At 39.6% G+C, this 112,933-nt stretch overlaps 1 protein-coding gene, 1 long non-coding RNA gene and 1 pseudogene across 2 annotated transcripts; 1 reads left to right on the top strand and 2 right to left on the bottom strand.

The window, feature by feature from the left end:
- Window positions 1-266: 266 nt before the first annotated feature.
- Window positions 267-75,747, bottom strand: chn1 (chimerin 1). Its single transcript, XM_056241883.1, has 13 exons — window positions 75,363-75,747; window positions 69,172-69,210; window positions 68,689-68,744; window positions 50,685-50,716; window positions 48,692-48,805; window positions 45,520-45,802; window positions 21,712-21,789; window positions 19,156-19,240; window positions 9,055-9,228; window positions 6,700-6,777; window positions 5,183-5,320; window positions 3,344-3,449; window positions 267-446 (listed from the first exon to the last, which is right to left on the bottom strand). The coding sequence occupies exons 1-13, from the start codon at window positions 75,379-75,381 to the stop codon at window positions 275-277; spliced, it is 1,374 nt and encodes a 457-aa protein (XP_056097858.1). The 5' UTR covers window positions 75,382-75,747; the 3' UTR covers window positions 267-274.
- Window positions 10,301-10,871, top strand: LOC130076694 (uncharacterized). Its single transcript, XR_008805680.1, has 2 exons — window positions 10,301-10,594; window positions 10,705-10,871. It is a non-coding gene; the product is annotated as an uncharacterized LOC130076694 (long non-coding RNA).
- A 13,387-nt stretch (window positions 75,748-89,134) lies between the features above and the next one.
- LOC130076700 (cyclic AMP-dependent transcription factor ATF-2-like) overlaps window positions 89,135-112,933 on the bottom strand; it is a 30,537-nt pseudogene continuing 6,738 nt past the window's right edge.

The following is a 112,933-nucleotide window of genomic DNA, read 5'->3' as shown; positions in this document are numbered from 1 at the left end:
TGTCGGACTCGAGCGGCAGACGAGACGACCATCCCATAATAATGCTGAAGTAGGCCACGCCCACTGCGCTGAGCTCCGCCCCTCCAGCTTCAGCGACCCCCGACAAAAATGGGGAGGAAGACATGCAAGATACAGGAGCATCACCCGTCGCCGGACAGGGAGGAGGAGGGTAAGAACTGCTCCAAAAAAATACTGTAATACAACAGTCCTTCATATTCAAGTCCAGACAAAAGAAACAACAGTATCGTGGTTGGTTCACGCAGCGCCAGTGATGCTAGAAGAGGATGTCTTCATTCTTGATGAGGACCTCCACCACCTGCCTCTGGTAGCGGATGTCGTTCAGAGCCGTCATGGCGTCCAGATCGGGCGCCCGCATCAAAGTCGGCCCGAACACGATCCCGAGGTTCTCAGCGTTCATCAGGTTATCCTTCTCGTTCTGAGTTACCCTGCACACACACACACAAACACACACACAATATGTGACAGTGCAACCCATCTTAAAACGCACATACTCTACCAGTCACGCATTTAGACCCTGTTTACAGCTGGTATTAAGATGTGTTTCGGGCGATCGGATCACAAGTGGACGACACTAAATACAGGAGTAAACGGGTCTAAAACGCTTGAGCTTGTCCACTTTCAACCACTTCCAGAGGGAGTTGAAAACACATTCGCCCGGATTGCTTTCGTAGTGTAAACACTCATGTGATCGACTGTGTTCAAACAGCCACAAAACACCGTCTTCTCTCCATCTACTGACCTAATGATGAACTAATGAGTGACATTATGGGAAGAGCTCTAGCCAGACGGGGTTTCAACTGTTGAAGACCAGAGTTTGGTTTGAAGATGAAAAACATACCAAGCACAATGTTCTCTCACCATTCCTGATTTCTAACACACACTCGCAGCGTTTTCCTGGTCTTGAGCAGAAACTAAAGCTGATGATCTCCGTATGTTTTTCCGTCGTCTTCGGTCGCGTTCGTATGTTAATTGCGTGAGCTTATTTTGTTCATTAGATGGATGATCTGAAAAAGCCCATACATTTACCCTCCCCTCGAAGAAATCAGGACAAAAGTGGTTGAAAGTGGACAAAAGAGACGGATTAAAACACCAGGGCCCGTATTCATAAAGAATCTTAATGCAAAGAGTCGCTCCTAGTGACAAAATTCTAAGAAATGTGGGCGTTTACTCTTAAAATTAAAGAAAAATCCTAGTAAAGAAAAAAGTAATTCAGAAAGCATCTTAACCCTTAAAAGAGGTCTTACGGTCAAAGTTGTTAGGAGTATGGATGAGGACTTTTAAGAGGCTTAAGAGTTTCTTTAGCAGAGGAGAAAATGACAGAACGATGAAGAGGGAGAAGAAATGTGATGCAGACGATGGATGACAGTGAGTTAATAAGACGCTATAGATCGACACCCGGCCCGAATGTTCCTTTAAGGGTGGCCTTGTGTTCGTCCACTAACTGGGCTAACAGTAAACACTGTTCCTCTGTCCAGTCGGGCTTTCTCCAACATTCAAACCAACACTTAAATAGACACGCCATCAATCAGTGTAATTGGAAAGAGTGGAACAATTTTTTATCATTCTAAGCCAATCAAATACCTTATAGAAAATTAACAGCATGGTAAATTAAAAAAAAGGATTTATATACACATATATAATGTGTGTGTGAGAACGGTCAAATAGGAAAAATTACGCATGTAATTTCAAAGTGAAGGCTTAGAATAGACCCTATACTTAAAATCACTCTTTTTTTCCTTCTTGGACAACCAACCAATCACAGTCTTCAAAAGATTGTGTCACACATAGCAACGGAGTTAACCCCGCCTCCTCACTAAGATGAAAGTTTTAGTCTTTTCCTTAGAGTTGCTCTCAGATCGGTCCCGAATCGCTCTTAAGCTAAGACTCCTACGTAAAAGTTAAGCTAAATTAAGAGTTTTCTGAGAGGATTCTTACAATCTTTATGAATACGGGCCCTGGTGTGAACGGGAATGTGTCTCTCGTCTACTTGTGATCCGATCAGAGTATGTGAGCGAAGTGGAGTGTGAGCTCCACTACCGCTCCTCTACGAGTTCACAATTCATGCCAACGGCTCATTATAGAACTGCATTTTTAGTAAGGATTCACACGTTAAACACATTTAGCTAGCATGATACAGATGGATCACTCAAATCAGGAAAAAAATGTGAAGGTTATGACGCCGCTGATGGACACGAGTGACTGCGGGAGGTTATAGTTCTCAAGCCTGCTGAATATGATCGGGCAACACGATCTCATGAAAACTGCGTATCTATAGCACCAATTTTATTTCTCGTGCAATTTATACGGCAAAAATAGTTTTTGCTCGCATATGATACGCAGTTTTCACGTGCATATGATACACACTAAACCCCTCGGGTAGCATTAGGGGTGTGAAGTGCGTATCATATGCACGCAAAAACTATTTTTTGGCGTATAAATGGCAGGAGAAATAAAATTGGTGCTATAGATGCGCACTTTCATGAGATCGGGTGAAAGCACATTTTAAACGGGTAACATTTATTCACACACGCAATCACTCTCTCTCTCTCTCTCGAATTCATTGCATCCAAACACATGTAATCTTACAGTGCTGTCTGTAAAAGTAAATGTGCTTTCACACGATCTCATGAAACTGCGTATCTATAGCACCAATTTTATTTCTCGTGCAATTTATACGGCAAAAATAGTTTTTGCTCGCATATGATACGCAGTTTTCACGTGCATATGATACGCACTAAACCCCTCGGGTAGCATTAGGGGTGTGAAGTGCGTATCATATGCACGTGAAAACTAATTTTTGGGGTATAAATGGCAGGAGAAATAAAATTGGTGCTATAGATACGCACTTTCATGAGATCGGGCTGGATCGTGTGAAAGCACATTTTAAACGGGTAACATTTATTCACACACGCAATCACTCTCTCTCTTTCGAATTCATTGCATCCAAACACATGTAATCTTACAGTGCTGTCTGTATTTGATTTCGAATGAGCAGAAATATGTAAGATATGTAGCGATGAATAACTGATGAAAACGTAGTTATTTTCTTCTTTCCAAACAAAATGTACTGAAAAAATCAGCAGTGATTTTTAACTTTTAATGCTGATATAACCATGTAATAATCTTAGCATGTCATAGGAATATCCAATAAACCACTCTGAAACTATTCTCCTAGCATTATTTTTTCATTTAATATGCCTATATATTATGAGCAGAACTTTTGTGAGATTTCAAAACATACTTTTCCTCGGGGAGCGAAGTTTCTGATGTTTCTGATATCGTACAGATGAATGATTTTCATTTGACTCCTACAGCTCCTCACCTCTTGAGATGTGCCATTAGGTAGCGCAGTGTTTCGCAGTGAGCGGGAGGCAGCAGCTTCAGCGCTTCATGAAGAGCTTCCAGGCGCTCGTCCGGGTCCGTCAGCTCTGACACACACAAGCAGACGCGTCACAAACCGACAGAACTATCCGGAGGCATGACGACTCAACTCAACACACGATATCAAACGTGATATTATTGTATTTGTGGTCTGCAATTGTGTAGTAAAATTTGGGGCCATTTTAAAGTTTAAAACCCTGATGTCTGCGATTACTTTCAAGGAATAGACATCAAATACACATGAAACGAACATAAATAAATACAAAAATTGGTAACACTTTACAATAAGGTTCATTAGTTAATGTATTAACTAACATGAACTAACGATAAGCAACACATTCATAATCTTTGTTAATAAAAATACAGCTGTTCATTGTTTGTTCATTAACTAATGTTAACAAATACAACCTTTCATTTGAATAATGTATTAGTAAATGTTGAAATTAATATTTACTAAGATTAGTAAATGCTGTATAAGTATTGTTCATTCTTAGTTCTTGCCCTTAACTGTCACCGTCCAGTATACGGGACGCCTAACTTTACTTCGCTATATTACTATTAAATCCTAATCTAATTATGACAAACTATATATGGTTGGAAAGGTCTAAGACTCCTAAATAGATATTTTACTGCTGTTTTTTTGCTACAAATTATGTAGGAAGAGTAACCGATGAATTTTTGACAAGAGTGCGCCTCAAAAAAATCTGCGTCATAACAGGAGTTCTGACCTTTGTCACAAAAAGTTAACGCACACACCTTTAATAATTGAAACTTTGGTTTTCATGCTAAAAGTTCATAATAAAACATATAATCTAGTATTTTTCAATAAAAAATTATAATATAATATTATCCTCTAAAAAGTATAATATATATATATATATATTGTCCTCTAAAATATAATATTATCTTTTTTTATCGCCTTTTTTATTGCATCACGTATTTTAGTAAGTAGTTATCATAAATTAGGTATCATTTGAAAGCTTACAAACTCAGAATTCATCCTGTGAAAACCGTTTGAAATTGAACGTTGCGTTACCATAGAAACGCTACTCTAAATTATTTTATCAGGCTCCTCCCCTTTTGGGCATCATTATATTTCATAATTTATGATCAAAACCTTTTCTAATCCTGACAAAACACATATTGTCAGAAAGGTCTAAGTCTCAAGGTTCCAAATTTTGTGACAGAATTGATATTTGGACAGAAATGTATTAATTTGTTAAGGCAGAATGTAAACAACTAAATTCAATGGAATGTATGTCACCCGGTGGCTATTTTGGGTATTACGCCTAAACAAAATCTCATGGGAACTTCAATTTTTGTGATATCAACTTCAAATTTGGAACACAACTTGGTTAGATATATGGCTTTGATTTTATAGTAATTTTAGAGTAAAAAATATTTTGTAAAATATATATTTTTTATAAATAAAAAATATATAGTACAGTATATTTGATTTACTGTAAATTTTAACTTCCATAACTTTTTCATACTTTCATTTTTTGAAGTGTTTTCACTTCAGCAATAATCTGCTGAGTGTTTCCTTTAAAACAAGACCAAACTTGGGTCTATTCTCCAAATCATTTAAGTTTGAATAGTGCATTTTAACCCCCATTCTCAAAAAGGGGGGTGACAGCGAAGGGGAACTAATGTTAACTAATGAACCTTATTGTAAAGTGTAACCCCAAAATTGCATAAAGTCAGAATGGTATCAGGGTTGCAGATATTGATATGTATGAAAGACACATTCACTGATGGAGAGATCTCGCGTGCGACTCACTGGCGGCCTCGATGAAGCGTGGATACGCGTCGTACGTGATGACGGGGATCGGGAGGTCCCTGAAGTACAGTTTAAGAGCCCCTGTGATGATGTTGATGTCTTCATAGATGTTGACGGAGATGTCCGCTTTCTCTCCATCTGAACACATCGGAAGACAGACACATTTCACCCATTGAACACCGAGACATTTAGCTAAACGCTAAGATGCCACTAAAATAACAGATAACGTTCTCTATGTGAATATATGTTAAAATGTAATGTATTCCTGTGATCAAAGTTGAATGTTCAGCATCATTACTCCAGTCTTCAGTGTCACATGATCCCTCAGAAATCACTCTAATATGATGATTTGATGCTCAAGAAACATTTCTTATTATTATCAATATTGAAAACAGCTTAATATTTGTGTGTGAAAAAAACATCCTACTCTAATTCAGCTTTTTCATCAGAGGAATTAATGATATTTTAAATAGAAAATTGTAATAGTATTCCACAATATCACAGTTTTACTGTATTTTTGATCAAGTGAATGCAGCTTTGGTGAGCAGAAGAGACTTTTTTTTGGATTTTTTTTTTTAAATTTTAGATTAAGTTTTAGTGATTTTGTCATTTTTTATGAATTTTTGCAAATATATCTATATTGTTTTATTTTATTTTTCAGTTTTTAATTCTTTTAGTACTTCAACTTATTTTAAAGTCACCATGAAATCAAAATGGATAATTCTTCTACGTTTTTTTTTATGGAGTATCGCAGTATTTATTACAAATGATTTATCCGTACACATCATTTTTTTAATTCATGATGTGTCCTCATAATCTTTAATCAAAACAACTTCAAATAGCAAACCACAATCATCCAATCAGCTCCCAACGGACAAAATCAAGCCCCGCCCACATTTGATCTTGTTCGAGAAGCCGTTTCACTCGGCACAATAGAGAACACTAATACGTTTACGTTATAGTACATTTTATTTCAGCTTTATTTCAATTAACAAAAAGGTTATATTTTTAGTTTTAGTTCAAAGTAACAACCCTGATGGGTTCTAAACAAACAAACAACAGGAATCACTGTACATGTAATCACTAGAAGAATCCGGAAAGATCCTATACTGGATAAACTGAAATTCCTACAGGATCTTTTTTCTTCCTACAGGACATTGTGTACCCTTCATCCGAATTTGTACAGAAATAAAGCTGTAGAGATCATATTGTCTTTTCCTCTCTAGCTTGATCATATTCTCTCTCACTGTCCTTGTATCATCTAAGAGTCATTATGAAACAGTAATGCTTATGAATATGAACAGATGGGCGGAAATCCTCCCACAAATGTGCCACTTTTAACATTTAAGCAGCTCAGACTATTTCACATTACATAAACCCACAGCTCTAAATGCAAGACAAAGGCTGACCTACAAAAAGCAGCGGTGAGCATGTGTATGCCATTGATCGGGATTATACACACAGATGAGTGTGTAGGCATGTGGGGGTCGTGACGGATCAGTACTGTACACACTCACCTCTGTCGAACGATAACTTCACATCTTCGATTAGGTCACTGAATCCAGAGATTCGATAGAGACCCTCAGACTTCAAACCTGAGAGACAAGATGGTTGTATTACAACTAACACGTGTATTACAGTACACATAATGCAAGATAAAAATGCAATAATGGCTGAGGTAATAATGAGAAGCGCTTTTAATAGTTAGTTTTAGGCCTTGTCCAAACACTAATACGTTTTCGTTTATCAAACGATTATTATTGTGCCTGTTCTGTGCTATTCACCTTCACAAAGTTGCTAAAATATGTTACTTTGCACACTCTTCATATCACAGACCTGCAAAGATGAGGAAATTCACTCGCTTTTGCTGTCCTGCGGCAATACATGAGAGTTGCGTTTTAGATCAAACGTATAATGGTGAGTGAGAGCGACACATCAGTGAATGCTGAGATACTTCACTGAATAAAATAATCTTGCCAGAGGATTTTGAAACGAAAACGCCGTTTTTAAATGTATCCGGATTAATGTAGCCTTAGAGAAGCACAATCCTTAAAGGGATACTCCACTTTTTTTTGGAAATAGGCTCATTTTACAACTCCCCCAGAGTTAAACTGTTGAGTTTTACCGTTTTTGAATCCATTCAGCCGATCTCCGGTTCTGGCGGTACCACTTTTAGCATAGCTTAGCATACATCATTGAAGTGGACAAGACCATTAGCATTTCAAAAAAAAAAAAAAAATGACCAAAGTGTTTCGATATTTTTCCTATTTAAAACTTGACTCTTCTGTAGTTACATCGTGCACTAAGACCGACGGAAAATGTAAAGTTGCGATTTTCTAGGCTGATATGGCTAGGAACTATACTCTCATTCCTGCGTAATAATCAAGAAACTTCACTGCCGTATCATGAGAGCAGCAGGCGTAATGATATGACGCAGCTAGGGACTATTTTCAGGCGCTGCGTCATATCATTACGCCTGCTAAACATGACCCAAAAAATAAAATAAAAAAATAATAGAAATAAACAAAGAAAATACACATTAAAAAGTAAAAACAAAAGCCAAAGCAAACCAAACAAAACATGTATATCGTTATATAAGCCACAATGGGGTTCATCAACTGTTTGGTTACCCATATTCTTTACAATATCATATTTTGTGTTCAGCAGAAGAAAGAAATTCATACAGGTTTGAAACAACTTGAGGTTGAGTAAATGATGACAATTGTAATCTTTAAGTGAGCTATTCCTTTAATTTCTGTAATTACATCTATAATGACACTGTTGTCCTTCTCTTCCCTGTTAACCCTTAAACCAACACACACACACACACACACACACACACCAAACCTGTGCTAACCTCAATATCAGCTCAAGTGCTTTACAATACAACATTAACACAAGAAATACACTGAACCTAACAATTATTATTTTAATGCAAGTACATACTAGTTAAAGACACCTAGTATAAAGTGTCTATATTTGAAGAGTTTAATCCATTTAGATTAATTTGAGCAAAAATGTGTTTTCTTTACCAAGAAAATGGAAAGATGAAAACCACTATTTTCTGTTTCAAACTTTCACATAGCATTTGTAGGTCATAATAAAAAAAAAAATAATAAAAAAAAAAAAAATCCAGGTTTTGATTTTCAAAGATTTATTATAAAAACGGATAATTTTTCCCCCAAAATGCAATGAATCCATTTTTTTTAAAATTCAAAACGCAATTAATCCATTGAATCAATATAAAAGTTTTTTTTCATATTGAAACTGTTGAAAATACACAACAACGTAAGTTTATTAGTATAATATTTTTATTAAGAACTGTAAAGAAGATTGAAAACATTTGTCCTCCTCCCGAGTGCCTCATCTTCTTAATCTCCTCACGTAAATGATTCGATTTCGATGCCTTGCGTTTCTTACCCACCGCAGAAACAACCACAGGTTCATCAATGCCGGCAAAATTATTCTTTTTTTTGTTTGTTTGTTGATCGAAAAGTACAAAATAGATCAGAAGAACTAGGAAGCCGGGTGTGTTTAAGGCGCTGCCGTTACTGTTTACATTGCGTGGAATGGTGCGTTGTGATTGGTTGAGAGCGGATATATCGCATTCTGCAGAGAAGGGAGACTGGCGTTTGTCGCGGTTTGGAAAGAAAGGAAGAAAACATGACAGAATAACACGGCGGATATCGCATTTTACTTAAAATTAAACATTGACTTTTCAATACCAACCAGATACAATACTGATTTTTGCAGTAACTATTTTTAAAAAAAAAAAAGGCGTTTATCAGGTTTTGGAACCAAACTCTTCATATATAGAAGTGAAGATCCCTTGATCTGTGTTCAGTGTAGATGTAAGTGTGTGATGTGATCACCTCGGGCCTCGATCTCTCGTATGCACATGTCCACCACCATGGGCCGTTTGGCGTTGTGGGCCTTGACCAGTGTGGTGAGGTCACAGCTGTACACCTTCTTCACGTGCTTCAGGTCCGGCTTGCAGTCGTTCGGCACCATCTTAGAGCACTGCTTATGGACATTCAGCCCGCAGTCTGAGGAACACACACACATTTGATGCATTACTCCTGCCTAAACAACACAAGGTCAATAAATCAGCAAATGAAGCGATCAATGCAGCGTGCTGAAATGACTGAATAAGTGTCCGGAGTGTGCAGTTTCACACTGATGTTATTGATCCTGAAGTTGATTTGCTGTAGTTAAATTAGACCCCGTTCGTTTTGCACCCAGAATGCTGAGCTTTCATTCTGCTTAATCAGTGACCGCTCCTGACCCCTGATCAGTGATGTCAGCCGCTCTGATTGGCTGACGGGGATTTCAACGGTGTCACCTTGGCTGATGACAGAACATGCCAGGACTACAAATGGTGCCTTATAAAATATGCATGAGCAATTTCAGGCACCTAACAGCTTCATAAGCCCCAAAAATAAATCTCCGAGACCCTGGAGGAGTGAAGTGTGTGTTATTCACATCAGATCCTGAAATAAAGACGAGCTAATTGAAGAGATAGTCAAGCCAAAAAAAATGTTTTTGCGAACCTGTATGACTATCATTCTTTTGTGGAAGATATCTGACGAATGCTGGTAACCAGACAATTTTGGTGAATATTGATTTCCACAAATTGATTTTCTTTATGTTCCACAAAAGAAAGAAAGTAACGCAGGTTTGAAACAATATGAGGGTGAATAAATGATGACCGAATTAAAAATTTTCGTTAAAGTACAATATAGAACAACCAAATATTAAACCAAGGGTTACACTTTATTTTAAGGTGTCATTGTTACAGTGTAATTATATATTTAAGTACTGAGTAATAATAATAATAATCTACATGTACTTATTATAGGGTTATGGTCAGGATTAGGAGTTGGATGAGGGTTAGTTGCATGTAATTATGTTTATTTACTATTATTACTATGGTAAGTACATGTAACAAGGACACTGTAAAATGAGCTTCACTTCACGAATGAGCCCGAATTACAAAAAAAAACATTTTTGTCTTCCATTGGTGGGACAAACAGATAGTCCCGCCCCCCAACTCTTGAGCCAATGTTATGTCAGGCCTCTCAAACAAACTTCCTGGAAATGAACTTGAGAAATTTTAAAGGGGTCATGAACTAGCTTTTTAAATTTTTTTATATTGTTGTCTGAGGTCAGCTTATGACGTTCGCTTGGTTTTTACATTCAAAAACATCAAAATGAATAAGTAATAGGCTATTTTCTACCCTAGTTTTGAGCCTAGCTCAAAAACGCTCGGTTGTTATGGGCGTCTCGCATTGAAGACTTGGAAGTAAACGCCCACTGCTGTGAGTGGATAACAGTTTTGCATATTATAATGAGTTTCTACTCAGCTCGATCTGGTTTGTCATCACGAGGTAGGCCCATGTTATTTAGCTATGCGTGTAATGCGCGAATCGGTGGGCGGGGCTAAACCGGCCGTGTTGATCTTCTTCTGCGGGGGTGGTGTTTTATCCTCTTTGTCGTCACAGTTCCCCACTTTGAAAAACGAGTCGTTTGCTGAGCCTGGTGTCAATAAAAGCTTTTATTGGACTAACAAGGACGTTTTCAGTTCTGAAACTTACAGGATATTCTTATAATATGATGACCTCTTAGATGTCAAAAGCTCAAGGAAAATTTGATTTCTCAGTTCATCACCCCTTTAACAATAAAACAAAAATATATATATTAAATATCACATATCAGCGTTGACTTGGTTCTTTTAAACAGCAAACACTAACCAACCCCCTCAACTGCACCCATGCAACCAGTGCAGACAGACTCCAGGGCGCACACGCCATATGCAAATGTAGGGAAATTAGCTGATTAATATATAATGTGGCCTCCTAAATGGGCCAGCTGCTTCAAAGCAAGAACCAGAGAGACATGGATGAAGACTGAAAAAAGAGGAAGACTGAGAACGCAAGAAAAATAGAGACAAGAAGCAGCTGAAAGAGCTCAGGGCAGATGAGTTCAGTGTGAGAGACACTCAAAACAACGTGACCTGGAGGAGAGAGAGAGAGAGAGAGAGAGAGAGAGAGAGAGAGAGAGAGAGAGAGAGAGAGAGAGAGAGAGAGAGAGAGATAGTCCTGTGGGCAACACCAGACCTCGTTTCTGCAGTAAATGGGCCAAACGCTCTGCTCTCTGACTGGCTTTGAGATTTAAACCCACCAGACTGTCATCCTGAAGTCTTTTATCATCCTTTTAAGGAATAGGGATGCACTATATATCGGCCACCATATCGGTATCGGCCAATATTTGTTCATTTTTAATGTTATTGTTATCGGCCCGATAAGAAAATTTGGTCGATATATTTAAGTCGATAAATAATGGATTATTTCCTTCAGCTGAGACGCTTCAGATGCGCAACTGTTCGCCATGATGCTTTTAAATAGTTTGAAATATAATAGAAATCACTTCAAAAAGGAAAATACAGTTCAGCGCAACATGTGCAGCGCAAGTCTGTCATATAGACTACATACTATTATAATACGAACATTATAATTGTGTGCTTGGGACATGGCTTTTATAGTGAGACTTTTGTTTTCGTAATCAGGCTTTCAAAAGTGTAAAAAAAATTGGATTTAGATTTATCGGCTAATATATCGGTTATCGGCTTTCAAAATATAAAATATCGGTTATCGGCTTTCAAAATATAGAATATCGGCTTTCAAAATATAGAATATCGGTTATCGACTTTCAAAATATAGAATATCGGTTATCGGCTTTCAAAATATAGAATATCGGTTAGCGTATCGGCCATAATTTTCATATCGGTGCATCCCTATTAAGGATGATGAAAAGCTAAAAACCTATATTAAAATGCACGTGTTCTTATATTCTTAGAAATATATATTTATATAAATTATATTTCTTATATTCTTAGAAATATAATCTTTGTATTCACGTTAATTTCATATATTCCTTAAAAACAAAATGGTTTAATGACTGATGTGTACTGCACCTTTTTTTTTCCAAATAAAGGTAAAAGCTTCTCTTTTCTTTTACAAACCATGACATTTTCGATCATGAGTATAAAGTTATGATGTCATAAAAGTCAAATTATGTGATGTTTTCTAGAAAATTTGAAAATTCTCTCTAAGCTACGACATTGTTTCCCGTTTTATGTTCTCCTGTCACATGACAACAAACGGTTCACTGCAAACCACACTGGCGATTGGTGGACAATTTTATTTTAAGAAACCATAACCATAATATTATGTAGTCTTTTCAGCCGTCTTTCATTACGAGTACGGTTACACCAAACAACTGAACACATGGAAGTCGTTGTCTGAAAGAACATGTTATGGTCTTTTTTAAACAAATCAACAAGTCAGGATGTAAAAACTGAACAACATATGATACTGTATAATCCCCAAAATATAATCTATAGCTGGCGTCTGGATTCATTTTTTTTTTAAACCTCAAAACAATGTGCCAATAGATTTGTTCTTCTTCTTTTGACTCCTGGAATTATAATGAAGTCTAATCTAAATCACTCCATGCAAATACACACTTAAAAACCTTTCAGTGAACAGATCTTAAAATAAGCATTATTTGCGACGGCAATATTTTAAAGAGTGTGTAGTGAATTACCCGCTGACACTTATTGTAAAGATTCTGCGGCGTGTGATTAAAAACGGCCCCTTGAGCGACTCTGGCGTCGGGAGACTTCAGCCATGCAGAACTGTAATTATTTTTGAAAAAGAAGAGCGAGGTTTATGATAAGCGGAGGAGACAGGCGCTAATAGAGGGCACATCTCTAATGCGTTCAGTGTGTGAGCTGAGGTCTGCTGAGGCCGTGTTCATCACAGACCCCCGGCCCGTACACAACTAACACACCTCTGCCTTTAAGCTGTCGGGACTGATCAAATATAATAGATTTTCATTGTAAGCGTTATTAGATTGAAAAAAAGGGGGTTTATTGGAAGCCAGTATATACAATGCATTATACTAATTGTTTAGCATCAGTATTATAGTTTTAGTTCATATTTTGAATAAGAATTTTTTTTTTGTTTAGATACAAGTTTTAGTAATGTAGTTGTTTGCTTGTAATTTTTAATTTTTCCAAGTTTTTTTTTTTTAATATGTCTTTATCATTTTTAGTTTTTAGTATAGTTCAGTATAGTTCTATATATATATACGTTTTAGTTAAAAATGATCATTTGCATATTGATAGAACTGCATATACTAAATGAGGCAAGGGTGTAGTTACATTCAAGCTATTTTAAGACATGAAGACTTTTTTTAAGGAAAAAAAAAACGTTTAAATATGTAATTTTGGTGATCAGAGATGAGCTTTAAGGGATAAAATGGCTGACTACAGGGGGACTTTAAGTTTTAGTTAATGATAACCTTGCAAAATGCATTATAATGCATTCACAATGTCTGAGAAAACACATAATAATCTACTGTAAATGATTTCGTTCCATCAAATTATTAGAAAATGAATGCACGCCCAAGGAGAAATTGCATCATCTGCACATTCATTTTCAATAATTCAATGGACCAGAGTCAATTACTTTGCTTAAGCCACAGTTACAATATAGACATGCATTTTAATGCATTTATCTCATGGCATTTTCAGGTTTTATCATGTGAAAATGCAACTGGGGTTACAATCATTTATGAAAATATATGCATATTATAAATATGCATAATGAACATAATGCATTAAGAACATGCATGACTTAAATTAAGTTGTAACCCAGAGGTGTTATAAAGCAAATATCTTGGGCTTTATTCAGGTGTTTTCTCTTTCTGTGAGAGTGTTCCAGTCTCCTGAAATTCACACACTGTGTGACCCAGTGCTGCTACGAGCCCTGAATTTCAATGTGTGCGTGTGTGTGTAAAGAGCTCTCAGCCCCTCTTCTCATTATAAAGACATGCCAGCTTTGTTTTCAGCCTCTGCCATGATGGCCTGGGCCGAGGTGTGTGTGTGTGTGTGTGTGTGTGTGTGTGTGTGTGTGTGTGCGCGCTTTATCCTCTCATGAGGCAATGTGGCACAACATGCCCGGGCACTGGGGCTGGCAGACACCCAGCACACAGCTCCCAGTCTCACTCTCTCAGACAAAAAGCAAAAGAAAGAAGAAAGCATGTCAGATCGCAACACTGAATGCAAATCTCTACATCAAATGAGATTTCAATGCCCTAGTTTCTGGTGGCATCAGAATATATGAGAGAGAGAGAGGGAGAGAGAGAGAGCGAGATAGAGAGAGATAGAGAGAGAGAGAGATAGATAGATAGAGAGAGAGAGAGAGAGAGAGAGAGAGAGAGAGGGGTGAGAAAAGGAGGTGGATACAAGTAGCGTAAAAAGGGTCTCAGAATAAGGGATTTTCAACACAAGCTGCTTTCAAAATAGTTTAATGCATTATTCATGAAGTCAGTTCATGAAAACACATGTGTCACTCACATTATCGTATAAATAAATCATTAAAACACACAACCGACCAACCACAATATCATTCATTTAAAGAACAAGACTGAATTCAACAGAGATAAAGTGCATGTCTCCTAATGTGTATTTAAAAACATCCTTTTTTACACTGGATTCATGGACATTTTCTTTTAAAATCATGTCTGTTGTAATAAAGAATAAAAAATATAAATAAGTTTTCATCTGTCTGCTTTCATCATGATGCCAGTGTTCAGAACAGTCTGTTTCTCGCAGATGTAGGCCAGGCTATGTTCACTCCACACGCTAATCAGCATTCACATATTCCTCATCCAGACTGAACACACTGACCTATATGAGCTCCACACACACACACTAGTGGTCGACCGATATATCGCCAAGGCTGACATATCAGCCGATATTTGGCATTTTTAAAATATCGTCATCTGCCGATGAGTGTTTCTGATTGGCCGATGTGTTGGAAGCGGGACTTTTATTTTGACGGGCGGCGCTGAGAACGGCAGCGCTCACTCACATTCTCCGTCTTCAGTAGTTTACGATCTCTCTCAGTCATATCTAATACTTCGTTAGACAGAACTGGTAAGAAGTTGTATTTGATTTGTGTCAGGCGCGACGTGCAAAAGGGACAAAATATGCTGTATTTGTGTAATCCCGCTAGGTAGCACTGATGCCAGAGAAACGACATGCTTCTCTTTAAACGGTACGGCGCATCGTCTGAGGACACCATGCCATGGCAGGAGTCAATTTGAATGTATGCCAGAAGTGTTTTTTTTATTGAGTTAAAAATAAGCATATAATAATCAATATTAGAAGGCTATTTGAAGTAAAATGTAATTAGAATAAATGTAAGTAGCTATAATAAAAATATAAGTATTCTTTAAAGATATGTTAAAATAATGCAAACTGATGACTTTAACAAACACAGACTACGATTAACAGCCTCAGATAGTTACAGTAGGTCTACTTACAGTAGTTATCTTTAACAGTTTATAAGTTTTCGTTAACAATAAATATCCTTATGGAGAAAACGAACTACTATGAAAATAATTTCAGGTTTCACTTTTTTTCCACTTAATTTAGTCTATTTAGTTTTGTATCAAATACAATGTGATTTTCGTGATCGTGATCGAGATCTGGCAGCAGCAGCACATTTTTCCTCTTGGCCGAGCGATTCGCGGCCAGCTTTCCCTGCGCATTAAATACCCCATATGCCAGCAAAGTGATGACGATCCATAACAACAGAGCGTAAACCAATGAGAACGCAGGACAGCGATGACGATCCACAACAACAGAGCGTAAACCAATGAGAACGCAGGACAGCGATGACGATCCATAACAACAGAGCATAAACCAATGAAAACGCAGGACAGTGATGACAATCCACAACAGCAGAGCGTAAACCAATGAGAATGCAGGACAGCGATGACGACCCACAACAACAGAGCGTAAACCAATGAGAACGCAGGACAGCGATGACGACCCACAACAACAGAGCGTAAACCAATGAGAATGCAGGACAGTGATGACGATCCACAACAACAGAGCGTAAACCAATGAGAACGCAGGACAGCGATGACGATCCATAACAACAGAGCGTAAACCAATGAGAACGCAGGACAGCGATGACGACCCATAACAACAGAGCGTAAACCAATGAGAAAGCAGGACAGCGATGACGATCCACAACAACAGAGCGTAAACCAATGAGAACGCAGGACAGCGATGACGACCCATAACAACAGAGCGTAAACCAATGAGAACGCAGGACAGCGATGACGATCCACAACAACAGAGCGTAAACCAATGAGAACGCAGGACAGCAATGACGATCCATAACAACAGAGCGTAAACCAATGAGAACGCAGGACAGCGATGACGACCCATAACAACAGAGCGTAAACCAATGAGAAAGCAGGACAGCGATGACGATCCACAACAACAGAGCGTAAACCAATGAGAACGCAGGACAGCGATGACGACCCATAACAACAGAGCGTAAACCAATGAGAACGCAGGACAGCGATGACGATCCACAACAACAGAGCGTAAACCAATGAGAACGCAGGACAGCAATGACGATCCATAACAACAGAGCGTAAACCAATGAGAACGCAGGACAGCGATGACGATCCACAACAACAGAGCGTAAACCAATGAGAACGCAGGACAGCGATGACGACCCATAACAACAGAGCGTAAACCAATGAGAACGCAGGACAGCGATGACGATTCATAACAACAGAGCGTAAACCAATGGGAACGCAGGACAGCGATGACGATCCATAACAACAGAGCATAAACCAATGAAAACGCAGGACAGCGATGACGATCCACAACAACAGAGCGTAAATCAATGAGAACGCAGGACAGCGATGACGACCCATAACAACAGAGCGTAAACCAATGAGAACGCAGGACAGCGATGACGATCCACAACAACAGAGCATAAACCAATGAGAACGCAGGACAGCGATGACGATCCACAACAACAGAGCGTAAACCAATGAGAACGCAGGACAGCGATGACGACCCATAACAACAGAGCGTAAACCAATGAGAACGCAGGACAGCGATGACGATCCATAACAACAGAGCGTAAACCAATGAGAACGCAGGACAGCGATGACGATCCACAACAACAGAGCGTAAACCAATGAGAACGCAGGACAGTGATGACGACGCATAACAACAGAGCGTAAACCAATGAGAACGCAGGACAGTGATGACGACGCATAACAACAGAGCGTAAACCAATGAGAACGCAGGACAGTGATGACGATCCATAACAACAGAGCGTAAACCAATGAAAACGCAGGACAGCGATGACGATCCATAACAACAGAGCGTAAACCAATGAGAACGCAGGACAGCGATGACAACCCATAACAACAGAGCGTAAACCAATGAGAACGCAGGACAGCGATGACGATCCATAACAACAGAGCATAAACCAATGAAAACGCAGGACAGTGATGACAATCCACAACAGCAGAGCGTAAACCAATGAGAACGCAGGACAGCGATGACGACCCACAACAACAGAGCGTAAACCAATGAGAACGCAGGACAGCGATGACGACCCATAACAACAGAGCATAAACCAATGAGAACGCAGGACAGCGATGACGATCCATAACAACAGAGCGTAAACCAATGAGAACGCAGGACAGTGATGACGATCCACAACAACAGAGCGTAAACCAATGAGAACGCAGGACAGCGATGACGATCCACAACAACAGAGCGTAAACCAATGAGAACGCAGGACAGCGATGACGATCCATAACAACAGAGCATAAACCAATGAAAACGCAGGACAGTGATGACAATCCACAACAGCAGAGCGTAAACCAATGAGAACGCAGGACAGCGATGACGACCCACAACAACAGAGCGTAAACCAATGAGAACGCAGGACAGCGATGACGATCCATAACAACAGAGCGTAAACCAATGAGAACGCAGGACAGCGATGACGATCCATAACAACAGAGCGTAAACCAATGAGAACGCAGGACAGCGATGACGACCCACAACAACAGAGCGTAAACCAATGAGAACGCAGGACAGCGATGACGATCCATAACAACAGAGCGTAAACCAATGAGAACGCAGGACAGCGATGACGATCCATAACAACAGAGCGTAAACCAATGAGAACGCAGGACAGCGATGACGACCCATAACAACAGAGCGTAAACCAATGAGAACGCAGAACAGTGATGACGACCCATAACAACAGAGCGTAAACCAATGAGAACGCAGGACAGCGATGACGATCCATAACAACAGAGCGTACGCTTTATGGTACACCTCAAACAAGGGAATTTATAGTTTCTTATAGTGTTAATGTTAATTAGCAAGTCCACGAATGGCTTGGGTATGCAGAGCATTCGCAGCTGATATATGGACCTCACGAAAGTAACTTTTGCTTCAGTGTTCTGTTCTTATATAACAATGTTTCTACTTACTTTACTTCCTGAACTTTGTTGGACACATCTACATTGTCAGTAAATAAAAAAACCACCAGTTTTCACTGAAAAGCGCCTATAATAATAATAATAAGAATGTTGTAATAAATGGCCTTAACTTGCTTAGGGATTGGGACAAAATTTCATCAGGAAATCTCGAACATCCAGGTATAACTTTCTAAAGGGAAAAATCCAAACTTCAGGAGGTTCTGTTTGAGTTCACAGTAAAAATAGAAAAAATAAAATAAAATAAAAAACACCAAAATTTTAAATCTGGAACATTCATCCATTCTCAGACAAAATAAATGCCTTTAAATGAGATAGTTTGAAACTTTAAGTTCTCCTGTGTAAAATGATATATGGGCACTATATATTTATATATATATATATATATATATATATGAATTTAAATGTATGTAAATATTCAATACATATTATAAAATATAATAAAATGAAACTATAGTAATAACTACGTCATAACATAACATAATATGTAAAAACTATGGTAATAGGTGGAAAGCATGATTCCAGGGTCATGTTTGCATGGTGTGTGTGTGTGTGTGTGTGTGTTGATTTACCTGCACATTTGACTCCCTGAGCGATGAGTCCCCACATGAAGTTGGCGCAGTACTCGCACCAGTGTGGCCCTCTGAAAGTGTGCACCTGCGGGACACACACATGCGTGAGCAGAGTCACAGCTCATTCTGGTTAATCCAATCTCAATTAATCAGAGAGAGAGAGAGAGAACGAGAGCGAGAGGAAAGCCCTGCTCTCTCGCTCGCTCTCTCCAGGTTACAGCTCGTCCAATCAGACGCGTGCAAGCGCTCGTACGGGACACACCAGCAACACCACAGCCGTCTTACAGTAGATGATGAAATCCGTGTACATCAAACTGACATCATGAGAAGTGCCCTATTTACATATAAAAGAGGCCTGAGGAATTTAAATGATTTCATATTTACAGAGCTGTGGGGATTTCAGCAGTTTATGGAAAAGAGGACAAAGAAAAGCATGTGATTTACATGATTATCAAAAGAAAGCCTCGTTTCTTATTCATAACTGTAGAACCGAATGTCGTCGCTGGTATCAGTTTACCTAAACATGTTCATGTTCCTTTTATTACTCTGTACTCTATCTTTCTAATATTTCTTATACAGTCAAACCAAAAATTATTCAGACACCAAATATCATTTTTGATATTGGTTTACTAGTGTGTGCAGGACACTATAGTTCATTTATGTAAGTGAGGATAGCAAAATAAAGTAAACTGTGACATATTATACCCAAAAATTATTCACACAGTGACTACCAGTAACATTTGGGACCAAAAATTATTCAGACACTTTGAGCTGATCATGTTTTGCTGGAGTGTTTTTTTCTTTAATTGCCAATGCGAGCTTTTTACACACAGAATGAACAACATGAAGCATTGCTTGGTGATTGTTTGAGCTAAACTGGTATTATATAAGTGTGTAGTTAAATATAACAGCTGACAGATATTCAACAAAAGGACGGACAAAACCAGTGAAATATCAACTGATTTGATAACGGAGTTCTTGTCATATTTTATTACCATTTTCGAAACAATAGCGAATAAACTGTGATAGTGTGAGAAATGTTGAAGGTGTCTGAATACATAGTGGTTTGACTGTACTGTAGCTGGGTTTATTTACTGTAATGCAATGCTTAGTGTGTAATGATCTCCATGTTTCTAACAAAAAGAACTTCTTATTAACTGTCCTGCTGATGAAACCAGCCAGCATCCAGTCTCTGAGCGTCTGGAACGGGGGATAACCATGCGGCGAACAGGAGAAAAGCAGGCGTGAGAGAAAGAAAGGAGCAGAAAGAGGTGTTTGTGGAGTCAGCAGTCTGTGAGGGTTACAGACACACTAACTGAGAACATGAGGGGGGTTCTGGGACGGGACGGGACGGCAGGACCTGCTCATGATACAAGCCAAACGAGGAAACACTGCTATGTTTACCATCCCTCTATCAGTTCCTAATCTCTCCATCTGTCACCCTACACAACCTCCCTCGCGCTCCCTTCCTCTCAATACAAACAGAAGAAGCATTTATTCCATTTGTTTTTCCCCAACCTCTGGCCTTAAACAGATTCACGGTTAACTCCTCCAACGTCTCCTGAAACCTGCACCGCTGCCACGGCAACAACACACCCCTCGGGACGGGTTTAAATCACATTTGGGGAGAATTTGCATAACATCCTATGACACATTTGCTTAAAAAATGACATAAGATTGCCAAGACATTTAATAAAGTTGAGACAGAATTGAGACCATTTTGACAGGATGCAAAAAAAAATGTTGATACACCACAAATAATAACATTATTTACCAAAAATATTATTTTCTTAACCATTAGCAAATAGCTTTTGTTCTTGTTTTAAGCACCAATTTAATTTAATTAAGCTAGCTTTATGCATGAAACAAGAAAAAAAAATGTAAATCAAGTTACAAAAATAAACAATAAATCATTTTGTGGTATTCCTTTTTAAAGACTTTTATAATGTCACAAAGACTTAAAATGTACAAAACATTTCGATTAATCAGAAAGATTTAGACAGAATGCAAAACAATGTTGATGCACCACAAATGATAATATTACCAATATTATTTACCAAACATATTACTAAGTTTATTTTCTTATCCCATTTAATTCAAGTGAGCTTTATGCATAAAACAAGAAACAAAAATAAATCTGAAAATTTGGACAAAAATTTGTAGTCTTCCTTTTTTTTTTTTTTTTTATAAATGTCACAACAACATAACATTTACAAAACACTTCAATGAATCACAGAAAAGAACGGAATACAAAACAATGTTGATACACGACACATAATAATATTACCAAATATTATCGGTAATATACCAAAAAACATTTCCACTTAAAAAATGTTCTCATCCCAATATCAAATAGTTGTTGTTCTTGTTTTAAGCACAAATCAAACTCAAAGAAGTTTAAGCTTTATGCATGAAAAAAAATCCAATCAAGTAAAAAAAATAAACTTTAAATTCGTTTTACTTTAAAAAACCCTTTCTAATAACGTCTTCATGCCAACATCATTGCTAGTGAAACGACCCAGTGAAAGCAGGCCATGAGCCGTAGCAGGACCTTACCTTGAAGTTGTGGACTTTCTCGTACTTGGGCGCGCGCTCGCTCTCCTTCAGCGTGGCTCGCCGGACCAGCGACGTGAGCTGCGAATAAGCAAACAGTTTGAGAGGTTGCCAGAGAGTGGCGGGAGGTTTCTGAGGACTCATCTTCATCCCCAGAGCCGCTGCCACCACCATGCCCTGCTCCTTTCCCTTTCCCTCGGCCTTGGCCTTGTGCACCAGCGACTTCTCCTGCTTACGGACCACGTACGACTCGCGGGACGGCATCTCACACTCCACCCCACGCCAAACACCCCGACCGGATAAACTCTGCACAACTCCGAGGTCTTCTAACAGACTCTGCTACATCTTCTGCCGGAGATTTGATGGCGAAAAAATCTATTCAATCACCGATATGAACATCCAATTAGTCCAAATAGAGTTTCTTCAACGGATGTATGAAGCCCTGAGTGTGTGTGTGTGTGTGTGTGTGTGTGTGAGAGAGAGAGCTTCTCCCTGGGCATCTATATGCAGATGAGATGAGTTGTTGAGTTAATCCTGTCCTGCCTGCGAGCTGAAGATATCCTCACTGGAGCGCTGCCTCAAAGAGAGAGAGAGAGGGGGCGAGAGAGGGAGGACCCAAACACAGTCACACTGAATCACACAGCTCAAATCAGCCAATCCCAGCAGAGCTTTATCCGTGAGCTCACCCCACCTTACAGCAACCAACCCCCCAATCCACTGCATGAGTGGGCTGAGGGAGGGAGAGAGAGAGAGAGAGAGAGAGAGAGAGAGAGAGAGAGAGAGAGAGAGAGAGAGAGAGAGAGAGAGAGAGAGAGAGAGAGAGAGAGAGAGATAAGGAGTGGGACTGTAATGAGAGGTGAATGAGTCATGGATGAGCTCTGAGCTCATTCTCCTCTAATAAAAGCACACGAATGTACCATAAACACAACCCACAGTATGTGCTAGGGATGCACGATTTGGGCAAAAACAAAAATCCAAGTGCGATTAAAAAAAAAAAATCTTTCAAAAAAATCCAGGTTTGCTGTGCTTGTTTGTACAGCTGGAAAATGTTGTGGTTATACATCAATGTAAAAGAATAATAATTATTATTATTATACTAAATAAAGATACTATTAAAATATTTCTCTGTGAAACCAAACAAAATTATATTTCAGAAAACTGTTATAACTGTAAAATTGCATTACTAATCTTTATAGACGTCTATTATTCATTTTCAAATGATCAACCATTAACCATAATAATATTATGGTATATATTTTATTATTTACTATATATATATATATATATATATATATATATATATATATATATATATATATATATTAGGGGTGGAACGGTACACAGAAGTCACGGTTCGGTTCATACCTCGGTTCAGACATCACGGTTCGGTACGATTTCGGTACAATGGAGGGAAAAGCAAAGCAAAAATGCAGAAGGCATTTTTATAAATGTCTTAAACCTTGTATTTTTTTAAATAAGTTTTATTAATAAAGGCATAGAACCAGTTTATTTGTAGTGCACTGACAGTAGTTTTATATAATTAGTTTATTAATTAAATTATTAAAAAGACGAAAAGACCTTGAGATGTGTTTGGTAATTGTACCTGAATGAATTTAAAATTAATTTGCTATTTCAGATCAAGATATTTGTTTTCCTTCATTTTAATTAACTAACTTTATTCTCATCTGAATTATAAATAATTGATTTCCGTATAAAATAATACTACCATAAAAACTTTTGTTAACAGTTGTAGGTTACAGTTTGACAAGAGTTTAGAGTGTGACAAAAGCACAATGTTGTGTTTTATTGCCAGTGTACACAAATATAAGTAAACAATTTGCAGTTTTAATGATGTCCTGTATGAAAAAAGTGACGGAGTATGTTTTTACGTTTCCACTGTTCGATCGCCCGTGCCTCTCTCTCACACACACACACACACACACACACACACACACACTGTTCATCGCGCGATTCGCGCCCGCGCCTCTCTCTCTCTCTCGCACGCGCGCGCACACACACACACACACACTGTTCATCGCGCGATTCGCGCCCGCGCCTCTCTCTCTCGCGCGCGCGCACACACACACACACACACACACTGTTCATCGCGCGATTCGCGCCCGCGCCTCTCTCTCTCTCGCACGCGCGCGCACACACACACACACTGTTCGATCGCGCCTCTCTCTCTCTCTCGCACACACACACACACTGTTCATCGCGCCTCTCTCTCTCTCTCGCGCGCACACAGACACACACACTCCTGCATTGCAATCTTGATCGCAGCCTGTTCATTGCTGCGTTAACAGTCACACCAAAAGCGAATAGAGCGAAATTTATCGCTATTTAAGAGGTTTTTTTTTTTATTTGTACCGTGTATTCTGCGTGCAAATTCGTGCACCGAACCGTGACGCCCGTACCGTTTCGGTTCAATACGAATACATGTACCGTTCCACCCCTAATATATATATATATATATAAGAAATATGACTTAATACAGTCAAGATTTTAAGAAAAAGATTTATTTCCATTCTTAATTTTGAAACGTTAAACAATCAAACTTTTATTTTGATGGAAAAATGCAGGTAAAAATTTGGACGGAAGATGTTAAAAACACTTTCTAGTGTGACGCTGCATTTACTGTGACGCTGCAAACACGGGCCGACATCCATCACATCACAGCCTATACCATTCGATGACTACCATTGGCCCTCTGGAATACTCGACTGTGATTGGCCAATCGCATCATTCTGTGGTCAAATGTGTTTTTGTCTATAGTGAAGCTGAACTGACCAACCTATTTCATGACTACATCTTAGATGTGCTAGTTTCACATCTCCTGTATCATGCCAGTGATTTCAAATCAATATTTCATGTCACATTTACTGTTCAATGAAATGGATTTCCCATAAAACATTAATAAAACACCAGATAACATCTTTCAGACCTGCAAACTCGTCAGAGTAAAAAAGGTGACAGTGTTGCGGGGGGGGGAGGGGAGGGTGCTTGCAGTGGCAAAACTCGCCGCTCGGTTGCAAGGATAGTTGCTACAATGTTGTAAATGATTGCATATGAGCCAACAACAATGTCTTAACGATGTTGTGGAGCTACAATATGGCTTCTATATGTTGCAATATGGTTGCTAGGTAGCTTTAAACGGTTGCTAGGGTGTGGTTACACAGTTACATGTTGTGTCTCTTATGCTCACCATAACTGCATCTATTTGATTCAAAATACAGTAATATTGTGTTTTATTATAGTTTTATTATATGGGCAAGCACCACTCCCGTTTGAATAAAATGTAGAAATCTATTTTTGTATTAATTAACCATGTGTGAAGCTCTTCAAATCTCAACACTTTAATGTGTACTTTGAACAGAATTTTAATTATATCGAATACACTCTTCCTCAATCTTCCTCTCTTATCTCAGCTGGATTCTCTTCTCAGAGCAGGATGTTGGATCCTGACATGCCAACACACACACACACACACACACACACACACACGCTTCTCTTTGATCAATAGAGGACTCGATTCTCTCCGGCACAGAGAGTAAAGTGCCCAACTGTAGAGAGACCTCCCGCCTCTGGCTTCCAGATCAATAAGCCAACCGGAGACAGAGAACATGAGACCGCCGGAGCTCAGATGAAACGCTCAGTGTCCCATCTCTGCGCAGACCTGAAGGACCCGTCACACACACACACACACACACACACGACTGTACCTGTGCCAGGTGTGTTCACATGCCATCCCGGGTCATTTCGCACACACACACGCCGCTTCGAGGAGCGCAGTCCCAGAACGTGTGTTGGCAGGAACTGGGCTTTCTGTCTGATCTCTAATTGACTAGATTGATTTTTCAAAACGGTGGTCATAAATGGGCGGAGGCGAAGAATGGCTGATTCAAGGCCATTTCCTTTCTTCCCCCAAAACCACACCGGTGAAAATCCATCTGTCTGTGTGATCCCTCATTCAGTCTGATGATGATAATGATGATAGAGAGAGAGAGAGAGAGAGAGAGAGAGAGAGAGAGAGAGAGAGAGAGAGAGAGAGAGAGAGAGAGAGAGAGAGAGAGAGAGAGAGAGAGAGAGAGAGAGAGAGAGATCTGCCCTTACTGTGACCAGGGAGAAGTGGAGACAGAGCAACACTTCTTCACCAGCTGTCCCAACTATGAGGACATCAGAGGGACATTTTATACAAAATGTGAAATACTTTCCCCAAACTTTAATTTCAACATCTATTAGGTGAAAAAAAAAGATTGTATCATACTAGTGGCAAGATACATTGATGCTTGTCACAAAAAGAGTCAACGACTAATCACACACACACACACACACACACACACACACACACACACACACACACACACACACACACACACACACACACACACACACACACACACACACACACGCAAACACTTACACATTGAATTCTAAATTGTCCACAGAATTCTGAAATGTTCATATTGTTCTACTTAATTTTTATGTATGTATATTATGTACATGTATGATGTTTTACTGTAATTTTTTTTTAGAAATGCTTTGGCAACACATTGATACAATTCTCATGCCAATAAAGCTCAATTTCAGAGAGAGAGAGAGAGAGAGAGAGAGACATTCACAGACTAACACAATTTGGACACATCATATGCTGATCAGATGTTGCAGCATTATCACAGTTAAAGGAGATGTAATAATTTTTTTAATTAAAGGGGTCCTATTATGCTTTTTTAGATGTTCAGCTTTCTTTAGTGTGTAATGCTGCTGTTAGAGCATGAAAAAGCTCCGCAAAGTTACAAAGGGAGTTATTCTTCATATCAGTGTCAGTGTTTCTGAACTCCCTGAAACGCCTCCATGTAGTCTTGAGTTTTCTTAACAAACGTCACGATATTCCTCATTTAAATAACGGGGCCTGGTTGAGTTAGTTAGTAGTGTGTAAATAAAATCACAATTACAGTATCACACTCGGGGCACGACATTACAGATGATTTAAAAGCAGTGATTTCAAGCACACCCGTTTGCTAAAGCACTTACATGAATTATTCAGTGAAATGATTGATTACCCTAGTCGTAAAACAATCTAAATCATTAGTGCTTTTGTTTCAGGACCCAAATTTTACATTGATATCAACTGATGACGCAACACAATACTAAATTACTTTATTGTAACAAAAATGTTTATTGAATGAAACTTTAAAATATGTAGTACGGTAATATTACCATGAATTGAATAGGCCTATACCTGTCCATGTTGCCATGTGATTCATTTAGACGCTACTACCAAATTACAAATGCATTTAAAACAACAACAACAAAAAAAAACTGAATTTGATTGGATGTACAAGCTCTGACGATCTTTTTAAAAGTGTTAATAAATTGAAAAGTCTATATAGTAAATTAATTTTACTGTCCTACCCACACACCTATTCATAGTGAAGATCACAGCTGAAATCGACGCTTAAACTGTTAATAATATATGACTAAATTGATCAGAGATATTGTTAAAACCTTCTTCAAAAGTGTGGTGCTACACACGAGCAGACAACACCACATTTTACTCTCTTACTCCTCAATAAATGCTCTTATAGGATTGGACTGGACGTTTTAAGTTCTGAAATTTAGAGCGATTTATAATACAATGAACTCTTTAATCTCAAAAAAGCTCGAAAAATTTGCATCGCCATGAAATGTCTCTTTTCATATCACCCACTTCTTATAAACACAAGCCTCATTTTAGCTAAACCACGCAAGCAAAAAAAAAAAAACTGGACTGAAAATGTTCTGGTTATGTAAAATGTTAAATGCGCTGTCGAGTTTGCATAATAACTGTCAGCTCATAACCTCATTTCCCGTTCATCCCTCTATCTTCTTCACTCTCACACACACTCACACACAGATGCCTAACATTAACATCATGATTTCACTCGATCACTGAAACGGCTTCATTTCATCAGTGCCCTGAAACACACAGTTAAGTTTGAGAAAGTCTCTTCTCTCGGCGCTGCAGTGATGTGGGCGGTTATGTTATGTAACGTTACATAAGGACGGAGGGATGCATAATCACAGCGCAGGCGATAAAACACTCGAAGCACCATATATGATGAATGATTACACACACCGGAACTGGGAGGCAAGGTTTACCACGCACATCAATGCTCTTACATGCAAAAAAACAATGAGATCCAACAACTCACTGTCAGAGACAGTTCATATTACATCATACTATTACTCATAATTGAGGTATTAGAAGAATATTTTGGTTTTTCAACACAGGTTAAGCTCAGTCATCAGCCTTTTGTGGCATAATGTTGATAACTACAAAAAAATAATCCACTCATCACTTTCTTTTAAAAACAAACTCGGTACAGTGTGGCCTTCTAAAGGAAGTGGATAAGGCAAACTTCTGGAGGATTTAAAAGCAGAAATGTGAACGGTATCATTTTTCATAAAGTGCGTACATAAAAAGGACACGTGAAACCAAGATGCAATCGAACACTTATTACAAAAACACATGACGAAATGCAAAATAAAACCGTCATAGTGGGTAAAAAGTAAGGTAAAAAACACTAAATAGCTGAACTATATAGAGTTATTCCGTGAACGTACTTTAATACTTCTATTAAAACTGGGCTATTAAAACTATTAAATATGTGGTAACACTTTAAAATAAGGTTCATTAGTTAACATGAACTAAGAATGAACAATACTTCTACAGCATTTATTAATCTTAGTCAATATTAATTTCAACATTTACTAATACGTTATTAAAATCAAAGGTTGTATTTAGTTAATGCACTGTGAACTAACATGAACAAACAATGAACAGCTGGATTTTTATTACCTAACATTATCAAAGATTATTAAATGCTGTAACATATGTATCGCTCATAGTTCATGTTAGTTAATACATTAACTAATGTTAACTAATAAACCTTATTGTAAAGTGTTACAAACATGTATTATTTGAGATATAAAGCGGTTTAAATAATTGTTGGTTAATGGTTTGTTTTCATGGCAACAAAATTTGATGTAACTTTACACAGAAAATGTTAATAAGCATTTTTTCCACACTTAAAGTCATGTTAATATGCATATTGGTTATGTTTTGTAGCTATGCTATTGAGAAAGTAAGTGTTTTAATATTTACAAATTGGCCATTTATTTCCATAGTAATTTTTTTTTTTGCTTTTTCAAAACCATTCCAACGATATTTCTCAGTTCCAGTGTTGTCATCGTTTCTGTGTTTAGCCTTTGCTTTACTGCTGGTGCTGTTCAAGAAGAGAGACACACGTCCTGCTTCTTTATCTCCATCTCTCTCTATCTAAAATAACTTTCTCATTCACTTCCTCTGGCTGTCACACAGTGTTCTGCTGATCGATTGTGTTACGCAACTCGACTACATTCCTGTCTCCCCCGCATGACAGGAGAGCAAGGACAGACACACACACACACACTTACACTAGAGACTATAGTCAAGTGTTTTAACCCATTCCTCAATACATCACAACAGTTGTTTCTGGTATATCTAGAACATATCCTAATCCTATCCATTTGGTGTAGTTGTGAGTTTTCAGTCTGTCACTGGGATTAAAGGCACACTATGCAAGAATTGTACCTTAATATAACAGCTTCAAAGTCATTTCGGTGGTAAACAAACTCATAGTAGGGCGAATCATCCTGGTAGTAAAGCTGGGGAGGAGGGACGCCGCTGGAAAAACCAGCAATGCAAGTTTGAGAGGAGCGCCCCCGACAAATCTCGCGAGAATCACGACATGCTTTACGGCAACGACGTCACACACATCAACAACAACATTTGAAGCACGAAGACACTTGCGCGCATTTCAGACGTGATACTCGGCAATGGAAAAAGCAAAGAAAACGCGGTCGGAAGAGACCAGGAAAAGGAAAAGAGAATCTGACCGCGTGAGGAACCGGACAAGAGTCCTACTCGGTCGGGCTTTCACTTGTTGGCGCGAGCTAAAAAGCAGCACTGGATGCAACCAGTGTTGGGCAGTAACACAGTTACTTTTGACAGTAACTCATACTGTAACGCATTACTTTTTAAATAAATTAACTCCATTACCATATGGTGCGTTTGTCCGTTACTTTTTTAAATTAATTAATTTTGGCTGAAGTGTAGCCTACAGCCTGTTTACAGCAGCGACGCATTGTAGGATTGGTGGTAGGTTTGCCACCCGTCCCTTAAAATACGGAATTGTCCCGTATTTACAAGTAAAATCACGCGCCCGTATCAAATCAATAAGGGACGCGATTTGTCCCGTATTCTACATTAGGCCCACACATAGCCTAGTTGGATAAAAACATGGGCTTTACTAGCCTAGAAATCTAGACGCACCCTAGCGGCAGCGAAAATTATTTCGCAGCCAGTGTGGTCTAGCAACTCTCCATAGGCTTTTGAGCTGTGAAAACCAAAAACTGGTCAGGCCAATCACATCGTGTATAGAGTCGGCGGGCGGGCTTAACACAATGACGGCACAATTCATGACGTTCCGCGTGATTTCCATAGGTGATTTTCCTGCTACTTGAAAACAATGAAGATGCAGCGGTCTTTCGAATCGGCTTTGGCCGCGACTCTGGAGGACTTGGAGTTAAGAGAACGTCACTTAAGTCGTTCTTAAAAAAGGAAGATGTGTTCGGAGTTTTACCGACCTGATACGGCAAAAGTTTAATATATCAATTAGCTCCGCTGGTGGAAAAACGCATGGGACTCACTCATCCACAACCGTTCGTTGCTCTGGTTGGTTGTAGCGTTATCCTATTGCGTGCAGAGGGATTTTGAAAGGTAACCGTTTATCCCGCCCCTCGGATTGAGGTATGTCAATGGAGAGTTCCCAGACCTAACATCTTGATGTAGGTCTGGCATGCCAGGCTAGGGCTTTACTATACTAATAGCAAATAGCCTATAAATAAAATCAATTTCACAATAATGTTACATTATGATTAGAATCAAATGAATTTTGTCCATTTTCTAAGCTTAGAAAATGCACATTTATACGGGCTGAATTGTATAGGCCTAAAATAAATATTGTTGAGTAATTATGTGAATTACACTGCGCAAACTACTACCCACCGAATGAAGAAGGGTTGGCTCTCAGTCTCCACAGAACAAAATATTCATTTTATTTTATTTTTAGTGTTCGCATTTATGAGGAAAAAACAATGTTACGGACGTGACAGTTCTCCAGTTCGGACGCGACGCGCTCTGAAAGCGGCACTAAAAGATGCTTTAATACTTGCAGAGACATCAAACAGAAAGCACAAAACCTTTCTTTAAAGTGAATTTCGTTTTGTATTAATTGTATCTTAATTTTAATCAATGTTTCATCAACCAATTGCCTGGATTTAATAAATAAGAAGTAAATATAGCAGACGATAGATAATCACGAAATGGAGGCGCCGGCGCGTGAACTGGAGCTCGTCTCATAAATGAACCGAAACTCTGCGTATAAGGTAGCCTACTTGCCTCACAGACATGTCTACTTATAAACAGAACAATTCAAAAACGAAAGAAAACAGACTACAGACTGCTCTCTGCTTATGTAATCCGTATGACTCAAATCAAATAGTGTTTAAAAATTACTTTCTGTTTAAGTCAGTTTTGTGTTTGTATAGACCATAACGCATAAAAGGGCATTAATGGGAACATTAAAGAATGTTTTTTTTTGAAGTAACTAAAAAGTTACTTTTAACAGTAACGCATTACTTTTTGGTGTAAGTAATCAACGAAGTAATTGAGTTACTTTTTGAATTAAGTAACTAGTAACTGTAACTAGTTACTATTTCTTAACACTGGATGCAACAGTGATGCTGACCTGGCGATCTTGTTGATGGACTAGTAAGTAAATCTTTCTAAGTTTGTGTGCATTTTATTTTGTGATTTCATCGGAATGAATAGAGAGTCTCTGCAACGGCGATAGATTGAAGAGCGCGTCCGAGTGTAGACTGCGCGCGCGGCGCCACAAGAGACACTATGTATGTATCCATGACACTGATAGCAGCGGACACGAGCGCTCAGGTTGAGATCAAAAACACATTTTAGCGCTGGATCTCTTATTTAAAGGCACACTATGCAAAATGTATAGCTTAATATAACAGCTTCAAAGGGGTATCAGGCTGTGAGTGCAGAGACCAGTCTATGGCAGACGCTCTGCGTGAGTGGCATTTACGACAGTGACGTTAAATACAAGTACTCCACAGCGACTCTAGGGGTCGCTGTTTGACAAAAACGGAATTCCTGCATAGTGTGCCTTTAAGTTCAGTCAGATTATCTTTAAAACCTCAAAAACTTGAAATAGTCATGAGGGTCTAACGTTGTTGTTCCCAACCAACTCATTTAGAAATGGTTGAGATGTGTGCTGAGATTAAAGCCTATCAGTGTACAAACACAAAGCTAATCTAGCCAGTGTGTAGATGTCCTGATGAGTTTAGGGATGTGCTCAATAGGTGTGAAGCTTTAGTTTCAACAATCAGATCAGATATTAATGTAGCTGCTAATGTAGGTTAATGACAATTACTTTACCAATTCTTCTTTCTTTCTTGAAACCTGTAAATGTCATTTAAGAAATACTGCTTTTCTTGCTTCAGGAGGTTTTAGTTAATAAAATTGTTTAATAATTGGGGGGAAATGGTTTTATGCAACTAAAGCCCAGTTTACAGCTGGTATGAAGATGTGTTTTGGTCGATCGGATCACAAGTGGACGCCACTAAATACAGGTGTAAACGGGTCTAAAACGTTTGAGCTTGTCCACTTTTGACCACTTCCAGAGGGAGTTGAAAACACATTAGAGCGGATTGCTTTCGTAGTGTAAACACTCATGTGACCGAATGTGTTCAAACAGCCACAAAACACCGTCTTCTCTCCGTCTACTGACCTAATGACGAACTAATGAGTGACATTATGGGAAGAGCTCTAGCCAGACGGGGTTTCAACTGTTGAAGACCCAAGTTTGGTTTGAAGATGAAACATACCAAGCACAATGTTCTCTCACCATTCCTGATTTCTAACACACACTCGCAGCGTTCGGCTGGTCTTGCGTCTATCAGAGCGAAAACTAAAGCTGATGATCTCCGTGTGCTTTTACGTCGTCTCCAGTCATGTTCATGTGTAAATTGCTTAAGCTTATTATGTCCATTAGATCAAAAAAGCCCATACATTTACCCTCCCATAGACCCTTACCTTGAAGAAATCAGGACAGAAGTGGTTGAAAGTGGACAAAAGAGACGGATTAAAACACCAGGTGTGAACGGGAATGTGTCTCTCGTCTACTTGTGATCCGATCGACCAAAACGCATCTTAATACCAGGTGTAAACAGGGCATTGGCATCTTAAGACAAGGCATTACTCATCTGAAGAAAATGAGCACTCATCTTACTCAAGAAAAAATATCCCACGGTGAAAACAGGCTCCAGAACAATCAACATTTCCTGTTTTCCAAAACTTCTCAATGGATTTTGAATCAGTATTTAGTGAATTGTGATTTAAAAATCTCACACTTTTAAGTTAACATCACACAGTTAAAAAGTTAAAATATTCAAATAGAAATGTGCTATAAATTCAGAGAGAAAAAAAAGGCAGAATTGTGAGATGTCACCTCAAAACTGCGAAATATAAACGGCGAGAAAGACACAGTCTTCTATACAAAGTTCACTTGTAGGTCAACAGTAGATTTTGGGAAGATTTCGACACAGTTTCTGGCAGATATTAGTCTCAAACAGGCAAAAAAAAAAAAAAAAAAAAAACACAACAGATGATTCACTCTGGCTGAATCACTATCGCATGCTATTTTTACATCCGAGGTTCCAGCTATAGGGAACACGTCGAGTGTGTCGTGAGCATGTTTGCTGCCCGGATGAGCAGTGCTTTTCCAGACATCTGAACATCCACACAGATTTCTGGAAACTAAAACACCTTCACAGCCTGAATCAGTCAACCTGTTCGCCTTCGGAAATGATTCATCTGAAGAACTGAAGACACACACAAGCCCTACACCAGAGTCCTCCTCAACGACGCGCACCGCTCATCTGTGTTCCAGAGGACATCTAAACAAACACTCTTATATTTAGAGCCTCATTCATGAGTCATAAACGCACAATGGAAAATTCATGTACAATTTCCACAGTAATATTTACTGGTGTGCGCAATGAGGCTGAAGAGGAGTAAAGAATAATAAATCAAACAGAATAATTACAAGTGCATGATAAATGTTATGAAGGGCTGGTGTTATTCATACGGCTAGAGGGAATTTCGTAGAAAGTGTAAGATGTGACATCAACACAATATTAACATTTCACCAATGACTAACGTGCATGGCTGTGACGATTCTCTATCACAGTGGGGATTTTCCATTGACACACACACACACGCGCACTGGAGTTAGATCTGTCCTGTCCAGTGTGTTCCACAAATGTCAGACTGGTTTTGTTTGATCTAATGAGCCCTGTGGCTCTCGCTGCAGCAGTTACACCAGACAATTAACATCATGGAGGAATACTGACACACACCAAATCTCAGACCACCAAGTAATTTTACACAATATTACACGTCATACAGCTAGTTAGTAGATCCCTGGAGGAAAATAAAATAAATCTAGAACTGTCTCTTCATGCACAAAAACACCAGATGATTAAAAGACATTAAAGGTACAATATGTAAGATTTTTAATATCCAAAAACCACTAGAACAATGTTATATATTTTGTTGACTTGTGTACTTATATTAGGGCTGTGCAACGATTAATCGCATCCAAAATAAAATGTTGTGTTTACATAATAGATGTGTGTTCTGTGTAGTGTTGCACGGTGCACCAATACTTCAAAAGTATCGCGATACTCGGAAATTAAAAACTTCAAGATACCTAAATTTATTAGTATCAATACTTCTAAGAATGACCGCGTTCCAGATTTGTAAGAGAGTATTATGTTGGTGTGTGCAACGCACGCTTCCAGTGCCTCCCTATGGACGTCTGTGTTTTTCTCCTCATGCGCGTGTGACAGGGCGCGTGAACTGAACGAGCAGAGAGAGAGAGAGAGAGTGAGCGAGCCCCGGTCGCGCGCGCGCACTCTCTCTCTCTCTGCGGAGCCAGGCGAAAGTATAAACAAGGCTTCACCGTCTCAAAACTAAGCGCTGTCTTGCTCTCTCTCTCTCCCTCGCACATATTAATCAAAATAATTCGACACGATGGTAAGGTCGGGAGACTAAAGTTTCATGTGGAGCATTCGTTTTTTTTTTGTTTTTTTTTTTTGAATTACCGCTGGGTGTAAATTGTGGTAAAATACGTTGCCTTATCTTCTCTGAATCGTTCCGCCCATTCAGCTGACATAAACCACACTTTAAATAAACGAAAAAAACTATCCAGTCATGAAATGTTTTCTGTGATGACAGTGGGATGTCCTAACCGCCGGGATAATCACACAACGCGCACACGTCCGATAATGACACGTCCAATTCGCGAACTAATGACTCATTTGAACCGATTCGTTTTAATGAATGGTTAAAACAACTGATCTGTCTGAATCGGTGTATAACTAATCGTTAACACTTTGTAATAAGGTTTCATTTATTACATAAATTACATAAAACAAATAAAAACACTTGTTTTTTCCCCCCGAAAAAGCATATGACTACTTTTTTCCACACAATGCTATCATGAATCCATAAGAGAATCGTTAAAGAATCGGATCGATAAGCAGAATCGTCAGTGGCATTGATATTGATAAAATCTTATGTTTCTTATGATAACTGAGATAATGCTGCTAAATTTATTTATTTTTTTACCTTGAATGTCATTGCTCTAATTTATTTTTTATATTTTTCATATTTCATATTTTGTTCAAATGGTTATTATAGCCTATCTGCTGTTCAAATGTTCATTTATTAGTGTGTTATGATTGGAATGTTGTCCCAGTTTTAAAATAAAGCACAGCAATGATATTTGAGAGTGTTTCTCCCTTTTCAGGAAAAGTATCGAAAAAGTATCGAAATCGCAATTCTTGACTTGGTATCGGTATCGAAACAATAATTTTGGTATCGTGACAACACTAGTTCTGTGTATACATTTTTTGTTAATTAATACATGCATGTATACTGTATATATATTTATTAGGGCTGTCAAAAGATTAATCGCAATTAATCGCATCCAAAATAAAAGTTTGTTTACATAATATATGTGTGTGTACTGTGTATAATTATGTTGTATATAAATGCACACACGTATATATTTCAGAAAAATATGTTATTTATATATAAAATGTTTATATTTATTAGGGCTGGGACGGTTACCGCATTACCGCAATACCGCGGTCACGTGACTCCAACCGCGGGTCTGAGCTCGTCACCGTCATCACCGAAAAAAACAAACAAACAAAAAAACATTGGCCTGCACATGTGTGCACGTTGTGTCTAATGATATGGATTCATTGATTCTAATGACATGGATTATTTCTAATGATAGTGTGTCTTACATGGATTCAAGGTTTTCTAAACAAAACGTATCAAAAGATGGAGCAAATCCCTTTCGCGAGTTGGGGAGCGCAATGTTCCATGACACATAGGCATTACATTCGTATTAGAGATGCGCGGATGGGCTATTATTATTTCATCCGCTACGGAACCGCAGCACAAAACGCATCATCTGTCCGCCATCCATCCGCACCAACGTTTTTTGATCAATTTTCGTTTTTTGAATTTTTTTTATCAGTTTTAAGGTCTATGAGCGATGCAAGGCGCTGCTGCCGCGAGGCTAGAAAGCTCTTGGCTGTTCTAGAAAGGAGACTGCGCATGCAGCAAAGATATCTAAAGGCTAAAGTCCCTAGTATAGCCTATTGGCTATGTTGTATCCTCAGAATATCAGCAGTGAACTCCGTCTCCGATGGGCGCACAAGTTTCGGTTCATTTATGAGACGAGCTCCAGTTCACGCGCAAGAGATCGCACCGTCGCTTCCACATCGTCCTGATTATATGTCTGCTATATTTGTATAATTCCAGGCAATTAGTTAATGAAACAGTGATTAAAATTAAGATACAATTTATACAAAACGAAATTTAATTTAAAGAAAGACTTTCTACAAAACAAAACTTAATAAAGTGGTCAAAATCATGTCTGACCCATCTTATGATCCTATCTTCATGGTGTTCACTTTTCATATAATCGACATAGATTAAATAAAAAATAACATTATTATGTTAACATAAATATGGAATATCATTTTTGTAATTAAGACATGTTGGAAAAGCTGTTCATCTTTCATTTCGTTCAACATCATAATGTATTCTCCTGAAAATGATGAATTCAATGCGAATGTATCTGAGAATATTCTTAAATTAGGAAATCTATTCAGTGATTGGTTCATGCCAAATTACAGCTTAATGAAAATCGGACTCTTTCAAATTGTGCTCGTTTTTTTTCGGATGTAGGTGAAAATATTTAACAAAGTCTGTCTAGAAAAAACGCCTTCTGGTGAGTGCGCGGAAGTCTGTCGGGGGGGCGGGGGGGGTTGGGTGTTTAAAGCGGTTTACCGCTATACCGCGGGAATATCTTGCTTTTCAACCGCGGTTAGAAAAAATCCATACCGCCCCAGCCCTAATATTTATATAAAATATACATTATATATAGGCTACATTCAGTCTATGTACAGTATATAAATAACATATTTTTCTGAAATATATACGTGTGTGCATTTATATACAAAATAATTATACACAGTACACACACATATATTATGTAAACACAAACTTTTATTTTGGATGCGATTAATCGTGATTAATTGTTTGACAGCCCTAATATTTATTTATAATTTATATTATTTATAAATATGAATATTATATATATATATATATATATATATATAAAAAACACATTTTCCTTAAATATATTCATGCACGTGTGTGTATTTATATATACAAAATAATTATACACAGTACACAGGCATATATTATTTAAACACAACATTTTATTTTGGATGTGATTAATCGTTGCACAGCACTAATATCCTAAATATGTTTCCGACAAGGTTTTAAATCCAGAGAGATCTGCAATTTTAAGCAATGACACAGACATCACGTCATTAAGCTACTGTACGTCTTTGTTATTGTTTTGAATAAGCGATCTCTAGCGGTGAAACTTACATGCTGTGCCTTTCAGAAAAAAAATTATATATAGTATATATATATATACATATATATAAAATAAATCTCAACAGCACTTCAACACAGATGCCAGTTTGTGCATCTAAAGCAACATTATTAAATTTAACTTAAGTGTCCATATACAGAAGTGGCCATACATGATCCATACATCTTCACCCTTTATTCAAATATTATTGATAAATGTGTTAAAGATCTTGCCTTGGAGTCGATTGTTTTATCTGTGATAACGCAATGAAACATGGCACATTTTTGGTCAGGCTCTCACACAAAGAAATTACGAACACATGCACACACAAAAAAAGAGAGAACCAATGAAATATTAATAACTGATCATGTTGTTGTCAGCGTATGCTTTTCCTGTGAGCTTTTTGTTTTACTGTGCATTTTTTTTGCATAGTAAAATAAAACCTGCAGTAGTTTGCCAAATCATTTTCTCAGATAAATACCTGAACCAAGGTTAGTGTTTTTTCCCCGTTCATATTTAAAATATTTAAATATTTGATGGTTTAATCAAGTTTGTAGGGCCATAAAAACCAAATCCCCCCCTCTGGACATGACTTTTAGGCACTACTGTACCTTTTGAAGCCAAAGTTGATGAACTGGGTCACAGAGGTGTGTTGTTTCTTTTTTTAACTGTGTGATAATCTTTTAACAGGGCTAATAGGGGTGAGTAGAGATACACAACCGCAAGTAACCGTCAAATAAACCGATCAGCTCTCAGAGCAGAGCCTCCTCCTCACCAGAGCTCTGCCTCGTCTCATTATCCGAATCTCATTATCCGTTAAACAGAGGCAGTCTCTCTCTCTTCACTGTGACCTTCCACTGCCAAACAAAAACAAAGCAGCTGATTGGTTAATCCAAATATTCTCAGCCAATCTGTGACCGTTCCACTGCCAAACAAAAACAAAGCAGCTGATTGGTTAATCCAAATATTCTCAGCCAATCTGTGACCGCTCCACTGCCAAACAAAAACAAAGCAGCTGATTGGTTAATCCAAATATTCTCAGCCAATCTGTGACCGTTCCACTGCCAAACAAAAACAAAGCAGCTGATTGGTTAATCCAAATATTCTCAGCCAATCTGTGACCGCTCCACTGCCAAACAAAAACAAAGCAGCTGATTGGTTAATCCAAATATTCTTAGCCAATCTGTGACCGTTCCACTGCAAAAAAAAAAAAAAAAAACAAAGCAGCTGATTGGTTAATCCAAATATTCTCAGCCAATCTGTGACCGTTCCACTGCCAAACAAAAACAAAGCAGCTGATTGGTTAATCCAAATATTCTCAGCCAATCTGTGACCGTTCCACTGCCAAACAATAACAAAGCAGCGAATTGGTTAATCCAAATATTCTCAGCCAATCTGTATACGTTCCACTGCCAAACAAAAACAAAGCAGCTGATTGGTTAATCCAAATATTCTCAGCCAATCTGTATACGTTCCACTGCCAAACAAAAACAAAGCAGCTGATTGGTTAATCCAAATATTCTCAGCCAATCTGTGACCGCTCCACTGCCAAACAAAAACAAAGCAGCTGATTGGTTAATCCAAATATTCTCAGCCAATCTGTGACCGTTCCACTGCCAAAAAAACAAAGCAGGTGATTGGTTAATCCAAATATTCTCAGCCAATCTGTGACCGTTCCACTGCCAAACAAAAACAAAGCAGCTGATTGGTTAATCCAAATATTCTTAGCCAATCTGTGACCGTTCCACTGCCAAACAAAAACAAAGCCGCTGATTGGTTAATCCAAATATTCTCAGCCAATCTGTGACCGTTCCACTGCCAAACAAAAAAAAACAAAGCAGCTGATTGGTTAATCCAAATATTCTTAGCCAATCTGTGACCGTTCCACTGCCAAACAAAAAAAAACAAAGCAGCTGATTGGCTAATCCAAATATTCTCAGCCAATCAGAATGGACTGCAATGGCTTTGTCTGCCCTGGCTGAGTAAATATCAAGCTCAGAGCATCAAGGTTTATTAAAGTAGACATTTCCCATTTTCATCTTTTGTATTTAATGAAGCTAAACTGCACAGCAAATTGGACTTCACAATGTCAAAAGAACAAGGGGCTTTTCACACCTGGCTCATTTAGAGCATTTCTTTCAGAATCTAGCACTTTCCCCATTAGTTCGGTTTTTAGGCATAACAGGGCAATCACTCTCGGATCCGCATAAAAAAAAAAAAAAAAAAAAAGGTCTGGGATCACCTGACCGAGGAGGACTCAGCCCGCTTGAAAACTAATTCTGGAGTGGTTTGCTTGTCCTGGGAAAGCAATCCAACCCAACCAACCCAATCGACCCAGGCTGTGTCATAATGTTATATAAAAACAGCAGTGTGTGTTTCTGTGAGTGAGCACATCATCACAGCTGAAAATGTCTGACTGCTCTTCACCGAAACAGGGGCAATACACGAATGCCTTGATTCCCATTCTAACTGATAAATATTATATTTGTAGCTGAATGTAGCCACCATATAAGTGTGTGTAATGGCAGCTACAGATAAAGCCACAATGAGGAACAGAAACACGTGTCCTCTGACCAATGAGAGGACAGATTCACTCACAGACTTTTACTATGTGACAGTGTGCGTTAACACTAGAAGGTTTCATCCTTGTTAGGCGTCTAAACTATTACTCTCTAGAAATTGAGCGAGTAAAATATCCTTGTACTTATGGCTGTCGCAGTGAAGGAATTTCCCTTGTGGTGCTTTTGAGTTGCTCAAATATAGCAATATGAGATATCACCATTGATTTTTTTTTTTTTTTTTTTTGCTATATAAAGTGTTATGATGTGGTCAGCAGGAACGAAGAAGGAGTTTCAAAACAGGCATTATTAATAATCCAAAAACTCCGAATGAACATGCAGGGGAATAACGCAAACCACACAATGCATAAATGAGAAATGACCAAGAACAACTGAAACATCTATATCTATATATATATATATATATATATAGGCTACACACACACAGGGGAAGAACAAAGGAAAGTAAACTAGACAAGGGCATAATCGGTAACCAATGAGACTGAAATAGGTGGCGAGTCATTAAACCGTTCAATCTAACTTATATGTTCAAAAATGCTGATTTATTCATGATTTAAACAGGGTGTTGATATAATTTTAACTTTAAAATGACGGGCTCAACCGTCTAGCAATGCATCGCCAGTGTAACGCTGAAGCTAACGCTTCACTTTATAGAGACCAATGGCATGAAACATACATGAAATTAAAAAAAATTAATAAATATTAATTTAACAACATTAGATGTAACATCAAATTCTAATGTACATACTGATTTAGAAAAACTAAGAAAAACTATGAAGAAACCGTTATTTCAACAAAAATACATCAAATGTGAAGCGACACGCAGAGAATTCTGGCAATTTTAGTTTTTTCACTGTAAATTAGAGAATGACTTATTATTTTTCACTTCCAAAAACTGTACATTTAACGGTATTTTACGGTCTTAGATCTTAGATCTATCACAGTCATTCACCGTATATAAACTGAACAAAATTATAAACACAGCACTTTTGTTTTTGCCCCCATTTTTCATGAGCTGAACTCAAAGATCTAAGACTTTTTCTATGTATACAAAAGGCCTATTTGTCTCAAATATTGTTCACACATCTGTCTAAATCTGTGTTAGTGAGCACTTCTCCTTTGCCGAGATAATCCATCCACCTCACCGGTGTGGCATATCATGATGCTGATTAGACAGCATGATTATTGCACAGGTGTGCCTTAGGCTGGCCACAATTAAAAGGCCACTCGAAGGCCCTGTCCACACGGACACGGGTATTTTTATATTTTTATTTTTTATTTTTTACGCGGTTCGGCCGTTCGTCCACACGGAAACGCACTGAAACCGAATATTTTTGAAAACCCCTGCCAGGGGTGAGGATTTTCAGAAACGCCGGTTACAGTGTTGTCGTGTAGACAGTGAAACCGGGGTTTTTGCCTTGCGACGTCAAAGTGTGCGCCGTTATCCGCTGTGTTTGACGTCAGAATTGCGCTTCTGATTGGCCAATGTGGCTTTACGGTTAAGGTTTATATCGCCGCCTGCTGGCGTGGCATGCTCTTGATCGCGCAGCGCTTGATAGCGTGTTTTTGTGTTTTCATGTAGACGGAGACCGAGCATGTGTGGACGGGATTTTTTTTTCCGTGTGGACAAGGCCTAAAATGTGCGGTTTTACTGTATTGGGGAGTCCGGGGTGGATGGATTATCTCGGCAAAGGAGAAGTGCTCACTAACACTGATTTAGACGGATTTGTGAACAATATTTGAGAGAAATAGGCCTTTTGTGTACATAGAAAAAGTCTTAAATCTTTGAGTTCAGCTCATGAAAAATGGGGACAAAAACAAAAGTGTTGCGTTTATAATTTTGTTCAGTGTAGTTCGGAAACTTTCTTTTAACCAAGTAACAATCTTTTACCGTTAAAATCACAATAATTTTTTTACAGTGTACTTCTACTCGTTTAAACTGCAGTTGCATGCACTGTACATTGGCGTAAAAACTTCGGCTTACTTTGTGATTAAGAGTCAGATGGAAAAGAGGGATAAAAACATGTGTGCAATGACTGCTTCAAACACAGTGGTTACAATTCAGCCTAAAACTGATAACAGATGAGACTTGCAAATGCAATGGATAAAAAAATTGCTTAGTATGTAAGTGCATCCAACAGAATAACCCAGACTTACATAAGTGTCCATGAAACACACTCTTAATGTCCTAAAGCAACCCAGACACAGCGTCTCTCTTGCCTGAACCGCCACAGGCCCCCATGAGGAACCAGGACATCAGCTGATATGGAGATACTCTGATAACGGTTTCAGCTTATGATTATTCGGTTATGAACGACAACACTTGTGGGTAAAAATAGGACTCAGTAAAGATCCAAACAGATGAACTGAGCTGACGTATTATTACCAAAGACAGTGTGTTGCTGCTGATCTACTGCTTTGAGCACAACAGGATCTCAGTGTGTGTCACTGCAACACACCCCTGATATTAGATCTGCTGCAGATGTGTGTGTCTCCTTCCGGCTCTGGATATGCTTACACTGAGCAGACAGAGCCACACTGCGCAGGGAAATTCAGAAAACAATCATATTTCATCATAATATTTATACCCTTGAAAATGCCTTTTCCAGCCATTGTTTGTGAACAGATTGAGCCTCGGCGAGGAGTAATTACTGCACGTTTAAATCAGCACTGATTATCTGATTACATGCATGAATTAATGTGGAGATACATTGACTGTGTGCATCTGTCAGCTGCTCATTAACTCAACATCAATCACATCTGTACAGCAGGACAATCCACACACACACACACACACACACACACACACACACACACACACACACCTGCTGAAAGTCTGACATTTCGGAAAGATTCATGATTGTTCTCAAACTGGTAGCGCAAATTCTCCTTTAAGTACAGATTTATTTTTAATACTTAACTTTGCTTTTGGCCATTCTGTCTTTTATATGGACACTGTCGCCATGACAACAGTTCTTGCATCACTCGCATCCGAGTAAAACAAACACACAAGATGTTAATGATATCAACTACACCAAATATTAAAAGTAACACAAGGTAAATATCCTCTACATATGAACAGCATCGCATACAGAATCACAGGCTTGTTTCCTTTTATTTCCCTAAAAATGAAATATTTCAGGATCACAGATCACAAGCAACAAAAAAGTGATGCAATTAACCTCATCTTTATTTATTTATTTTATGGCAAAACTAATGCAGATGGCTAATTTTTCATCAGAACTTGTCCAAAAAAAAAAAAAAAATTCACCAATGAACCCAGAAGTGTAATACAGTGCAACAGATGTTTAATTTAGTTTATTTAGTCAGCAACGTTTCACTTTTAACTCTTTCCCCGCCATTGACAGATCGTTCTCACTGTGACAGAATCTCCTGATCAAAACAGGAGAAGCAGAAACAAGCGATGAAAGCATTGCTTATGCACTTTGTAGTCTTTGTCAAAAACACAATTTTTTCTCAGCTTTTTGTTCAAAGTGATGCTTTTTTTAGGAAACTTACCCACATTCCAGTGTTGATAAAAAAATGAATGCATGACAGTAGAATAAGACGTTTTTGTTATTTTTATTTTAAAGGAGATGTTTATTTTGATATATTGGGGGCCATGACATTGAAAATTATCAAAAATGCTGGCAACTTTTTTCAAACCGCTGGCGGGGAAAGAGTTAATAAATAATCACAGTTGATAAATATCGGTATATCATAATATAAAAGTCTCTTCTGCTCACAAAGGCTGCATTTATTTGATGAAAAATTCAGTAAAAACAGTGATATTATGAAATATTAAAATGTAATTTATTACTGTGATGGCAAAAACGATGATTGTGCTGCTTAATATTGTTGTGGAAACCGTGATCCTTTTTTCGGGATTCTTTAAAGAATAAGCATTTTTTTTAAATAAAAATCTTTTTTAACATTATAAATGTGCTTACTGTCAATTTCGAATGATCCATTTAATGCATCCTTGCTAAATAAAAATGTATTTCTTTTTTTTTAAAATCGTCCTGCCCTCAAACTTTTCAACAGTAAAAGTTTAAATAGGCCTTAAGCATAACATCTAAAATATAATATTGCCCACATAGATGGCCTAAATGTGGTTAACTACTATTGATTAATCATATGTAATGTAGATGACTGTTATATAAAACAGGGAGATTATTTTGACTATAGTTGGACTAATAGTAAAATATTAATGCTGTCCTTCAGCATAATAAAATATAGCTCAAGTTTAGTTAAAAAAAACCCAAATCAAGTCAAAAAGAGCAGAGCACAACCACAAACCACAACATTTTCCTACAGGATATGCTTTTTTCACTGATCTGGACTTTTATATGGAATATATAATGTGAAATATGGCTAGGGCTGTGCAACGATTAATCGCATCCAAAATAAAAGTTTGTGTTTACATAATGTATATGTGTGTGTACTGTGTATGATTATTTTGTATATATAAATACACACACATGCATGTATATTTTTGAAATACATTTGCATTTTTATGCTGTATCATTTATATTAAATATAAATATAAATATTTTATATATAAATAACACATTTTTATTAAATATATACATGCATGTTTGTGTATTTAAATATACAAACTAATTATACACAATACACACACATATACATTATGTAAATACAAACTTTTATTTTGGATTCGATTAATCGTTGCACAGACCTAGTATGTACTTTTTTTGTGTAAATTGTAATGTCTTATTTTAATTTGTTTGTATGTACGTTTACATAACCTCATCCTGGCCAGGGACTGCAGATGCAAACGACCTTTACAGCCAAAAAAACTAAACAAACCTAAACATTCGGAAAACAACAAATACAAGCAAACTAAGAGTTACGTTCGGAGGCAGTGAGGTGCACAAGACCAAGGTGGCACTGAGGGATCATAATTCCCCCCAGAATTCATATTCATAAATGCTATAACTGAACTCTTCACCCTAGCAGTACATATGGTTGAGACTTGAGGTCACCTGAAGGCAAAACTCATGAAAACTCATCACAGTTGACTGTAGCCTATAGAAGAGCACACAAACACACAGAGGCATGCTGGGTAATTGCAATCTCACCCTCTCCTCCAGCTCGTCTCCGGGTGTGTCTTTCCCGTCGGGAATGTCTCTGCAGACGGGCAGCGCTTTCTTCAGCGCCGGCTCGCGGTTCAGGGTGGTGTAGCCCACGTGCTCGTAGATGGGGTTGATGGTCATCTTAGATATGTATTCGGCTGCTTTGGTCTCGATGTACAGCGTGATCAGACCGTCCGTCACCAGGTCGTGGATCGACTCGAAGCGTTTCTCCCCCACAAAATGCTTCCCATCGTAAAAGAGACGGAAGTTTCGGGTCTGATTCCCAAAGCTGAAAGAGAGAATGAGGAAATGAGTGTGTGCTGTAACACACAGCTGTGAGAAGATCCAGAGAGGAATGATGAATGAACATGGACACACACACACACACACACACTGAACATCTATGGTTGTATCAGCTTCCTGTACTTGTAGTTATGAGTGCGAAGAGCTCATGTGTTGATCAATACAAAGACCGGATACTCTTCTTCCACACACACACACACACACACACACACACACACACACACACACACACACACACACACACACACACACACACACACACACACACACACACACACACACACACACACACACACACACACACACACACACACTTAAATGTCTATTCCACATGTTTATCATTATATTTTAACCCAAAACGTATCTATAGACTTTGCAACAAACAACAAACCTGGTTTTTCAGGCAATTCGAAAAAACGAATATTTCGTAAAACAGGTGATCGCATTTACAGGTGATTTACACGCATTTTAGTCGCATAACATCGGGTAATGGAAACAACGTCATTTCGCAATAGTTTTTTATCGACATTTAGAAAATATCGCAAACGTTTTGCGCAAATATGTAATGGAAACGCGGCTAGCCGGCTACTGTGCTCATTCACACACATTCAGCTCATGATAAGTGTTTTTTAGCATCTTAGCTACGTTCACATAAAATAACAATCAAGGAATTAACTGACGACTTTAACCGAAACACATGCATCACTTTCAATGTCAACAGCATAAGAATAAGCCACTTCAAAACCAAAACAGCCCAGTACAAGAGACTGGAATAAACACACATCTCAGACACATTCATGCATTGATACATACTGTATGATTATCACACAACAAAATCAACATTAACATTGTCTTAGAAAATTTCCTATTAGTTTAAATATTTGAATCAAACAGTATTTGAAAACTGAGGGTTGCCAATGTATTGATTGTAACATGATCAGAGATGGTAATGCTGTTATGAGCCACTGGAAATGACAGGACAGCTGAGGTTTTATAATGCATGAGCTTCCTGTTTGAGTTCCCACAGAGAGACACACACACACACACACACACACGCCCAAAATCAGATGCACACAGGCGGAGCTGGAAACACTTACAGATACTCACAACAAGGTTCATATCAGAAACACACAGTTAGAGGTTTGTATGGCTTCTTGACTCACGCATGGAAACAGACGCACCACACACACACACACAGATACACACACAAACATATGCACAAAGGCTCATGTCATTAAAGCCTGATGGCAACAGAGCTCTTTGATGTTAAAGCTTTTGCGCACAGGACACAACAGATGCTTTCTCTGAGGAATCACATGCCTGAGGAAGAGCGCATGAGAGAGCGAGAGTGTGTGTGTGTGTTTGGACTGGAAAGCAGCCGCATGCAGCGTGTAGCAGTGTGTGTCCGTCTGCTCAAGTGAGCAGATTAAAGGGATTATCTCTAGACTTTTTGTGTCTAGCGCGGCACGCATGCATGCGCACACACACACACACTTTTTTCACTATATTTGAGGAGGACATTGCAAAGACTTCCATTGATTCAATATCAGGTTAGTGGCTTAACCCCTAGACCTATCCATTACAGAAACATGTGCAAAACACTAGATTACATTTTTTTTTTTTTTTTACGATTTATATGTTTTTTATAACTAATAAGGACTAGTAATAGCATGTCCTCACTAGTCAGGGTTGTCATGATATTTCAGTATATAAGTGAGGACATTTGGCCCTCACAAGTATCGCCAAACCTGTACACAAACACACACACATTTACACACTCACAACAACAACAAAAGTCCTCTAACATTTTAGAGTAAAATTCTCACATTTACATAACCTATACTAGGGCTGCAACTAACGATTATTTTGATAATTAATCTGTTGATTTTTTTTGATTAATCGGATCAAAAATCTAAACATTACTTAAAAAAATTGACGTTAGAAATGGGTTATTCACTACTGTAAAGCGACGTGACTGGCTGATGGTTTCCAAGCACAGCGCCCAAACGTGACTCATCGATCATCGAATTCGTTGTCAATTATTTTCATTATCGATAATAATCGATTTTATCGATTAGTTGTTGAAACCCTAACCTATACCAATCAAAAATGTTTTTGAAAAAAGTCTCTTCTGCTCACCAAGGCTGCATTTATTTGATCACATATTGTGAAATATGATTATAATATAAAATAAGTCTTTTCTATGTGAATATATAGTAAAATACAATTCATTCCTGTGATCAAAGCTGAATTTTCAGCATCATTACTCCAGTCTTCAGTGTCACATGATCCTTCAGAAATCACTCTAATATGATTATGAATCTTATCAATGTTGAAAACTGCTTCATATTTCTGTGGAAACTGTGATACTTTTTTCAGGTTTCTTTAATGAATAGAAAGTTCAGCAGGTAAATTATGTATTTTTTGTGTAAACAAAGCACTCGTGTCGCTTTATAAAACTGAGGTTAAACCACTGGAGTCTCATGGATTACTTTAATGATGTCTTTACTATCTTTCTGGGGCTTGAAAGTGGAAGTTGCATTGGATCTCTATGGAAGGACAGAAAGCTCTCGGATATCATCAAAAAGATCTTCATTGGTGTTCCGAAGATGAACGAAGATCTTACGGGTTTGGAACGACACGAGGGCGAGTAAATGATGACAGAATAAAACTTTTAGGGTGAACTAGGTGAATTTGTTCTGTGAATAGCTAATACACATTAAGACTGATGATTTAACTACACTGATCTCACATCAGCCAGAGCTAAAATAAGACAAACACACATGGGCCAAGACACGGGAGCTAGACTGGAGAAAGAGAGAAGATCTAGGTTCGAGACGGATGGGTCAAGGGTCAAAGTTGAAGGTTGGCGTACCGCAGAGCTAAAGTGTATGTGCCCGGCTGTCTCTGGCTCTCTCGGATCAGATAACTTCCTTCGGCCACACTGAGCAGTTGGTCAGCTTCCTCTCTGGAGATCATCCCATGATACCTTCACAGCAAACCAGACAGAGAATATTAATACAATAGCACATTCGAGCTCAAACCAAATTTGCTTTTAAATAGGAAAAATACACTACTGTTCAAAAGTTTTATGAATTCATATTTTATTTAGCAAGGATGTATTACATTGATAATAAGTGACAGTAAATGTTACAAAAATTTATTTTCAAATCAATGCATTTCTATTGAACTCAGCCATCTCTCTTTAAACAATCTTTCTTCAAATCTCCCTCTTGCTCTCTATCTCCTCCCCCTTTATGAGTGGACACGCACATTATTGCTGATTGGCTCACTCTCTCCTCCCCGATCATGAGTGGACACACCCATTACTGCTGATTGGCTCACTCTCTCCTCCCCGATCATGAGTGGACACACCCATTACTGCTGATTGGCTGACTCCTCCCCCATCATGAGTGGACACACCCATTACTCCTGATTGGCTCACTCTCTCTTCCCCCATCATGAGTGGACACGCCCCTACTGCTAATAGGCTCAATCTCTCCTCCCCCATCATGAGTGGACACGCCCATTACTGCTAATAGGCTCAATCTCTCCTCCCCCATCATGAGTGGACACGCCCATTACTGCTGATTGGCTCACTCTCTCCTCCCCCATCATGAGTGGACACGCCCATTACTGCTGATTGGCTCACTCTCTCCTCCCCCTTCATGAGTGGACACGCCCATTACTGCTGATTGGCTCACTCTCTCCTCCCCCATCATGAGTGGACACGCCCATTACTGCTGATTGGCTGACTCCTCCCCCATCATGAGTGGACACACCCATTACTCCTGATTGGCTCACTCTCTCCTCCCCCATCATGAGTGGACACGCCCCTACTGCTAATAAGCTCAATCTCTCCTCCCCCATCATGAGTGGACACGCCCCCTACTGCTGATTGGCTCACTTTCTCTCCTCCCCCATCACGAGTAGACACGCCCCCTACTGCTAATTGGCTCAATCTCTCCTCCCCCTTCATGAGTGGACACGCCCCTACTGCTAATTGGCTCAATCTCTCCTCCCCCATCATGAGTGGACACGCCCCTACTGCTAATTGGCTCAATCTCTCCTCTACCATCATGAGTGGACACACCCCCTACTGCTGATTGGCTCACTCTCTCTCCTCCCCCATCATGAGTGGACACGCCCCTACTGCTGATTGGCTCACTCTCTCCTCCCCCATCATGAGTGGACACACCCCTACTGCTGATTGGCTCACTCTCTCCTCCCCCATCATGAGTGGACACACCCCCTACTGCTGATTGGCTCACTCTCTCTCCTCCCCCATCATGAGTGGACACGCCCCCCAGTGCTGATTGGCTGACTCCCCCATCATGAGTGGACACACCCATTACTCCTGATTGGCTCACTCTCTCCTCCCCCATCACGAGCAGACACGCCCCCCAGTGCTGATTGGCACTCTCTCCTCCCCCATAACGAGCAGACACGCCCCCCAGTGCTGATTGGCACTCTCTCCTCCCCCATCACGAGCAGACACGCCCCCCAGTGCTGATTGGCACTCTCTCCTCCCCCATTACGAGCAGACACGCCCCCCAGTGCTGATTGGCACTCTCTCCTCCCCCATAACGAGCAGACACGCCCCCCAGTGCTGATTGGCACTCTCTCCTCCCCCATCACGAGCAGACACACCCCCCAGTGCTGATTGGCACTCTCTCCTCCCCCATTACGAGCAGACACGCCCCCCAGTGCTGATAGGCTACAAGAGTGTTGTGCTGCTCGTTCTGATCCACTGTAAACAGCGTTTCTCAGAAATTGCTTACTGTGCCTTTAAATAGGATATCGATCAACTGTGGATTCATGTACAGTAGAATCTGAACTGGTTCAGTAATGCGTGTAATGAAACTCACTCTCTTCCGTAGTATTTGGGCCGATTCTCCACCTGCAAAGTCATAAGAGAGATATCATTACTAAAAGTTATCAATTTTATCAAAATACTTCACTATTACTCAGGAACACACACAGACTTGGAGAACAGTGTAGTCTTAAGTATTATAAGAGAGTTTATTAAGAGATTTCCATCATTTGAAATATCGTGGTATATAGGGAAGAAGTGGGCATAAACAGGGGCATCTCGCTCCACTACTGGGGTAAGTTGACCCCCGTCCAGGGGCAAAAGCCCTCTAGGGTAAACTTATCCCAGCCGCTTTCGCAGAATATGTAAAATACAGCAGATATCATTTTTAATAATTTATGTCTATGCAAAAGGTGCCATGAATCTAAAATACGAAATCCAATATTCTATGTAAATTTATGCATTGTGAGTCGTGACTATTTAATTGAATAATTCACAGGAAAATCAAATAAAGAAACTGCAGTCAAAACTTCATCTTATTCTATGAATTATATATAGGCCTTTATTTGTATTTAATGGGATGTCATAATAATAGCAAAAGAGTGTGAATTCTGCTCAGATGGCCCGTGGGTTAATTATGAGATCTTTGAAATGTGTGTATAATTCAAGGAACAATTTATAAAACTTATGAAAACACCAGCAACATCATACCAGTGCAGACCTTCTGTCCCAATACTGAGGCTGACAGGGTCATTTTACTGACTTTCTCTGAATTACTGTCAACCAGCAATCCCTCATTACCAAACATACATCATTTTAATATCGCACACAAAGATATTTGACAGAATACCACACCTGGACAGTATTTCAGACAGCCATATACTGTAAAAAATGCTGCTAATCTGGATTTTATTCAGATTGATTTAGTAATGAAGAAAATGCATATTTAAGATTTATTCATTTTTAATCACTATATGTTCTTTCAAACATGCATTTTTTATGCTCATTACTTTGAAATCTATCAGGACACACGGCTTTACTCATGACCGTCGTAATATTAATGGAAAAAGACTGTAAAAAACGCTACAGTAAAAAACAGTTAATTGGTTAAAAGTAAATGGGACATTTCATGCAATTTTGCAGTAAAACTTTTTTTTTTTTTAAAGAAAGAACAAGTCATCTTATTTATAGTGCAAAATTGTAAATTGACATTCCCAGAATGCTTTTTCATTGATTTCTTCCTTTTTTCTAATCATACATCAGGGTTTTATGTTACATCTTATGTTGTTAAACGAATGTTTACTGTAGTATTTTAGTGCCGTGTGTGTTTTCTACAAATGTTCGTTGGTGACATTTAACCCTTGATCCAACAACGGCATCTATAATCAGCCAAAACACAAATAAATGAGCACAACACCCTCCATACAGATGAGCCTCGCGCTTCCAGAGACAGAGAGAATCCAATCCTCCCCCTTCCCCCAGTCTCTCTCTCTCTCTCTCTCTCTCTCCGTTTCTCTCACACACGTCTTAAACGCAGGGCAGAAGAACAGTGTTCTGTGTGAGAAGCTTCACAAGGTCCGAGGAAAATATATATATATGAACTTTTAGAAAAATAAAAGGTGCTACACAATGCGAAAGGCAGATTACAAGAAAGCATGAACAACACACCTGAAATATAAACATCCGAGAGGAATAAACCAAAACCAAACCAGTTCAGCTTTAACATGTAATGAAACTGTCAGTCGGTGAATGACTGAACGTTTCTGGGTAAATGGGATGTGGGATGGAATAACATCGTTTCCTGATGAGAATAAAGGCAGAAGTGTTTTGTAAAGCAGGGTTGTGTGTTTATGTGTGTGTGAAGCGGGTTGTAGGTGAGATGACCGACAGGGTAATAAAGCCAGCTAATGATGGGAATCAGCAACACTATAGAGCTGATCAATCACTGGAAGCCAGTGTGTGTGCGTGCGTGTGTGTCTGTGTGTGTGCGTGACTGTGTGTGCGCGTGACTGTGTATGTGCGCCCGTGCGTGTGTCTGTATGTGTGTGTGGTGGTGTGTGTGTGTGTGCAGACTGCTGAGTGCGCAGTATTTTCTGCATGAAGAATGGGAGCGTCTGATTTCTGTCTGGGTTTCTCTATCAGCATCCTTAAACACTAATATCAGCAATGAGCAGATGACAATGGAAAAATGAGCCAATTGTTTCATTTCTCACCTCATTTATAATGCTAATTCCATTACATTTGTGTCTTTCCCTCTTTAGAAATCAGGAAAAACAGCACATTTACTTGAATACATTTTCCTGCTCTTAATGTGCACAATTCATCAGTTCACGTTCTACTAAATAGATTTTTTTTTTGGTCCTTTGGATTATGAAAATTGGTAGATTTCAGCCAGAATCAAACATGTAAAAACAGTGTTTGCGCCTATAGCCCTGCAGCTAATGCTACACCAAACATTTAGCATTTAGCATGCATGAATCACCATTGACAGCCCAATCTGAGCCAGATGTTGACATGCTGAACTGCTCAAACATCAATGACAGGCAGTGTGTTAAAGCCCTAAACGGCATAAGAAAAACCATGTTTGCATGTACATGATAATGATATGTGCTTCTTTTTTGCTAAATCGCTGGAATAAAGCTTTTTTTTCAGATGTCAGTCAACAAACGCCTCACTGATGCGATGACTGCACATATAAAGCTGAGGTAGAACTAGAAGAAAGGGCTTTATCAACACACGTTAGCTTTAAAACGCATTACAAATGATCTAGGTTTTAAGTGCGCAAGTATTTTTGTTCAAAAGTTACACATAAATGCCATAATAAACGCCTTGTATAGGTAAGGGATGAATCTCCTCTGAGAGAATTACACAAGACTCACACACACAGGGAACGAATGTCTGGTTCTTCCGTCCGTCACACATGAACACACGCTCACGATAACACCAAAGGAAAGCCCTCATGTCAGATGTAGCTCTTTGATTTGGCGAGTGGTGTGAGAGACGAGCGGACACAGACGGCTCGTAATGAACAGAAATCTCTGCAGGAACACACACCAGCACTGAGAGAGACACACTGAGCTCCTCAAGCACAACACTAATCATTCACACAGATCTACAACACACAGCTGAGGTCATCGGAGTTAAAATCACACACTCGGCTTCCTCACAACATGCGCTCAAAATCAGTGGACTGGACTATGTTGAGGTTGCAAATTTGAACATGCAGTATAAATTGTTCAGGACAATTGAGGATTAAAAGATCTCTCATATCTAGACTAGCACACTAATTACCGGATGAATTAGACAACTCGTTTATTCAAGCAATTATCTGGCCAATGAGATAATTACAAGAAGAAAACAAAAACACTAATATTAGAAGCAATATGGTCACCGTGATAAATCTATGAAGCCTCAATCAGGATTGAGCTGAATCTTGTCGCAATACATAATTCAATTACAGCAAGAAAGGACAAACTGGATCTGCAGTGCGAATGAAATCTGGTAATGGAGGAAAACCAAACCCTTCACGGTTCGGACACACACAGAATGAATGAAAGCAACACGACCACAGCACCTGTGAGGAGGACGGCTCTTTTCTTTAACTCTTACATAACCTGTGGTTCTGATTCACATAGAAACCAAAATCATGTAATCTTCACTAAAAAAAACCCAGAGATAAACTAAAGCATAAATGGTTCCTACTTTTTACATACACTCACCGGCCACTTTATTAGGTACCATGTTTGTACAGAGTTGGACCCCCGTTTGTCTTCAGAACTGCCTTAGATCTTCATGGCACAGATTCAACAAGGTCTACAGTCTACTGGACTGAGATGCTCTTCTGCTTCAAGGTTTGGTGTGTTTTGTGTGTTCAGAGATGCTCTTCTGCTTCCAGGTTTGGTGTGTTGTGTGTTCAGAGATGCTCTTCTGCTTCAAGGTTTGGTGTGTTGTGTGTTCAGAGATGCTCTTCTGCTTCCAGGTTTGGTGTGTTGTGTGTTCAGAGATGCTCTTCTGCTTCAAGGTTTGGTGTGTTGTGCGTTCAGAGATGCTCTTCTGCTTCAAGGTTTGGTGTGTTTTGTGTGTTCAGAGATGTTCTTCTGCTTCAAGGTTTGGTGTGTTTTGTGTGTTCAGAGATGCTCTTCTGCTTCCAGGTTTGGTGTGTTGTGTGTTCAGAGATGCTCTTCTGCTTCAAGGTTTGGTGTGTTGTGTGTTCAGAGATGCTCTTCTGCTTCCAGGTTTGGTGTGTTGTGTGTTCAGAGATGCTCTTCTGCTTCAAGGTTTGGTGTGTTGTGTGTTCAGAGATGCTCTTCTGCTTCAAGGTTTGGTGTGTTGTGTGTTCAGAGATGCTCTTCTGCTTCAAGGTTTGGTGTGTTTTGTGTGTTCAGAGATGCTCTTCTGCTTCCAGGTTTGGTGTGTTGTGTGTTCAGAGATGCTCTTCTGCTTCAAGGTTTGGTGTGTTGTGTGTTCAGAGATGCTCTTCTGCTTCCAGGTTTGGTGTGTTGTGTGTTCAGAGATGCTCTTCTGCTTCAAGGTTTGGTGTGTTGTGCGTTCAGAGATGCTCTTCTGCTTCAAGGTTTGGTGTGTTGTGTGTTCAGAGATGCTCTTCTGCTTCAAGGTTTGGTGTGTTGTGTGTTCAGAGATGCTCTTCTGCTTCAAGGTTTGGTGTGTTGTGTGTTCAGAGATGCTCTTCTGCTTCCAGGTTTGGTGTGTTGTGTGTTCAGAGATGCTCTTCTGCTTCCAGGTTTGGTGTGTTGTGTGTTCAGAGATGCTCTTCTGCTTCAAGGTTTGATGTGTTGTGTGTTCAGAGATGCTCTTCTACTTCAAGGTTTGGTGTGTTGTGTGTTCAGAGATGCTCTTCTGCTTCAAGGTTTGGTGTGTTGTGTGTTCAGATATGCTCTTCTGCTTCCAGGTTTGGTGTGTTGTGTGTTCACAGATGCTCTTCTGCTTCCAGGTTTGGTGTGTTGTGTGTTCAGAGATGCTCTTCTGCTTCCAGGTTTGGTGTGTTGTGTGTTCAGAGATGCTCTTCTGCTTCAAGGTTTGGTGTGTTGTGTGTTCAGAGATGCTCTTCTGCTTCAAGGTTTGGTGTGTTGTGTGTTCAGAGATGCTCTTCTGCTTCCAGGTTTGGTGTGTTGTGTGTTCAGAGATGCTCTTCTGCTTCAAGGTTTGGTGTGTTTTGTGTGTTCAGAGATGCTCTTCTGCTTCAAGGTTGGATGTGTTGTGTGTTCAGAGATGCTCTTCTGCTTCAAGGTTTGGTGTGTTGTGCGTTCAGAGATGCTCTTCTGCTTCCAGGTTTGGTGTTGTGTGTTCAGAGATGCTCTTCTGCTTCCAGGTTTGGTGTGTTGTGTGTTCAGAGATGCTCTTCTGCTTCAAGGTTTGGTGTGTTGTGTGTTCAGAGATGCTCTTCTGCTTCAAGGTTTGGTGTGTTGTGTGTTCAGAGATGCTCTTCTGCTTCCAGGTTTGGTGTGTTGTGTGTTCAGAGATGCTCTTCTGCTTCAAGGTTTGATGTGTTGTGTGTTCAGAGATGTTCTTCTGCTTCCAGGTTTGGTGTGTTGTGTGTTCAGAGATGCTCTTCTGCTTCAAGGTTTGATGTGTTGTGTGTTCAGAGATGCTCTTCTGCTTCAAGGTTTGGTGTGTTGTGTGTTCAGAGATGCTCTTCTGCTTCAAGGTTTGGTGTGTTGTGTGTTCAGAGATGCACTTCTGCTTCCAGGTTTGGTGTGTTGTGTGTTCAGAGATGCTCTTCTGCTTCAAGGTTTGGTGTGTTGTGTGTTCAGAGATGTTCTTCTGCTTCAAGGTTTGGTGTGTTTTGTGTGTTCAGAGATGCTCGTCTGCTTCAAGGTTGGATGTGTTGTGTGTTCAGAGATGCTCTTCTGCTTCAAGGTTTGGTGTGTTGTGCGTTCAGAGATGCTCTTCTGCTTCAAGGTTTGGTGTGTTGTGTGTTCAGAGATGCTCTTCTGCTTCAAGGTTTGGTGTGTTGTGTGTTCAGAGATGCTCTTCTGCTTCAAGGTTTGGTGTGTTGTGTGTTCAGATATGCTCTTCTGCTTCCAGGTTTGGTGTGTTGTGTGTTCAGAGATGCTCTTCTGCTTCAAGGTGTGGTGTGTTGTGTGTTCACAGATGCTCTTCTGCTTCCAGGTTTGGTGTGTTGTGCGTTCAGAGATGCTCTTCTGCTTCAAGGTTTGGTGTGTTGTGCGTTCAGAGATGCTCTTCTGCTTCAAGGTTTGGTGTGTTGTGTGTTCAGAGATGCTCTTCTGCTTCAAGGTTTGGTGTGTTGTGCGTTCAGAGATGCTCTTCTGCTTCAAGGTTTGGTGTGTTGTGCGTTCAGAGATGCTCTTCTGCTTCAAGGTTTGGTGTGTTGTGTGTTCAGAGATGCTCTTCTGCTTCCAGGTTTGGTGTTGTGTGTTCAGAGATGCTCTTCTGCTTCAAGGTTTGATGTGTTGTGTGTTCAGAGAAGTTCTTCTGCTTCAAGGTTTGATGTGTTGTGTGTTCAGAGATGCTCTTCTGCTTCCAGGTTTGGTGTGTTGTGTGTTCAGAGATGCTCTTCTGCTTCCAGGTTTGGTGTGTTGTGTGTTCAGAGATGCTCTTCTGCTTCCAGGTTTGGTGTTGTGTGTTCAGAGATGCTCTTCTGCTTCCAGGTTTGGTGTGTTGTGTGTTCAGAGATGCTCTTCTGCTTCAAGGTTTGGTGTGTTGTGTGTTCAGAGATGCTCTTCTGCTTCAAGGTTTGGTGTGTTGTGTGTTCAGAGATGCTCTTCTGCTTCCAGGTTTGGTGTGTTGTGTGTTCAGAGATGCTCTTCTGCTTCAAGGTTTGGTGTGTTTTGTGTGTTCAGAGATGCTCTTCTGCTTCAAGGTTGGATGTGTTGTGTGTTCAGAGATGCTCTTCTGCTTCAAGGTTTGGTGTGTTGTGCGTTCAGAGATGCTCTTCTGCTTCAAGGTTTGGTGTGTTGTGTGTTCAGAGATGCTCTTCTGCTTCAAGGTTTGGTGTGTTGTGTGTTCAGAGATGCTCTTCTGCTTCAAGGTTTGGTGTGTTGTGTGTTCAGATATGCTCTTCTGCTTCAAGGTTTGGTGTGTTGTGTGTTCACAGATGCTCTTCTGCTTCCAGGTTTGGTGTGTTGTGTGTTCACAGATGCTCTTCTGCTTCCAGGTTTGGTGTGTTGTGTGTTCAGAGATGCTCTTCTGCTTCCAGGTTTGGTGTGTTGTGCATTCAGAGATGCTCTTCTGCTTCCAGGTTTGATGTGTTGTGTGTTCAGAGATGCTCTTCTGCTTCCAGGTTTGGTGTTGTGTGTTCAGAGATGCTCTTCTGCTTCAAGGTTTGATGTGTTGTGTGTTCAGAGATGCTCTTCTGCTTCAAGGTTTGATGTGTTGTGTCTTCAGAGATGCTCTTCTGCTTCAAGGTTTGATGTGTTGTGTGTTCAGAGATGCTCTTCTGCTTCCAGGTTTGGTGTGTTGTGTGTTCAGAGATGCTCTTCTGCTTCCAGGTTTGGTGTTGTGTGTTCAGAGATGCTCTTCTGCTTCCAGGTTTGATGTGTTGTGTGTTCAGAGATGCTCTTCTGCTTCCAGGTTTGGTGTTGTGTGTTCAGAGATGCTCTTCTGCTTCAAGGTTTGGTGTGTTGTGCGTTCAGAGATGCTCTTCTGCTTCCAGGTTTGGTGTGTTGTGTGTTCACAGATGCTCTTCTGCTTCCAGGTTTGGTGTGTTGTGTGTTCAGAGATGCTCTTCTGCTTCCAGGTTTGGTGTGTTGTGCGTTCAGAGATGCGCTTCTGCTTCCAGGTTTGATGTGTTGTGTGTTCAGAGATGCTCTTCTGCTTCCAGGTTTGGTGTTGTGTGTTCAGAGATGCTCTTCTGCTTCAAGGTTTGGTGTGTTGTGTGTTCAGAGATGTTCTTCTGCTTCAAGGTTTGATGTGTTGTGTGTTCAGAGATGCTCTTCTGCTTCCAGGTTTGGTGTTGTGTGTTCAGAGATGCTCTTCTGCTTCAAGGTTTGATGTGTTGTGTGTTCAGAGATGTTCTTCTGCTTCCAGGTTTGGTGTGTTGTGTGTTCAGAGATGCTCTTCTACTTCAAGGTTTGATGTGTTGTGTGTTCAGAGATGCTCTTCTGCTTCAAGGTTTGGTGTGTTGTGTGTTCAGAGATGCTCTTCTGCTTCAAGGTTTGGTGTGTTGTGTGTTCAGAGATGCTCTTCTGCTTCAAGGTTTGGTGTGTTGTGTGTTCAGAGATGCTCTTCTGCTTCAAGGTTTGATGTGTTGTGTGTTCAGAGATGCTCTTCTGCTTCCAGGTTTGGTGTTGTGTGTTCAGAGATGCTCTTCTGCTTCAAGGTTTGGTGTGTTGTGTGTTCAGAGATGTTCTTCTGCTTCAAGGTTTGATGTGTTGTGTGTTCAGAGATGCTCTTCTGCTTCCAGGTTTGGTGTTGTGTGTTCAGAGATGCTCTTCTGCTTCAAGGTTTCATGTGTTGTGTGTTCAGAGATGTTCTTCTGCTTCCAGGTTTGGTGTGTTGTGTGTTCAGAGATGCTCTTCTACTTCAAGGTTTGGTGTGTTGTGTGTTCAGAGATGCTCTTCTGCTTCAAGGTTTGGTGTGTTGTGTGTTCAGAGATGCTCTTCTGCTTCAAGGTTTGGTGTGTTGTGTGTTCAGAGATGCTCTTCTGCTTCAAGGTTTGGTGTGTTGTGTGTTCAGAGATGCTCTTCTGCTTCAAGGTTTGATGTGTTGTGTGTTCAGAGATGTTCTTCTGCTTCCAGGTTTGGTGTGTTGTGTGTTCAGAGATGCTCTTCTACTTCAAGGTTTGATGTGTTGTGTGTTCAGAGATGCTCTTCTGCTTCAAGGTTTGATGTGTTGAGTGTTCAGAGATGCTCTTCTGCTTCAAGGTTTGGTGTGTTGTGTGTTCAGAGATGCTCTTCTGCTTCAAGGTTTGGTGTGTTGTGTGTTCAGAGATGCTCTTCTGCTTCCAGGTTTGGTGTGTTGTGTGTTCAGAGATGCTCTTCTGCTTCAAGGTTTGATGTGTTGTGTGTTCAGAGATGTTCTTCTGCTTCCAGGTTTGGTGTGTTGTGTGTTCAGAGATGCTCTTCTGCTTCAAGGTTTGATGTGTTGTGTGTTCAGAGATGCTCTTCTGCTTCAAGGTTTGGTGTGTTGTGTGTTCAGAGATGCTCTTCTGCTTCAAGGTTTGGTGTGTTGTGTGTTCAGAGATGCACTTCTGCTTCCAGATTTGGTGTGTTGTGTGTTCAGAGATGCTCTTCTGCTTCAAGGTTTGGTGTGTTTTGTGTGTTCAGAGATGCTCTTCTGCTTCAAGGTTGGATGTGTTGTGTGTTCAGAGATGCTCTTCTGCTTCAAGGTTTGGTGTGTTGTGTGTTCAGAGATGCTCTTCTGCTTCAAGGTTTGGTGTGTTGTGTGTTCAGAGATGCTCTTCTGCTTCAAGGTTTGGTGTGTTGTGTGTTCAGAGATGCTCTTCTGCTTCAAGGTTTGGTGTGTTGTGTTCAGATATGCTCTTCTGCTTCCAGGTTTGGTGTGTTGTGTGTTCAGAGATGCTCTTCTGCTTCAAGGTGTGGTGTGTTGTGTATTCACAGATGCTCTTCTGCTTCCAGGTTTGGTGTGTTGTGTGTTCAGAGATGCTCTTCTTCTTCAAGGTTTGGTGTGTTGTGTGTTCAGAGATGTTCTTCTGCTTCAAGGTTTGATGTGTTGTGTGTTCAGAGATGCTCTTCTGCTTCAAGGTTTGGTGTGTTGTGTTTCAGAGATGTTCTTCTGCTTCAAGGTTTGATGTGTTGTGTGTTCAGAGATGCTCTTCTGCTTCCAGGTTTGGTGTTGTGTGTTCAGAGATGCTCTTCTGCTTCAAGGTTTGATGTGTTGTGTGTTCAGAGATGTTCTTCTGCTTCCAGGTTTGGTGTGTTGTGTGTTCAGAGATGCTCTTCTACTTCAAGGTTTGGTGTGTTGTGTGTTCAGAGATGCTCTTCTGCTTCAAGGTTTGGTGTGTTGTGTGTTCAGTGATGCTCTTCTGCTTCAAGGTTTGATGTGTTGTGTGTTCAGAGATGTTCTTCTGCTTCCAGGTTTGGTGTGTTGTGTGTTCAGAGATGCTCTTCTGCTTCAAGGTTTGGTGTGTTGTGTGTTCAGAGATGCTCTTCTGCTTCCAGGTTTGGTGTGTTGTGTGTTCAGAGATGCTCTTCTGCTTCAAGGTTTGGTGTGTTGTGTGTTCAGAGATGCTCTTCTGCTTCAAGGTTTGGTGTGTTGTGTGTTCAGAGATGCTCTTCTGCTTCAAGGTTTGGTGTGTTGTGTGTTCAGAGATGCTCTTCTGCTTCAAGGTTTGGTGTGTTGTGTGTTCAGAGATGCTCTTCTGCTTCAAGGTTTGATGTGTTGTGTGTTCAGAGATGTTCTTCTGCTTCCAGGTTTGGTGTGTTGTGTGTTCAGAGATGCTCTTCTACTTCAAGGTTTGATGTGTTGTGTGTTCAGAGATGCTCTTCTGCTTCAAGGTTTGATGTGTTGAGTGTTCAGAGATGCTCTTCTGCTTCAAGGTTTGGTGTGTTGTGTGTTCAGAGATGCTCTTCTGCTTCAAGGTTTGGTGTGTTGTGTGTTCAGAGATGCTCTTCTGCTTCCAGGTTTGGTGTGTTGTGTGTTCAGAGATGCTCTTCTGCTTCAAGGTTTGATGTGTTGTGTGTTCAGAGATGCTCTTCTGCTTCCAGGTTTGGTGTGTTGTGTGTTCAGAGATGCTCTTCTGCTTCAAGGTTTGATGTGTTGTGTGTTCAGAGATGCTCTTCTGCTTCAAGGTTTGGTGTGTTGTGTGTTCAGAGATGCTCTTCTGCTTCAAGGTTTGATGTGTTGTGTGTTCAAAGATGCTCTTCTGCTTCAAGGTTTAATGTGTTGTGTGTTCAGAGATGCTCTTCTGCTTCAAGGTTTGGTGTGTTGTGTGTTCAGAGATGCTCTTCTGCTTCAAGGTTTGATGTGTTGTGTGTTCAGAGATGTTCTTCTGCTTCCAGGTTTGGCGTGTTGTGTGTTCAGAGATGCTCTTCTGCTTCAAGGTTTGGTGTGTTGTGTGTTCAGAGATGCTCTTCTGCTTCAAGGTTTGGTGTGTTGTGTGTTCAGAGATGCTCTTCTGCTTCAAGGTTTGGTGTGTTGTGTGTTCAGAGATGCTCTTCTGCTTCAAGGTTTGGTGTGTTGTGCGTTCAGAGATGCTGTTCTGCTTCAAGGTTTGGTGTGTTCAGAGATGCTCTTCTGCTTCCAGGTTTGGTGTGTTGTGTGTTCAGAGATGCTCTTCTGCTTCAAGGTTTGGTGTGTTGTGTGTTCAGAGATGCTCTTCTACTTCAAGGTTTGGTGTGTTGTGTGTTCAGAGATGCTCTTCTGCTTCCAGGTTTGGTGTGTTGTGTGTTCAGAGATGCTCTTCTGCTTCAAGGTTTGGTGTGTTGTGTGTTCAGAGATGCTCTTCTGCTTCAAGGTTTGGTGTGTTGTGTGTTCAGAGATGCTCTTCTGCTTCAAGGTTTGGTGTGTTGTGTGTTCAGAGATGCTCTTCTGCTTCAAGGTTTGGTGTGTTGTGTGTTCAGAGATGCTCTTCTACTTCAAGGTTTGGTGTGTTGTGTGTTCAGAGATGCTCTTCTGCTTCAAGGTTTGGTGTGTTGTGTGTTCAGAGATGCTCTTCTGCTTCAAGGTTTGGTGTGTTGTGTGTTCAGAGATGCTCTTCTGCTTCCAGGTTTGGTGTGTTGTGTGTTCAGAGATGCTCTTCTACTTCAAGGTTTGGTGTGTTGTGTGTGTTCAGTGATGCTCTTCTGCTTCAAGGTTTGGTGTGTTGTGTGTTCAGTGATGCTCTTCTGCTTCAAGGTTTGATGTGTTGTGTGTTCAGAGATGTTCTTCTGCTTCCAGGTTTGGTGTGTTGTGTGTTCAGAGATGCTCTTCTGCTTCAAGGTTTGGTGTGTTGTGTGTTCAGAGATGCTCTTCTGCTTCCAGGTTTGCTGTGTTGTGTGTTCAGAGATGCTCTTCTGCTTCAAGGTTTGGTGTGTTGTGTGTTCAGAGATGCTCTTCTGCTTCAAGGTTTGGTGTGTTGTGTGTTCAGAGATGCTCTTCTGCTTCAAGGTTTGGTGTGTTCTGTGTTCAGAGATGCTCTTCTGCTTCAAGGTTTGGTGTGTTGTGTGTTCAGAGATGCTCTTCTGCTTCAAGGTTTGGTGTGTTCTGTGTTCAGAGATGCTCTTCTGCTTCAAGGTTTGGTGTGTTGTGTGTTCAGAGATGCTCTTCTGCTTCAAGGTTTGGTGTGTTCTGTGTTCAGAGATGCTCTTCTGCTTCAAGGTTTGGTGTGTTGTGTGTTCAGAGATGCTCTTCTGCTTCAAGGTTTGGTGTGTTGTGTGTTCAGAGATTTTCTTCTGCTTCCAGGTTTGGTGTGTTGTGTGTTCAGAGATGCTCTTCTACTTCAAGGTTTGATGTGTTGTGTGTTCAGAGATGCTCTTCTGCTTCAAGGTTTGGTGTGTTGTGTGTTCAGAGATGCTCTTCTGCTTCAAGGTTTGGTGTGTTGTGTGTTCAGAGATGCTCTTCTGCTTCAAGGTTTGGTGTGTTGTGTGTTCAGAGATGCTCTTCTGCTTCAAGGTTTGGTGTGTTGTGTGTTCAGAGATGCTCTTCTGCTTCAAGGTTTGGTGTGTTGTGCGTTCAGAGATGCTGTTCTGCTTCAAGGTTTGGTGTGTTCAGAGATGCTCTTCTGCTTCAAGGTTTGGTGTGTTGTGTGTTCAGAGATGCTCTTCTGCTTCAAGGTTTGGTGTGTTGTGTGTTCAGAGATGCTCTTCTGCTTCAAGGTTTGGTGTGTTGTGTGTTCAGAGATGCTCTTCTGCTTCAAGGTTTGGTGTGTTGTGCGTTCAGAGATGCTGTTCTGCTTCAAGGTTTGGTGTGTTCAGAGATGCTCTTCTGCTTCAAGGTTTGGTGTGTTGTGTGTTCAGAGATGCTCTTCTACTTCAAGGTTTGGTGTGTTGTGTGTTCAGAGATGCTCTTCTGCTTCCAGGTTTGGTGTGTTGTGTGTTCAGAGATGCTCTTCTGCTTCAAGGTTTGGTGTGTTGTGTGTTCAGAGATGCTCTTCTGCTTCAAGGTTTGGTGTGTTGTGTGTTCAGAGATGCTCTTCTGCTTCAAGGTTTGGTGTGTTGTGTGTTCAGAGATGCTCTTCTGCTTCAAGGTTTGGTGTGTTGTGTGTTCAGAGATGCTCTTCTGCTTCAAGGTTTGGTGTGTTGTGTGTTCAGAGATGCTCTTCTGCTTCAAGGTTTGGTGTGTTGTGTGTTCAGAGATGCTCTTCTGCTTCAAGGTTTGGTGTGTTGTGTGTTCAGAGATGCTCTTCTGCTTCCAGGTTTGGTGTATTGTGTGTTCAGAGATGTTCTTCTGCAGACCTCGGTTGTATCAAGTGCTTATTTGAGTTACTGTTGTCTTTCTATCAGCTGAACCAGTCTGGTCATTCTCCTCTGACCTCAACAAGGCATTTTCTCCCACAGAACCGACTCTCATTAGATATTTCCTCTTTTTCTGATCATTCTCTGTAAACCCTAGAGATGGTTGTTTGTGAAAATCCCAGTAGATCAGCAGTTTCTGAAACACTCGTCTGACCATGGCATGTTCAAAGTCACTTAAATCAACTGTATTGCCTATTCTGATGCTCAGTTTGAACTTGCACTTGAACTTGATCTTGCAGATCATCTTGACTAATGCACTGAGTTGCTGCCATGTGATTGGGTGATTAGATATTTGCGTTAATGAAAATAAATTTTGAAAATGAGCAAACTAAGAAACCAGAACATCTATTTCAGAGTATAAATTATTTTAAAAATCCTGGCAACTAAGTATTCCTGGGTCTTAAATAATTATCTTATCCCAATCATTTTAGCAGAAAACTTTCAAAATTTTACCATTTTGTGTTTGCTGAACACTTAACATGGAAAAACCACAAAGAAAATTCTGCGACGTAAAAAAATATATTATGACCTAGATTACAATAAGTACGGGTTATGGGTTTAAAATTAGACAGGCCACTGAGGTCGCCACTTATGTCTAATGTAAGAGTCCTGAAGCAAAAGCACTATCTGTCATCATGACTCTTGATAAAAGGAAAGCCGAACGCTTTTGAAGTGTCCAGTGAGTTGTGTGCTGAGCTCTGGACAGTGTGTGTGTGTGTGTGTGTGTGTGTGAGAGGACTCTGCTCACTGATTTGCATGTTCTGAATGCAAAAAATAAATGTGGGGCCATTTGAAGGGGATTAGACAGGGTTAAACCTCTTGGCACAATAACCCCCCGCCCCGCACTGGACTGATGCGCTTTACAGGAGCAGATAATGGCCAGAAGCCCAGAGCGAGGAACGGGCCAGAATGAATCCTTAAGAAGCCCTTGAGATAAACATGAAGAGCAGTGTGCATCTGTTTAATGTTAATCCAGCATTAATTAAGAAGACGTCCAGTCAGCTGAGAGGGGGTGTGTGTAAAATACCTGCTGAATTGTGCTAACAGCAGGCAGTGGCGGTTCTAGCCCATTTCAACTGGGGGGGCCAAGCTGGGGCCAGTTGTACTGTTAGAGGGGCCAGTTACATTTAGACCTTATTGTTGTCATATCATTTTCTGCACTGCTGCAGGCATTAACAGGCAAAATACCGTGTTTATAATCATTCAACAATGTATTTGCATTTCCATTATATTTTTACATTTGCATTACATATTCAGTATTAGTCACAGTAACTGTAATAGACATGATGTCCTTCTTTCTCTTCATTTTGAGAACTATAGAGCAAAAGCAATGGGGACCAAGAAGCTTATTAATTCATTTACTGAAAATAACCGACTTGATATGTCTAACCGTTTACAGGGTTCCTGCACACTTTTTAAAGTCAAATTTAAGGCTTTTTAAGACCTAAAGAAATCAAAATTAATACCGTACATTAGGGGTGTGCAATATTGACAAAAATATATTTCAATATTTTCAACATTTTGTTAATAATTAGATAATATTTTACTGATTGTGTTTTTGTGCTGGTGCCATGGCTGGTTTAGGCCTGTTGTTGACAGCTGACTCACGAAGATATTAATATTTTTCATATTCTATGCAGTGGTCAGTTCACAGCAGTGACAGAAATACATTTTTTAATTAAGGGGCAATATTTGCCACCTTAAATTGATTTCCAGGGGCATTTTCACCTATATATGGACATTTTTTCTAAACTTATTTAGAGTTATGCATCACCTTTTATGTCAAATACTAACATTCAAATTATACAGTAATTATACTTATTCATACAATAATACTTAATTATACAATAATTATACAGTACCACTGTTACCAGTCAAATTAATTAATTCAATCAAAATCCATCTTTGCAGTGCAGAGGTGACACAGAAGTGGCATTAATATATTTACACTCCATTTACAATTGCATAAATAAAGCTATGAGATTTTTTTTAAATCAATATTTAAATATGAAATTATTTCTAATTTTAACGTTTTAATTAAAGGATACTTTAAATATGAAACTAAAACCGCCAGTAGGCGGCGGCAAGTCCCTGTAAGAGGGATTCATTCATTCAAACGATTTGTTCAAACGGCTGATTTATTCGGGAAAGAAGCAAGTGATTCGTTCAAAACGCGGATTTCAGTCAATAAATCAGCGCTGTGTTGCATTGAGACTCACTACGGTTTCATTATGAAATTCTAGTCGGCGAAATAAAGGGAAAACAAACAATATTGACAATATTGTGTCTAAAAAAGTAACTCCCAATGGTAACTTATTGTTAATTTAACTGTTGTATAACATAAATATCACAGTTGCAATTGTGCACGGGAAAACGGCACTCTTGCTGATGTGATATTCTAATATAAGAACATAATATGATATAAATATAAGACAAAAACTAATTTGGGGACATAGCCTACCTATGAACTGCACACAGCAGTGAAAGGACGATAGACAAATGCGATGTCACCTCACAGTGCCTCGTACATAGTTAAAACAATGATTACAATATCATAATAGACAATACACACCGCACACCCCATACGCACATAAAGAATGAACTTACAACTGAACTGACATTTACCAACTTTCTCCTTCTCTCCTCTCTCGCGTGCAGGAGACAGGCGTTATCCTGCCACGATTCCCGCGAATGTGATGCGAATTGTCACGTGAAAATGCAAATCCACAATTAAGATAGAAAAATAAAAAATAATACGCATACAACGATAGCAAAAAACAGTTTTGTAAAAATTATTTCAAACTCCACATTTAGGGGGGCCACAAGGGGGGCCAAGCTTTTTGTCACAGGGGCACTGGCCCCCCCTGGCCTCCCTCTAGAACCGCCACTGACAGCAGGAGACACCATCAGTGTTCAGCAGATCAACATCTTATTAAAACTCCCTCCAAACACACACACACACACGTCTGCGGCTTTAAGAGGCACTACAGCATATGGCTTTCTTTATGATCAACGAGAACATACGAATATATAAAACACAGTCACACTAAAACTTAACAGAATATATGTGCGTCAGCACTCGTGAGGGATCGCTTATAATGTTTGCCTGTTTTTAAAACAAACACAGAAAAGCTTGTGAAGAGCAGAAGAAGAGTAGAAGTCAGTAGAAGAGCAGAAAAATAGAAGGGAAACCTGTCAAGAAATATCCAGGACATATTTCATTGCAAAATTAAAAGGAAATAATTGGAAATTGCATTTTGCTTAAAGAAAATTTAGCCTATTTTATGATTTGACAATTTTTATTTTTTTTACCAATGCGATATAAAAAATAAGTACAATTAAATGTTAAACCATTGTGGTATTTGTTGTGCAGCCTATAATTTATGTTGATTAATTTTTTTTTTTTTTTTATCATTGTACAACAGTAATTTTTACTGGGAATGTTTCATTTGAAAATAATGTCAATGCAAAAGAAAAAACGGCAGAATCAAACTGAATCTGAATGAATGAATAAATAGTATTTAAACACTGCATGCTATATAAATGTAAAACAAAATCATTGTACCATTGTATTTTTACTGGGGATGAATGCGTTTATTGTCATGGAAAATGTCACAAAGCAACAAAAAAAAGAAAAATAGGCACTTTTTTAGGCAAAAAAAAAAAAGTACAAATTATTGTTCTTTTTATTTTGGGGTGAAATGTAACTAGCTCTTTTTTTAACATAATTCTGAAAGAATAAATAAATAAACAAATATATATATTAAATAAAAATTTGATTTAAAGTATTAAACCATCACAGTGTGTGTTGCGCTGCTTATAATTTCTGCTGATTGAAATAATTGAAATAATAATAATAATTGTGCTACAGTCATTTTTACTGGGTATACATTTGTTTAATTTTTGTGAAAAAATAAATAAATAAAAAAGTCCTAAAATAGGCTTCATTTTCAAATTACTTGCATTTCATTTTAAGGTGAAAATGGAGGATAGAAGTAGTACAGGCCTAATCAAACTTAATTATTAATTAATTAATTAAAAAAATAAAAAAATATATAGCCTGAATATTATGAATACCAATATGATCACCACCATATTATAAATTCCTAATATTATCATTAAAGATAAACTGTGATGGGACAGGCCAGTGAGTTTAAAATGTTTCACCCCTGTCTCTAAACACAGCACCGTTTCCACAAACACACGATTATCATGATACAGATGAATAATTCAACAGCAGCATCCTTAATTACTGCCTCTAATATCAGCCTGAGTAATGGAGCGGCGCACCTCTCTTCTGCTGTGTTTATATTGCATCTCGCCTCTGGAGGACCAGAAGTCTAGACCCTCGAGCAATTAACACATGCATTAGTAATTCAGTGAAGATGGCTGACCTATATAATACTCCTTTTATACCATGCACAGAAATATCAACAAACTATCTGAAGAACTGAGGGTTGTACCTGAGTAAACAGCAGGACAGGGGTCAACACAAGCACAGATAGCTGGTCATTAATGTGTCTTCCTCCAGACTCACAAAACCCCATTCAAATCCTCACGTTTTTATCTGACATGTGTGTATGCTTAAAAGTCTTAGGTTTATACATTCATTATTACAACCCTTTCATTTTCAGAGCCTATTTGTGTTGCATTGCGATTCTAGTCTCGATGTTCACACACACTCACCTCAGATGTGCACGTGACCCTGCGTGGATGCGGCGCCTCCTGCTGGAGCTGGTACACTATTACAGTCACACAGGACAAGGGGGATATGTTTATTTACTGTCTATCTATGGGAATATATATACCGTTAATTATATACACGTACTACGGAGCCCTTAAAGGGACATTTGCAAAACTTTCACGTGCTCACGAGAAACGCATCTCGAGAGTTTCAAAGTTTCTCGTGCGCACGAGAAAGTCTGTATATTTATATTTTTGCAAAGGTACATATCTAACTGCATATTTCTATATTATACATGGCTTCTTTTTTCTTTTTTTTTTAAAAAAAAATAACTTTTCATTAGCTGTACTCTCTAGATAAAACAGGGTGATTTACTTCTCTACTAGAATTATGTTTACTTGTGAAATCTTACAGCAAAGAAAATTTTACAGAAAACACTTTTTTGCACTTTTATACGTCGCTGAATCATTATAAAGTACACTTACAATAGGATTTCCACACGGGAGGTCTGTACTCATCGTTATCTGAGAGGAAAAAAGAGACATTATTCAATTAAACAAGTGCTCGCGTATGAAAAATGACACATTAAAAAGAAACGCTAGTAGAATTCATGTTTACATCTTTATGTATGTATTAGTGATCTGACATGAGTGTGTGTAAGCCAAAGCAAACATCACTAGGACATTTCACAAGAGCCTCACGTGTGTGTGTGTGTGTGTGTGTGTGTGTGTGTGTGTGTGTTGATGGTGTGAGACTGCCTTCTGCTGGACAACAGGACGAGTTGCAGTTTATTATTTTGTTAAAGTTTTTTTTAAAACTAAATTTATTCATTTTAGTTGACAATGCAAGACACAGAGGAAATATGATATTATATAATATTATGTTGGCCAAAAGTTTGGAATAAATGCGTTTTTTTATGTTTTTTGCATTTCTTTGATATTGAATATTATTACAATTTTAAACTGCTGTTTTCTATGTGAATATAAAGTATAATAAAATAAAATAAAATAAGTATAAGTATAATAAAATATAAAGTGTAATTTATTCAAAGCTGAATTTCCAGCATCATAACTCCAGTCTTCAGAGTCACATGATCCTTCAGAAATCACTCTAATATGATGATTTGATGCTCAAGAAACATTTATGATTATTATCAATGTTCAAATATTTCTGTGGAAACAGAGATACAATACCATTCAAATGTTTGGGGTAAAAAAAAAAAAACTTTTATTCACTTTATTAAATTAATCAAAAGTGACAGTAAAGACATTTATTACGATACAAAATAATTATATTTTAAATAAATGATGTTCGTTTGAACTTTCTTTTCATCAAAGAATCTTGGAAAGTAAAGTCTCAGGGTTTCTATGGGGTGGGCGATATGACCAATCGAATATCAGGATATGAGTAATATTATTTCAAGATAACGATATGTATCACAATATAGTTGTTTTTTTAGATATCAACATTTTTGATACCATTGAAATGTCATCATTCTTATCTCCATTTTTAATAGAATTAAAAAAAACTAATTCTAGCCTAAAAAAACCTCTCAAGCTTACTGAAGACTAGTAAACAGTGATGAAAAAGAGCAAAGAAAACAAACTACAAACAACAAAGACACAAATGACAGAGCCACCTGAAAAACAACCAGAAATACTGCATAACATGTATAAAGTAATCAAATGTATATAAAAAAAACATGCATAGTGATTAATGTATAAATTAAATATACATTTATTCTTACTAAAGTTACAAAAGCGCTTAAGACGAGCAGTGAGAGATTTTCTCTTTTGTTGTTTGATTAGCATTAATAATTAGACTTGATTTCTGAAGGATCATGTGACACTGAAGACTGGAGTAATGATGCTAAAAATACAACTTTGATCACAGAATAAATTACATTTCACTATATATTATTAACATGGAAAACTTAATTTAAATTGTAATATTATTTCACAATATTACAGGTTTACTGTATTTTTCATCAAATAATTAAAAGCAGCCTTGATAACCTTCTTATTTGTACTCCTCTTTTTTTAAATGCAGGATATTTTGCAGGGTATACGGTGTTGGTGGCGTTTCTGGATGGATTTGCAGTTGAGCTGACAGCAAGATGTAGATGCTTCTTCCGAGTGCTCATTAGAAGATTAATGAATACGAGCAGGAAACCCTGTGTAAAGACCCTGCAGTGAGCACTTCATGAACAATAGAGAGGAGAGGCCCTTCACAGCACGACTGGCCCCGCTCCACAACCATTACAACTCACTCTCACTCTCTCTCTCCAAGGAAAGAGCCTCTGACAGCTTCCTCTTCCTTTCACAGAAACATCCAAAATAGAAAAAAAAAAAAAACATTCTATTGTTCATCACAAAGGGTACTTCCAAGTTTGAAGCATTTGGAAGAGCCAGAATAAAAAAATATCCTGGCTCTTTTCCAAGCTTTATAATGGGAGTGAATGGTACCTTCGATTTTGAAACCCAAAAAAGTGTATCCATCCATCATAAAAGAAATCCATACTACTCAATATAGGCCTTCTGAAGCATAGCCATGCGTTTGAGTAAGAAAAATATCCATATTTCTAACAGTTACGACCATACGCGAGTCTAGTTCCGGCAGAAGAGTGACCTCTGACCCGACGCATGACGGGTGACCTCTGACCCGACGCATGACGGGTGACCTCTGACCCGACGCATGACGGGTGACCTCTGTCCCGACGCATGACGGGTGACCTCTGACCCGACGCATGACGGGTGACCTCTGACCCGACGCATGACGGGTGACCTCTGACCCGACGCATGACGGGTGACCTCTGACCCGACGCATGACGAGTGACCTCTGACCCGAGGCATGGCGAGTGACCTCTGACCCGACGCATGACGGGTGACCTCTGACCCGACGCATGACGGGTGACCTCTGACCCGACGCATGACGGGTGACCTCTGACCCGACGCATGACGGGTGACCTCTAACCCGACGCATGACGGGTGACCTCTGACCCGACGCATGACGGGTGACCTCTGACCCGAGGCATGGCGAGTGACCTCTGACCCGACGCATGGCGGGTGACCTCTGACCCGACGCATGACGGGTGACCTCTGACCCGAGGCATGGCGAGTGACCTCTGACCCGACGCATGACGGGTGACCTCTGACCCGACGCATGACGGGTGACCTCTGACCCGACGCATGACGGGTGACCTCTGACCCGACGCATGACGGGTGACCTCTGACCCGACGCATGACGGGTGACCTCTGACCCGACGCATGACGGGTGACCTCTGACCCGAGGCATGGCGAGTGACCTCTGACCCGACGCATGACGGGTGACCTCTGACCCGACGCATGACGGGTGACCTCTGACCCGACGCATGACGGGTGACCTCTGACCCGACGCATGACGGGTGACCTCTGACCCGACGCATGACGAGTGACCTCTGACCCGAGGCATGGCGAGTGACCTCTGACCCGACGCATGACGGGTGACCTCTGACCCGACGCATGACGGGTGACCTCTGACCCGACGCATGACGGGTGACCTCTGACCCGAGGCATGGCGGGTGACCTCTGACCCGACGCATGACGGGTGACCTCTGACCCGACGCATGACGGGTGACCTCTGACCCGAGGCATGACGGGTGACCTCTGACCCGACGCATGACGGGTGACCTCTGACCCGACGCATGACGGGTGACCTCTGACCCGAGGCATGACGGGTGACCTCTGACCCGACGCATGACGGGTGACCTCTGACCCGAGGCATGACGGGTGACCTCTGACCCGACGCATGACGGGTGACCTCTGACCCGAGGCATGACGGGTGACCTCTGACCCGACGCATGACGGGTGACCTCTGACCCGACGCATGGCGTATGATGTCCTGTAGGACTAGTGTAAGCTTTGACGCCTCTCGCGGTTCAAACAAATAGAGCTGGGCAACAAACTCAAGCTCCTCCCACATTTCTCTTTAAAAATTTGTGTTTTACACTTTTAATTGACAGTTCGCAAAGACCCGCCCCCCTTAGTTACTGTCGCTATGTCCGACAAGCTACGCTGCTCTCACACACACACACACACCATGTTCTCACGCAGTGAAAAATACATTGCGGACTGACAACACGCTGACAGACCAGGTTACTTTTCGGTTACTTTTGATATTAAACATATTAAAGGGTTAGTTCGCCCATTTAAGACATGAAGTTGTATGCAATCCTTACCAGCACTATAGTGCATACACACTGACCCACTCTGTTGTCACCTCCCTGGTCAGAGTTCTGGCCGCTGGAAGTTTTTCAATAAAGTACTCTCGGTTTTTTTCCGGTGCCACAAAACTGTGCGTTTTTACATGAAAAAATTATTTGCGTTTCAAAGCTTGATTAATTTACCACATAAAAAACACGCCGGTCAAAATTCATACCTCAGTTTTAATCGGCACTATTTTCTATCCATTTCTATCAATCCGCGCTGCTGTCAACGTCAACAGTGCGCAGTGCCCTTTAAACAAAGTCTCACCTTTCAAATTTAGTAATTTTTTTAAAAGAAATTTAAACAATAAATACCGTTTTGTGTCTCTTTAATGTGTCGTGACAGATCGCTGTAGAGCATCAGTTAAAGCTGCTCGTGATCCGATCATCTCTTCCTTCTAGTTCATTTATAGCATCAAATAAACATGACTGAACATAAGAAGGAATGTTGTTTTAACCGCAGAAAGGCATCAGTACACACCGTTTTTCAAATTCAAATCCTCCCATGTTAATCTCCTAACTCTCCTGACTGCTTTGTCGGACAAAATGGCGGATGGCGAAGTATGATTGGTCAGATCACCTGTCAATCAAGCTCCCTGCGAAGGGTCAATTCTGGACTGGTGTTTTGTTTTACTCTGTCCTCTGCGCTTCCGCGTTCGTCATTACGTCATGCGTTGGGTCAGAGGTCACTCGTCAGGCGTCGGTCAGAGGTCACTCGCCATGCGTCGGGTCAGAGGTCACTCGTCATGCGTCGGGTCAGAGGTCACTCGTCATGCGTCGGGTCAGAGGTCACTCGTCAGGCGTCGGGTCAGAGGTCACTCGTCAGGCGTCGTCAGAGGTCACTCGCCATGCGTCGGGTCAGAGGTCACTCGTCATGCGTCGGGTCAGAGGTCACTCGTCAGGCGTCGGGTCAGAGGTCACTCGTCAGGCGTCGGTCAGAGGTCACTCGTCGGTCAGAGGTCACTCGCCATGCGTCGGGTCAGAGGTCGCTGGTCATGCGTCGGGTCAGAGGTCGCTGGTCATGCGTCGGGTCAGAGGTCGCTGGTCATGCGTCGGGTCAGAGGTCACTCGCCATGCGTCGGACTCGGGTCAGAGGTCACCCGTCATGCGTCGGACTCGGGTCAGAGGTCACCAATCATGCGTCGGACTCAGGTCAGAGGTCGCTGGTCATGCGTCGGGTCAGAGGTCACTCGCCATGCGTCGGGTCAGAGGTCACTCGCCATGCCTCGGACTCGGGTCAGAGGTCACTTGTCATGCGTCGGGTCAGAGGTCACTCTTCCGCCAGAACTCGACTCGCATACGGCCGTTACCGGAAGTCAGTGATTATAGTTTATGAGTTTAGAGTTATAAATATGGATATTTGTCTTCACTTCAGAAGGGCTTTATTAACCTTATGGAGCCATACAGATTATTTTTATGATGGAAGGATGCGTTTTTTTGGGCTTCAAAATCTAAGGTACCATTCACTGTCATTATTGGAAGTGTCAGGGTGTTTATTAATAATATAACTCTGATTGTATTCGTATGAAAGAAGAAAGTCATGTACACCTAGGATGACTTGAGGGCAAGTAAATTATGTTTTTTTTTTGGGTGAACTATTCCTTTAACGCGAACAGTCACACACTAGACCTGATAATCTGTGTGTATGATTCAGCATTACATATTAATAGAAAAATGAGGCGTACGTTTCCTCGTCCAAAGATAAGAGCACATATATTTTTTCTCCATAATGTCAACAAGTGTTTGAGGCCATATCCTGATATATAACATGTCCAAGAGCTTGTTTTGAATAAAATTCATGTTTTAAGTTCACATGTATATCAAGTGTGCATTTAGATGGTTTTTCATTCATTTGAATCACCTTTTGTTCATTTGAAATGGTCCTGCCGTGACATTATTTTTGATGAAATGTATAAAGCGCTAATTCTATAGTCCAATAATTAATATGAGCTCATAAACATCTTGCATATTAATTTATGCTTAAAATATTTTAGATTGGGTCACAGAACATGTCAACATGTTTCTCCGTTCTGGTTCAATATATTAACCTGTTGCTATATGAAGGACGATACTGACTACTTCAACAAAGCAAATGAAGACAAACAAAAGAAAAGAATAACCTGATCTCCTTCAATATCATCAGAACAATGGCAAACTGCAGGGTGAAGTCAAACTTATTTTGAACACATGATCTCATTGTGACTTGTGTTCATCTGCACGCAATAATGCAAATAAAAACACAGATGGTCAGTGACTACTGTTACTTTCACTGAAAAAAACGATACAATATCATGTTATGATCGCGCAACATCACGAGCCCAAAGGGAAATCTGTCAAATCCATGTGTGTGTGTGTTTGCTTTCACACACATTACACACTGCGATCTGTTGGCATAGGAACTATAATAAAAGCTATGAAATATGATCGACTCACCGAACACATGGATGGCCATTGCAGTCAGTGATCCAGATGGACAACGGTTTGAACAACACACACAATCTGCCTTATATCCTCACATCCACAGTTATTCCACGAGGAAGGACTCTGATTGTATGATTATATTCGGAAGGCGATGGGGTTTTGATGAATTGTCCAATCTAGGAATCCTGCATAAGCGATGTTGCCGAGCTAAACTTTAAATCCCAGCGAATCCAACAGCAACAGCTGAACAGCGAGCACTGGAGAATGAGTGTGTTGTGTGAGGAGAGATGATCGGGTGTGTGTGTGAGCAGCAGTTGTGATGAGCGCGGTGTGTTTTACTGCAGGTCTGATTCACTCCTCACATCCCAGCACTGGAGTCGCCATCTTGTGAGACCACATGACCAGATCCACACACACACACACACGCGGGCGCGCTCTTCCTCAGGGACTGCAGCCTCTTCATGGCGCGTTACCATGGAGACCCCCTCTCTGTGACGACATGATGATGCAGGGTGTGTGTTTACGTGTTATAATATGACAATTCGACACATTTTTCCTAATTTCCTCATGCACTGTCTATTTGCATTGTAGTTACGGGAAAGTCTCACAATGCAAATAAACAACAGATAAAAGCAATTATCATATTTTTGGCAACAAGTTCATGCAACATGGCAACAGCGATCACATCCTCAGGTAAATAAATTTTGGAATCGACTCCATATTCCATGTTAAATCGATTCCGATCTAATATTTAGAGCAGCAGTGCTGGCCAGTATAGCCTTAAACATCACTAGTTGAAAGTTGAAATGTGAAAAAATTACGACAAATTGTGAAAAATATGATTCATTGTGACGGCTTAGTGTAGCAGTTTGAGTCCAGGAGCCATGGAGGCCTTTTGTGTGGAGTTTGCATGTTTAACCCATGTTAGCGTAGGTTTCCTCTGGGTGCTCCGGTTTCCCCCAATCCAAAGATAGTGAACAGGATAGGTGAACTGGAGACCCTAAACTGGCCGGTGTGTGTGTGTGAGCCCTGTGATTGACTGGCCACGCGTCCAAGGTGTTTCCCTGCCTTCAGCCCAAGGTGTTGGGACAGGCTCAAGCATCCCTGCATCCTAGGACAAGTGGTTTAGATTTGGAAAATGGATGGATGATTCATTGCTCATGAAGTCATAATTTCATTCCATATTGCTAAATTTAGTACAAAAAGGCGAATAAATGATGTCTGGATTAGCTTCTTCTGATTTTGTTGAATATTTAGCACTGCTGTTGAATTGAATGTGCTCTTCTGGAGACTTGTTTGCAGGGATGACGCCGTAACCAGGAAGAGTAATTCGCCACTGGTTTCCTCAAGGGTTCTCCTATGGGTTTTTATATTGGGGGTTTTCAATTTATGAGTGAAATAAGGCTTGTGGTAAACATACCTTAAAGATACTTGAATGTTTTACTTTATAAAAATCACACCCATATCGAAAATTCAATATTATGTTTATATTTTTAAAGTAAGAACTTTTGGGGTGTAAGTCAAAGTGTGTGAACTTTTGTCGAATATCGTCCAGATATCTTTTCTTTTAAACAGCTATCTTTTAAAAACCTGTTTAAAAAAGTCATTTGTTTGTGATTCTGACACTGCTCTATTTTTATCCATTTTTTGGGATACGCTGTCTTTTTCTTGCCATTTTTTGTGGCACCCTGTCTTTCATTATCACCTTATCTTATCACATTTAGTGACAAAAAATATCACTTATTTTTTTATCGTGTTGTACATTCAACAGTACAGGTGTGCCACAGTTAAAAAGCAGTGTAGGGAACACTGGCATTAGATGCCACAATTTACAAATACCTTATATGAGCCATGCAGACATGAGCTTAATTTGAGAGTTGTTGTAGTGCAAAATGGTAAAAACATTGCCAAAGTAGAACACGAATACATTCAGATGTCTATTTTGGTTTATATTTTACACAATTTTGACAGAACACTTGTATAAAATAAGTACTCTTAGAACTTTTCCCCAAACAATACACACAATAATATCACTATATGCTACAGTGCAAAGCATTTGAAGCTCTGCAAAGGCTTATACCTTGCATTGGTTTAAAGTAAAACAAACTCTCCAATATGTTTCCCAGATGGCCGTGTCGCCCTAAACTGACAGTAGTATTATACACACGTTAACAGGAAGTTCAGACAATAGCCACCCAGTGGTTATGCTCAGAGGACTTGAGCCCCTGACACTGCATTTATTGTTCGGCTCTCGTTTCCTGCCGTTGAATAAAAGTAAATATCCTAAAGAGTCTGTTGAATACAAGAAGACTAAAAAGAGGTGTGAGGCGTGTCGTGTGTATAGGCTTAAGTAATGGTTATTTTTGAACAAGGATTCTGGATCTTTTGGAAATTTTTCTGGATCTTTTGGAAACACAATGCAATTTTTAACAGGTGTGTTGCTAGTTTATGTCCTTAAATTGTTCAGTTTAAAATGAGTCTAAAAGTAATAATGTGGTAAATATAAAGGTGCTAAAATGATTTGGTTTGACATGTACAACAGTGACTGGGCAGTGCTGGCATTCTCAACAAACTGTAGATGCACTCGTCCAGAAACACTGAAAGGTCAGTACATCCACACTCTGTTTAGTTCCTCTCAGTCTTGTCAGGCTAAAGCTCATGCTTGAGAAAACAATAGGATGTGTGAGCAATAGTTAACACACCCAGTGAGGTGCGGGATGAGCTGTTGATACGACAATACCAGGTAAAACAGAAGGGGGAGCAGCATCACTCCTGACTAAAAATGTCCGATTTGACAAAGAATCGCTCTTTTGAATTGGTTTCTGAGTTCAAAAATCACATATGGTGTGGTTAACCATATATAAACGACACCATAATAAATTAATTCTGTATAACGTCACTCTGAGGTTATGTACTGTATGTAAGCGGGTTCCCTGAGAGGGGAAAGAGATGTTGTGTGAGCTGGTGTCTGATGGACGTGTGAAAACACGCCAATTCTATTGGCCTACAGCGTGGTCAGGTGACATAGCTGTTCGCATCACCGAGACCATAAATAGATGCACGTCACCAGATTATAATTTCCTGAAGGATGTTTTCAGGCATTGCGTGTGCAGTGTCTCGTTCCCCTCTCAGTGACAGGGTTACATACATAACCTGAGACGTTCCCTTTCGAGTGGAACTGAACACTGCGTCATGACGTTGATGCTATAGGAACATTAATACCCATTTCGCCATACTGAGAAAAAAAAAAGCCTGACCAATGGATTAACCCAAATGAGTTTAAAGGGTTAGTTCGCCCAAAAATTAAAATGATGTCATTAATGACTCTCCCTCATGTCGTTCCAAGCCCGTAAGACCTCCATTCATCTTCGAAACACAGTTTATGATATTTTAGATTTAGTTCGAGAGCATTCTGTCCCTCCATTGATAATGTATGTGCGCTATACTGTCCTTGTCCAGAAAGGAAGTTGTGGAAGGATCCACAACAGAACCGGAACACAATACAATGCTGAATAAAGTCGTAGTTTTTGTTATTTTTGGACCAAAATGTATTTTCGATGCTTCAAAACATTCCAACTAACCCACTGATGTCACATGGACTACTTTGATGATGTCTTTATTTCCTTTCTGGACAAGGACAGTATACCGTACACACATTTTCAATGGAGGGACAGAAAGCTCTCGGACTAAATCTAAAATATCTTAAACTGTGTTCGGAAGATGAACGGAGGTCTTACGGGCTTGGGACGACATGAGGGTGAGTCATTAATGACATCATTTTTATTTTTGGGTGAACTAACCCTTTAAGCCTTGGGACAATCCAGTTCAACAATAAATACCCATGAATGTGGGTGGAAAGGTCCAGCCTGCCACAACACAAACATATACAGTATTAGGCATATTAACCAGGTGGAGTAGGCCCCACTACCCAAAGATGAAGCATGCAGTCAGTCCCACAGGTAAACTGAATTTTAAAGACTTTTTAAAGCATTTAAATTTTAAAGCATTCTGCGCACCTCAAAAGGCTAAAAAGGAAGTTATTTGATTATAAAAGCATACAGAATCTTCTTTATCTTCTTTCACAGAGAATGCTTGAATCTCAAAGACTGGATGATATGCAGCAAATTATATTGTGAAGTATAAGTACGCATAAACCTGTTAACCTCTTGAAGGGTTTGGGTACTGAAATATCTTTCTTTGTACATTCATTGTCCAAATTATAAAATCAATTAAGGAGTAAGAAATGGACCAGCCTGCCGCAGCACAACATCTCATTAGGGCGCAGCTTTTAGCTAACGCCTAAAAAGAAACCATGCACCCAGTATAGTTTACTTGATGCCTAGAGGCGAAACATGCTCATAAGCAAAGTGAAAAAATTATCGACCAAAAGGTTGTGATTTACTTTTTTTATTTATTTTTCGGAAACACTTTATTTTGATGGTCCCTTTTGAACATTCTGTTGACTATGAGGAACTTCATGTCAACTAACTCTCATCAGACTATTAGTAGACTGTCTGCTCAATATCTGCAAACTCTCTATTGTGATGCTCCTCCAACAGACATTATACTGACTCTAAGTAACTTTGCAACTACATGTCAACTTTTTCTAACCCTACCAGTCTACTAATACTCTACTAACAGTCTAATGAGAGTTAGTAGACATGTAGGGGCAACATTACTTATAGTCATCAGAATGTGTTAAAGGGACCATCAAAATAAAGTGAAAACTTTTTTTCTTTCTTTTTCAATTTATGAACTTTATGGCCATACGAGGAGAATTAACCCAAAACAACCTGAGATCCTGGAGTTGAATCCATTTCCAAACTATAAAACCTGATGAATGTGTGGGGAGAGCACCAGCCTTAAGGTGATGATACAAGTGGCAACTTTTTGAGCAATATTGCTGAGCATTGGTGCCGTCAACGGGCAACCAGGTGAGACACAGGGCCCACGACCGATCTAAAGTATCCAGATAGAAATTTGTTGCCCATTCTCAACGGGAAAGTGCCCAAGCTCAAAACAGTTGCCCTGTTTATCATCAACTTTAGTGCCTTAGAAGAATCCACACTCCTAGTGGAGTGGGCTCTGACGCCTAGAGGCGAAGACAATCCACAAGCCTCATAGGCGAGATAAATTGCATCAACAATCCAGTGGGACAGAAGCTGCTTGGACACTCCACAAGCCTGAGCGGTTAACACAAATCCTCAGGACCTGACACCTCAAGGACCAGACCAACAGCTTCCACATCTCGGGCTTGGGGTGAAATATCATCTGAGCCTTCCAGGAAAGATATCAGGTCCAAGAACCACACTCAGGCCTGATGATCAGGGGAAAAGTGTACAGACGTAGAGGTGTGAGGGGCAACCAGAAGGGACAGTGGGTCGACTCTTCTGAGGCGAACACATCCACTTCAGTTGAACCTCTACCTTGGGGTGCAGTCTCTATTCCCCAGGCCTCAGCCCCTGCCCCGGGCCAGATGTGTGCTCCCATATTTGAATGCCCTGGAATTGAGACTGCTCTCTGGATCTGCTGCACCAATCTGAACAGGGGTGTGAATGCAATCCGCTCTGATGATTTATGTAAGAGACTACTGACATGTTGTCTGTCCATACCAACATGTTGTAGCCCCTCAGGTCTAGGAGGAAGTACCTGAGAGACAGAAATACAGACTTCATCTCCAGGCAATTAATGTTAAGGAGATGTCGGCCTTCCCAGACCCCCTGGGCTGGGCGACCATTCAGAAAGTGCCCCAATCCTGTGAGGGAGCCATCGGTATTCACTGTCTTGCAATGACAACAAGACCTTATTGTGGAACCGGGGACTCCTCCACATTGAAAGGGAACTAAGCACTCTGCATGCTACCCTTATCATCTTCATCTTCAGCTTTTAGCCACATCTGAAAGGGTCTCATGTATAGCAGCCCCAAAGTTATCATGCTGGCAATACAGTCTTTGGTATTGTTGGACATAATTTCTCGACCTACCTTGGTTTCCTTCATGGCGATCAGAATGGACTCGATTCTAGCAGGAGTGTGCCTGCGCTGAAATTTAATCCCACACCAACCCAAGAAACGTTATCCTCTGCCTCGGGAAGAGTATGCTCTTCAGTCTCATCCCCAAATTCTCGAAATGATCAAGAACAACATCTTGTTGCTGGACTCCTTTGACTGGGCCAATATGAGCCAGACATCAATATAATTGAGCGTGGAGTCAGCGTAGCATCCATGCACTTCTTGAAAGTGCGGGGTGACAAGGTTAGGCCGAACAGAAGCACCCGATATTGGTAAGCTTCGCCCCGATAGTGAACCTGAGATACTTCCTACGCTGTGGCAGAATTTCGATATAAAAGTATGTGTCCATTAGGTCCATAATGAAAATCCAATCCTGATATTGAATTTAAAACACTATATTCTTGAGCATTAGCATCTTGAACTTGTAAGTCCGCAGAGTACAATTCAAAGCCCACAGGTCTCAAATCAGATGCAACACACCGTCCAATGTTCCCTCTAATTGTGTTTGTTGCTGAGCAATACTTTTATCTATTCGGCGGACGTTTTTGGCACTCTTTACACCAGACCTGTACAGTGCACGTTCATCCAAAAGGTGGTTACATCATGCAGTTGTAACGTTTCACTTTAATGTGCTGTTTCTATTTGATTTTGATTGAATCAGCAGCAACAGTTTGAAGTAACCCAACTCTGCAGGAAAACCATGGACTTGGCAACCCTGGTCATCATGTTCGTCTTCGCGTCGTTTACATCATGCATGCAAGTTCACTCTGATTCACTCTCACTTATCACTTTCTTTAAGTAACAGATTATCATTTTATTTTACTACACCATTGGTTAATTGGCTAAAACGTGTTTATGTGCAATTGAAAAGTAAATAAAAATAAAAAACAATCCAAAAACAAAGTTGTGATTTTGAGATACCCTGGTTGGGCTCCTACGCCTGGCACACTCTGCTCTCCCCATGGCCCTGTCCCAAATGGAAACTAAGCCCTCGTGATCTTCCTCTGAGTCCACACGTTCGTGAAGTAATGACGCTTTGACTGTGGGCCTGTCCCAAACGGCACACTAAATATGCACTTACAGACTTGTGGACTTACAATGGCCACTGCATGCGCGCTAAAGGGTTAGTTCACCCAAAAATGTACATTCTGTCAGTAATTACTCAACCTCATGTTGTTCCAACCCCATAAGACTTTGGTTCATCTTCAAGAACACAAATTAGCGAGAACTGAGATGATGACGCTCACGATCATGTGATGGGAAAGTGTGAAAGGTAAGCCATTAATTTAGTGGCATTGGTAAGGCACTTTAACGTTTTCTAGTTGGTTTCTCACGATTCGGACATCCAAGAAATGCTCACTTTAGAACCATTTAAAACACTACATCGAGACCCGGCCGTCTGCGTCATCTTCTCAGTTCTCGCGCATGCGTCGTGGCGCTCATGTCAGAGGCACACACAGAAGAAAATGAATAGTTGAATAAAGTTGTTATTTTGGGGGGGGGGTTGCGCACAAAAAGTATTCTCGTCGCTTGATAAACTTAAGGTTGAGCCACTGTAGTCACTCGGACTATTTTAACGATGTCTTTAATAACTTTTCTGGGCCGGCAGAATACAATTACCTAGAAGCCTATGGAGGAGTGATCCAGCTCTTAGATTTAATAAAAAATATCTTAATTTGTGTTCTGAGGATGAAAGAAAGTCTTACGGGGTTGGAACAACATGAGGGTGAGTAATTACTGACAGAATTAAATTTTTAACCCTAAACACTCTCGGTCTTTCTACGAGTCCACACTTTAATTAAAAGTATGGTGCTATCGTTGCCTTAAAGGTGCAAAACGCAAGTCTCTGAGTTTTTGCAGAACTACGCCCCCTCTGGCGACAAGCGAAACTGCAATCAGAGTTGTGCACGCTTATGGACCATTCACGGGAACAATTTACTATTTTTTACCGAAAAAGACAATATAGCCAATGCAACGGCGTTCTTCCTTGTTGGTCAATGACATGAACACCTTAGCATGTTAGCAATGGACACAAGGCTAACGTTACCAGTAGGCCATACACAAAAACATAGTTAGCATCTTTTATTGGATATGTTTTATGTTTCATGTTGTACTATTCTTCCGAACACAATTCCTAGTTTATGAAACTGTTCACTAACAATGGTAGTAAAACCAATTCTGATTGTACATGTATCTAGCTTACGCTAAAGCATTACACATTTTACGCATCGTCATTTGTTGTCATACATAGATTGGCCGTATCAAACATTAGAGACTGGGCTATATCTTTAGCCTGGTAATACCAGACTCTGCTACTTCACTTTGCTTCGTAGACTGGAATGGCATAATAGAGAAGTGTTTTCTCTCTCGCTAGGGGGCGCTTGTCTGAAGTTTAAAATCATTGGTTACCCGTAAGCCAATCAGATAAGTTTATATATGACGTATGTTATGTGCCAACACAGCCGCATCGAACCACAGACATCATGCATCGAACTCAAATCTATGATCGAACTTCCACTGTAAACCTGCTGTAAAAACTTGATGATGCGAGCGAAATACCGGAGTGAACATGGCTGTAAACCACTTTTGCAGATTATGCGAAGTTAATCTACGCATCCACGGTACAATCAGGGCCTCTAAACTGATATTTGACAGTAGAGAGAAACAAAAAAATATTTGCAGCCAACTGTCAAAGTTAGGATTAGTTCTGTTAAACACAGCTCCTTGTTCATCTCGAGTCTGTCGGAAATGCTGCAACTTAATTGCAAGATTACAGCATGTCATGGCAATATTTAAGACCTGGAAAAGAAAGGAGACACTGACCTGTCAAAAGGCTTCCCAGTTTCTCGCTGACGATCGGTAATAGTTGATAAATTAAACTTTTCCCAAAGGGAGTAGGGCCAAAACATCACCTCCATTCAAAATGTTTAATACACACTCTTCTTGTTCGGGCTTCAGTTCGCTAATGCCGGGAATATTCTCCACAACTGAGCGAATTGCATCCGCGTCTCCTTATCCGCGGTCGTTTTCGATTTCCCTGACCTAATCTTAAACTCGGCGCTTAGCGTCTACGTCACGGCTTTCAGCCCGCCCTCTGTTCGTTGATTGGCCGGCTGTTTTCAGGCCGGAGGAAAACGGATATATAGGCCGCTGTCTCAGACTGAGTACAGAAGCTAAATGAAATTGAGCGGAAGTACGAAGTCTGACGTAGTCAGGCAACTATATCTTACCGTTTTATCAAGAAAAAAGCCAACTGAGGATCCCGTTTGAGACCAAGAGCAGAGCGGAGATCTCTCCATTTGTTGAAAGCCTTCCCGAGGTTGACTCTCGTCTTACTCCGATGCCTGTTCGACTCCAATTTGGACCTTTTGGTGGCACTAGACAAAATTTTTCTTTTCTTTACTTTACGTGGAGTTAGCGTTGGGGTTTGGAATGGACTACAAGCCGGTCTCTTTGAATCCATCTTCTACCTTTGACGCACGAGTTGTCTTCGCCGATGCGGAGAATGGCGGCGCCGGTGAATACACAAACCTGCCAGACATAGCCTGGTGAGCGTGAACGCGCATGACGTCACGCCCAGTCTCAAATTCAAGCCCGAATCCCTCTTATATATTTTACTGTACAGGATTATAGAGGCAATCTCAGTGTGCAGAGAAGAGCTCATTCAGCCCATCTATCAGTTCTTTAAGCATGTATAGGATAGAAAAACAGGTATTTTTAACATGAAAAGTTGCGCAATGCACCTTTAACCGTCCGCATCTGACCTGTTATTACCATGTGACTGATCCCTCTCGAGCTGTAGTGATGACGTGTAACATCAGGCACTCACTGCCGACGCTAAACAGCCCAATCTTAACCCCCGATCGACGCCGAGAGGGAGAAAGCTCAGTTCTGCAACCTTTCAGAAACTTAGAGGAAGACTGCAAGTGTTTAGGGTGCCATTTGGGACAGGGCCCATGAGACCGTGGGGACTCGATCGTCACGCCGGAAACAGGAAGACGGTCTGATTGTTGTTATGGACAGTCAGGAGCTACAGGTTCGGGGAAATATGCTGCCTATTGTTGTTGTGTTTACATATGACTCAGTAAAGCCCTGACATTCTGTTCTATTTATTTAATGAATCATAATGCGATCGTATTATTCAGCTCGCTATTATTAGCCTATGTTTGAGACATCAACCACTGGTCGATGATCATAATGTTTGTATAAACTTGTCATAAAAGTTGGCCTTTCGCAAGGATTCCTGGGTAGTGAAAGTGCGTGGAGCCTGCATCTATGTGGGCTTCGCGGAAGACCGCTTCAAGGGTACAAGGGGGGCACTGCTGAGCACACTTCAGAGCGTTAAAATGCTAAATGGGACGGCCTACGGACTCGTAGACTCGGCGAGCACGCGCAATTTAAGTCCACGAGACCGAAAGTCCGCATGAAGTGCGCCATTTGGGACAGGGCCAAAGGAGACGCTCGTGAGCACCTTACTGAAACCTAAAATGACTAAATGGGACACCGTACGGTCTCATGAACTGATGGATTTGCGCACGCGGCAGCCATTGCAAGACCGAAAGTGCACATGAAGTGATCCATTTGGGACATAACTATAATAACAGCTCCTCTGCAGTGAATTAATCCTTTTCTTTAAAGGAGTCGTGCCATTTTACAATTTTGTACTTTTTGGATAGTGTGTACACTTTAAATATGCTAAGTTGTAACATGGGTAATGTTTATTTATCTTTGCGTTACGTTCAGATTTATGAATCCCATAGCAAGCACTATCTTTCCAGCATTGTTGTTAATGTAGGTTTGTTTCATTAGTAGGGCTTTTAATACCTGTTGTTGAGCAGTTAATATGTTTTTTTCTTTTCTTATTTACTGTATTTTGAAGAATGGGAACTCAGGCAGCCATACAGTTTGGGAATTGTCATGATTACAGGGAGGGTATTTCCCTTTTTCCCACTTTGTGAAATCCTGAAATGAACAAGCAAATTTGCCAACAAATCAACAGCTACTTCAACATACCTGATTGTTAATGTTTTGCCATGCTGTGACAATATAATATTGAGTTGAATTTTCCAGGTTTCTCCACAAGATGGCAGAGTTTACAAAGCAAAATATCATACATACATACTAAAAAAAAAAAAAAAACTAGATACAAGACAATAAAAAACCCCATTGTTTCATTCAATGACGATCTTTATAATGACTGAGGCTTTAAAATGGCTTTAAAGAGCTAATAAAAGATTTATTACAACATTTTATTAATTATAATTTATACATAACTTTCACGAGTTACAAGTTGACCGCAAACACAATAATTATCACATCCTTTATCCAAAGTGGACCCAGTCAATAAGAACAAAACCCCCCCATTGTAAAGCTGCCATTTCCTGGCTGAAAATCTAAGAGTAACAAGATGTTCAACTGCAACAACCCAACAGAGACGAGGTTGGAAAACATTGGTCTAATTCTCTTAGAGAATTCAGTCATGCATGTAAGCACGTAACAACTGTCATACAAATGTACCTTATAAACAAAAATCAAGTTACTTGAAAGCAGAACTGCTTGTAGAACTACACAGTAGTAAGCCAATAGATTTTAAAGAGAGAAGAGGACGCAAAGTGATCATAATAATGAAAGACTTCATCTATTCCTTACTTAGTAATTGTCACTAAGCATAACTTAAGTTAATAGTTGACCTTAAAGACTAGAGAGTTTTATATCTGTCATTGTTTCTTTTGAAGAGCACCTCCAGTTTATTTTCAGTTGACAGAATTGCTTAACACATTTACACAGGTTAGAAAATAAAGCCTTAGTTAAAGGTTTGTTCAGGTGATTTTTAAAACATTATTGATTTTGTTGTTGTCAGTCATGATCCCAAGACAAACCTAGTACCAGTAGAGATCACATACAATGATTTCATCATAATGGCATATACAATGCTTCCTTAATTACACTGTAATCAGAAAGACAACTAAAGAGAATGAACTAATGACTTTTCTCAATGTTTCTAAAAGTCGGACGCCACAAATACAAATGTCAGCCACTTTATAAATAAACGGAAATCTTATAAAAAAGCATTAAGCTTCTTATCAAAACAAGTCCATGGAAAGCTTTCAGCGAAGTCTACGTCACTAAATTCACCTAAAATGTAACTAATTAAATTTTAATTGCAAAAGAAACTTGTAATTTCAATGAGAAATGAATAACCTGCATTGTGAATAATGCTCTCCTACAATCACTGCCCTGGGAACAATCGTTCACGCCAGAAAATCTTCCCAATGACTTCCTTTTACATGCCAAAAACATTCACACAACAACACGTCACTATTTCTAGAAGACGGACAATCAGTTTAAGATTTGATTTAAAGCTACAGCTAAAACCTGCTGGAACCGCTTGTATCAAGCACTTAAACAATGAGCATTTAAAAAAACTCCACTCTCCTTATGTGCAAAATATAAAAGGCAAAGAAATGAAAGTGGTCAGTTCCTCCAGCTTCACGCCTAGTGCTTCCGTAAGACCATTTCCTTTAACTATAGCCGCGTTTCCACCGAAATTATCCGGAATAATTCGTACCAGGAACTTTTTTCCCCCAGACCTGTTGCTGTCTGTGTCTCCACCGCGGTCTACAGTACCGTGAAGATTAGGCAATGCAGTAACTTTACTGAATTTAAGCTTAATAAAGCCTGAACCTCGTCGTCAGTCCATCGGTTGTATTTTTTAAACTCCATTGTTGATTTGAATAGCAAATAACTGTTACTGCACGCATCGCAACAGACGGTGGATGAAATAAAATGCTGCGTCGAGTCAACCAATCAAAATGCGGCATGAACTCGACCAATCAGCATGTCCAGCGCCCAAGTCCCACCCAAGGGTGTAATCCATCGACCGGAAGTTGAAGCCGGCCGGGTGCCGCCATCTTGTAGCAGAACTTCACTTCCGTTAGCATTTCCATTGACTCCCATTCATTCTGGCGTCACTTTGACAGCGAATAACTTTACATCTGAGGCGTTTAAAGACTCCATTTGTCCATTATTTATTTCTAAAGAAACACGACAATGTATAAAGGGCTCCATTACCTTCTATGTTACATTATGGCCCCGTAGAAACAGATTTAGTAAAAATAGGCTAACGATTGCATCATAACCACTCGACTCTCTGTCGCGCTGTACAGAAATTACCATACAGACAGGAGGAGAAGCTCGCAGGCAATCGGGGGGACGTCCCGCCATAGATAATGAGTCCATAAAAGCAACGGAATACTTATTCCTGCTCACTCACGCCAAAGAACTCTTTGCTCAAGTTCCCCGTCTCTGCAAGATTAACGTTGGCAATTTTCACGCACAGCTACTAGAAGATTAACGTCTGTCAGACAGGTTGCTCACGTCATCAAGCTTAGTTTGAGTCGGTTTGAGTCTGCGCGTCAGGAACGGAAGTGCTCAGAAATCGCTAAAAATGGGCTTCAACTGTCTCAACTGAGTTCCAATGAGATGGCTCTGTCCACTTCTTATACTGTCTATGGTCCCACCCCTGAAAGTTCCTGAACTTTGAAAAGGAAGAAGTACTACCTCGCGAGCAGGGACTTTCGGACGGGGACACTTCATTTAGACCCTGCGGTGGAAACACACAGAGTACCAGCCCAAAGTCCCTAGTTCCTGCGGTGGAAACGCGGATTATGAATCCGGACACATTTGGGCTGTCGTGAATCATTCCGTCTTGATCCCTCCAACACAATCTGCGTTCAACTCAATAAACACACCACAAATGTAAAAAAAAAAAACCCTAAAAACAATCAGTACAGTTTTCTGCATAGCCTCCCAAGGGCTTTCCGTACTCACTCTTTGTAAATATTAAACTAAAGTGGTCAATTCTTCTAACTTTATGCCTCTGATAGTGCTTCAGTAAGTCCATTTCCTTTCACTATGAACCCGGACACATTTGGGCTATATCGTGAATCTAGATCCTTTCAAAACACACTGCGTTTAACTCAATAAATACACACACAAAAATAAATAAATAAAACAATCAGTTGAGTTCCTGCGTAGCCTCCCAAGGGCTTTCCGTACTCACTCTTTGTAAAAATGCGCTGGATTGAAAAGAGCTGAAATGAAAACAGAGGCTCATTTCAACATGGCTGCCAGGACTGAAGTGAGCGAGCCGAGGCCTGATCAGCTCCCAGAAGACTGTGCGTGTGAGGAAGACTCCTCGTCCTCCTCCTCCTCCTCTGTGCTGTGTTCTGCTGGCGGGCCCAGGGCGGCTCCGGGTCCGGGTCCCAGGGCCGTGGACGAGCTGATGCCGTTGGATGTGCTGATGGAGCTGTGCTGGATGGCCTCGTTCTGAGGGCTGCTGGGAACAGACATCTCCCCGCCGCTGTCCTCCTTCTCCAGCTCTGAGACACAGACACACATCAGAGACTGAGACTCGAACAACACCGGCTGTCACACACACTGCAGCTTTTTTAGTTGTTGTTTGTTAAAATAGTGTTTGCTAATTATGTGTGTGTGTGGATCATACTACTAATAATGCTGTGTGTATATATCATGCACAGTATGTAAATGTTTCACTGAATTCCCAGATGACCAAACACATTTGCAGTTACACAACCAGAGCAAAGTGTCCCACAATGCAAAGTGCTTGACTTGACCTGCCAGTATGATGAATGAACCAGATGTGATAAAGATTATAAACAAATATATATAAATAAAAAAATGCAGTAAAACGGTTTTCTATTTGAATATATTTTAAAATGTAATCAACAGTGTTTGGTAAAGTTACTTTTAAAAGTAATGTAACAATATTGCGTTACTCTCTAAAAAGTAACTAATAGTGTTACTTGGTTACTTTTTATAGAAAGTAAAGTGTTATGTTACTTTTGGATTAATTTTTCTCATCTAAGCTGGGCTTGCTTGTTTGTTTTTTAATAACAAAAAAAGTTCTATTTTTGGCAAATGTGAAAATCCTTTCGCTCCAAAAGAGAAATTAATAAATTCAGGCCTGTACAGTAGAGGGCGCCGCTCAAACAAATCTTTCAGCTGTTGTGCAGAAGTGCAGATCACAGAAGAATAGGACACAGAAACGTCAACACTCTCCCTTCAGCATTAAAAACAAACAAACAAAAAAAGAAAAGTGACGTTTATCTAAAGTCATTTGGCTTATTCCTAAAGGTTGAGGATTGAATCATCAAGTTCAGCAGCAAAGACATTGTTAATAAAGTGAGATTAAATACATTAAGTATATTTTTCCAGTATATATAGTTAAGTATATAAGTATATATAGTTTCCATTTCACTGTATTTATTCATTTTGAGGAATACTGAATGTGTGCCAGTGAGTAAATGCTCACATTTAGTCTAGATCTACAATAATTATTTGAAAAAGTAACTCAGATATTTTGTTGTAACTTTAAACATAATGTGTTACTTTACTAGTTACTTGAAAAAGTAATCTGATTACTTGTACTGGGAAACCCTAACACTGGTAATTTATTCCTGTGATCAAAGCTGAATTTTCAGCATCATTACTCCAGTCTTTAGTGTCACATGATCCTTCAGAAATCACTCTAATATGAGGATTTGATGCTCAAGAAACATTTAATTTATTATCAATGTTGAAAACAGTTGTTAAGCTGCTTAATATTTGTGTGGAAACTGTGATGCATTTTTTTTCAGGAATTCTTTGAAAAAGTTAAAAAGTTCATTTTGCAATCAAATGTCTTCACTGTCACTTCTGATCAGTTTAATGCATCCTTAACACTAGGACAGAAATCAGCAGGAACTGTGTCCACTGTGTAATGATGTGAAATCAACCGACTCTCAGACTGTAAGATTAAAAACAGCCGTGAAAAATCAGTTTCTCAACCATCTGTGTGCAAACACATGCTTCACACCAGGGCTGAACACACGCCTCGACACCAGCGGCATGCGCTGATTTGACCTCCGTATGAGAGAGTAGCAGAAAGCATCACAAAAGACCAATTTGGTAGAGTAAATATATCATAATAAATGTATGACATGGCATGCATCCTTTTTGTGTTAAAGCTATAAAACTGATTGAGTAGATATGCACAGAACAGGACTTCTTTTTGCTTTTTCGATACCCACATAATGATACACTGAGTGAATTGTAATCACTGGCTGTGCACTGGAAGGTCAACAAAAGGAGCGTCACAATGTAATATTTATATCATGTTAAAGGGTTAGTTCACCCCAAAATGAAAATTCTGTCAGTAATTACTCTCCCTCATGTTGTTCCCCCGTAAGACTTTCGTTCATCTTCGGAACACAAATGAAGATATTTTTGATTAAAGGGGTCATATAATGCCATTTTTGTACAAGCTAATATGATTCTTTAGGGTCTAAATTAAAAGTTTGTAATATACTTTAATTAAAAATTCTCATTAGTATTGTAAGAAAACACTTATTTTACCTGGTCAAAAACAGCTCTGTTTTCAGCACGCCGTTTCAGTGTATATGACTTTAAATGATAATGAGCTTTGCTCACCCCGCCTCTCTGTTCTGTGCTTACACCGTTTGTAACACAATAACACAATAACCATAACGCGTTGTTCAGTGTAAACGTGGAATTATGAATTATATTGAGAACGTCATACATAGAAAACATGCCGTAATGTACCCTGAGTGTAAACCTTAGACGCATTCATTGTGAAGCGTGCAGCTAGCGATTTGCAAAGATTAATATAAATATTAATATAAAGTTTAATAAAACGTTTCACTCACGTCCGTTCTTCTGGAGGTTCAGCAGGAACACGAATATCTGGTACCGATCCTTTTTAGCAAAGCTTCTTAGCAAATCCAGCTTTATACTGACCCTCGTTTATAAAGCAGTCTGGTGAGAAATGATTCACGCAAACATGAGAGCATTGACGTTGCTCGTGGGGAATATTCCCTTCGAAAACAAACTCAGCCACTGCGTCTTCAGCGGTTCGGATTCAGGAACATTAAAATGACTGCTGTGTTCGTTATTACACCCAAGAACAGAACACCACAATCGCTTAGACGCCATTCTGCTCATAGACAGTGCTCCAGCATATCAACAATGACCGCGCCGGTCCGGTCCGCGCCGCGCAGACTATGATTGACAGGACGAGCGAGGGCAGGTCTGTGTTGAAACGCTCCCGTCAATCAACAGTCGTGGGAGGGGCGTCCGTTTTATTGACGTCACAAAAACGAACGGCTTGATTTGAGGCAGGGGAAAACATATAAGGAGATTAAAACAAAACCACTGGATGGATTTTTATCATTATATGATGTTTGTGTACAGGCACTGCCAACACACATTTCAGTACAATCAACTTGTAAAAGTGCATGTACCATTATATGACCCCTTTAAATCTGAGAGCTGGATCACTCCTCCATAGGCTTCTTAAGGGATCGAAACTGGCCGGCCCAAAAAGTTATGAAAGACATCGTTAAAATAGTCCGAGTGACTACAGTGGCTCAATCTTAAGTTTATCAAGCGACGAGAATACTTTTTGTGCGCAAAAAACAAACAAAAATAACAACTTTATTCAACTATTCATTTCCTTCTCTGTGGGCCTCGAGATTTCACGTAGTGTAACAGCGCAGCGCTTCTGTGTTGCACGTCACACGCAGGCTCGCTATTGGCCGACGCTGGTCATGTGTGTGATGCGTGTGACGTACAACCTAGAAGCGTTGCGCAATATCACACCGTGAAATCTCGAGGCCCACAGAGAAGGAAATTAATAGTTGAATAAAGTTGTTATTTTTGTTTGTTTTTTTGCGCACAAAAAGTATTCTCGTCGCTTGATAAACTTAAGATTGAGCCACTGTAGTCACTCGGACTATTTTAACGATGTCTTTCATAACTTTTGGGCCGGCCAGCTTCGATCCCTTAAGAATCCTATGGAGGAGTGATCCAGCTCTCAGATTTAATAAAAAAATATCTTAATTTGTGTTCTGAAGATGAACGAAGGTCTTACGGGGGAACAACATGAGGGAGAGTAATTACTGACAGGATTTTCATTTTGGGGTGAACTAACCCTTTAATACTACACATACGATAGTGCAGCGGCAGAAACGATCTATTTGATACTCCAACATAGTAGGTCATGCAGTGTTTAGATCAAACCTCGATCAAACACACCCGAATCAATATCTCCAGGATTATTAGAAAGCTACCGGGGAGTTTTACCAGGGTTCAAAATAGATCTGAAATTGTGACAACCCTAGACAGCAACAAATGTGTTCAAAGTTTAAATAGGAAACAGATACTTGTATTTCAAATGATTGATTGCACTGGCAGTTGTTCAGCTGGCACGTGCCCACTGAAAGCATGATGCATGCGCTGCCTTATCCTGACCTGTTATTACCATGTGACTGATCCCTCTTGAGCTGTAGTGATGACGTGTAACATCAGGCACTCACTGCCGACGCTAAACAGCCCGATCTTAACCCCCGATCGACGCAGAGAGGGAGAGAGCTCAGCAAACGTCTAAAGTTCGTTCGCACCGGATGAGTTGCTGGCATGATTGCGATTAAAGACTTTCCCAGTCCAATGCTTTGTCTTTTATTAATCCCTGTGCTTGCTTTGTAACCTTTAATTAAAGTTACAATGTCATTTTAAAGCAACATCATCAGGGTATATTAGAGGCTGTAGCGTGTGGCCAGACTCGCGTACGATCCCCTTCCTTCCCTGCCAACTACTGCAGCGACAGATAATTACTGCACCTGATTTTAATGATACACACACAGGAGAGCGGCAGAGATGCGCGGTCCAAATGCCACCAGCTGTTCTGCAGTTGCATTGAATTAATTGGCTCCTGATGAGGAAGGGAATGAAAAAAGGCCCGCTCACGCTCTCTCTCTCTCTCTTGCTCGACTCAAAAAGAAATGCAGACTACCTATGATAATTAATATAGCTAATGAAGCAAGCACCGCCGAAATGGCACTTGGTAATTAATGCGGGAGGTATTAGATTGTGTGTTCGGATCTGAAGCGTCTGAATTGACTGGGCTCCGGATCAGGTGACTCTTCATGTTTGCCATGGGGTTTACAAATGCAATACCATAGAATACCATTGAACCATAGACTGTAAAAAAAATATGGACGTAGTGTGCGTGACGTCACCCGGCATTTTTGAAGCCCATAGTGGGCGGAGCCGCCGTCGCCATCTTGGCCGCGCGTCACTCCCGGATAAACGGAAGTGTGCAGCGAGGCAGATTAGCTGAGGTGACGTGACGCTAGCAGACAAACGGCTAGTAGTGACATCAGCCGCAATCCACCTGTCACTCAAGTGGCCACGCCCTTAATTATGCATAACTTTAAGGCTTAATATCATTTAAATGGATGAGTAATAAAAACATTCACCCCCCTCACAGTTGTCATGAAGGGCAAAATTAGCTATATAGAGCAAAACCACTTTTTGTACCAGGCTGTAAACACATTTTTTTCTGCTGTAAAGTTGGGCGTTTTAACATGGGAGTCTATGAGATTGAATGTCTTTTGCAGCCTGTCTCTAGAGGCCAGTCGATGAATTGCAGTTTAAGTCACTTCCGTGATGGATTCGAGAGAGAGACTGGAAGGTTGGCGCTTGGGTTGAACACAGAAAACTGGGTTGGGTTTTCTCTTCATTTACATGTTCAGGCATCTGTAATTACTCCTAATGGTATTAAGCAGGAACGGGGGTGATATATTATCATACACGCTCCTGAGACCGCTCTCCGCTCACCTCTTCTCGGATCGTCTCCACCGTGAGCAGATGGGGCTTGTGCAATGCCAAGCGGAGGCATGGCCTGCCCTGTTTGCAGGGCATCCTGGGTAATTTCCTCCCACCTGCTACCAGGGCGGCACTGCCTGAGAGATTAAGGCCAGAAACATACTTTACTTAAGTACGCAATCACAAATGAAAAGCGAGATCTCGTCGGCGATACTATACACCAGTTTTAACTAGGCACAATGTGATTTTCAAATATATTTCAGGCCTGCTATGGATCGAACAAGACGGGAGCGTGCAATCCCAAAATGAAAATGCGTGGTAACATTTTATTTTACAGTGTCATAGCTACATTTGTTACATGCAGTTACTATAGTAAAAACTGTAAATTATCCATAATTACATGCAACTAACCCTAAACCAAACCCTAACCCAATAGTAAGTACATAAATATTACTTAAATGTATAATTACACTGTAACAAAGACACCTTAAAATAAAGTGTAACCAAATTTTACACCTGTCCTAACCAGGCACAATACAATTTTCAATATATTTCAGGCCTAACAGACTGCTATGGATCGAACAAGACGGGAGCGCTCAGGTGACCGAATGTGAGCGCAGGAAACCTGCACTGACGTTTGCACTTTCTCCACCATATTAAGACCGTTCTTTGACAGGTGATGACCATCTGCCGCTTCTCCATCCTGCAATGAATGTGGCACAACCCAGCGTTGTTTACAAAGACAGAACGATGCTCTCCTCTGAGCCTCATTTGCACAGGTGACTAATATATGACCCCTCACAGCATTCGGCAGCGTAAACAGGATTGAGGAATGGTTTCGATCATCTCTATACTCTCCTCTACCTTGCAAAGACCTACCAATGCCTGCAAATGAACCAGCTTTCAGACAACCCAATCTCACCCGACAACCATCCCGCTCATAATATGCATGAGACCTGTCAGTCAAGCTGCTTAACAATGCCGTCGCATAATGAACTGCACGGCTGCAGCGGCGTATCCCAGTTGCGAAACGGCACTTCTGTCAGACTCTCTGCTATAATACACTCATTTTGGAGGCAATCATTGTCAATACAAGTCAGAGCTGGGTTACAAAATGAGCCAAACGCGCGCACACACACACACACCCAACGACGTATCAGCCAAGGTGTGAAATCCAAGCGTTGGAAGTTATGTAAAAAAAAAATGCGGTTACATGTACTTACCATAGTAATAACAGTACATTATGCATAATTACATGCAACTAACCCTCAAACAAACCCTAACCCTACAGTAAGTACATGTAGTTGCTTATTAAAATTACTCACTTAAATATTTAATTATACTGTAGCAATAATACCTTAAAATAAAGTGTAACCCTTTATTTTAAGGTGTCAGTGTTACAGTGTAATTATACATTTAAGAACTGAGTAATATTAAGCAACTACATGTACTTACTATAGGGTTAGGAATGGGGTGAGTGTTTGGTTTAGGGTTAATTGCATGCAATTATGCATAATTTATAGTTATTACTACAGCAACTACATGTAACGTGTAACAATGACACTGTAAAATAAAGTGTGACCCAAAGTGCTTCCACACTAGCAGAGCGTTAAGCTTGAAGCCCGCGGAAGTGGTTCTGGCAAAAGCGTCCACACGTTCACATCCGCTTCTCTGTCCCTCTGACAACAGCTAATTGATATGAAGTGGCTGCATATGGCAGACGAGCCGCAGATCTGCACATTTCACAAGGTGTCATTAAAGCATAACGGCCAAAGACGCGTGTGTAACAAAAGCAGCCCTCGGTTTCTGAATGCCTCTTGATCACTCATCTTAAAGAGGACAGCGCTACATACAGTGGGGGTCATTTTTTTATATATACGAGTCCTCGGCTTTCTGTGGTAATAATGGGACGAGATAAATCTGTGTTATTTCACACTCAGGGCTAGTTCATTTTCCACTCCACATTTCATCAAAAAAAAAAAACACAGAACACTCATTAGGAATAACACTCATCTGTTATCGTCAAAAAAAATAAAAAAATAGTAAAACAATAAAGAAAGAACAAGTCCATTAAGCAGAGCTGGCAGTCCAGAGATTTTACTCATTTTCAAAGAGAGAAAAGGCTTTCAGTGAGATTAGATCTGTTGTTGAATCCCGAGCAAAATTTAACAACTGGAATTGCGGCTTGCTGAATGAAATCTCAGGATTGAGATCGACTCTTTTGACTTTAGCCAGTAAGTAACGACCTTACTGTGTTTCCCAACCCAAACAATGTACACTAGTGGTCGACCGATATTGGTTTTTTGATGGGCGATATCTTAGAGAGCAGGGTGGCCGATATAAAGCAGATATTTATATACTTTATATTTATTTTAATCAAATTAGAAAACAAACCTTTAAAATAAACATGCTTATACTTTAGATGGCAACTTCTTGAATCTGCAATCCTATTACAGTATTTTTCACAAATAAAGTAATTGTTTAAAAATATATGAATATGTGAATAAAAAGGAAGTAAACGGCACTCAGTAATCTGGTAATTTCGTGCGCTCTGGTAATCATATCTTTTCAAATAAAGACGAGGTAATGCTAATTTTACATACATCACACAGTGAAACCGATATGAATATGACACAGTGGGACACTGGATATAGCACAGCATATTTTAAAATGAAGGATTTAAAGTTTTTCGATGGCGTCTCCTGTGAAGCTGATCTTCTGTTCGCATTCACTCACTTCACACTAGGGTTGCCAACCGTTCCGTATAATACGGAATCGTTCCGTATTTGACACATAAAAGACTTGTTCCGTATTGAACTGATACGGAACGCACTTTGTTCCGTATTTTTGAGAATCAATTCAGTGCAAATCCATGACAGACGCATAGCTTCTAATATATATGTCAGACAGACTACTATGATGAATGAACGAAGACCCGCTGCTATAATGGCAAATTCGGGGATTTGGCGCCACCTTGACGGGCTCTGAAGTACGGAGCCCGGGAAGTCACCTGTTGGAAAAAAAAAAACAATCCGTGGCGACGGTTTTGCAATCCGTCCGCTCAGTTTATAAACCGTACTCACGAATTCTCAATCTGTTCCCTCGGTTTAACAAATCGTGCTCACGGATTAATAAACCGTACCCACGAGTTCCTAATCCGCGCTCTCAGATTTGTAAACCGTGCCTTCAGCTTTTGCAATCTGTACCCACAAATTCATAAACCGTGCCCACGCTTTCGCAATCCGATTCCGTTCCCACGGGTTTGTAAACCGTATTCACGGATTTGTGTCCTCTCCCCCAGTCTGTGCCAACCAGGCCTTCTGCGGGATGCATTTATTATGTTTAAACTTAATTCTTTTAATGGATGATTTCTTGAATTTAGGTTAGCCTACTTGTATCTTTTAAGTCCATTTGTTTAGGAGGAAAAAGCTCAGTATAATAGAATAAGCAAACAAATACTTCACATATAAAAAAGAAATATAACACAAGGTTAGGTTATATAAAAATAAAACATTCATAAATTATTTTATGATTAAAATTTGACTGTCTTCAGTGAACTCATTTATAGTTATAAACGCAAATGATAATAATATTATTACTATTACATTTAGGCTACATATTTAGAAGGCGCTTTACCAAAAAAGGAACAAAGCAATTCGTCAAATGTCAGTCAAAATACAGGTTTGACAATAATAATAATACAGGGCTAAGATTATCACAAATAAACAAGATTTTGACGCATATCCAAGTGTGTGTGGGAGTGTGGAGCGCGCACTATGCACGGAGGCGCCAGCGCGAACACTTGCATTTTCCTATCAACAGTGGAAATCTATCATTTCTGGTCATACAGAAAAGAATAATACATCATTTGCAACTACTTTTATTTGTCCAAACTCACAAGAAAACGTTGTGCTTTTGTAAAATAAAACAATCAGGCGCGCTTTCATGATCTCCGTGAACTGGAGCGCGTCTCATAAGAATGAACTAAATGAACTGAAACAAAATATGGCATAGCCTACCTATATAAAGCTTGAAATGTTCACTTTTAAACGAACAATTAAAATGCCTCGTTATTTTTTCAGACACATTTATTAGTATTAGCCTATAAACCATCTCTCTGTATGGTTCCAGAGACATGGCTCTTCTCATTCAGCACTGCGGGAAAAATATTATTTCCAGGTTCTAATTTGGCCTTAGAAAACCAGTAAAATCGATTTTTTCCCCCATATTAATTTGTGAATATTTTAAATGTTTAATAAAGGGGTATTACATTTTCTTGTAATGTGAGTTTGGACAAATAAAAGTAGTTGCGAATTATGTATTATTCTTTTCTGTATGACCAGAAATGATAGAGTAAAAGTTGTTTCCACTGTTGATAAGAAAATGCAAGTGTTCACGCGCGCGCCCCCGTGCCATGCAGTGCGCGCTCCACACTCCCACACACACTTGGATATGCTCAAAATCTTGTGTTTATTTGTGATAATCTTAGCCCTGTATTATTATTGTCAAACCTGTATTATGACTGACATTTGATTAATTGCTGTGTTCCTTTTTTGGTAAAGCGCCTTCTAAATATGTAGCCTAAATGTAATAGTAATAATATTATTATCATTTGCGTTTATAACTATAAATGAGTTCACTGAAGACAGTAATATTTTAATCATAAAATAATTTATGAATGTTTTATTTTTATATAACCTAACCTTGTGTTATATTTATTTTTATATATGAAGTCTTTTTTTGCTTATTCTATTATACTGAGCTTTTTCCTCCTAAACAAATGGACTTTAAAGATACAAGTAAATGTCGTTTTTTAGAAAATTCAAGAAATTATCCATCAAAAGAATTAAGTTTAAACATAATAGGCCTAAATGCATCCCGCAGAAGGCCTGGTTGGCACAGACTGGGGGAGAGGACACAAATCCGTGAGTACGGTTTACAAACCCGTGAGTACGGAATCGGATTGCGAAAGCGTGGGCACGGTTTATGAATTTGTGGGTACAGATTGCAAAAGCTGAAGGCACGGTTTACAAATCTGAGAGCGCGGATTAGGAACTCGTGGGTACGGTTTATTAATCCGTGAGCACGATTTGTTAAACCGAAGGAACAGATTGAGAATTCGTGAGTACGGTTTATAAACTGAGCGGACGGATTGCAAAACCGTCGCCACGGATTGTTTTTTTTTTCCAACAGGTGACTTCCCGGGCTCCGTACTACGGTGTAATGACGTAGAGTTGGCGCATTGGTCGCACGTCAGAGGCGCCCGCGCCATTGGATACGTGCAGTTGCCGCAGCGCAGCCTGAGCGAGCCAGACGCTCAATGTGCAAGCTGTGCAGCTGCAAATGCATTTTACAGGCTTCAGTAAATCGAGTAAAATGTGTTTCCGAAGACATTTGTAGGCTATGATAAGAAAAACAACTAATTTTTTTTTTATTTAAAAAAAAAAAAAAAAAAAAAAAAAATTTATTTGCACCGGAAAGAACATTCTAGAAGTGTATTTCTATTGAATAAGTTCGCACAAGGCTACAGAAAACTGTTGTGTTTCTTTTTCTTCAAATGCAGTCTAAGCCGATGAGTTTTGAATGTTATATGTTGTATTTGTTTTAGTTAAAAATAAAACGTATTATAATCTAAACAAATACATGGTTCATTTTTGGCAAAATTATCATGATAGCCTTTATATATCTGTGTGGTTAAGTCTTGTATATTGATTAAGCCTACTGTGCTATTCTATAAATATATAGGCCTAATAAGTTGCATTATAATATGATATAAAATGTATGAATTTCAGGGGGCATGTCACTTCCACATAACACCCCCAATTCCTTCCCCCCCCCGTTCCTTATTTCCATTTCAGAAAGTTGGCAACCCTACTTCACACAGACCGACCGTCACTCGCAGGAACACGTAAATGCACACTTCACAAAATATCACAGCTGGATTCCATTAAATCTGCAAGGTTTGTGAAATTAAATGTATATTAGATATTCAGAGATTTGCTTAAATGATGTAGATGCGCATTTGCTGAATGTTGACGGTAAATGAGAACGTATTTTAGCCTGATTGTTTGCCTTTTCTGTTACAAATAACGTTAATATAAAAGCAAACGCTTTAGCCTTACTTGTTGTTTACCAGTTCTGTCTAACGAAGTATTAGATATGACTGAGAGAGACTGTAAACTACTGAAGATGGAGAATGTGCGAGAGCGCTGTGTGTGTGATCAGGTGCTGGTGTTCTCAGCGCCGCCCGTCAAAATAAAAGTCCCGCTTCCAACACATCGGCCAATCAGAAACACTCATCGGCAGATGACGATATTTTAAAAATGACAAATATCGGCTGATATATCGGCCGACCACTAATGTACACAGGCATTTTCATTAGTAAGTGAGTCAGGCAACAAATCCTTGCTCTCTCTGCTTACTTCCGGTCAAATCTAACTACTGTCCTATCTAAAGACAGGCAACAATGCCCCAAAAAATGTGAGTTGTGAATCGGACTACACTGGTTGTGCTGCATGTTGTGCTCTGTGTGATTCTAGTGAGGATAGCAAAATAAAAAGCTTTTTTTTTTTTATACACAATCTTTTATCTCAATAAACATTTACACTGCAAGTTAACATTCACAACTCTGGTAAAATATGATTTTTGTCATTTCACTGTATCATACTTGATACAAAAATGTCTAAGGCCTCTAAATGACCTCAAAACTTTGCTTAAAAATACATTGATACTAAAGTAATAGTTTATACATTTTAGCATGTAAAAGGCCTTAGTATACTTGTAAAAACGTCCACCTTCAGCTCTTTATAAAAATCATGAAAGATTTCAAAGCATAAAGTAAATGTAAGAATAACTTTTATATTGTTAGAAAATATTTCAAGATAAAACATTTACTGGACATCACTGGACTATCCATACATCTTTTTTTTTTTTAGACATAGAAAAATCATGTTAAAAATTAAGTATTACATCCATCAGGCTTTTAAGGAAGATTTATTTGTTCATCTCTCAATCATCATTGTATTGCATTGAATTATGTTTTAAAACTACAGCTTTGATCATAAAACTAAGCATTTAATATCATCTCTCTAAGACATTATTGGGGGATATAGAGTGACAACTGATATTTATAAGCATTTTATCCAAGTTGACTGTTAAACTGTTATATTATATTACTGATTTACATAAGCGATCAGAATTGCATATTAGTTTTTTTGGTGATATACATATCAGCAACTGCACCAAATTGCACAATTTGCTCAGTTTTTGCCTAATAAATATGTAAATAGTTTGGGCCTGAATAAAACTAAAGTTTTTCCTGCATATTCTCAATATATCATAGTCTACATGAGCCATAAAATACCTAAGATGATAGTAAACAAAACATATTTTTTATGATTTTTTGCATTTTTTTAAAAAACTGTTCCATTCCAACTTTGATCTTATTGATTTACATAAGCGATCATAATTTCATATAACATTTTGGCAATATAAATATCAGGAACTGCACCAAATTGCATATTTTGCTCAGTTTGGGCCTCTGAATAAAACTAACGTGTGTTTTTTTCACTATGTCATGCTTATATGAGCCATAAAAGCCTGATGTAACTCAAATGTGATACTAAAAACACATACAGTATGGAAAATTAATTTTTGAAAGATTTTTAGAAGGTTCAAAAAACGTTCCATTTCCACCGTTCCATTTGCTGACTATGATGTCATGTGTCAGGCGCAAAAATGCTTTTCTTACTTAGTATTTTTGTCTCGTTTCCAGTCCAAATATCTAAAAATGCTTAAATCAAGATGCATTTACTAGATGAGTAAAATATCATAAGATATGTCGTCTTGTTTTCCGGGGAAATAAATAAAAATTAAGTGAGTTTTGGCTTTAAAATGTGGTCAGAAAAATAATGTTAATTCAAACAGAAACAAGATTATTTTTCTGACCCCATTGGCAGATAATTTTGCTTTTTTTAAGCCAAAACTCACTTAAAGGAGTAGTTCACTTTTAAAAAAACTTTTGCTGATAATTTACTCACCCCCATGTCATCCAAGTTGTCCATGTCTTTCTTTCTTCAGTCGAAAAGAAATTAAGGTTTTTGATGAAAACATTCCAGGATTTTTTTCCATATAATGCACTTTGCTGGGCACCAAACGGTCCAAGGTCCAAAAGACAGTTTCAGTGCAAACTGCAAACTGTTCAAATGGTTTTAAACGACACCAGACGATGAATAAGGTTCTTATCAAGCGAAACGATCGCTCATTTAAAAAATAAATAACAACGTTTAAGTTTTATAAGCTCACATGCTCGCCTTGCTCTGTTCTGTGTGACTCTCCTGTTCGAACTCGTTCATCAAAATGAACAAATCTTTTTTCGAGTCATTTGATTCATTTAACGACCGAAATGAACGAATTGACTCGGAAAAAGATTTGTTCATTTTGATGAAGTTTGCACTGAAACTGTCATTTGGACCTTGGACCGTTTGGTGCCCAGTAAAGTGCATTATATGGAGAAAAATCCTGGAATGTTTTCATCAAAAACCTTAATTTCTTTTCGACTGAAGAAAGAAAGACATGAACATCTTGGATGACATGGGGGTGAGTAAATTATCAGCAAAAGTTTTTTTAAAAGTGAACTAATCCTTTAATTTTAATTTATTTCCCCAGAAAACAAGACTTTATATCTTATGGAATTTTACTACTTAAGTAAATGCATCTTGATTTAAGTTGGCAAATCTTGACAAAAATTGGACTGGAAACAAGACAAAAATAGTAAGTAAGAAAACCATTTTTTGCAGTTCAGGGTTAAGAGCACAGAAACACGCCATCAATGTTAACTTCATGTTGTCTCTTAATACAAACAAACTAAATATAAACACATTTTATGGCTGTTATGATCCATAAGTGCTAAATCTACATCTCAAAGCAGGCAGTGGAGTCTGATGACGAAGCAAAGGGGCAGTCAGTGTGAGTCTGCTGTGGCTGGTGATGAGGTACTCACGGTGGTATCCTGATTTCTTCTGCAGGAGTGTCACGGGACAGTCCTTATGAGCCAGTAAGAGCTGTTTCAGCTGGGCCACCTCACTACGCAGAAGAGTCACCTCATTCTGGACACAGAGAAACAAGCATGTGACCTATCAAGATGAGCAGATTATAGTAAGGAATCAACAGAAAAAGATCATTAGCTCGTCTTTTTTGGGACACAATTATAGCTGCTTAATGGCAGAGTCCCAGGAGAGAGAAACACAGAGAGAGCGCTCCCCTCCGTCAGCGAAACACTGGTGAGATTTACTCTCGTCTGCCGTTAGGACTCCCATGGGGCTGTGCTGTTCGGCGCGCGCTAAACACAGGCTGTTTAACAGCCAAGGTGACTTTAAGCAGGATTTACAGCGAGCTGAACGCGTGCGGAAGAAGGGCACAAGAGCGCAGATTTAAACACTTTCTCTGTTCCTCAGCAACACGGCCGACATTTAATGCAGCGGTCTAAAAGCGTGCCAGTTTATTTCACTCCATCTGTTTAATCTTGGCAGTGCTGGTGTGGTGTGCAGAGGAGAAGCAGATTTAAACACAGCTGCTCCAACACTGTGGTAATGTTCACTACGAACTGACATCTTCCATTACGACCACAAAGTAGGCCTCTCTCTCTCTCTTCGCAGTTTCCCACATCACATCAAAATGCACAAAAGACTACAATATCCAGTCATTTTTAGTATGGGCATCCACTTGACCAAAGCAAGCTATTATTATTATTACTTACTTGAAAATTACTCACGCAACACCATTTTCAACGCTGATCCTAAAATAAGACGGGCACATTGATGGGTGTTCAATTGCCATGTTGATATTTACAGACGGTGTGGCCAATGGCTGAGAGACGGCGAATACATGTGTACGGAAGCGTATTGCATTCACTTGAAGAAAAAAATCTACTCTGTTTTTCTGAATTAACGAGTTAATTATCTCAGAATTACAAGATAATTTTTCATGGAAAAAAGTTTTTGCTCTGTTTTTCTGAATTAACGAGTTTTTGAGATAATCAAGTCATTAATTCAGAAAAACAGAGCAAAAACCTTTTTCCATGAAAAATTATCTTGTAATTCTGAGATAATTAACTCGTTAATTCAGAAAAACAGAGCAAAAACCTTTTTCCATGTAAAATTATCTTGTAATTCTGAGATAATTAACTCGTTAATTCAGAAAAACAGAGCAAAAACCTTTTTCCATGAAAATGTATCTTGTAATTCTGAGATAATTAACTTGTTAATTCAGAAAAACAGAGCAAAAACCTTTTTCCATGAAAAATTATCTTGTAATTCTGAGATAATTAACTCGTTAATTCAGAAAAACAGAGCAAAAACTTTTTTCCCATGAAAATGTATCTTGTAATTCTGAGATAATTAACTCGTTAATTCAGAAAAACAGAGCAAAAACCTTTTTCCATGAAAATGTATCTTGTAATTCTGAGATAATTAACTTGTTAATTCAGAAAAACAGAGCAAAAACCTTTTTCCATGAAAAATTATCTTGTAATTCTGAGATAATTAACTCGTTAATTCAGAAAAACAGAGCAAAAACCTTTTTCCATGAAAATGTATCTTGTAATTCTGAGATAATTAACTTGTTAATTCAGAAAAACAGAGCAAAAACCTTTTTCCATGAAAAATTATCTTGTAATTCTGAGATAATTAACTCGTTTATTCAGAAAAACAGAGCAAAAACTTTTTTCCCATGAAAATGTATCTTGTAATTCTGAGATAATTAACTCGTTAATTCAGAAAAACAGAGCAAAAACCTTTTTCCATGAAAAATTATCTTGTAATTCTGAGATAATTAACTCGTTAATTCAGAAAAACAGAGTAGATTTTTTTCTTCAGGTGAATGCAATACGCTTCCGTACATATAAACCGTAATAAATAGTAAACTGCCTAGCGGCCTGGAATGGTTGGCCAATTCTGTGGTCAAATATATTATAACGACGCTATAGCTTACATTTAAGGTTGTTTCAGGCTGTGAAATTATGAATTATGATTAATTAATTATTTCCTTCATAGCTGTGCTAATTTCATGTCAATCTGTAAATGTTTCCTTCCATATAATAAGTGTTTTTAATGTTTAATGTTTTCATGTAAAAGTGTAAGTAATGTTTTACGTAGATGTATACGCAGGATAATAAACCTTGACAGGGAAATCAATCACAACCCTGATTGTCTAAACATAAAAATTTGCGTAAAAAAAGGGAATTGATACTTGACGGTAAAGACATTTATAATGTTACAAATGTTTTCTATTCAAAATTATTTCATTCATGACCTGCAGACTGTTTTTCAACACTGATATAGAGTACTTCTTGATCATCAAATCATATTACAATGATTTCTGATGGATCATGTGACACTGAAGACTGGAGTAGTGATGCTGGAAATTCAGCTTTGGTCACAGGAATAAATTACATTTTACTATATATTCACATAGAAACGAGTTATTTTAAATTGCAATAATATATCATAATATTACTGTATTTACTGTAATTTTGAGTAAATAAATCCAGCCTTGGTGAGCATAAGAGACTTAGTCACCAAGCTAAGATTTAATTGAAAAAGACATCTTTCAACTGGCCAGGAAAATTCCCAAACACCGCTTAATGAATTAACCTGTAATAGGCCAATATCTTGATCTCTAGTTGTCAGAAAAACAAAGCAAGCGTCAATTTAACATGTTTTGCAAGTTGTTATTGTTAATATTTTGCTACCAGGTATTAGAACTTTCAATGACACGCACATCTAAAGTGACATATGGCCTCAGGTACGGTCCTCCCACTCTGCTTTTAAACCCAAAACATCAAATGAAATCGGACGAATCTCAATTGTCCCTTCTGCTGTTTCCAGTAAGATCAGGCCCGTTCAGGCCATTAAAGTGTTTAATGCTTCTGCAGACCGGCTGCATCCATAAAGACAGCACAGGGGGGATGTTTGGCTCGAGTGTTACCGTGCGCTGGTCTGAAACCCTGACACCTCGTTAAAAAGCCAGTTAAGGATGATGTTAACGTAATTGAGCATCATTAGAGCTCTACGCTCCGATCAGCTGGGCCAACGGGACAATTACACCAGCCCATCAGCGCTGATAAATGTGCTCGTATTAAACACCTTCTCTCCGATGAAACATACTGTCACGCTCGTTTTCAGAGTCCCAAACATTCTGTTACACACCCAACACCCTTCTTCAGCTCTCCATCTGTTTCGTGTTAGTTTATTCGTTCGTAATATAACCCACAAATGAATCGCCCTTCCCCCACCCCTTCGCGAACGCATTGCGCTTTGTTTAAACGGACGAATAAAAGAGACAGCGTGCAAATAAACAGTGACACATCTCATTAAATTGTCTGGAACGTGCCGACGCCGAGCCACATTCTCCGTTATCAGCAGAGACAACGGTTACGTGAACTGTTTCGAACTTGTCAGTGGCGGATCCTAATTGCCTGCTACAAAACGGGGGTTGAGAAAGAGACGGCTTTCCCTGAGAGAGTTGCAGGGCAGCTCACAACCGCTCCGACAGAACAGACGACACGCTTGTGTGCCGATGACATCTGGAGGAAACGTCTTTATTGACAGGGCCATATCGATGCAGGAGACTCGAACAATCACGCCGTGCCTGTCATGCAAACACACTTCTTAATTTACATTAATGACTTCATCACCATCTTTGTCTGGCTCTCAAACGCACACATTAATACACTCTCGAAGAGAGTCTGGCGTGTGTGTGTGTGTGTGTACCTGTAGCTGTCCGTTCACGCTGTTCAAGTCTTCTGCTTTTTTCTCCAGACTCTGCACCCAGACTTTCCTCTTCTGCCTGCAGCGAGAAGCGGCGGCTCTGTTCCTTTCCAGAAACTTGCGTCTTTTCTCGTCGGGGTCTTCGCTGGTGGTCCTCCGCCGCCGCCCACCGGTACTGGTTGTGTGTTGGGCTGGGGGGGCGGGAGACACCTAGACAGGCCGGCAATCAAACGTACATACACAGATTAATTAGGACTTTTTAGAAGTATTTTTAATCATGTGACCCTGGATCACAAAACCAGTCACAAGTGGCACGTGCATATTTATGGAAAAAGCCAATGTCAAAATTATCGATTTTTCTTTTATACCAAAAATCATCAGGCTATCAAGTAAAGATCATGTTCCAAAAGATTTCCTACCGTAAATATATAAAACATTTATTTTTGTGAGTGAATGCAGCACAATCGCAGACATACATGGACAACTTTAAAGGGGATTTTCTCAATGTTTAGATTGTTTTGCACCCTCAGATTCCAGATTTTCAAGTAGTTGTATCTCGGCCAAATATTGTCAATGGAAAGCTTATTTATTCAGCTTTCAGATGATGTATAAATCTCATTTTCAAAAAATTGACCCATGTTTTGCGGTCCAGGGTCACACATGTTCAATCAAAACCTGCACCTGACAAAGGTGAATGAAAAAATAAAACATACATTAATGGACTGCATTTTTTATATAGCGCTTTCACAGACCCAATGGCCACCAAAGCGCTTTACAATGTTTAATATCTATGTTTGCACTTTATTTTACTATACGTGTACTTACCTAAGAAATTACTGGTAATATGAGGTAACTACAGGGGTTAAGGTTAGGTTTAGGGCTAGTACATAGTTATTACGAAGTAGTACATAGTATGTACATGAGAAACGTGACTGTTTAATAACGTGCTACCATATTTATTAGAGACTATGAAAATGTATGTACATTGCATTTGATTAGATGTTTGCAAAATATTAATAACACTTTTTAAAATATTATAGCTGTTTGACAAAGTAGTTATTAGTTACACCTTACAATAAGGTACAAATCGTTAATTGTAGTTAATAATAATAATAATATAATAATAAGTTTAATGTTTAGATTAATGTGTTAGGTATCATTTAACTAACAATGAACAACAATTTCTTCATTAATGAGTTAAAAGTTAACGTTTATTCATAAATATGTACTACTATTCAAAGGTTTGGTTTCATTAAGATGTTATTATAAGAAAATAATACTTTTATTCAGCAAGGATGCATTAAATTGCTCAAAATTAACAGTAAATCCGTTTACATTGTTACAAAAAAAGTTCAGTTTTCACCAAAAAAAAAGCAGCACAACATTGCCAAAAAAAAAAGTTGTTTTTTTTAGCACCAAATCAGCATATTAGAATGATTTCTGAAGGATCATGCGACAGTGAAGACTGGAGCAATAAATTATAAATATTTTCGATTAAATAAATGCAGCCTCGCCCTCGGTGAGCATTTTTTTTTTTTTTAAACACCAAAAACCTTTTTAAAAGTAGTGTACTAGTCCTTAGGGATGCACCGATATGAACATTTTGGCCGATACGATAACCGATAATTCCTTATATTTGAAAGTCCATAACCGATATATTGGCCGATAAATCTAAATCCAAATTTGTATATCATTTTGAGAGCCTAATTATAAAAGTCTCACCAATAAAAGCCATGTCCCAAGCACACAATTATAATGTTCGTATTATAATAGTATGTAGCCTATATGACAGACTTGCGCTGCACATGTTGCGCTGAACTGTATTTTCCTTTTTGAAGTGATTCCAATCCTATTTCAAACAATTTAAAAGCATCATGGCGAACAGTTGCGCATCTGAAGTGTCTCAGCTGAAGGAAATAATCCATTATTTATCGGCTTTAATATATCGGCTAAATTTTCTTATCGGGCCGATAACATCAAAGATGAACAAATATCGTCCAATACCGATATGGTGGACGATTTATCGGCATCCCTACTATTCCTCAATGTTATACTCGCATTGAATTCAATATTTTAACTATCATCTTTTATATATATATATATATATATATATATATATATATAAATAATGTACATAAAAATCAATATGACCTTTTTGTTAACCTGTCGTTCATTGTTAGTTCATGATACCGAATCACTTCAGGGATTATTAGTGAGAGATATTTAAAACAGGGTTTATTCTAGACCCATTCAGACGGTCACATACGGGCATCTCTGTAGTGGATGTGGCCGGCTGTTGTGTAGCGCACTGGGGGCGTGGCTCCTCGGCTGGGGGCGGGGCTGGGGGCGGAGTCTCGCTGCTCTGGGTCTCGCATGCGTCACCGTTCGTCACCTGAGGGATCTGATGACTGAGGGCCGCCTTCAGCTTCTACAGGTGAGAGTCACAGGTCAAGTCAACATGTACTATTAGCCTGTGTATATGACATTATTAGCTGACTTTAAAATACTGTCCACTCAAATGGTTTGAAAAGCAGATATCAGTGCTAAACTACATCAAGAGAAATAACTTCCCCAAGTTCAAGACACTTCCTCAACATCTGATTGGCTGGCGTCATGCAATTTTTTCAGGGTGCATGTTTTTATTTTGTTTGTTTGCCAGAAAATATCTTAAAGATACCGAGTGGATACAGTGAACGGTTCATAATTTTATGGCATAGAATCTTTAAAATATATCAGGAGTTTTGTTTAAAGGTGACATATTATGCCCCTTTTTACAAGATGTAATATAAATTTATGGTGTGAAATTTCAGCTCAAAATACCCCCAAAAACGCTCCATTTGTGTGTATCCCTTTTTGAACATTGGAATACTGATAAGAATCGATATTTCATTGAAAATGAACATGATGGATTACTCTAACTGGAAGCGCTCATGAAAACAAAGGAGGATATTTGTTTTTTCCCCTATTTTTTCATTGTTTTGGATTCAAAAGTGGGATTCATTTTGAAGAGTAGACCCTTACATTGAAATATATGCTGGTGTTTCTTGGATTCGTCCGACCTGATTTGAACCATAGGAGATGAAAGAGAAGTATTTCCGTTCATTTTGATCATATTTACATGGTCAGTCTGTCAGCATTTCATTTAACCCTTTCCTCTCTGGTATATCGATTGCAAAAACAAGTTCAGAACATGATTCTTGAGTGTTTTAGCTTTCAAATGATGCAGTTTATGATAGTTGATAAATGCAAATGAGCTGCTTTCCCCGCCTCCGTTCAGAAGAGGCCGATCCTTTACACGAGCTTCAGATACAATAACAAAACACGTGAATAATCTCACTCATCCCAAATCTCAGGAATAACCCGTAGCGAGTGCAGCCTTACAGAGAGACTCAGGAGGAGGTTCAACTTTCAGACGTTTCTGAATGGTTAGTGGATATATTTATGTAGTTGTGATGTAGTTGTTACATTGCTTAATCTGTTTCTGGGGGATTTCCGTTGAAAATAAAATTAGTCTAAATACTCTAAACAGTGTTCAGTGCTCGTCTGTGCAGCAACGGCAGAACAGTTTCATGCTTTGCTCGAACTTTTGCCATAGTGTTAGAACTGGGCACTGTTGTCGCTTGTGAGAAACCAATGGCGGCGCTGTGGGTGTAATCGTGCAGATTAAGGCCGTGTGTCCACCAAAGCGAAAACAAAATATCCGCGAAAGTGTTACTAGTATCTCATTTCACACATATTTTGTTTCTTTGTTGATTCTATATTAAAATATCGATACAATGTAACGTATTTTCTCTGGCTCTTGTTTTAAATTATTTTGTTCCGTTATTATGCTTGTTGTTGTTGTCATCCGTTGACGTTGTACAAGCAGAATGTGGCGGTTGGTCGGTGTGGCATTAGCCCCGCCCCTCCTCCACTGTGATTGGACGGTTGGGTAAAAAGTGACAGTGATGAGCGGTGCGTTTTACCCAAAGTTGAACACTCTTCAACTCTCGGCGACCTGTAAAAAACGCTGAGCTCTCATGGCGTTATAAAAACGCGGCTCTCCCATTGAAAACAATTGAAAAAATGCTTTGGTGGACACACGGCCTAAGAGTTAATATTATAATAAGATCCTCTTCCTACGTCAGAAAGGGAGCGTAATCTGATCGGATAATTTTTTGACATGCTTGCAGAGAAAGGCTCACCAAAACAAAGTTACTGAGTTGTCACTTTTCACGTTTTCTGGGTTGGTAGAGGCACCGGGGACCCGATTATAGCACTTAAACATGAAAAAAAGTCAGATTTTCATGATGTGTCACTTTTAAAAGAGAGGTTGCATTAAATTATGCAGAAATTTTCGTGACAAAAAAAGGTCCATTGTCTATTGTCAATACTGTAGCGATGTATGAAGCAAAGCTCACACGGAAGTCACTTTCAAACCAAGTAGCTTTCTGTTGGTCATCGGCATAACCAACTTGCCAAATCTGCGGCGGGGAAACTTTCGTCCTCACACTAAATTCCCAATTAACGTGTGGATTCCTATCGACATGACTGGATTTTGCCCATGCAAATTTGTTGACCAATGGTAAATGTGCAGAGAGAGTAAGAATACAACAGTATATTACCTTTTATGTCCAATTTCACATTTGCTTGTCACATTTGCAAAACACCGAGCTGTGATTGGCCACTTTAAATGTCACTCCCTGTGTATGTTTTTTTTTTTACCGAACTTCAGATAATTCGTTTGACAAGTGGATGGAAACTTTGCTTATGTCTGTAGTTCTGGCCACAGTGTTGCAGAATGCAACAGACTTTATGCCGACAGTCAAAAATCTGCCTAAGCGCACAGCGTTTAACTATAAAATGTCCCCCTCTTCAGCATTTTCGTATACTTCCAGCATAACTGCAGTGAAATGAGAAAACACAGTGCTTTCTCTCTCTCTCTCTGGGATCAGAAGGCTAAACTACATTAGAGGAAGGCGAGAACTGAAGATTAGAATAATTAACTTCTGCGGAAAACCAGAGGCAAGGATTAAAACAACATATTCATCACCGCTTTAAACAGATGCTTCCCTCAGAGCTCTTCCACAGGAGTAAGAGCTGTCGTAGCTAATTCCCTATTCCCTGGAGATGCCTGTGAT

Source organism: Rhinichthys klamathensis, unplaced genomic scaffold (genome assembly GCF_029890125.1).
Source record: "Rhinichthys klamathensis goyatoka isolate OS25496 unplaced genomic scaffold, OSU_Roscu_1.1 h1tg000680l_1, whole genome shotgun sequence".
Classification (NCBI taxonomy): domain Eukaryota; kingdom Metazoa; phylum Chordata; class Actinopteri; order Cypriniformes; family Leuciscidae; genus Rhinichthys; species Rhinichthys klamathensis.
Note: the sequence above shows the minus strand (reverse complement) of the source record. Positions and strands in the feature narration are given on the sequence as shown.

Excerpts from the sequence above, each read along its gene's own strand:
- chn1 (XM_056241883.1), bottom strand. Across the intron at positions 19,241-21,711 it reads AGAAAGTCCACAACTTCAAG|GTGCACACTTTCAGAGGGCC; the intron begins GTAAGGTCCTGC and ends TGTGTCCCGCAG. Across the intron at positions 447-3,343 it reads CTAATGGCACATCTCAAGAG|GGTAACTCAGAACGAGAAGG; the intron begins GTGAGGAGCTGT and ends GTGTGTGTGCAG.